The sequence below is a fragment of the Panicum virgatum genome, chromosome 6K (genome assembly GCF_016808335.1).
Source record: "Panicum virgatum strain AP13 chromosome 6K, P.virgatum_v5, whole genome shotgun sequence".
Lineage (NCBI taxonomy): Eukaryota > Viridiplantae > Streptophyta > Magnoliopsida > Poales > Poaceae > Panicum > Panicum virgatum.
In genome coordinates this window covers 6023130-6163500 of record NC_053141.1, presented here as the reverse complement: position 1 = coordinate 6163500, position 140371 = coordinate 6023130, and the positions used below count along the sequence as shown (strand labels likewise).

Genomic DNA, 140371 nt, shown 5'->3' with positions numbered 1-140371 from the left:
GTGAAGAGTGAGGACACAGTCGCCGGCGACAGGCGACCTCCCTGCTGGCTGTTGCAGCAGGCAACGACGAACACCGAGATCGACGTCGCCGACGACGACGGCTGAACCGGAGCTCTCCGGCAACGCCATCTACGTCTTGGGTCGACGTGTCATCATCCAACTTATCACCAGGATGACGACTTGGGGTCGAAGCAAAACTAACGCTAAGGAAGAAGACACATGTGTCGTCGTTGATTGTAACCCCGGTACGTCCCCAGTGTTGGAAATATTTCAGTTAAGATATTGTGATCTTCACTATTAAGGAAGTGTTTAAACCATCTAAACGCGATTAAGGAAACTTAATGATAAAACCCTAATGGGCTGTGATCAGCAGGCCCATTAGGCCCGTTTCCAGAGGCTGGTCCCCAGCCCCACAGTGCCTATAAATATAAGGTCGTGGTTAGCACCTTAATAAACCCATTCATCTCAATCTAAAACCCTAGCCACCGCTAGTCTGATCGCTAAAGGCACTGGAGGGGTTTGGAAGGCCAAGCACTCCCGTTTGGCGCCGAAGGACGCCGATTCGTTGCTGCATCTCCTACACCGACAAGAACGCCTACTTCCTCTACGGATCAGGCGTAAATGGCTACTGCAACTGCTAACGCTGGTATAATGTTTACCAATTTATTCCGCATTAGATTGATTTGTCATGAACTAGGTTATGTTAAGATCTTGGGTTATTAGCCTCTAATGTTTAAGCCTGGCTAATTCTAACAATCGGTATCATGAGCCATCTTAACCTAGTCATGCACGGTCAATTTTGAGCCATGTTTATGCCTCTGTTTTTCGTCGGTTTAAGATGCAATTAGATCCTGCATAATGGCTTTTATGTGTTAATCATGCGTGATTAGATCTAAATCATGGTTAATTAAGTTTCTGATCACGAGATTAGATCTAATCTAATTCGGTTTAGGTCAAGTTTAAGATTAATCTTGATCTGTTAATGCTAAGTGTCTCGGATTAGATGCAATCATGCCTAACTAATGAATCAGTTTAAGTTAATGTCATGATTAAATCAAGTAATTAAGGTTAGGGTTTAAGTTTGCTGACTGTTTTTTCCCCAATTTATGCCTCTGTTAAGTTAACTTCCGCGAAATTAGATCCAAATCCATGAAATTGATGCATTAGTAAGCATTAAGAAGGAGGGGAAAACACAATTTTCAGATCGGATTATGAAATCCCCAAATCCCGTGATGAACCCTAACCCTAACCCTAACCCTAAGATCGAATCTTACCTTGACTGCGGCCATGAGTTGGTTTGCAAGCCACGAGCAAGCACCACTGCAGGACCCACCGACGGAGCCGCGCGCGATTCGGTCGCACGCGGCGCCGGCGGAAGGACCTGCAGAGGCGCATCAGCACGCCATCACCGGCGCGCGTCCTGCTAGGCTTGATGGCACCCACGCCGCGGCGGCAGGGGGCCCACGCACGAGGCGCGCGCTCGGCGCACGCGAACGCGGCCGGCGGCCGCGGGCCCACGAGGCGGCGGCCTGCGAGCCGCACTAGGCGGCGCCCGGCCCGCGCGCAGCGCACGCGGCAGCTGGCGGTGCCGACGCCCCGACCGCCCGCGCATGCTGCCGGGCCCGCACCAGTGCTGCAGCGTGCAGCACGCGGCTGCAAGCCGGTGGCGCCCAGCTCGCCCGCGCATGAGGCGCGCATCAGCGGCGGCCGGGCCTGACAGGCGCACGGCGCAGGCCGGGGCTCCCCAGCGGTGGCCGGCCCCGCCGGCCCCACCGCGTGGCGCGTTGGACGCGCGCCCGCGCGTGAGGAGCAGCGGCGACCACTGGGCATGAGCAGCGGCGGCCCAAGCGGTGGCGGGCTACGGCTGCTGCGCATGCAGGCCACGGCTCGCGCGGCGCGGGGTCTGGCGCGCCAGCGGCCGGACCCTGGGCGGCGGCGCTGGCCTCTGAGCGGATCTGGCCTCTGAGCGGCGGCGGCTGGGCATGAGCTGCCCGTGGAGAAAAGGAGTGAGGCTGCTGGATTAGGTTTTCAGACAGCAGCTCATCTATTTATATGGCACCAAATTAGTTCCTGGCCGCCGGATCTTGATGAACGGTCCAGATTTCTCCACATTAGGGTTTCGTGGGATGGGCCAAATGGGCCAAATGCGCAGATTGGGCCGCGCGCGCAGGGGAGAATTTTTGGGCCTTTTACGTGTTTTAGCCCAATTTAATGTTTAAAGCCTTTTCTATTACTGTTTCTTATGATTTAAGTTTAATTTTAATTGCTGTTATGTTTAAAGGCTTTAATTATTTCTGTTGCACTTATTATTACCAGCATTATGTTAATTAATTTCCATGAGTTATTTAAATGCTTTTAATCATGTTTTAATTGCATTTATTCACTGAAAATTATGTTCATCCACCTTAAGCAATTAAGATGCACTCTATTTAAATGGAACCATCGGGAAGTTTATTTAGAGCACTTGTAATTAATTCTGACCATCGTTGATTTAATTACGAGTTTTAATGATAAATTTCGTTTGTTTTCCCCATCGGTGATGCAAATTGAAATTTATGTATGATTTTAATCAGACCATCGTAGGGTTAATATCATACTTCTTATGCGCATCTTAATTGTGAGTTTAATTAAGTTATTATTCTCATGATTTTCAGGGAACACTGTGACGGGCTACCTGAAGTCCATTGAGCCCCTGAATGGCACCAACTATCCAAGCTGGTATAAAGATGTTCAGGTGGCCATGATGTTCAGGTGGCCATTGCTGTGTGTGAGTATGATCTCACCTTACGTCAAGACAAGCCAGCAGAGCCCGCTGATCCCAATGGTGATCGTACTGCCATTGAGAAGTGGGAGAGATCAGACAGGATGGCCAACATGATCATTAAGAACACGATCACACCGGCCATCTGTGGTGCTATTCCTGATAAGGACCAGGATGGTAATGAGCTGAGCGCCAAGGCATACCTTGCCAAGGTAGAGGAGAACTTTAAGAGTTCTTCCAAGACTTATGCTAGCACCCTGATCATGAAGATGCTGACTTCACAGTATGATGGGCAAAGTGGAATCAGGGAGCACATTATGAGCATGTGTGACATGGCAAATAAGCTGAAGACACTGGATATGGCTATCTCTGATGGTTTTCTGGTGCACTTCATCATGACTTCTCTGCCAGCACAGTACATTCCCTTCAAAATAAGCTACAACACTCAGAAGGCGACTTGGAGCATGGCTGAGCTCATTAGCTACTGTGTTGAGGAAGAAGAAAGGCAGAAAGCTGAGAGGATGAAGGATGCTGTCAACATGGTCAGCGAGCGCTTTGGGCGTGTTAGCATGAGCAACACTCCTAAGCATCAGGCTGAGTCTGGCAGTAGCAGGCAGCATAAGAGAAAGTTTAAGGGCCATAAGAGCAAGGCCGTGTCACATAAGAAGACCTCTAATGAGAGGCTGTGCAAGTTCTGCAAGTCACCTAAACATGAGCAAAAGGATTGCCATGGATTTAAGGAGTGGCTTAAGAACAAAGGTACAATTACTGATTATGTATCTTTTATTGATGAATCATTCTTAGTGAATTTTTTCTCCCAATACTTGGTGGATTGACTCAGGTGCCACTGTGCACATTTCCAATTCACTGCAGGTATTCAGTTCGATCCGAACTATAAGAGAGGGGGAGCGAAGTCTAAGAGTGGCTGATGGCAATGAAGTGAAGGTTGAAGGCATTGGGAGCTTCAATTTGGAGTTACCAGGCGGCTTCAACCTTAGTTTGCATGATGTTCTTTATGTTCCCAGTTTGAAGAGAAACCTTATTTCTGTTTCACGTTTAGTTAAGTCGGGACATATTTGTGAGTTTGGCAACTCAGTGTGCAACATTAAATTTCATAATTTAAGTGTGGGCCTTGGTCATTTGCAAGGCGATCTCTATTTGCTCTCTCTTGATAAAGTTTATTCTGCAATGAATGTGGATGATGTATCGCATAAGCGTAAGCGTACTGATGAGACTTCTTCGAAATTGTGGCATTGTCGTTTGGGCCACATTTCGAGGGGGAGAATTGAGCGTCTCATAAGAGAAGAGATACTCCATTCATTAGATCTCTCAGACTTCGATCAACAATGTGTTGATTGTATTAAGGGGAAATTCGCTAAGACAATTAAGAAAGGAGCTACTCGGAGTACGGGCCTATTAGAAATAATTCATACTGATATTTGTGGCCCGTTCCCAGTAAAGTCTGTTGATGGTTTTGACTCGTTCATTACTTTCACAGATGACTTCTCTCGTTATGGTTATATTTACCCCATTCGTGATCGATCCGAGTCATTAGATAAATTCAAAATATTCAAGGCTGAAGTGGAAAATCAGCATAATGTTACTATTAAATTAGTGAGATCGGATCGAGGTGGTGAATATTATGGGAGACATGCTCCATTCGGCCAAGTACCTGGACCATTCGCTAAGTATCTTGAAGAGAATGGTATAAAGGCCCAGTACAGTATGCCGGGCGAACCACAGCAAAACGGAGTTGCTGAGCGTCGTAACCGTACACTAATGGACATGGTACGTAGCATGCTTAGTTATTCTACCTTGTCTGTGGAGCTGTGGATGGAAGCATTAAAAACAGCTGCACACATACTTAATCGTGTTCCTTCCAAATCCGTGCCAAAAACACCTTATGAGTTGTGGTTTGGGAAGAAACCATCGCTTAATTATTTGCGTGTGTGGGGCTGTCCAGCCGAAGCTAAGTTATTTAATCCACAGCAAAAGAAATTAGATGATAAGACGGTGAGCTGCTATTTGATCGGATACCCTGATAAGTCTAAGGGATACCGATTCTACTGTCCTGATCGTTTCACTAAGTTCGTTGAGACCAGGCAGGCTGTATTCCTAGAGGATGCAGGAATCAGTGGGAGCTTTCCGAGGAGGGAAATTAATCTTGAAGAAATACGGGCTGAGCTTCCCATCCCGGTGATTCAAGAAACAGTAACACCTCAGTTAGTGCCGCTGTTCGTTCCTTCCGTTCAAAGTACACCATCTGTTCAGATTACGCCTCCTATTCAGAGTACTAGCGCTGCTCTGCCTGTTGAAGTAGCTCCTGAGCCTGCGAGCGAACAACAAGCTGAGCAAATGGCGCCTAATGCTGAAGTTGAGAACCCTGTCGAGGTGTCTCAGACTGCACCTCAACCAGCACCTCAGCCTGTTGAACCATTAAGAAGATCACAGCGGGCTAGGAAACAGACAGTTTTCCCTGATTGTGAGACATACTTAAGTGAAGACATGTATGATATTGGGAAAGCTGATGATCCTAACTCGTTTAGAGAGGCAGTATCATGTGAGAACTCTGCCAAATGGGTTGAGGCCATGGAAGAAGAGCTTAAGTCCATGAGTTCCAATGATGTTTGGGATCTGGTAGATATTCCTAATGGAGTCAAACCAGTAGGCTGTAAATGGGTCTACAAGACTAAACGTGATTCTAAAGAGAATGTCGAACGATTCAAAGTAAGGCTTGTAGCCAAAGGTTTTACACAAAAGGAAGGGGTTGATTATAATGAAACTTTCTCCCCTGTGTCTAAGAAAGATTCATTCAGAATCGTTATGGCGCTAGTGGCTCATTATGACTTAGAGCTACATCAGATGGATGTCAAAACTGCGTTCCTCAATGGTGACTTGGATGAGACCATCTTCATGGCACAACCGGAAGGTTTTGTTGTGAAGGGCAAGGAACATTTAGGATGCAGACTTAAGAAATCCATTTACGGGCTTAAGCAAGCGTCAAGACAGTGGAACCTTAAATTCGATCAAGTGATTAAGAAATTCGGATTTAAGGAGAATGATGTGGATAATTGTATCTACACTAAGATAAAGGGTGGTAAATTTATAATTCTAGTGCTTTATGTGGATGATATCCTATTGGCGAGCAGTGATAAGCGTATGCTGCATGAAACAAAGGGATTTCTTTCATCCAATTTTGATATGAAAGATCTTGGTGAAGCCTCTTATGTTCTGGGCATTGAAATACACCGAGATAGGACCAAAGGAGTACTAGGATTGTCTCAAAAGGCATATATTGAGAAAATGCTTAAGAGATTTAATATGGATAAGAGTAAGGCCACACCTGTTCCATTAGCGAAGGGCGATAAGTTTAGTGAAGCCCAATGTCCTAAGAACCAATTGGAATCAGATGAGATGAAGGACATACCTTATGCTTCAGCTGTCGGAAGCCTGATGTATGCACAAGTCTGTACGCGTCCTGACTTGGCATTTGCTACCGGAATGTTTGGAAGATATCAGAAAAATCCCGGAAAGGTCCACTGGGTTGGTGTCAAAAAGGCATTACGTTACTGCCAAAGCACTAAAGACTTCATACTCACATACAGAAGATCAGATAACCTTGAAGTTGTGGGTTATACTGATGCTGACTTTGCTGGATGTGTGGATAGTAGAAAATCTACATCAGGATATATCTACACGTTAGCTGGTGGAGCTATATCATGGAAAAGCTCTAAGCAAAGTTTAGTTGCAGCGTCGACGATGCAAGCTGAATTTGTGGCATGCTATGAAGCAATTGGACAGGCAGTTTGGCTTAAGAATTTTATTCCGGGCCTCAAGGTAATTGACAGCATTACGGAACCTATAACGTTATACTGCGATAATCAGTCTGCAGTATTTTTTTCGAGTAACAACAAGTCAAGTGGTGCTTCCAAACACATTGACCTTAAGTATCGTGTTGTGAAAGAAAGATGCCAGGATCGAACCATTAAGATTGAGCACATAAGAAATAATTCTATATTAGCGGATCCGCTCACTAAAGGCTTACCACCGAACGTGTTTAAGCAGCACGTTACTAATATGGGTTTGGTGGATAGTCTTTAGGTCCTGGTTTAGGGCCATTATGACTCCCAACTAACGAATAAGCGTTCTACCGAGGTGTTTCAGTGAGACTGTGGGTAATGGGGTCCCAGTAGTGCATCAAGCTACTGACGACGCATTGGTCCGGTACTTTCTGTTACTACTAAGGGTGAACATTAGTATGATACGAACATTAGCCTTAACCGTTCGATCAAGTGGGAGAATGTTGGAAATATTTCAGTTAAGATATTGTGATCTTCACTATTAAGGAAGTGTTTAAACCATCTAAACGCGATTAAGGAAACCTAATGATAAAACCCTAATGGGCTGTGATCAGCAGGCCCATTAGGCCCGTTTCCAGAGGCTGGCCCCCAGCCCCACAGTGCCTATAAATATAAGGTCGTGGTTAGCACCTTAATAAACCCATTCATCTCAATCTAAAACCCTAGCCACCGCTAGTCTGATCGCTAAAGTCACTGGAGGGGTTTGGAAGGCCAAGCACTCCCGTTTGGCGCCGAAGGACGCCGATTCGTTGCTGCATCTCCTACACCGACAAGAACGCCTACTTCCTCTACGGATCAGGCGTAAATGGCTGCTGCAACTGCTAACGCTGGTATAATGTTTACCAATTTATTCCGCATTAGATTGATTTGTCATGAACTAGGTTATGTTAAGATCTTGGGTTATTAGCCTCTAATGTTTAAGCCTGGCTAATTCTAACACCCAGGCCATCACTCATTAAGCTCTGCTAATTCAGTTAGCACGCCACCGCCGTACCCTCGCAAAGATTTGCAGGATGGATTCTGAACGAAGATGATGTGGTGGTGTACGTTCATCATCATTGTGTGTGTGTGTGTGTTTTTTTTTCTGTACGTATATTTTCATTTTTCTGGGTGGTGAGGCCTTTTTCAGGGTACCATACCAAACCCCATGTCTGCAACATGTCATGCTTGCGTCGCAGATCGATGGATGCATCCAAAAGCTTCCTGAAGTACGCTGCAGCTGCTTGCTTGCTTCTTCTAGAAGCGTGTGGTCCTGCATTGATAGGTTCTCGATCGTGTTCTCTGCTTCCAACAACTGCGACAAGGTAAAGTAGTGTAAACTAAGAGGGCTGTTATCCATGCATAAAAGCGACTGAAATCGGCCAAAATGTCTCATCATTTTTTTCAAAAAGTTTGTTAATTAACCGTTTTCACTTGTTCCTCGCCAAGAAATAAGAAGGTTACTCGTAGCTTGGACTATATATATGCCCACTAGACACTAGTCAGTGCTCCTCGTCAGTTTCTGATTCAACACTCCGATATGTGCGTATATATGCTATTCACTTCATCGCAGTGACTGCGTCAATACCAAGATATGCCGACTCAATCTCTCGGAAGTGCTCATGTACTTCGGACGAGTGTTCATACATGTATATACAACTGATACTGTTCCGTTAATGATGAAATAAAAATAACTGTATATGTGAGCGCAACACCAGCAACAGCTCATTAACCTAATTTCCGGCCAGTGTGATGTCTCAGCTTACCCTCTGTTTTATATCATGCGCGGTGAGCCGTTCACATCCCATGCAGGGAAGTGGACTGTCCTTATCATTTTTAGTTTTCGTGCCACAAGTTTGACTAGATTTATAGAAAATACGGGCAATATTTGTATCTTCAAATAAATTTATTAAAAAATTAGATTTAAAAATCTATCTAATGATATCAATATGTATCATAATTAAATATTAATATTATTTTATATAAAATCAATCAAAGTCATTATTTGAAAAAGTGAGAATGACAGATATTTAGAGGAGGAGACGCTGTCAGTTGCCGTTAGAAAAAAAACACCATTGACGATGAACCAACCTTTAGTACCAATGGCCTGAACAGTGAACAGTCTTGGATTTTTGCCGACTTTTTTCCCCAACGAATTAGACCGGAGGGGAGCAAAGATTTCGTTCCCGGGAGCACGGGCACGTCCACTTGGATGAGGTTTACCTACCTGCGGTGCGGTGAGAAGATTAGTTCCTGGCGTGCCGTGGTGGATGCCACCCCCAGCGGTAAATAGTCAGCACCAGCTATTTGAGCTCCGCACAGTATCGGCTGGGAGAGCGTGCCTGTGAGAGGAGGCGGCATCGGCAAGAGTGCGCGCTAGCGCGGAGAGAAGCGCTAGCGACCACTGTGCAGCACTTAAAAAAACCAAATCTCCGGCCAAATCGGCGACCGTTGCGGACGCCCTTAGGTGAAGAACCGACGGCGCGTGGCCTGCAGGTACACGCACATTGCAGCCGCGTGGCGTTAGGTGAAGAACTGGCAGAGCGTGGCCTACATAGTCATGACCCGGACACTCAGAGGTACGTACGCAATGAATATTTATGAATATCTTCGAAGATTAAAATGACAAGTCCTTAAGAATAATATAATGAAGTCACTATCACATACGTCTCGCTGTGGACGGAAATATCGTCTCCCACCAAAAGCATACTACTATTAAATTTTATATTCGATTCCACGAGAAGTCGAACTTAGGATTTAAGGTGCTACTAACCACTAGACTATAGACCCTTTAACCCACTTAGGGCCCATACTTCTAGTAAGGTAGCATCCTCTCATAAAATTAGAATAGTTTCATTTCCTGGAATCCTATATTCTTCAAGGATAAGGTAGTTGAACGAAATTAGAGGCTGTTTGGATGGATTAAACTAAATTTTAGCCATTATTAAAGTTTAGATTTCCAAATTTTAGTTGGCTGAAATAATTAGTCCTATATTATTTGGATACCTGGGCTAAACTTTAGCTGCTGTACCGCGAAAAGTCATTTAAAGCCCTGTACTAATTAAGCACGCGTGTTGCAAATGAATAGGATTTGACAAGGGTATTTTAGTATTTTGCTATCTGACGCCAGAAATTAGTCCCCTGTTAGCTGGATTTGGAGGACAATAGACTAAACTTTATTTAGGAACTTGGCTAATTTTTAGCTCATATTTAGCCCCTGTTTGAATCATCTAGAGCTATAATTTTTAGCCATCTAAAATTAGCCCCTGAATCTAAAACCATAGTCAACCTGAACTCGACGATGTCTCATCCCCTCGAACACTAAATTCTCCACTTCCTATTAAAGTTCGCTGCAGCAGCTTGCTTGCTTCTTCTAGAAGCGTGGTCCAGCATTGATAGGTTCTCGATCGTGTTCTCTGCTTCCAACAACTGCGACAAGGTAAAGTAGTGTAAACTAAAAGGGCTGTTATCCATGTATAAAAGCGACTGAAATCGGCCAAAATGTCTCATCATTTTTTTTTCCAAAAAGTTTGTTAATCAACCGTTTTCACCTGTTCCTCGCCAAGAAATAAGAATGTTACTCGTAGCTTGGACTATATATGCCCACTAGTCAGTGCTCCTCATCAGTTTCTGATTCTGATTCAACACTGATATGTGCGTGTATATACTATTCACTTCATCGCAGTGACTTCGTCAATATCAAGATATGCCGACTCAATCTCTCGGGAGTGCTCACGTACTTCGGATGAGTGTGCATACATGTATATACAACTGATACTGTTCTGTTGATGATGAAATAAAAATAACTGTGTATGTGAGCGCAACACCAGCAACAGCTCATCATTAACAAAGTTTTCCGGCCAGTGTGATGTCTCCTGCTTACCCTCTGTTTTATATCATGCGCGGTGAGCCGTTCACATCCCATGCAGGTGGAGTGGAGTATATATAACAGGTAGAAAAGACGCTGTCAGTTGCTGTTAGAAAAAAACACCATTATTCACGATGGGCCAACCTTTAGTACCAATAATGGCTTGAACAGTGAACAGTCTTGGATTTTTGCCGACTTTTTCCCCCAACGAACTAGACCGGAGGGGAGCAAGATTTCGTCCCCCACTACTACAAAATAGGCCTTTGTTCCAAGCCATTTGTCTCGGCTGCCTTTGGGCCCGGGACAAAATGTGGCTTTTGTCCCGGGTCCAACGGCTAGCCGGGCCAGCGGGGGGATATGGGCCTTTTGTCCCGGTTGGAGGCACCAACCGAGACAAAAATGGAGCCTTTTGTCCCGGTTGGTGCCTCCAACCGGAACAAAAGGCTGTGCGGACCTTTTGTCCCGGTTGGTGGCTCCAACCGGGACTAAAGGGTACATTTAATCCCGGTTGGAGTTTACAACCGGGACAAAAGGCCTTTCACGCGTTATTTATTTTCACCGCACCGCTTCTCTCTGTCAGCTCTATCTCTTTCTTCTCTCCCTTGACATCTCCTCCCAGTGAAGTTTTCTCCCCTCCCACCCTGAGCTCCCTTCGATCCGTCCCTCCCCGGCGCGGGCGGGAGCCGCTGCCGCCCAGACCGGCACGGGCAGGGACCAGACCGGCGTGGGCAGGGACTCGACCGGCACGGGCAGGGACCAGACCAACGTGCTGCCGCCGCAGCCAAGTGCAGGTGGGCGGGGACAAGCGCAAGGACGTGCTGCCGCCGCAGCCAAGTGCAGGTGGGCGGGGACAAGCGCAAGGACGGCGACGAACGCATGCTTTGTTGTTGATTTTGTTCGTTTAATTTGTGAATCTTTGTGATGTGAATCAATCAATTTTAGATCTTGTGTTTTCTTACTTGTGTGTTGTATGAAATAATGATGTATGATGTGTTATGAATTAGATCTTGATATTGAGATTGTGTTATGAATCAGATCTTGATTTTGATATTGCAGTTTTGGATAAATCTTTGGATTTGGAGAACCAGCTTGCAAATGCGAAAGCAGGAGCTGGGGATCCGATTTTTTTTTATTCGTGAAAAATGGCATTTGTCCCGGTTGAATAGCTGCCGGGACAAAAGAATATCTATATTTGTCCCGGATGGACAATCCTGGGTGGAAAACCGGGATAAAAGATATTTGGTAACCGGGATAAAATAGCGATTCTATAGTAGTGCCCGGAGCACGGGCACGTCACACTTGGATGAGGTTTACCTACCTGCGGTGCGGTGAGAAGATTAGTTGCTGGCGTGCCGTGGTGGATGGCGTTAGGTGAACAACTGACGGCGTGTGGCCTGCAGGTACACACACATTGCAGGCGCGTGGCGATAGGTGAAGAACTGACGGAGCGTCGAGAATGATGAATTTACCATATGTCTCGCTGCCGACGGAAATATACTGAAAAGCACACTACTATGTGGACGAAAATATCGTATACCACTAAAAACACACTACTATTAAATTGTAAGATATTCACTTCCACGAGGAGTCGAACCTACTAAGATCTGAGGTGCTACTATGGCTCTGGTGCACTAAACTATAGACCCTTTATCCCACTTAGGGCCCATACTTTTGATAGTAAGGTAGCATCCTCTCATAAAATTAGAATAGTTTCATTTCCTGGAATCCTATATGCTTCAAGGTTAAGGTAGTTGAACGAAATTAGAGCCTGTGTTGGATGGGTTAAAACTAAAGTTTAGCCATAATTAAAGTTGAGACGTCTAAGTCTTAGTTGGCTAAAATTAGTCCTATATTATTTGGATACCTGGGCTAAAATTTAGCTGTTGTACTGCGAAAAGTCATTTAAAGCCCTGTACTAATTAAGCACGCGTGTTGCAGAAGAATAGGATTTGACAAGGATATTTTAGTATTTTGCTATCTGCCGCCAGAAATTAGTCCCCCGTTAGAGCAACTCCAAAAGCTCCCTCATATTAACCCGCATACCTTGTTTGGGGAGAAAAACTAAAAAAACCAACCTCCAACAGCTTCCCTATCCGCTCCGAAAAAATACGTGAACGCGAATCCAACCTCCACCACCCCGCAGATTTGCGCGTGGTTGGCCTTCCCCCAATCGCTTGCTCGGCCATCTACCGCTCCGCAGATTACTCCTTCGGTTGCGCGCGCCGGCCACGAGGAAGGCCGACGACGACAGGCCACCACCAGCGTGACGCGCCCGTCCGAGCCGCCGCCGGACGACTCTTCGGCGGCACCAGCCTGTCGAACCAGCTCATGTCCGACAGCCCGAGCTCCAAGCGGCCGCTGGAGCTGCTAGGTGGGCACCCTACTCCGGTAAGTATTTTGGACAATCGAGCACAAAAATCGAGTTCTTCACTGGTTGTCGAAACATGCGGCCGCCGGGCGCCGGTGACTAGCAGCCCGTCGATGCTGGAAAAGGACCCACTCTGGCAGGCCGTGGAGGCTGGGCACGGCGCGTTGGCCGGCGTTGTAGAAGAAGGCAGGAAAACACTCCGGCGGGCTAGCGGAAGGGGATGGGGACGGGCTGACGGCCGAGGTCAGGGGGCCAGGCGTGCATTGTGCTGACGTGGTAAGTTTTAAAGTATTGGAAAATTTATTATTAGGGATCTGCTGTGAGATGATATGATTTTGGGGAAACAATTTTTTAGCAAAGCCCCCAATATGTAGTTTTGGGGAAGAATTTTTTAGAAAACTCTTGGAGTTGCTCTTAGCTGGATTTGGAGGACAATAGACTAAACTTTATTTAGGAAGTTGGCTAATTTTTAGCTCATATTCAGCCCCCTGTTTGAATCATCTAGAGCTAATTTTTAGCCAACTAAAAGTTATCCCCTGAATCTAAAACCATAGTCAACCTGAACTCGACGATGAGCCATCGATCGAGTTGTCACACTATCTCATCCCCTCGAACACTAAATTCTCCACTTCCTATTAACGCCTTCAGTCTTCATCTTACCATGGTAGGTGAGGGGATAAATCTAGCGGACAGGACTTTCTGTTTGGGTGATTACGACTTCTAACGAGTCGATAAGGGGTTGTTTGGTCCGATGGGACTAAGGTTAGATAAAATAAGTATGGCTGCTGTTTGGATTGCTGCCACAACTACTCAATGGCTAGATTTGTTCTAACGAGTAGTTGTGGCATATGTTTGGTTTGCAGCCACGAATGAGTGAAAGACACCTTAATATCATTACACAGGAACAATAATAATGGTAACCTGACACGTTAGAACAATACTATTACAAGCACCAAAGACAAGTTTCATAAATAAATAAATACATTCTAGGAGGTTTAGGCCAAGGAGTTTCAGATTAAAATACTCGTTACAAAATCAGCAGCCAGCTATGCACGGATCAGTACGACACAGCAATTAATCTTCTCCTCCACACATAATGGCAATGGTCCAAGTACCATTATTTCTACCACGGTGAAATCTGTGGCGGGGTGAATCATAGCGGTGCCTCACCGAAGTTGGATGCTGAACCAAACACCTACCAAAACTCCCGTGGCAAACTTAAGTTTAGGCGTGGCATAACTGTGATCACCAACCAAACAACCCCTAAATATGCCCACTAAAAGCAAGTGAGGAGTAACTTGCTACTAATTAATTGTAGTGAGAAAAATCCAGAAATGCAAAAGAATTTGTAGAAACCCACCACACCTGCCACCGCCATCCCAGACCAATCTACATGCTCCGTGCAGTCATGCGCGGCACTACGCATCGTCTGTCACTCCAGCCTACCGGCGGGCCCCAGCCACCACCCAAATGAAGCTCATTTCCCCACATCCACAGGTTTAAAATTCTGCATAAAATTCACCTAAATAAATCTGCTTCACAACCAAATTAAGGTTTGGAAAATCAGAACCAGCTAATATTTTTCCTTGCATTCCCCAGCCTTGAAGAAGTCAACCACACGTCCGTACTCAAGAACCAGAGACTTTGTAGCCGGGTGAGTTTTCTTTCTCACTGCTCGCAACGTCTCCGCCATGCACAGAGCACCAACCACTTCACCTGTGTGTTGGCCGACCAAGTCGATCTCGCCCAGAAATCTTCTACCCACTTGACGCATACGCAAACCTAAACCTACACAGATTATATTAAAAATCATCATTACCATTCACCAACACCAACAAATTGATGGACCCTACTTATCTTAACCACGATCCGTGCATCATTGCTCATTGCTAGTGAGCTACCTGCTTTTTTTCTCAGTGCCAGGCATCTTTCAATCTAGCTCAACTTTTCGTTCCCAAAAAAAAAATCAGTTGATGAAATGAGAGAGGAATTTTTTTTAAAAAAAAAGCAGTTGGTGAAGCCTCCGGCCCCATATAACCCCGTCTCATTCCCAGCACTGAGCACACACGCGGACACGCCACTAGCCTCCTCTCGGTTTGAGCAGCTCATCAACGCCGCCGGCAAGAAGTCCCCTCGAGCTCGCCCCCGGCAGCCAGCCAGCCCAGCCATCAGCCATGGGCTCGACCGCCGCCGACGTGGCCGCGGCCGCGGCCGCGGACGAGGAGGCGTGCATGTACGCGCTGCAGCTGGCGTCGTCGTCCATCCTGCCGATGACGCTCAAGAACGCCATCGAGCTGGGCCTGCTGGAGGTGCTCCAGAAGGACCCCGCGGCGGCGCTGGCGCCGGAGGAGGTGGTGGCGCGGCTGCCCGTGGCGCCGGCCAACCCGGACGCGGCGGCCATGGTCGACCGCATGCTGCGCCTGCTCGCCTCCTACGACGTCGTCAGGTGCCGGATGGAGGAGGGCAAGGACGGCCGGTACTCGCGCCGGTACGCCGCCGCGCCGGTGTGCAAGTGGCTCACCCCCAACGAGGACGGCGTCTCCATGGCCGCGCTCGCGCTCATGAACCAGGACAAGGTCCTCATGGAGAGCTGGTGAGTGTGAGTCCTCCATCGAAAATTATTCTTGCTGCATCAGCTTTGAGCTGATTAATTAGTTTTGTTTTTGTTTTGTTTTTTTTCTTCACTGAACTTAATACGGTGGAGTGGTTGTAGATTGCAAGTAGCAGTAGAAGCTTGCAGAGTAGTTAGGTTATCCATAATGTTTCTCTAAATATGAAACGCAAAAAAAAACTGAAAAAATGGAAAAGTAGTAAAAAATAGGAGAGAAAAGTAAGCAAGCACCAAAGTTGTCTCCATCCTCTTGCGAACCTTGGAGAAGGAACATAGACAGGCCACTTTCTAGATTCGAATCCGGAGCCGTCCGTGTTGGATCGGATGACGGCTCAGATTTCGCAAGAAATCCTCCTAATCCTACCACGAGGATTGGAAAATGGCCCGTGCTGCGCTGGACTGAGCCTCCGGGCCACCAACTGGAGGTGAATCTTCAGAGTTCAGACAGCCGAATTGTTTGGCGTGTGTGTGAACAGGCCAAAAGATGTGGAAAACAAGCACATGGACAACAGGCCACAGTCTACTAGTATTTGGCAATTGCCATGTTGGCTGATGCTGACAGATTCTTGCCCTGTTCCTTCTGGAACTCGGTCAGTAGCAGTACTCTCTGTTTGGCAAATTTTGACCAAAATTTTAAATGTTCAAATTCGTGATGCCAGGTACTACCTCAAGGACGCGGTGCTGGAGGGCGGCATCCCGTTCAACAAGGCGTACGGCATGACGGCGTTCGAGTACCACGGCACGGACCCGCGCTTCAACCGCGTGTTCAACGAGGGCATGAAGAACCACTCGGTGATCATCACCAAGAAGCTGCTCGAGTTCTACGCCGGCTTCGAGGGCGTCGGCACCCTGGTCGACGTCGGCGGCGGCGTCGGCGCCACCCTGCACGCCATCACCTCCCGCTACCCCGGCATCAGGGGGGTCAACTTCGACCTGCCCCACGTGATCTCCGAGGCGCCGCCGTTCCCCGGCGTGGAGCACGTCGGCGGGGACATGTTCAAGGCCGTGCCCGCCGGAGACGCCATCCTCATGAAGTGGATCCTCCACGACTGGAGCGACGCCCACTGCGCGGCGATCCTCAAGAACTGCTACGACGCGCTCCCCGCCGGCGGCAAGGTGATCGCCGTCGAGTGCATCCTGCCGGTGAACCCGGAGGCCACGCCCAAGGCGCAGGGCGTGTTCCACGTCGACATGATCATGCTCGCGCACAACCCCGGCGGCAAGGAGCGCTACGAGAGGGAGTTCGAGGAGCTCGCCAAGGGCGCCGGCTTCACCGGGTTCAAGGCCACCTACATCTACGCCAACGCATGGGCCATCGAGTTCACCAAGTAGATCTGTTGTTGCGCATGTGCTTGTGCTTAATTTGCTTTCTTCATCATCATCTTCATCCTGCTGCTGGCCTGCCTGCCGGCCTCCATGGCCGGACCACCGTCGATCCTTGTTCTGGATTCCAAATTCTAATGGTTGTATGTGTTGAGATGTCTCTACCATGTACCATTAATAACAGCCAAGGTACTCTTATATGTATGATGACATGCATGATGATTCCTCTACTCTGCTTTTTGGTGATTCGATCGACTCATGTTCTGTTCTGTCCCCAGGCGCCATCGATGGTCCTCTGAAGAAAGAAAAGGGGAACAAGACTCGTTTTCTTTTTGCTGCAGGCAGCGGATATATGGGCTGCAAAAACAGTTTGTCTTTCTGGGCCCATTGGGCTGTTGTGTGTCAGCGTCACGCCCTTCTCTGCAAGCTTTCAGGCCCAGTTTCATCGACAGACACGCTCGTCAGCAAAAGACAAGACTCCTTTTGTGAAGCTAGCTAACAAAAGAGTACACCTGCTACTAGGAAAATAGAATAGCACGCCATTTTTATTAAAAAAATCCAAAATTATCATGACATTCGAATGGAACAGTTGCAGCCAACGAAGGTCGGCGCCGCCGCCATTTTCCGGCAGCACTACTGCGCGTAGCAGCAGCACTACTGCCAGCAGCAGCAGCACCAGCAATTTAATTTGGGACAATATGAGTACCTTGTAAGAACAAGTATTATGGTAGGCTATAACCAGACTGAATGTTGAGATGGAGCAGAGAGAGGAAAAATGGGTTGCAAGCTTACAACCAACTTTGACATAGGTCCAGTTTAGTTCCCAAGAAATTTTCTACAATAACCGTCACATCGAATGTTCGGACACATGCATGAAGCATTAAATACAGTTGAAAAATAATTAATTATATAGTTTAACTAATTAGCATGAGATGAATCTTTTAAGCCTAATTAGTTTATGATTGGACATTATTTGTCAAGTAATAACGAAATGTGCTATACCAAAACCAATAACTTTTCACCAACTAAATAGGGCCATAAGAATCAAGAAATTTTTTTGAGATAGACAAAGTGGATCATATATTAATAGTGGAGAGCTAAACCACTATACGATTGGGCTGAGAGATGAACTGCAAAGATTCTTGTAGCCAGCAACGGGCTAAATCATTAGCCTTACTCTAACATGACTCCATGTGTTGATTGTTATTTACCTATACAGGATTGCTAAACAAAAGCAAGATAGTAATTGACTTCAAGGTTCCAGTCAAAGTCCCCCCATGTTAGGCCAATTTTAGTGGGAGTGTCATGAACATTAATTTTTCTAACATGGCAGCCTCATTATGAAAAGAGACGAGGGAAAGTGTCACGAGATGTGAGAGGAGTGTCATCACCATGACACTTTTCCGGCTCGATTACCAAGTTACTCTTTCGGTAATTGTACCGATGACACTCCCACTGAGACTGGCATCGTGTTGGTTAGGATCACTAAAAAAATCTGGTGATCCATGACGATTGAATTTCGTCACAGATCACTGAAAAACCGTCATAAAACAGTATCTATGATGATCTCAAATAACGTCATGTATTGAGCGTATCACATCTCGTGACGTTCCTTAAATTTTCGTCATAAATTGCTTGATCCATGACGTTTTAAAACTGTCATGGAATGTCTCCGGGCCTCCTGAAGCCCAACCCAAGCCCGTTTTCTATGACGAAAATTAACATCACGAACAGTATAATTTTCGTCACAGATTCTATTGCCATGTCACTGTAACATCCCGAAAATTCACTAATTTAAATCGTGCGCTAAAATTGTTTTGCTTAGTCGTTGAGCTCGACTCTCCCTTAAACCCTGAATCCTAGATTTTTCTCCTGATCGACTGACACCCGAAATCATTTCGCGTCCCATCTCTTCCCATCCAACGCGACGCGTCGCGACCGGCCGCCGCGAATCCCGCTCCCTCTTTTTCCTCCCTTTTTCCCCTGGCCGCGTGCCCTTTCCCCGTGGCCCGCACCCGCGTGGCGACGCCACGCGTGGCCGACCGCGGCCGCAGTCGCCCCTGGCGCGCACCGCCCCCTCCCTCTCCTTTTCCTTTTCCCTCTCTCCCATTTTTTTTCTTTTCTTTTCCTCTATTTCTTTTTCCCTTTTCCATTTCCTTTTCCCCTTTTTTTTCCCCTTTTCTTTTTCTCCCTCTCTCCTTCCTCCTCCCTCTCCCTCCTCTGCCTCGCTCCCGCACGCCCGAGCGCCGCCGTGCCCGGCCCTCTTCCCCGCGCACGCCCAGCTCGCTCGCCCCGCCCCTGTGCGCGCGCCTGCCCGGCTGCTACCGGTGCGCACGCCTCCCCTCCTCCCCGAGCCGAGCGGCCTGACCACCGCGCCGGCCTTGCACGCGCGCCACGCCGCCCCGCTCCGGACGCTCCTACCGGCCGCGTTCGCGCGCACCGCAGCGCCCTGCCCCGGCCGAACGTGCGCCCGCGCGCGCACGCTCGCGTCGCGCCGAGCTGCGACGCGCACGCGCACCGCGTGCCCGCACCGCGCGCCGGTCCACACCCGCGCCGCTCGCCGTGCCCGCGTATGTGCCTGGCCACGCCGCGCGCCACCCGTCGCTGCGCCGCCCCGCTCAACGCCGAGACGCCCGCCGCTAGCATCTTGCCCCGGTCCCGCTCGCCTGCGCCCACGTGCTCGCCCACGTCGCCCCGCCCCGAGCACGCGGCCACGCACAGCGCCCGCCCTCGCCGCTAGCGCCATCGCCCTGGGCCGCACAACATCACCCTGTGCTCGCCGCTGCCGCTCGCGTCCCGTCCACTGTGGCCGCCTCGCCGCCCGTGCCTCGCTCAGCGACGCCCGCAAGGGGCCAGAACGCCATTAATGGCCACCCGCGGACCTCGCTGTGCCGGCCACCCAACTCCACCGCTCCACCGACCTACTCGGTCTATAAAAGCCCCCCTAGCGCCGCTCCTCCACACCCAAGCCGCCACAGCCATCGCCGCCTCCTCCCCTCAGCGCCAGCGCCGCCGCCGCAGCCGTTTCCGCCCGCCGCCGCCCGTTCCCGTCGCCCCGCCTCTGTGCGCCACCCCCACCCGAGGTGAGGCAGGGGATCGACTCCCCACAGCTCCCTCTTCCTTTTCCCCCTACCCCGAGCCGCCACTGAGCCCCCACGCCGCCGAATCGCCGGCGCCAAGCGCCGCCCTCCCCATCCCCTGTTCTGGTCGCGTGGTAGAAGAAGGAGGGGCGTTTTGCCCAAAACCCCCTAGTCTTCCTTGTTTTCTCAAAAGAACCCCCACTCCTTATGGGCTTTTTTCCTAAAAGGGCCCTTCTGTTTTTTTTGCAAACAAATCCTCCACTATTTAAACTTAATAATAATTAAGCCCCTACACCTTCCTATTAAGCCCAGATACTCCTAGAAATCTTAGACAGGCCCCTGGTTCCTCCGAAATATTTACAATCAGGTCCCTAGACCCTTATTCGACCCCTAGACTTTTACACAAACTATTATTTTATGTACCAAACGAACTCTGATTAACCCAAAACTTTTACCACGCCACTCATAACCAAATCTTGGCCATGCCATTAGGAAGACACTCAAAAATGCCACTTCTATCTCCATATTTTATGTGATTCCGATTCGAGCTCAACGATAGATCTTGTTTTGATTGGATGCTTGTTGTGTGTGCTGTAGACCGCGGAGTGAACGAAGGAGAGCCCGTCAACGAGCAGTACTGTGAGCAGGAGAACGAGGACCAGTTCCGCGACCCCGAGCCCGAAGGACAGGACTTCCCCGAAGGCTACGAAGACGGCAAGTTCAATCCCATCCTTTGATGCATGTTTCTGTCCTAGTTTTTATAAACACAACCCGATGGCCTGTTTTAATAAATTGCATGTGTTTCGCTTGCATGAAAACACGGTTGGATAGCCACCCCTTGATTTGTGATGACCATTCCTTGACCACCTAGATTAATGTCTGATTTTGCTTGGACGTTAATCGATATTAGAACGCTTAGGACTTTACTCATAATACAGTTTATTTTTATAAAGAAAATATGTGCGTGTGGGATGGGATAAATGTGGTGTTTTTGTAAGGAAAGTGTAGACGGGATGGATGGCATTTCTACGGATTTGCCATTAGGTGTGCTCGTGCCAATGTGGCAGGGCAAAGAAGGGAGATATCCATCTTGTCGTGTCTAAGGACCGAGTTGGTGTGTCATCTCACCTAACTCCACTATCGTGCAAACCACTCGACCGTTGAATGGGCAACGGCGTAGCATAAATCCCACTAGTTGGTGTGATAGCCATCAGGAGAGCTAAGAGCAACGGGTGACTAAGGAAAAGGGATAAGCCCCGAGTGACTTATGCCCGGTTATACCTAAGTGAACGGTCGATGACCCCTTGGTGCATCCCGTGATGGCTAGTCAGGCTTAGCTATGGTGGGTAATGGCTATGTTGGGATCTACACCGACATGACGGTGTTCGAGTTGTGGTATCCTACTTGTGGGTAAAGTTGCACACCTCTGCAGAGTTAAGAATCTATTCGAATAGCCGTGCCCACGGTATTGGGCGAGTTACGGTGTGGTCACATAACTAGTGTTTCATTGGGATGGGCTGGTGTGTGTTGTTTTGGAATTGTGTCCGGCAGTTGTGCCGTGTGCTACGACGGACGGGGAGTCCAGTAGCAGTTTAAAACTTGAACTCCATATTACTACAAAACTGATTTTCTAAAAGGTTTTCTGTTAAATAAACCCCGCATCAAAATTTAGCTTTCTGCAAATTAAACCGTAACCTTATCCTTGATTTACCTATGCATATCATTCTGATATAACCCCCTCCGTGGGTGTGGTTGGACTTGCTGAGTACGTTTGTACTCACCTCACTCTTACTTTTTACAGAAGAAGACCCAGACTTCGTTCCAGACGACACTGAGTAGGGTTATCATTCTACACCCAACCTTGCCTATGGAACCGGCCCTGTTGGGATGCCGCCGCTGTCGCAATACTCTGAGCCCGTGATAGACCACATGTGGTTTGCGGTCTGGTGTTATGTCGTAGCTTGGTTAATTATTATTATTATCTGTATCGAGTGTCCTCCAAGGTTTGTACGGTTTTGAACCATCTGATGTAATAAATGTGGCATCAGCCTCCTGGGACTGGTGTTTTGTATCACATTTAAGTTCTCTCTTATGAGGGGACGCTTCAGTCACACATTGATGACATGGAGGATGGCGTGGCTGCTGATATGGTGATGACGTGGATGGCAATGATGACGTGTAAATTGACGTGGACAATGACATGGCGGATGGCATGGCAATGACATGGAAAGTGGCGTTGATATGGCAGGTGATGTGGCGATTGATGTGGCAAGCAATGTGGCAAGTGACGTGGCGAGCGACGTGGCAAGTGACATGGCAAGCGATGTGGCAGGTGACATCAGCAGCACAACCCATGAGTGGATGGGCCCAATTCTGAGTGGGGCACTAAGTTTGGTCTAATTTCAGCCCAAAATTAATTATTAGTTATTCAGATTTAGCTTTATACACAACCCATTCAGGCCGAAATTGACATGAATAATATTTCTATCACATACATTTCCATCTATGAAAAGTAGTAGTAACATTCCAAGACTACATAGTTGACCAGAAACAACAAAAGGTGGGTTTCATAAAGAATATGAACCAGCAGCAACAAAGTTTGATTTGAAGTTCTACCAAAAGCTAACAGAACACCATTGCACCTGCACAGTAAAACTCAAAAAGATTAGAGTCACGGTACAAAGATGAGTAGATCAAAAGTGAGCTAGTTGTCAGGCAACATGAAACAAGCATCATGGTAACATTTCAAATGCATGCCAGAGTACTAGCACAAGTGCAAAATAGAATTATTACCAGTATAGTTTTTCAATACTCGCCATAGAAAACAATTTCTAGTAATTTATTCTAAACATGTAAATAGAAAGCACCAGAATAGCTACAACTAGAGACCCAACAGTTGACACATGACCACCAGAATAGCCTGGAGAAGATAATCATTCAATTAAAAACAAGCAATTTAAAGTAGACTCAAATTTGAACAGGTTACAGTAATAACTTTACATGAATAAAGTTACTTTTACCAGATCATGTTACTTTGACAAATAAGTAAACAAGCATGATACATTGTATAAGATAACACAAACATGGTATATTGGAAAAGGCAATGCATCACTTACGGGATGTTGCAGCCCCAGGATGTAGGATTCGGTTCCACCAGCAACAGCACCTGCACACCAAAAGTAAAGAAAGATCAGAGTCAGAGATTAGTACATCAGCAATGAGTAGTCAAATGTGAATAACTTCCTCTTGCTAGAAACTAGAGAATATTGAGCCATATCAGTACCCGTTAGCTACAGAAATTATAGTGTTTCTAGCAGAGGAGACAAAAAAAATGAAAGATCGAGCATCAGTGTGTGAGCATTCTCACATCGAAGTGTTACTAATTACTATCTTCAGCTTGATGTTCATGAGCTTGCAGGGGATCTTCCATGGCAGGTTGTAGAGCAGCGTGCCCCGCATCACAAACTTTGGCTGGTAACATCAAACATGAAAAAGCCTTGGCAGGTATGTTTGTAGAGTAGATGACTAGGATGTTCAGAGTTAGAAAAAATTACCCCTAAACAACATGCAATTCTAAGTACAGTGTGCGAAATAAGGAACATATAGCTGCTGAATATCAATCCCTGCAAAATTCCTATCAAAACGTGATTATTTCTTTACTACAAAAAAAAGAACAAAGTGGACATGTCTCTAGCGAGATCAGCATTCCAAATGACTCGCCTCCACCTCCTACTCCTCTCCGCACAATAAAAAAAATATTATGGAACCGCTGCTCCTCTCCGCCTCATGCCCAAACGCACGCGCTGGGCGCACGGGCCACTGCCATCCCTTGCCGGCTTCAGCGCGCTCGGCTGGTAGCTCCGCCCCTCTCGCTTGCAAATCTGTGTCGAGTTTGGGCGCCCAAGCTGTGAAACAAAAGCAACAGAGATATTAAGTTAGGGATTGAATCGTGAAGAAGACGATGAGGATTGACAAGGGGACCGAGGTGGTGGGTGGATCTGTTGGCTGCCGAGGCCGGGGTGGATGACGGCGACGGATCTCGCCGATGGGGCCGGATGCATCGGGGGAGAGAGTCTACTCCGACGCCGTGTTCGGGAGCAGATCTGAAGGGAGGAGATCCGCCGCCATCGCAGACCAGCCCGTGAGGTGGGGCTTCGGGAGGCAGGCGAGCACAGGTCCGGCCAGCCACATGTCCAGCCAGCCACAGGTCCGGCCAGCTTGAGCAGCTGGCGCTCGCTGAGGCCTCGGCTCCAGCGGGAGGCGCGGGCGCGACGCCTTCGTAGGGCCTCCGCTGCTGTGCGCAGAGGCCAGCCTCTGCCGGGCTTGCGCCGCCGCTGTGCGTAGAGGCGGGGTAGGAAGGGGCGGCGATGTGGCCGGGCCGTGCGCCGCCGCCATGCGTAGAGGGCAGGAGGGAGGACGCTGCGAGAGAGGAGGCAGGAGGGGATGTGAGTGTGGAGTGTAACCTGTAGAACTAGGGTTTCTGCTTAATTTATACCATGGAGGAGCGATCCCAGCCGTTGGATCGGGAATGGACGGTCAAAATCAATTGGGCCACTTGGGCTGAACTGGGCCTGGTTTAATTAATATTTATCTTTTTTTTTTATCATTTTATTGCACCATTGTGAAGTAACAAGTAAGAATATTTATCTTGTATGTACCAATATATTTTTTATATATAATAGACTACATATAAGCTGTTTTGTAGAAGTTTCAAAAAATTTTGAGCTCCTTTACTATTTTTAATAATTGAAATGATTTTCTGCATGTTTATAGAAAATAATTACAATTTGAAATACTTCTATTTCAAATACTATTTAGAAAACTCCTAAAAATAAATTTTAAGTATGGTTGTTCAATTATAGCTCATATCATAAAAATAGATGAAATTTGAAATGTTTGTTAGGGATAGTTCAAATTTCTACTCAAAACCTTATTATAAAATAATGATAATAATATTTAAAACCTTTTTGAAAATTATATAAATTGGCATAGAATTAGTTTATGGGTTTATAAGCTTAACATTAAAATTTCAAAAGATTTCATGAAGATTGAAGTATATATTGTTCATAGAATGGATAGACTCCTCACATTGTTTCATACAACTCAACTCAAACTTTGAGATTTATACATCCTAAAGTATTTTCTTGCTCACATAAACATCAACTTTGGACACAATCTTACCTTCACTCTCCTATTAGCATTTGTCGATTTACATTAGCACTTGTTGTGCAAAAAAATTGTTTACTCTATTTTCTTTTTTGTGGAGAAAACAAGCCTTAGGAAAAAGATCCGATAGAATATAGTAAATAACTAAAAAAATGCCACTAAATGAAATATAATAATTTTAGAAAAAAACAGAAAAAATTCCTATCAAATTTGGAGTTATTATGAGGGAGAAAAACCATCTGTAACTTTGAAATCCAAATTAAAAAGAGAAAGATGAATTATTCATGTGTTCTTCATCTCAATCCCAGCAAGCATTAGAGAAAGTATAAAAAAGTACCATTTACTAGACAAAATTAACAGACGCATGGTGTAGTGGAAAGGCCCGAGCTTGGAGAACCCAGCCAGCCAGGTTCGAACCCCAACTGCACACCACACACCACACGTTTTTTTTCTTAGCAGATCTATTTTCTCAGTGATTAGATAAAATGGAATAATACCTCACTTAGTCACAAACAGAGGCGCAGCATACTGGTAACACTTCCGCGCCGTTATTTTGCCAAATTTATTCACTGACTGCGCCTTATGTATAACTAGGTGATTCCCCGCGCATTGCTGCGAGATTTGAGAGAATTTTTTAATAAATCTATGAGAGGATGTGCATTTTTATAGTTGCGGGAAGGGAGCAGAGAAGTCAGACGCTGAGTTGAAAAGCCATCAGTAGTGGTATTTGAGTTAGGATCATTGTGGGTGATGCTAGTGGAGGATTATGATCATTATGGTTAATGCTAGTGGATGATGAGGGGATGATACATGGACGGATGGATTTTAGAGGACACTTATAATCTGACGGTAATGAAAATAGAAGTGATGTGGCTTAACGTCGTTGCAGAGAAAGAGGAGTAAATGGTGCTTAGTGGGTTCCGTCTATATAGAATATATAGATTACAACACTACTCTATATCACAAATGTAGAAGTGGTGTAGTGCTATTTGCTCTCTTCTCCAAAGCCAGAGATGCAAGGTTCGATTCCCTGCTTCTATTTTTTTTTAACACGACAATTTTTTTCCCAATCACATATGCATACTGCGGGAGGATAGGTTTAACGCCAAATTCAAATTTTTCCAATCACTTTTTTTATTCAATCACATATGTATGCACCACGGGAGGATAGGGAGTAGAATAGGACTTAGTAGAATGTTGAAATTTGGTTTAAGGCTTTTAGTTTCCTTTTCATGTGCGCTGACTAGGCTGCCACATAAGCATCAAATAAGAGAAGCAAAAACTTGAATTGAAAATGAAACATGTCAAAACATATAGTTAAAATAGCTATGACGATTTTTAACGTCATGTTTTGTGGGCTCAGTTATGACAAATTCAATAAAATGTCATATTTTGTGAGCTCAATTATGACGAATTCAATAAAACATCATAAAGTTCTGGGCCTAGGGTCCATATCTTCAAATTCGTCATAGATTGTGTGCAATTGTGATGCTCCATTAAAATGTCATAAAATTTTCGTCATAGATCACCACATTTCTTGTAGTGGATGCGTGCTTATGCGGCAATTGGATGCTTGCTAACGTTGGTTTATTAGTTTGTCCTTTTGATTTGATTTTTGGACCCAGATTATACAGTGCCGGACATTCCCTCGTGCAATATACATGCTAGGCTATCCGCAGTGGGATCCTGAAAAAGGATCCTGGAGGAGCCATTTTCCGAAAAAATGCCTGCAGTGGCGTCCTGGGAAGCATCCGCTACTCAAGCAGATGATCCCGTTTTCGCCAGGAATAGTGGGCTTCCCGGGCGTCCGCCATCAGCCAACGTGGCATGGGGCCCGCGCGCCCGATCCGGCGGCCTTGCCTTCACGCCCAAAGAGGGAAGAGGGGAAGGAGCAGAGTACGAGCGGCGGGAGAGCACAGGTGGCCAACGGGGAGGCGAGCCGGTGACCGGAGCCGCGCGATGTGGCTGGCGGGGAGGCGTGGCTCCGGTCGCCGCCGCCGTGGCCCCGACCGAGCTACTGCCATGGCCGCCTAGATCTGGTCGCCGAACCGCGCTCCGCTTGGATCCGGTCGCCGCCTCGCCGCGTCGTGCCCGCCGCCGCTCCGGCGAGGAGGGAGGTGGAGGCCATGGACCCGCGCGGATCTAGGCCGGTGGAGCTCGAGGCCTCCACTGCCGAATCGAGAAGGGGAGGTGGTGGCGCGGCCCCGCGCCTCACAGGCAGAGGGAGCAGGTGGCCGCTGGCGAGGAGGTGGGCGGAGAAGGAAGGCTACGAGGAGGCGTGGCAAGGTGGCCCCGCGCCCTCTGCCCGGCCGCTCGCCATGCGCTCCCTGCCCAGCCACGCGCCGTGCGCTCTCTACCCAGCCACACGCCATCACGGCCTCCAGCCGCCGCGTGCCGCGCGCTCCGCGGCCAACCCCGGTCGCGAGCTGCTCCGGCCTGGCGAGACACGAAGCAAGGGGGCGCCGCCGAGGACCGCCGGGGACCAAGGGGATGGTGGCGGAGGGAGCAGGGAGTGGGTATTCGGACCTTGGCCACCACGCGGGCCTCTGCCTCCGCCGCCGTCGCGCGCCTGAGTTCGAGGAGGCGGAGGCCAGTGGAAGGGCGCGGGGAGGGGCGGCAAGGAAGCAGCAACGGGGAGAGAGAGGCCGGGAGGTTAAAAAAAAGATAAGAAATATCTGACGTGTGGGTTCCGCGGCTGGTAGTTGGTGTAGAATAGAGATATAGAGGATGGATGGGTGCGGGAGAAAGTGATATAGAGAAGAGAATCTCGATGACCAGGATAAGAATATTTTTTAGAGGGTGAATTTGGAGTACGATGAGTGTGGATAGCCTAACGGTGTTTTTTTAAAGCACCTAGGAGCACTCTAACGGTGTTTTTTTAAGCACCTAGGAGCACTGTGGAGTTATGTAAGATTTTTGGTCGCCCACGCTGACCGGACTTAACGCAGACGAGGCTGTCCGAGAAATACCGGAACACACCATACTGCAGCACTCACGCCACCACCACACACCCCACTCACGCACGCTACAGTACCCATGGGAACACTGTTCCCGGTGCGACACCCCGCGTCGCTCCCGATGGGAATCGAACACGGGCCGGCAAGCTCGCGCACCTGGCGAGTTGCCGACCGAGCTATGGCTCAGTGTTCACATGTGTTTCATACTGTATGCATCTGCATGTGGTGGATTAGGCAGGCCTGCTGCGGGAATCCAGCACAAGCTAAATTAGTTTTTTTTTACTAGAGGCTAAATCCCTTTAGTTGGAAAAATTGAATCTGTACCATTAAATGACCTCAAAGTTAAATATATACCCGTGATCCACATATATCATCGACTCATGTGATCCCCGTATGACAGTAAGATAACATTAACATGCCTAGGACTCGCAAATCCCTGATCTACATCCAGCTACTTGGGCGACAGATGTTCTGCTCTCTGACACCGGTTCGACTGAAGGGGCTGCTGTTTTCCTCTGTGGAGCGTGGGCTCTGGACCGGGCGTAATGCGCGTCGACATGGCAGGAAGATTTGGGAACCGGGTTCCATGGCATGGTACATTGCTAATTTATTGGAGGAGCTGGCGACGATGAAGATGCCAACACTGAAGCCGAAACCAGCAAGGAATGTGCGCTGGCAGAAACCTGAGGAAGGTTGGTTTAAAATCAACACCGATGCGGCCTTCGACCAGGGATCCTGCACTGGCCGTGCTCGTGTGGTCATTCGCGATCACCAGGGGCGGATCCAAGCGGTAGCGGCGCGATGGTTTGATGATGTCCCAGACCCTTTGACTGCAGAAGCTTTGGCGGCGAAGGAGGGGATAGAGTTGGCTCTGGAGATTGGCTGCGAACGTGTTGTGCTGGAGGTCGACAGCCAGGGGCGATGCCACGGCGAGATCGACCGTGGTGCACACCCTAAAGAACTGACAAACTTTCCTATGATAATATGGTGAAACAAAATTTAGTTAGTGGTAAAAAGAAGTTTACCCTGGTGCACGGGCACCAGGGAAATCCAACGTGGCTTCGCCCCTGTCGACAGCAAGATGTTGCATGATAGCCTTCAGAGTAGCAACAGTGAAAGAACCGCTATAGGCGGGCTGTGTTTCGATATCACAGAGTTAGTCAGGAGTATTAGTGATTTTAAAATTCATTGGGTTTGTAGGGAAGCCAACTCGGTAGCTGACCATTGTGCTCAATTGGTCTCGGCGTCCGAGCGTTGTTTCTTTTGGGTGGATGATGTCCCTGATTGGCTATTGGGGCTAGCCACCGCTGATTGTACTCTTGATCATGATTAATGAAAGCTCTGTGGTGCTAAAAAAAACATGGCTTTTTTTTTTGGCTTTGGTTTGGAATCGAATAGTAAATCCATCGGTAAGTAGAGGCCTTGGCCTCTTTTGCACATTTGAAAAGCCCACAGTGCGACCCTCTCGGCCCATTTTTGGGAGCCCAGCGAGAACGGCAGGCGGGCGAGCAACATATTACAGGCTTAATGGATTTTTTTTATTTTTATATTTTTTTTTCTGATTTGTCAAAAATATATGCCGATTTTTTTTTGCAAAAATGTCATCCTGCCCCAGTTCAACCGGCGGAATGAAGGTACCGCCGGATGAACCGGCGGCAGGCATACTGTAGCAATTCACTGTAGCACATTTTTAAAAAATTATAACAAATTCATATGGATTCGGATGGTGATAAAATTTATACGAAAATTATAGACCTCGACGAGATCTACCACTTTGTAATTCAAACTTTTTTCATTTGAAATCATTCTGGTGTTTAAATAATCGACACAACATTTAGATCGAAAAAATCAGATCTAAACAAGTCGTGCTGCTCATCGGGAGTGCACCGGGAATTTTTTATCTAAACAACGCTAGACTTGTTGTAATTATAAAGTTGTTTAGATCTGATTCCCGGTGCACCCCCGATGAGCAGCACAACTTGTTTAGATCTGATTTTTTAGATCTAAATGTTGTGTCGATTATTTAAACACCAGAATGATTCTAAATGAAAAAAAGTTTGAATTACAAAGCTGTAGATCTGGTCGAGGTCTATAAATTTTATCTCCATCCGAATCCATATGAATGTGGTATAATTTTTTGAAAATGTGCTACAATGAATTGCTACAGTACCGCCGGTTGATTTTGCGGTAAGTCGCCACAGTGCCAGTGAAAATGCTACAGTAACCTTTCGCCGGATGAACTGGCAGTATGTTTTTTACAGTGCACCTGCCGCCGGTTCATCCGGCGGTACCTACCTTCCGCCGGATGAACTGGCGGCAGGATGACATTTTTGTAAAAAAAATTCGGCATATTTTTTTGATAAATCGGAAAAAAATAATATAAAAATTAAAAAAATTCGGCTTAATGCAGGTTTCTCGGGCGCATGCAGCTATCCAAAAGCCTGATTCGTACATGCAGAGGTCCAACAAATAGCGCTTGCGTCTTCAAAACTAGATTGCAGTTCTTATAACGAGATTTTCAAAATTAAATTACACTTAACTATATTTAGATGAATTTTATTTCTGAAATATTTTTTTATTCCAGCTTCAAAAAATGTTCCAGCTTCTTAATAAAATTATTCCAGCTTCAGAAAAATATAACTGCTAAGAGTAAATATTATAGCAGGCTACAATGCTGCCTGCTGAAAGGCTGAAACGCGCCATCCAAGTCTGCCCATGGGCCCGAATAGAGGCAGCAGCCGGCACACAGCCTGCAGCAAGCGCAGAACAGAACGGGCGCGTGGCCACGCACTCAGCCGGCTGGGACGGCTGCGTTAGTAGCCATGTTCTTAGCGCCCGGCCGGCAGTTAGAGGACGTGCGCCACGGCAGCAGATAGGCACATGGACGTGGACGACGCCATCGGACGTGATGGATCGCTACCATGGCCACCTCGCTCGAGGACGTATTTGGCTGATCATATGTTGAGTTCTGTTTAGATGTTCGTTTACGGAGCATTTATTTCGGTCCCATATCTTCATTGTATATTTAGATGCCATATATATAATTGCTGCTTTAATAAATAAGAAAAAAAAACTAATTTTAAATATATAAGATATGATCACTTAATCAGTAGCAGAGAGAGAGAGAGACCAGCCTTCCTTTTCTGCATCCAAAAACCCAAACCCTTTTGGGAACCCAACGAGCACAACCGCATGACAATGATCGTGGTTGAGATGGGAAGCAAGAAGTGAACAACAGGCTCTAAGCTAAAGCAATGCAATCAAGAAGATATAATCGATAATAGAAAAGTTAAAAAAGATGATTTTTTCCTTCTTCAGATTATTATGATACACAACATTTGGATTCATCTACCATTCCACACCCAGCTAGAGCAAACATAAATAATGAAAATCAAGTCAATTTTCTTGTTTCATGCAGCAGCAGGTGTCCAGTGTCGTGCCCGGCGGCGTGTTCCCGCAGGTTACAACAGGGTTGCCAATATAATAGTAGTATTGACACATCTTTCGGCACAGGTCTGGAGTGCATCCCGGTAGATGGCCGCATGGTGCTACATCAATGTAAAATTGACAGGGGTGGTTATATAGTGATCGATCATGGAAACATCTAAATTGTCTGTTAAAAAAAGACGGTAGAATCGAGTGCGTATGTGTTCAGACAGTACGTACGTTGAGTATAATGTCGTCCATGCACAGGAGATGGTGACAAGACCGCCATGGTTGCGACCATGATGGCCGCCAAGAACAGGACCCTGCTGCGAGGCGCCATGTGATGGTGTTTCTAGCTGTTGCTCTCTCTTGCGTTTGGATGTTGGGTTGCCGAGCTGTTGCAATGCAACGCTTTGTGTCCATGTTTATATAGAGGCTGAGGCTCAAGCAAATTAAACTTGGCATGGAACTCTCACAATTTGGCCTTATCTTTCAGTCCCTACATCATATGCTTCATTAGTAGCAATCATTTATCAAAATTTATGATTTTTTTACCGTTAAGGTTCATATGCTTATCTTATCTTGTCACTGATCTTTAGCTGCCATTTACTTACTACTTACTATATGTTCCAAATTATAGATGTTTTACCATTTCTAGATGCATATCTTTTGCTATGTATATAGACATAGAGTATATTTCGTGCACAACACAGGCTATGTATACTAAAAAAACAAAACAACACCCTATAATTTAGTCCCATCACATCGGATGTTTGGATACCAATTAGGAGTATTAAATATATCCTAATTACAAAACCAATTGCATAAATGGAGGCTAATTTGCAGGACGAATCCATTAAGCCTAATTAGTCCATGATTTGCTCATGTTGCGCTATAGTAAATACTCCATCCGTCCTGTAATGTAAGGCATTCTGGAGTTTTTAAGACAGATTATGGTTGTGTACAAAAGACTCTCCTACCCCTAATTATTAAGCATTGAGAATGTGCTAATTAAACTAGCATGTCCTTTCCCATGCACCTCCCCTTCATGGTTGCATGCACATTTTTCTATTAGAAAAGACCCGCAAAAGGATGCACAATTAAGATATTTGGGTCCACTCTCAACTTAGAATGACTTATATTTGAGGACAAATTTTGAATCCCAAAATGACTTATATTGAGGACGGAGGGAGTATATGCTAATAATGATGGTTTAATTAGGCTTAACAGGTTCATTGACTTCAAGATAGGTACTAAAGTTTAATTTGGGACAATGAGAGTACCTTGTAACATTACTCCATGTATTGATTGTTATTTATCTAAAGATTGCTAATTTCTATAAAAAAAAACAAGCCAATTGACTTCAAGATTCTGGGCAAAGTTGCCCCGGCGTCAGATAGATTCACGTTGGATAGGCTGCGCGGGTGTGCTGCTGTGCGTTGTTTTGCTCACATTGCTTTATTACTTTGTCCTTTTGATTTGCTTTTTGAACCCAGATTACATGTCGTTGTTTTCTCCCTTTTTTTTCTTTACCAGCCATTTTCCCGTGCATGGCATTTTCACGTTGGTGGATTAGGCAGACCCGCTGCGAGAATCCAGCACAGGCTCAATTTGTTTGATTATTGATGAACTAACTTGCACAAGGCTCGTGTGGTTGGTTTGGTTTGGGAACGAAATCCATCCATAAAGTGGAGGCCGGCCTAGGCCTAGTCTCACTTTCACGCATTCGAAAAGCCATGAGTCTCTCGGCCGCATTACCGAGCCCGCACGCTGTGAATGCCACTGCGGCAGCGACCTGCTAGATCGAGGCCATATTTTGGGGCGACGTTGACCCAGCACACTTGTCACATTAGATTCTCCTACTCTAGATTTTATGTTTTGGGTCTAAATTGGCTCAACAAACCGGCCCACATGTGTAGTTTAGTTAAAATTGTTCTAAAACAATTTTCAGTTGTTCCAACAATAAATTTTTTTGCTCCAGAAAAAAATAGTTATTGAGTCTTGTGTAATGGTTTGACTGCTAGTCACACGTTTCGATGTTATTTTCCCGATCATATGTTGAGACCTTTTTAGATATTGTTTATTTAAAAAGCATTTACGTCGGTTTTATATCCTCAAATTGTGTATTTAGATGCCATATAATCGCTGCTTTTTAAATAAAATGCTATTTTTAATCAGTAGCCGTGACGCTAGATCCTCGCCGACCGGTGAACATATCCAGCGGATTTGCAAGTGTGAGAGAGGCCCAGCCCAATCTTGCTTTTTTGCATTCCCAAAGCCCAACCCTTTAGGAGCTCGGCGCGTGAGCACCACCGCGTGACAATGAGATGATGGTAATAATGAAAAAGTTTCTTTTTTAAAATAAATAGGAGTTTTTTTTTTGCGGGTAAAATAAATAGGAGGAGTTGCCCCCTACTGTGCAAATTAATTAAATAAAAGGAGTTTACAAGCCAACGAACAAAATGAAGAAAGTTTGAAAGATTCAAATTGTTGTGATACACAATTAATATTTCGATTAATCTAACATTATTCCCAACCCAGCTGCTAGCTAGAGCCGGCCTCGATATATAGTCGATACGGAAAGTCAAGCCAGTTTCCGAGCAGCGTTGTTCATGCAGCAGCAGGTGTCCAGTATCGTGCCCGGAGGCGTGTTCCCGCAGGTTACAACAGGGTTGGGGAAACCGTTCCTCTGGTACATGCTGCGGCAGTTTTCGATATTGCATTTATTTAGATGGTAGCATTTTGCTGCACAAATGTAGATTTATCAGTAATTGTCACTGATCGATGGGGTAAACATATGCATCTGAAATATCTGTTAAAAGAAAAATGGTAGGGTCGAGCGCGTATACGTATATATGTGAGCAAACACCACGTACAGTCATCACGACGTCCATGCGCAGGAGATGGTGACAAGACCGCCATGGCTACGACCACGATGGCCGCCAAGAACAGGACCCTGCTGAGAGGCGCCATGGGAGATGGTGTGTTTCTAGCTGCTGTTGCTGATCTCTCTTGCGTTTGGATGTGGGGTTAGTTGCCGGGGTGTTGCAATGCAATGGCACTGCTTGGTGTCCATGTTTATATAGAGGCTGCTAGAGGCTGGAGCCTGGAGCAAACTTGGCAAGAAATTAAACTCTCGCCATTTAATTCTCCAATTGCTGCTATCTTCTTTGTAGCAGTCATTTGTCAAAATTTATGATTTTTCTTACCATTTGGGTTCATATGCTTATCTTGTCACTGACCTTTAGCTGCCATTTATTTAGTACTTCGTATGTTCCAAATTATATTATTTTATCTTTTCTAGATGCATATCTTTTATGTGTATATAGACATAGTGTATATCTAAGTATATAGACCTAGAAAAAAAAACAAAATAACCTATAATTTAATTTGGGGGAGTGGGATTACCTTATGACATGACTCCATGTATTGGTTGTTATTTTAGCTACAGGATTGGTAATTGCTAAACAAAAGCAAGCCAAATTGCGAAAATATTAAGGGTCACACGTGTGACCGACAGTCAAATCATCATACACGGTGGAACATTTTTTTTTTATTTTGGAACAATTGTTTTCATTGTTGGAACAACTAAAAATTGTTCCGGAGGAAAAAAATTGTTTTGGAACAAATTTGACTGGATTATACATGTGAAACTGTTTGTTGGGCTGCTTTAGACCTAAAATATGAAATCTGGAGTGAGAAACCTTAGTGTGACAAGTCCGCTCGGAGTCACACATGCGAAAGTGCTTGGTATTTTTTTGAAACACATTAAGATTGGTGTTGGAACGACCATGTGTCCGTATATCACGCGCGCGACAAAACAGTCTGCCCATCACCGTAACAAGCAATTTGGCCCGTTTATCACTTTAGGCCCATACAAAGGAAGAGAGAAGCGCGCACGTTACATTGAAAATATCATGATTGTTTCAATCATGATACAGATGTTTAGTGTAAGGCCCGTTTGGATCCACTGGACATAAGTTTTAATCCCGCCATGATACAAGATACTAATTTGCAGTATTAAATACGGAACAGCTATATATCGCGCGCACGACATTGTCGCCTACGCGCAGGCTGTTGCTTTTTTTTTCCCTGAGAGGACGCGCGGGCTGTTGCTTGGCCCAAATAAACATGCTGCTATGGTCCAAACAAATAGATACAAATCGCTGGTCCAGTTACAGCCCAGCATATGTTTCTAATAACTGGTGCACTTGCTATGTTGGCCCACTACCTACATTGTTACATTACTTTTTTGTGTAATATTTCTATGTATGCTAATATTTTCTTTCTTTCTTTTGAGCATTTTTAACTTTTTTTTCTAATGAGGCCACAATGTTGATGCATTTATCTTCATAGAATTATTTATCTGTATGTAATTAATTTGTTCGCAACACCAAATTATTTGTTCTCTTTGTAGATTAAATTGTTCCGTGATGTTGACTGATTTGTTCGTGATATTCTTTTTTCATTATAATCAAATGTTCGCGATGTGTAATATTTTGTTCGTTGTATATTATTATTTATTCGTGTTGTTAAAGTATTTGTTTCCGGTAGCCGAAATTTATTAATAAGTATTAAAAAATGTTTTTTTTAAAATATTGTGCAAACATAGGCAAGTGTGGTCTTATTTTGAAGATCTTGTCATAAAAAAATAATGTTGCAATCGAAATTTAATTCGGATGTACGGTTTAAAATTTTCAAATTTTTTTAGCATGAACTTTTTTTGCATATGGGTGATGCCATCAATTTCTTCCCATACTATTTGTACCGTTTATTGGACTGACGCTTAAGGCCTATTTAATATGCACATATTGTTATTGTTCAGGTGATGGTTCACCGATCCATCGCCTCAAGCTACAGCTAGTTGCTCCCTATTAAATATAGACTATTTTTTTAAAATACAGACTAATTATAAAACTAATTGTATAAATAAAGGCTAATTTTAAAGACAAAATTTGTTAAGCCTTTAGGGCTTGTTTGGATGTGACCCTGGACTGGGCAGCGATCCTAACCCCAGGCAGACGAAATCGGCCGCCTGGCACAGGCAGGTTTCCAGTGCGTCATCCAAACATGCCTTAGTCTATGATTCGCTCATGTTGTGCTACAATAACTATATGCTAATGTTGATTTACTTAGACTTAATAAATTCATCTCACAAATTAGCCCGACTAATGGAATTAGTTTTATAATAGCTTATGTTTCAGAATGGGCCTGGTCTCGTTTCTGCGCATTTGGAACTCGAAAAGCCCAAACTGCGAGCCTCTCGAGTCTCGGCCCAGTTTTCGGCAGCCCAGCGAGCACGCCCGCACGACCGCTCGTTGTTCCGCGGCGGGCGGGCAGACGGCAGAGCCAGAGAGGAAGCGCGCCACGGCAGAGCGACCGGGACGCGCCCGCGCCCGCGCGCCGCGGCCCGTGGACGCCACCGGACGTGACGGGGATCGCTCGCTGGGTCGGCCGCGGCCACCTGCCACGTGTGGGGTCCCATCGTGTCGCGGGCCGATCCTTTCCGGACCGCGCGCGCCGTGTCGTCGGCGGCGGGTTGCCCGCACCTGTGGCCCCGACCCGATGGGTGGGGTGGCTAGCTCGGACAGACCTGGCGCGTGCGCCGTCGTGCCGGCCTGACACTGTTCACGTGCCGCGCCTGACGCGTCACCGCAAGTACCGCACCAGCAGTGAATCGCTGCTGCCACGGCCGTCGTTGACCTAGCGATTATTCCCGCCCGTCGTCCTCCATGGCCGCCCCGCCGCCTGCGTGTGGCGCAGGTTTGAACCGCCGGCCCCGGCAGCCGGCCAACAAGACGACGAGGCGGCGAGCGAGTTGGGGTCGGGGAGCCGCGTCGTCTCCGTCGTCGTGACGTGGTGCTGCTGCTGCCGCATGAGCAAGAGGAAGCAGCACGAATTAACTAGGAGAGAGAGAAAGAGCACAGGGTGCGTTTGGTCCTAGCCTGGCTCGCATCTAGCATCCAGGCTAGGTTGGGACATGCTCAAGTCATGCAACACCTCATTGTTTGGTAGCCAACACGATAGGATCGCTCGCTTGACCGCAGCCACCTGCTGGATCGAGGCCGTATTTTCATAATCATATGTTGAGACCTGTTTAGATGTTGTTTACTTACAAAGCACTTATGTTGGTTTTATGTCCTCAAATTGTGTTTGGCTGTAGTCATTCGCTTGTCAATGATCAAGGCCAGAATTTTTTTCATATTCTAAAAAAAATCCTCAAATTGTGTATTTAGATGCCATATAATGGCTGCCTTTTAAATAATAAAATACTATTTTTGAATGCACAAGATATGATGACTTAATCAATAGCTGTGAGGCCCGCCGGATCCTTGCCGACCGGGTAACATATCCAGTGGATCTGCAAGTGTGAGAGAGGCCCGGTCTGTTTCTTTTCTGCATTCCAAAAGCCCAACCCTTTGGGAGCCCAGCGAGCACCACCGCATGATAATGAGATGATGGTCGAGATGGAAAGCAAAGCAGTTACGGAGCTGAGTCAATGCCAGAGGATATAGTTGGTAATAATGAAAAAGTTTACAAGATCCAAATTGTTGTGATCCACAATTAACATTTCCATTGATCTATCATTATTTCACACCCAGCTAGCTAGCTAGAGCCGGCCGGCCTCGATACTGAAAGTCAAGCTAGTCTCCGAGCAGCATTCTGCATGCAGCAGCAGGTGTCCAGTGTCGTGCCGGGAGGCGTGATCCTGCATACAACAGTGTCGCCAAACCCGGAGGACTCGCAGCTTGCATTGTGCGGCACTTATCGATAGTGCAACGAGCTAGAGGGCCGCATTTCACTACACAAATGTAAATTTAACAGTAATTAATTAATTGTCAATGATCGATGGGGTAAACATGCATCAAAAATATCTGTTCAAAAATAAATGGTAGGGTTGAGCGCGTATATATGTGATCAAACACTACGTACAGTCATCATGATGTTGTCGTCCGTGCACAGAAGATGGTGATGATGATGGCCGCCCAGAACAGGACCCTGCTGAGAGGCGCCATGGGAGATGATGATGGTGTGTTTCTAGTTGTTGCTGATCTCTCTTGCGTTTATTTGGATGTGGGGGTTGGTTGCCGGGCTAGCTGTTGCAATGCGACGCTTGGGGCGTGTTTGATATCTGCACTCTGGCGAGCCTGGCCGGCGAGCCTGGCTATGGCCAGCCACGGCCTGGTTGCCGAGGGCAACGCTTGTTGTTTGATTGATATGTTCCTAGTGAGCCAGGTCTGGATGTGATTGTGTTTGATTTGTTGTAGAAATGCATAGGATGACCTTGCATCTGAAATGGGGTGAGGTTACCCTCATGTTTCTCTTTTTTTGGCATTCTATCAAACACCTGCTAGGCGTTGGCCATGGTGAGAACGCTGCCATCGGATCTTCATTGTGCCCTTCTTCTAAATTCAAAATATTGAAAACCAGTAATCTTTTGATGATGGTCCTTTAAGAAAAGATGGAGATCTCTCGTAGATTAACAACTTTCTTTAAGGCCGATCATCTTGTTATCTTGCAAAATCGGGAGATAAAGGGGGAGAGAGATGGCTGCCGCTCACCAGCTTTGCCGGCGATGGCAAGCAGTGGCACGCACCTGCTTTGCCGGCGATGGCCGCCGCTCACCAGCGCTGCGCTCGGCGTTTTGGCATGCAACTGCCTGCGTGGCTCGCCCAAGCTGCTGGCACGCCTCGACGCTCCGCCCGAGCCCCGACGCCGGTTGCTGCTGCGGCCGTCCACCATGGCCGTCGCCGCAAGGGTCGCGATGCGCTCGCCCTCTCCGAGCTCCTCCGCCCATGCGGGGACGAGGGCGCGCTGAGGACGCCCCGGTCGAGAAGTCCCCAGCGGCGCCGCTCACGCCGGAGCCGGCCGCCGCTGCGGCCGCGGATGAGGTAGAAGACGAGGAGCAGGTGAGCGACCTCGACGATGCGCCGCTTCCTGCGAAAGCCGCGCGGCAGCTCCCATGGAGGACGGCGGGGAGGGGGAAGAGGGCTTGCCGGAGGAGAGGTGAGCGGCTGGGATTGAAGGTGACAGGATGCAGCGACAGAGCACGGAGCGCGCCTGGCTCCAGAGAAACGAACCTGGAGAGCGTTTCGTGGGATGCAGGAGAGAGAGCCTATTTTGCATCATGGGAGACAGGCCAAGGAACAGTATAAATGAATCAAACATGGGTCGCTGCAGTTGGGGGGCTCGGGCCACCCAAAATGGCCCATATCAAACACGCCCTTGGTGTCCTGTCCATGTTTATATAGAGGCTGCTGGAGGCTGGAGCAAACTTGACAGGAAATTAAACCCTCACCATTATTTCACTAGGTATATTGGCGCGCTAACGCCGCGCCTGTAGGTGATGCGCGTATACGGTCGCATGGCCTGCAGGGGTTCGGTTTTTGCAGCAGAGAAGGAACCGGGCATGGCAAAGATGATGCTGATCGTGAGCAGTGGAGCATGGCAATGGGAAGATTTTGTACTGGTAACAACGACACATTGAAGCCTTGGTGTTATATGCTCATCATATCACGATTGTCCGTTATATGCTCTATCATATCACAACTGAAGAAATAATACTGAAGCAATTTAGCAAGCCAGGACTATAGGTAAGGTGAGGTTAAAAGTAGGAATAATTTAAAGGCAAAGTAGAATGAAAATAAAAAAAGGACACTGCTCAACAACAATACCTTGATTCGGGACTATGTACCTTCTACGCCACATCGGTCCTCTACAGTCCCAGCAGCTGCAACAAAAACGGGCTGAAATAATGAATAGGCACGGACGACCTAGCGAGCGGCCCACAAAAGAGAAGAGGACCAAAAGGGATAAAGAGAACCACAAAAATGTTGCGCTGGTCGGCAATGAGCATGATAGCAGGAGCAACGAAGCAATAGCGGGCTTTGCTTAAAAAAATGAAGAAACACCGGGTAGGCAGGAGACACAGGTCTATAGAAAAATACAACAACAACAACTATACTTCATGATAGATCCAATGAAACAAATTTGACATTAAAAATGTTATTTTTTCTCTCTAAGTTTGATCAAAGTTTGCCATGTTTGATTTAGGACAAACCTAATATGACATTTAAATAAAAACGGAGTGAATAGTCAGTTATTCATATTGTCAAAGGCTAATGTGTCCTAAGCCTGTAGAAGCATGTAGCTTAAGTACATATTATGCGTGCATATATAATTTTGAATATATATACAGTGGCTGAGGGCTTAGGAACAGCCATAATACGCAGGTACCAAATATCAGCATGGAAACGTCATGAGTGATTTGGTCTAAACAAATAAAATGTTTGCACCTTCTGAATCGTATGGATGGATTGTGCACCAAATATTTGTCCATTATCCAGCGCTGAACCTTATTAACATCCAGGCTCAAAAGTCAAAACACACTACTCCGCCTCTTCTTGGATACCCGAGGATAAAAGGAAAAAGTTCATGAGCCCACTATGCCACTAACCTCTCTACAACAAAATCTGGTGTAGGCCAAATGATAATTATAATCAGAAAGTACTTTATTTTTATAAGACAATGTATAACAGGACACTTGAGAAGACAATCTTTAAAAGTGAAACTATATTGTGAATGGCTTAATCATGTATCACATTATATTATATCATAATAAGATAAAGTAAAGGTAGTTGTTAAGGAGATGGTATGGGATGAGAAAAAAACTCAACATACGTGACAATTCTGGTGTGCAGCAATCTTTACCAATTTACTTTGGTAGCATTCCATGATGAGAAAATAAACATAAACAAAAGAAAGAAAGAAATGAATCAAGGGCAGTCCTTACCTCTCCTACCTTTGCTAGCAGAATGCAAAAGCCGTGGAGACCGAAAGCTGAGCAGATCTGCAAAAGGAGAAAGCGAGCTGACACCGTCTGTGATGATGATGGCAAATACAACCACGAGCAGGGCTCTCCATGGTTGACGCAGGCAGCCACCAGTCACGGAATAACCAAAGCAACAGAAATGATGGGGGCAGCCGGATTTGGAGCTGGTGCTTGTGGAACTGTAGGCGGAGCTCTCCGAGCCGAGAGACCAAGAAGGCAGTGAACGTCGGCCGGAACATAACGTGTGATAACCGGAGACGGCGGTGCTGCAGCGGAGCTCGCATCGTGAGGCCCCTTCCTGTCACGTCAGGTGCTGGAAGAAGATGAAGCGGGATGGCCAGATGGGCTTGAAGGACGCACCAGGAGCTCGGGCTGCTCGGCGTGGTCTCGTTCACTACATGGCGAAGGAGGACGGCCATGAGGCTTGGCGGCAGCGTCGGCTCGAGGACTCGCTGACGGTGACGCAGAAGGCGAGCGTGAGGGGCGACGACTGCGAGGGGAGGCAAACCAGGCGGGGCGGATGGATTCTTTAATTTCCGCAGTCAAGGACGACACGTAGATCTCCGCTCCGCACCGCGTAGAGCCGACGCATCCGACCGACTGCTGACGAGTGGTGATGGCCTCCTAATTTCTACTTCGGTGTGCAGGGCCTGCAACGGGGACGGAGCAAAACATGCTTCATTTGTAGCAGTCATTTATCAAATTTATCATTGTTTTCACCGTTCCGGTCCATATGCTTATCTTGTCACCTATCTTTAGCTGTCATTTATTCAGTACTTCATATGTTCCTAATTATAGACAAATTTACATTTTCTAGATGCATATCTTTTTACTATGTATGTAGACGTAGCGTATGTCTAAGTGCACGATAAAAAGTTATGTACCTAGAAAAAACAAAATGACCTACATAATTTAATTTGGGAGATTGGGATTACCTCGTGGCAGGACTCCATGTAATGATTTGGATCTGAATGTATTGATAAATCCATCCATATCAAGTGTAGGCCTGGGCCTGGTCTCGCTTCTGCGCACTTGGAAACTCGGAAAAGCCCAAGCGGCGAGCTCCTCGGAAGTTTTTTCATTTTTATATTTTTTAAAAATTAAAATTTCAAAAATATATGTCCGTTTTCAAATATTTCAAAAATATACCCCGGTCGCCCTCCCATAGGGCGACAGGCCCAAAGTGTAATTTTTTTTCTTCCAATTTGCAACGAAGTCCCTGGAGAAAAAAAAGGGGGGCCTGTCGCCCCCCCAACGGGCGACAGGGTCCTGTCGCCCACCCCTCGGGCGACAAGCCCCTGTCGCCCGTTGGGGGGGGGGCGACAGGCCCCCCCTTTTTTTCGACAGGCCCCCCTTTTTTTTCCGGGGACTTTTATTTTTCCAGGGACCTATTTTGAGCTATTCGAGCGTGTATTCGTCATCATCGTCGGCAAGATCTCGGCCGCTAACTCCTACCGCACGTAACTTGTCCTTCATTAAATCACGGGAAAAAATCGCAAGAACTTCCCTTATTTCACGAGCATTATGGAACCCACAAACATAATAAGTTCACATCAATAATATCTATAGAAACAAATGACAAGTAACCTACCACAATCATAAACATCGGATACAAATAAGCGGTCCACAGCTATCTCATTACAAATAAACATCATATACATCTAACCACCCCTAGGGCGTCGGACCCTCTTAGCCCTCTGCTGGGCACGGACATGTCCCTCGGAGTAGGTGAGAACATCCGGAGACCTCACCTGTCGCTCAGGACGCGCAAGGGGCTGCGGTGTCTGCTGCTGAGAGATCCCAAGTGGTGCTCCTCCTAGCTGTGAATACCCCAAGACATCGGGGTCACCTTGCGCGGCAGGCTCTTCTGGACTCAAGCTGTCGAAGTCATCTAAGGTGAATGTCTCGTTATCTGGTCGAAAGGAGGAAGAAGAAGGTCCGGCGCCCGCATCGGGGTAGAATCCTACGCAAAAAATGTGGATGTTAGCGTACGCTCGTATATTTCGTAATGACATGTATAAACCGAAATACGAAACATAAATTAACCTGTGTACGCCGGTATCTGTGGCCCCGGTACCATCCCTGGATACGGTCCGCCAACTGGTGCTGTCCCTCTAAACATTCCAGTATGGCCGAACGCAGTAGCTGGATCGTATCCTGTATGTGATATTAGTAAATATGTAGGAACACTTGATGTAATTTTAAAGAGATATGTACGTTACCTGCACTTGGGAAGAACTGCGACGTCGGCCCGTGCATGGTCGACGGACACGGGAACGACGACGAGGCCTGAGACGACCCGTGGCTGTCTTCGTACTGCACACAGCTTCCGAAGTTGTGCGCTACCTGACGCAACTGATCACGCTGCCTCGACCATGCCTCTGTCTTCTCAAACTGGGTCATTGGGGATCCGGCACGTACCCTCGTCAGGTAAGTCGAGCAGTCCGTCTCCATCATGTTGCAAAGGCGAAGCCGCATCAATTCAGTAAAGTTACAAACACATGAATTATCTTATGAATATGATTATATATATATGCAAATATGATCAAGAGACTCACCGCGCCAGCTAGTGCCTCCACGTGGTGCCGGCCATAGCCATCCTGAGGCCTCGCCTGGTGTGGCTGCGGGTGAGTGTCAACAAAAACCAGACGAGCCCGAGTCCGGGGTACCAGGTGAGGTAAGCCCTAAAGGAGCTGTCTGTGTGTGGTCCTGTTGGATGGACCAAGAGCTCGTCTGCCTGTTCCCATTGGTCCACCCACGGCTGGATCTTGGTGAGCCAATCATCAGAGCACGGCAAACCACTCCTTGACAACCTACAAAGTGGATTACGAAGAATCGTTAGATTCGACACGAATGTATGAGCCAAGTTCATTCATAATTACCTGTGGTCCTGGCGACTGATACGCTCCAAAGCGGTGGGCACCGGAAACTCCTGGCGCTGCCCAAACTGTCTCCTGACTCTCCAGGGGCAATATGCCTCAACCGCGATGTCATAAACCAGGACGGCGGAAGTAAGCCACAGGCTCGCATTCGCGGAGCAGTGCGAAGACAGGCCTGCTGGTGCACGTCTAGCCACAGCCTCTGGGCTGTAAGGCTCCCAGATAACGTCCTCGGGCGTCAGCATGTCGAGCTCTGAAACAAACTCAGGATATGCGCGTCTAACCTGCGCATGTGCCCAGGACCTCTGCATTCCGAATAAGTAAAATTAAAATTGCGCTAATACATCATGTAACAATGAATAACAAAATTAGATTTGATACGAACGTACCTGACGCCAGATCCAGATAGTTCCCATAGTGGGCCTCTCGTCCTCCTCCTCGTCGTACATGCCTCCGTGGTAAGGCTCGTGGCTGACAAAGGGCCGACCAACGGCTAGCCTCTCGTACGACCAAAGCTGTAGCAGTAGTGGGCACCCTGACAGGATAGCGTTCCCATGTGTCTTCATGCAGCCGTCACAGAGTCCACGGTAAGTGGCTGCAAGTACCGCCTCACCCCAGCTGTAGGGCGGTACGTCCTCATCCCCATCCGCAATCTCCCGTGCATACGGAAGGAGAATCCTATCGACCGAGTTGCCATGAGTGTTGTTGAACATGATGTAACCAAACAACCAAAGTAGGTACGCCTCCAGCGATCTGGTCACACTGTACTCGTCGGCATCCGCAGCCAAAAGGGCAGGCTGCATAAACAATTAAGATTAATGGTTTCAACTATCAATGGAACATGTGAATTGTAACAATTAAATTTATATATGCAATGAATACGTACTGTAAACTGTAGGAACCAGGTCTTCGAAGGACCTGATGCTCGCGGGTGCGGGTTGATCGGACCTGATTCGTCCACGCGGCCAACCAGGGCAAAACGGGCCTCCAGCTCATCCTTCCACGAGGCCGCCACCACACGCGGACCTACAGCCTCCCCGACGATAGGGAGGCCGAGGAGGTAGGCCACGTCCTGCAGCGTAGGAGTCATCTCCCCACACGGGAGGTGGAACGTGTGTGTCTCCGGCCTCCATCTGTCAACGAGCGCCGTCAGGAGGGATCGGTCGAGCTGAATAGGCCCAACCTCGACAAGACGGCTCAGAGTCAGTAGGCCGGCCTCACGTAACCTGCAAAAAAACAAAAAATGTCGAAACAAAAGAATACCGGCGAATACAAAAGTGATAAACAATAATATTTCATTACATACCGGTCACACCAATCGTGGTGTATAGAGATCGCCTCGCCGGGTGGACGAGGACGTAGCACCTCTAGGGCTCGGTGCTCAACAGCTGCAAAGTAAGACCTGTGGCTCGAGTCGATCACTGGGTCTAGCAAGGAGTCCATCTCCATACCTGCATTCAAAAATATATGAGAACACATAGGTAAATATATATTTCATACAAACTGGACACATAAATACAATAATACTTCATTACATACCTGCCATATTTCATTACTACATATTACAAATAATGAAATACAATTGTGGATCATGACACCGAATGCCTTCCACGAGCAATTCTCGCCGATGCTCGTCTGAACGTAGGAGGTGCTCCATCTCTGGGATTTCCGGAAGGACCGACGTCAGCAGCATCGTGAAGTGCATTCTGAGGACACTTCTTGTAGTTGTGACTCAATGATCCACATTGGCTGCAACGCTTTTGTGCCTTGCTTGCTTCCGACTCGTCCATACCATTCCGAATACGACGTGTCTGACGGCGGCCTTTGCCTTTCTTAGTGGCTGGATCAGGAATAAACATCTTATTCTCATTATCCTGAGTGAAAGGCCCCACAATTCCAATCCCGTATACCTCATGTCCCCATGTGGATACAGCTGCTTCCTTGCTGAAGTACGGTGAAACAAATAGTCCTGGCTGTAACGCAGACTCTGCACATGCCGCAATGAGATGGGAGCATGGCATATGCAATAACTTAGGCTTCATGCAGGAGCAGAATGCTTTGCCATCAACTGTAATCAAACTCTCCTGTACTACTCTATCTCTATGGATACCACGACCACTTCTATCCTTACATAGAACCTCAAATCTATGCTCCATAGTACCTGTGGATATGACGCGGTGCAGTTTGGCCTTTTCAATCTTCTCTTGTATATATTGTGTCACTCTTTTGCAAAACTGAATTTGGGGGTTGCTGATGTTTATGCTTGCAGCCGTGTAACGCTCTCTGAAATACTTCATGCACCCATACATGATGAACTCAACAATTCCCACAAGTGGAAAGGCACGACAAGAACGCATAACCATATTGAAACACTCTGCATGGTTCGTTGTCTGAATACCATACCCTATTCCGTTGGTATCATAAAGGAATGACCATTTCTCCTTAGGTGCACCTCGAATCCAGTGTGAAAATGGCTTCTCAATTGAATCCCTAGCCTCTGCAGCCTGACTCGTGCCTGCTCCTGATGCCCTTACCTTCACTAGCTCTGCAGTCAACTGATCAAACATCTGCCATAATGCATTGAATTTTCTCTGTTGATTTTGGGTGCACAATCTCTTAAACAGGTTCTTAAGATCCTTGTTCTTGAAGTGTTCATAGAAGTTTGCACCCATATGCCTAATGCACCACCTGTTTTGGACATCAGGCCATAATGGAGGCGTTGTCGCTATTCCACATTGCAATTTCAGTATTGATTGCAGGATTCCTGCATGCCTATCACTAATAAGGCACACATCTGGACGTGCAGCAACAACATGATTCTTCACTCGTTCAAGGAACCAATACCAACTGTCTATGTTCTCATTCTCAACAAATGCAAATGCGAGCGGAACAATTTGGTTGTTGCAATCTACACCGATTGCGGTGAGTATCTGACCTTTATACCTTCCAGTCAAAAATGTGCCATCAATGCAGATCACCGGAAGACAAAACTAAAATGCTCTAACAGAAGCACCTATGCAAAAGAAGGCTCGTTGCATAATTCTTTGCCCCCTAGTCACGGCTGGTAAAAGGTATGTGTCATAAAAGCTTCCAGGATTTCTAGCAGCAACCTAGGATAACATACGAGGTAGGTTATCATATGATGCCTCGTATGTGCCGAACCGCATCTCGAACACCCTTTGTTTAGCCCGCCATGCCTTCAAATAACTGATGGTGTACTGGTAAGTCTGCTCAATGTGTCGAACAATCATTTTTGGCTCATAATTTAGGTTGTCCATAATAAACCCATACATTTGCTTTGCAACAAAGTCGCATGATATATTGCGATGCGAGGGAAGAACTTCTGACAGCAAACAAGTGTGCTCTGTGACAATGGAACATTTCCAGTTTGACTTCCATTTTCCCTTGAATGCATGTACTCGCCATGGACATCCAGCATTCACACACTTCACCTCATATTCTTTACTGCCAGACTTTACGACTCTGAATTCTCGTTTCAATGAGATTGCCCATAGTCTCACAGCATCTTTTACGGCTTCAATGTTTGGATATGTTGCACCTTGCACTACCTCATTCCCTCTGTACTCCCACTCCTGATTTCGTACATCTTCTGCGACATGACTGCCAAAACCATGCTCTTTCCCCTCTTTTGGCAATGAGTACTGCTCGTCATCAGATGAGTCCTCATATTCTTCCATCTCTATTGCGGTTTGGTCTTCTGCCTCCATCTCGTCCAGAATGCTATGTATCCTCTCTCCCTCATCAGCAAGGCCCTGTAGTCCCATGTTTTGGTTCTCTGTCTCTTCTGACTCATCTTGCTCAACATAATTGGTCTCTCTTCGAATACTCGGAGTTCCTTGATCTGCACAATGTTGGATTTCATTTTGTGTCTTCTCCCGGATTTGAACAAGAATGGCCAGAGGCCACCCACGCTCTAGAGCTGCTTGCATGTACTTCTGTCAGTCATCAGTGCTGTGTATCATCATTAATTCCCATAATTCACTTTCTACCTCCCAATTAACAAGAGACTGGACAATGATCACATGTGTCAACGGATCAACATGGAACCCACGCTGCAGCCACTTACATATGGAACCAAAACTCCTTTCCAGAGGTTTATCTATGCCGCTAGATGTGCGCTTAAAGGCAGAAAGATCTACTCCATTTGGCTCATACATAACATTGTATTCACCATAAAATACTTGAAACTGCATCTTGCTCGACATATCTGTATATCACATAATACTTATCGAGTTATACTCTTTACTTCACTATCTTATTCAATAATCCGTAAAAACTAAGTATGAAATTCAATTACAACGTATAAGTATTCATAACTACGTGATGACACTCAAATTCTATACTGCATAAATGGTTCTACTAATTTTCTAAACTAATTTACTACTACGTAACTACAAACTAAAGTATCATTGAACTCCTACTTAAATGGTTCTACTATAGCACTAATTAAATCAAATTACTCATATTAAAATACGTAGTACTTAAATATAACAATATTTAAACTAAATGCTAACCTGCAGATCACAAGTGCTGAATCCGGCAGGGCTTCGCCGCTTTCCTTCTCCTCACTCCTCTCTTTTTTTCTGGATTTTTGGTGGAATTTTCGGGCTCAAATGAGGAGGGAATGGGAGGGCTTGAGCTTATATAGGGGGTACCCCCGGTCGCCCGCGGGGGGGGGGCGACAGCCCCCCTGCCGTGCCCGTGGGTTGGGCCCAGCGGCGGTCGCCCGTGGGCTGGGGGGCGACAGGTTTTTTTTTATTTCCAGAGACCTTATTGCGAATTTGAAAAAAAAATTCACTTAAGGCCTGTCGCCCTATGGGAGGGCGACCGGGGTATATTTTTGAAATATTTGAAAACGGACATATACATATATTTTTGAAATTTTAATTTTTAAAAAATATAAAAATGAAAAAATTTCAGCTCCTCGCGAGCCTAGGCTCAGTTTCGAGGAGCCAAGGGGCTAGAGTAGCCCATGCGTTAACTGACGCTAGGCATCGGGTACTCTATCCCTGCCCGGATCATCATCCGCGTCTGACCTCACCCCCGGTCTATTCCCATTTCCCACAACGGTGGATTTTGTACAAACACCAATAATACATCACTTATTCATGAACAGAGGGAGTAGCACCATAATCGATCCGTGGTCGTCCGTAATCTCACCACGCAACTTTTAGCCTAATCAATCCGAGCTCAATCAATCTACTCAAAAAAGAAAATTGGCCTTGATTAGCACCATATGGATTTATAGCAACAACCAACAACTAGTCGTATATAGGAACGAGGGGTTTGCTTGGCCCGGCGATGAATGTGCTGCTCTACCTAAATATTCCTTCCCCTTTTCTCCTGGGAGGGACCGTCTCTGCAACCGCTAGAGTGCTAGACGGAGACCCATCATCCATGCCAAAATATATAGAATGAAAAGAAAGAAAAGAAAACGAAAAGACCACTACACGTTTGCATTATCTTTTATATTCTTGGCGCATAATTCTGCCTTACTTTTAGGTACAGGGACTCCTCCATTCCGCCTCAACCAACGATACATGATTTTTGGCCAACTTTATTTTTCTTTTCTTCCGTTTGAGTTCATTTCTCCAAAACAAAAATACTCGTATAATACTCGTATAAAAGAATTCACCTGGGGAAAAATATATCAGGAAACTAAACATGGATGTTCGTCCTTGGTCTGAAAATGAGAAAATCCATGAAAGTGAGAGAACATGGCACCAAAAAAAGACACTTTGAAGCATGGGGACTAATAATTTAATTACAAGTTTACAACAGCAAAGAACGAGACGGGACAATGGATCATCAGCATCGTTATCATTCGCGTGTCTTTCGACCGGCCGGAGTGAACACGCATGCAATGTTTTTTTTTTGGAGGGGGGTGGGGGAGTCCCTACGAGAACGATGGTTGTAGACTCGTCAGCCTCTGCGTGGGCCTCGGCCATGACGGTTTGACGGTTTGCCGGGTGAGTCGTGGAGCTCACGCAGCATTGCCAGCCCCAGCACCAAGGGGAGCCCTTTCTCTTCCTCCCTCTTCTTCTTCCTCCTTTCCACTCTCTCCTCCTCCTTCTTCCCCTTTGCCTCGAATGGAGTTTAGAGTTCCTGGGCTAGGGGGCTTGTGCCCCCCCCCACCATGCTGGCTCCGCCCTTGAGCTCCATTAATGTTGTTATGCATGCCCCAAGCTTATTACCAAGCAGAGGCAGAGATTCCCCGTTGCAGATTCACATTGTTGAGGATCTAAGGCTGTAGTCGAGTGTTTTTTTTTACTATACTGTAGTTGGTTCTTGGTTATATTAAGTTGATACTGATACGTATATATAAGCGGGTACCTGCGTTCATCAAAGACTGAGTAGAAGATCACAATAAAATTAGAAAAAAAAATTGCACGGGATTACCTGAAATGGGCAGGCAGAATTTTGCCATAGCCAAATCCGAGCAAGCATATATCTTGAGTCTGTCAACCATGCACTCTGGACCTTTTGACTGTTTCTCTTGAGTCTGTCTACCATGCACCGCACTCTGGTGTTCTTGAGTCTGTCAGTCTCGACGACGACAACGGCTTCTCCAAGATGCTTCTCGGTGTACCGTGTACGTTGGCCCCGATCGGCCTTTGCCTCCAATGGAGTTCCTGGAGTAGGGGGGCTTGTGCCCCCCTCCCCCCGCCGCCACCATGCTGTCTCCGCCCCTTGGCTCCATCAAGATTGTGTGCATGCCCCAAGCTTATTACCAAGCAGAGGCAGAGATTCCCCGTTGCAGATTCACATTGTTGAGGATCTAAGGCTGTAGCCGAGTGTTTTTTTTACTATACTGTAGTTGGTTCTTGGTTATATTAATCTGATACTGATACGTATATATAAGCGGGTACCTGCGTTCATCAGAGACTGAGTAAAATATCACAATAAAATTAGAACAAAATTTCGCACGGGATTGCCTGAAATGGGCAGGCAGAATTTTGCCATAGCCAAATACGAGCAAGCATATATCTTGAGTCTATCAACCATGTACTCTGGAGCTTTTGACTGTTTCTCTTGAGTTTGTCTACCATGCACCGCACTATGGTGTTCTTGAGTCTGCCAGCCTCGGCGATGACAACAGCTTCTCTGGGGTGCTTCTCGGTGTACCGTGTACGTTGGCTCTGAGCGGGAGTGCGCCGAGTGCACCAACCACCCGTTGTTGCCAGGTCTAGTGGTCGCGACTGGATCAGAGGAGGTCTAAGAGCATCTTCGAGAGTTTATGTATTATGTTAGCTAAATTTGAAGATTATATCTCTTTGTAAAAATAGAAAATCATCTAATTCTATCATATAATCCAAGAGATTAAGTAAAATAGATGGCTATATTCAAAATCAGTTCCACGCCATCCTCTCCTATCCACTCGTCTCTTATCCTCCTATCCTCTCTCTCCTTCAGTCCTCCCATTCACGGCATGCAACGCCGGAGAGCCCGAGCTCCACGAGCTCATGGATGGCGTGCCCGAGGCCCTGGACTCCGGCTTGCGGCCGGCGCGCACAAGCTATATGCTGGCGACGAGCAAAGGAGCTCTCGCAGCTGGCGAAGCTCGCGGCCGGTGAGCAGGGAGGCGCAGTGACCGGCGAAGTTCGCGGCCAGCGAGCAAGGATACGCTTGCGGCCGGCAGAGCTTGTGGCCGGGAAAGCTCGCGGCCGGCGAGCAAGGAGGCGCAGCGACCGGCAAAGCTTGCGGCCAGTGAAGCTCGCAGCCGGCAGGCAGAGAGGCGCGGCGGCCGTGAAGCTTGTAACTGGCAGGCATGGAGGCACAGCGGCCACCGGAGTTCGCGGCCCGCGAGCAGGAGGAACGCAGCGGTCGGAGTGTGCGGTCTACAAGCAGGGGAACGCGACGGTCGGCGAGCCTGGGGAGCGCGGCGGCGGCGGCATGGTCACCTGCAGCAGGCGGGCGGCGAGGGAGAGAGAGAGGGCGGGAGCACATGGGAGGAGGGATGGCGAGTGGCGAGGCACCGGCAGGGCCGGCTCAGGCAACATGCGACGGAGGCGACCGCCGGGGGCCCAGCACGGAAAGGGGCCCAATGTCTGAGAATTCCCAGGTAGCCAAATGTGCTAATAGCTAATCAGCGGATAGCGATACGTCGCGCTGCTCCGAACCTCTAATTGGCGATTGAGCATACGAGCGATGAGGAGGAAGCTCTCGCCGTCGCCGACATGCCCTGGTCTCTACATGCCTGTCACTCCGGCTGCCGTAGGGCAGACACTGTCTGTCTCCATCACGACTTCACAAGCTAAGCAAACTCTGCAGTCTGCACCCTTGCAGGAATCAGGATTCAATGGGCTTGGCGAGCCTGTCCGCGTGCTAGTGCTGTACTGTTGCAGCTGCCTGCACTTTTTATTTTGTACTAGGCAATTATACCTGTGCGTTTCTACGGACAAAATTAGTATAAGTATCGGATACGTGTTGGTGCCCGTGTGTTAATTTGTAGGGATCTACGTGATCGAGTCGTGGATAGAGAGGGTTGGTTCGACTCATACGAAATGGACTAAGACCAACATACTAAACTAAAAATTTAGGTGAAAATCTTACTCGCTTTAGTAATAGATATAAAGTAGATTATATACATTATTTTTTAAGAATTATATATATGCCAATATTTAGCCTAAAGGCCCATAAAGTCTGTTTCGCTCGGGGGCACTCAAAATCATAGAGCCGGCGCTGGGCACCGGCAAAGATGCCTATCGGCTTTTCCGGGATGCAGAACGAGAAACGGAGTGCACTGTTGGAAACGAGTTTTAACATTCTTTGTTTTTTTTACTTATCCATGTTGATTTACATAACTTGTTGGAACGAGATGCTCTAAGCAATCGTTGTCTGCTGTGGTTGGTAGGGGATGGTGAGATCAAGCAGAAAGAAAAAAATTGATATTGAGCATCTACTACTGGATCGTATTTATCTATATTATAAAGATCGAAAATAATTGAAAATCTTTCTCACCAAAACTGGGCCCACCGTACCCCTCACGCCGGACCCGCATGTCAGGGCCGAGAGAGGTGGGAGAGGGTGGAGACCCATAGAAATCATATGTTGGAGAGCGTTTTTGTCAAAAACTAATTGTTTTTCTCACCTGCCGCGGTCCTACCCCTCCCAAACCTGACTGTTGCGGCATCCGAGCTCCGCACTCTGGCCCAGCCTCTCGGGATGGCGCTTGCTTCTGCGCTCGAGCACCACGTCGTCATCTTCGACGTCCGCATCCGCCACTCGGCCGGAGATGCCCCGACCCCATCTACATCCCTATCCCTACCGGCGGCGAGCGGCCGAGCGCTTTGCTCTCGCTGACGGCACCTTCGCTTGGCTTGACCCGCCGCCGCTTGGCACGCCGGCCGGCCTACGGCGAGGAGGCCAAGGAGTGGTCGTGGTGAGTGGCGGAGCTGGGATTCAAATTGAGAGGGAGTTCATTTTTTTTTTTCTTTCTCCCTCCTTTCTTTTTCTTTTTCTTCCTCCTTTCTTCTTTCTCTTCTTCACTCATGCTTGAAAAATATTGAGGGGCTTTGGAGGGGCTCCATGGATTCTATGAGAGTAGGGGGGCTAGAGCACCCCCGGCACCACCCGCTCCGCCACTGGTCGTGGTTTGAGATCCCCGAGACCTGACCCGCTGGTTCGAGCGCACGCACGACACTTCCTATGCAGTGCACGCGTCGACGGGCAGACCATGTTCGTTAGCATTAAGAAGGGCGGCGCCTCTGCCGCGACATTCTCGTTCGAGACGGAGGAGCATGGCGGCGTCTGGCGTCGCCACGGCAAGTAGGCGCTGCCGTTCACCGGCCGCGCTCAGTTTGATAGCGAGTTTGATGGTTGGGCTTCCCGGGGAGCTGGACAGCATCGGCCTTTTCTGCACCTGTGACGTGGTGCCCTCAAACCCTGATGCCGACGGCAAGGGGCAGTGCCCAGCCCGGAGACTAGAAGATGTTCAGCGATGTGATCCGACCGAGAGGCACGTTGGTGTCACCCTCGTGTACATGGGAGGCAGAAGCAAGTTGTGCTTCGTGCAGTGCATCTCGATCGTCGACGGATCATACTGATGACAAGAGGTGTGACTGCAACCAGGATGACGAAGACGACTCGGCCGATGAGAGGAATACTACTAATGTGATTAGCTTGTAGACCATATTTTTATACGGTTATTTATTATTAGAATCCTCAAAATTATCTTAAAACATGTAAGTAGTGTGATGATAAGATACATGTACTGTGAGTGCAATAATGAGTTTAGCTACACATTTATCCTCTGATTTAGAATCTAACAATGTTTTGGTTTCACAACATACCAGGTAGCATTGTTACAGTCTGAATTCGTCTTCTTTTTTTGTTTGAAACGTATATGAGCTCACATTGTGAACAAACTTATGCTGCTTGCTATATCGTCCTGGACGATTTTTGAGAAAGGATTTAGAGAAATGACAAAACATTTCTTCAGGAGAGAAGGATAGAGAACACGCCTAAGTTGAAGTCCCAGCGTCAACTCCACACTGTTCCTTTGGTTTGTGCTACCGCAACAATATGTTGTTTTTGCAAGACTTTCTTTTTTATGTGCCTTTTATTGATGTGCAGACTTTTTTGAATGAACTGGACAGGAGCTCTGCCTTTCAATTAAAAAGGAAAGAAAAAGTTAAAAGTACAAGAACAAAAGGAGAAAAGTGGCCAGACACCCCTGCCCTGCAGCCCACACAAGAGTCCTAGGCACAACACACAAGCACGGCCACAAAAAATGTAAGACAATGACAAATCGGATTTAAGGAATGTGCCCGTTCGAACTGTTCTAAGCACTCTTTAGTCCTTTCGGCTACACTACGGGAAGCAGTGAGTTTGCCGTGTGCCAGGAGCACAATGCAAAGCCCCAAATCCACACGACAAAGCTTTTGCCGTGTGTTGCACACGGCAAAGGGCACACGACGAATAGGCGTCGGCAAAGACGGCCTTTGCCGTGTGCCTTTTGTCGCGCGCACGGCAAAGGTTTTGCCGTGTGTACTTTTGGCACTCGGCAAAAGTTTTCTAAAAAATTAAAAAAAAATCTGTGTCTGCCACAGCTACCCCACCGGCGGCCGTCGTGCCCCCCACCTCAAGCCCGCCGCCCATGCTGCCGCTGCTGTCCTGCCAGCCGCCGGCACGCCACCACCAGCACCCCGCCGGGCCTCTGCTGCCTTCCCCACGCCGCCGCACCTCCAGCCGCCGCCACCACGTCGTCGCCCCACCTGTGGAAAAAAGAAGATGCCAGAGAGAGAGGGGGAGAGAGAACCTGGGCCGGAGTTGAGAGGGAAGGAGAGGCGGCGCACCGCCGGATCTGGATCTGGCGCCTCTGCCGCCGCCGCCGCTGCGGGAGCTCGGGCCTCTGCCGCCGCCGACAGGAAGACGAGGCCGCGCACGGCCCCCTCCCCTACTCCTCCCCCGAGCTCGAGGACGGCGAGATCCGGTGCGCCGGGAGGCCGGGAGACGTCCCGAGTGTCCGAGCCAGAGGAGGGAGGGGGCGCGGGCGGGGATCCGACGGAGGAGCCCTCGCCGCCGCCGAGGAAGACGAGGTTGCACGCGGATCCGGCAGAGGGAGGCCGGGAGTCGTCTCGCCGTGGAGTCAGTGGAAGGAGGGGGTGGCAACGGCTGCTATGGAGAGGGAGGGGGCGGCGCTGGGGTCGATTGAGAGAGAGAGGTCGGGGGAGAGGAAGGGATTGAGAGAGAGAGGCCGGGAGAGAGGGCAGGGTTGGGGATAATTAAAGATGGGTGGCCGCGGGTAGAGGTGGGCCCCGTTGGTGAATTTGCCGTGTGTCGCAGGACTACACACGACAAAGATTTGTTTGTCGTGTGTCTTGAGGACTACACACGGCAAATTATTTTTTTATAATTATATTTAATACATAAAAATTATTAAATTGATTCAAAAAATTATTAAAAATTAACAAGAAACAATATATATTATCTATTACCCATCGAAAAAGTTTTGAAGTCGAACTCCAATTCGAACGTCAGTTCCTGTCCAAACCTAACCACATATTTCTCAACTCTATAAAACTTCTTCGGAGATGTTTCCATTTATAAGCATTGTACGTGAAAATATTACAAAACCTACTCAGTTTTTTACCACTGCCTCCACATGTGATATAATGAGGTATCGACAAATCTCATAATTTTCAGACTTTATTTGTTTTTTTAGAATTTTAAAATCATTTGAACACACGTTCGTGGGCGTGTTTCTTGGACAAGATGTTGAAAATTTCTTTTCATTTCACATGTAAGGCCTCAAAACTGGGCTAAATAACACGAACATCATTTTTCACTCATTTTATTCTATTATTTGAATCATGTGCAGTTCAAATTTGACTTGATTCAAAAATGGCTTGAAATCTAATTAATTAGTTAAATATAGCAAAAAAAATTTAAAATGTACCAAATTTTAATATGGAGTACTACATGTTGTATGTGGAGGGTAAAAAAATTTTGAGGTGAGGAGAGAAAAAAATTATAACTTTGCTGTGTGCTCAAAATAACACACGGTAAACTATTGACTTTGCCGTGTGCAAAAAAAACACACGGCAAAGTCTTTGACGTGTGTCAACACACGGCAAAGCATGGATTTTGCTGTATCTTTTTTTGCCGTGCGTTTTCGCCGTGGCACACGGCAAAATAGTTTTTTGCCATGTGCTCGACAAAAAGCACACGGCAAAGACCTAGACACACGACATTCTAGCGATTTCCGGTAGTGCTACCTGCCGTGCCGTTGAGTGGATGTTGTCAAAGATACGGTGGTTTCGCTCGTTCCGTTGAAGTCTTAGCCTCCAATTGATCGGCACCCTCGAAGCTTAGAAAAGATTTTCTGTCAAGTGGTGCGATGAGCCACACATGTCCTTCGCTTCAAGAACGGAATTTATCTGAATAAGATCATCATAGCTATAGGCTATGGAAATGGTTTTTTTTATCCGCAAAAAAAAGAGGTTATCATGCAGATGAGATACGGTGTTGTGAACAAACATTTGGATATCCCTTTCACGGACGCTAACTGTACTTCATTCTTGTGTATTACAGCGCGAATTCACTTACGGTAGAGTTGATGAGAATCTTGCCTACAACATTAGTATAGAAATTTTGCTTGTCCATCAATATGAATTTTCTTTCTTTCATAACTCCAGCCATTGTTCTCTTTTCTCTGATTATTACGATGTGAGCACGTGGTAGAAAACCTTTTCAAATGTTTGGCAACTTGCGATGGAGAATGAGAAAGTTACTACATGATTCAATTATTCGATATCAGGAAAGATATTTTCTTTTTTCCCCCCTCTTCGAACGTGTATGAAAGTGAATGAGTGGTCCAATGATGATTAATGAATTTGATCAGTTGCGAAGCCAGCCCAGAAAATGACCTAGGGCGGACTTTTACGATAAAATTTTTGCACGACCAGAGCAAGATGCCGAGACTTGCTACCCGGCTGCAGGCGCCCGCGCCGGCGGCGCACGGGATCTGCTGTCGCCACCGACGGGCGCCGAGATGGGGCTGCTGAACGGACGGGCGTGGAGTGGCGTCGCCCAACGGCATCGACACGCCAGCGTGAGCGCCTGAGCGGGACTGTAGGGGGTAGATGGTGAACTGCCGAAATTGGCAGCGGCATCTGGTGGCAAGAAGATGCAGTGCTGGGCTGGGGCGCGAGGTTGAACCACTTAAGAGGCCGCAGCTCACTCGACCTCGCGTTCGGGGGGCGCCGCCGTACCGTCATGAGCCCCTGCCGGAGTTGAGAACGGGGATATTATCAGCACCCACGAACCAAAGAAAGCATCTCCTACTATGGGCCGCCGTACCAGGAAGCTTAGTGTCTATCTTGACGCGAATTGGTTCGCTAGATGTGCCTGCGCGCACGTATCAGGCCAAACTCATGTAAACGCAAGAGAGTCGCTAGTTAAATACTGAGTGCGTGCGAGGAGAAATAGTATCGAACAATTTGTTTGAACTCTTACTCCTTTCTCAAGTAACCTATTCCGCGGAAGTCAATTTCCTGTTCTCTTATGTTCTTCCTATGTTTTTCAGATCCATCCTTCTTCTCTTTTCCTGCTACCTCTACTGTTAACAAATATACTCTGGACTTCACTTAGAGGGACCTAGGGCGGCCGCCCTGGCTCGCCCTAGTGGTGGCTCCGCCACTGAATTTGATGATCAATGATTTTTATACGTACACTTTACTAGTCATCATTAACATAGGATAAGCGTGCTTGACGGGCGCAAGGAAGGAAAAAACAAAGACTAACGCAACGAAGGAAATTAAAGGAACGCGCAAGCAAGGAAACATGCAAGATAAAGAGGAAAGTGATGTGGGATGCTACCATATGCGTTCTTCATGGGCGTGAATTAATATCCTGGGTACAGGGGCGGGTAAACTTTTTGGCCGGTGAAAAAATAAGAGCCAAAACGGCAGAAGCATTTTGCAGCGTGTGGTTTTTTCTTCTCCTAGGAAACTTTCTACCACTTGGATACTGACAGGTGGGATTCATGTGAGAGGTAAAGGGATGTTTTTTTTAGGTGAAAAGTATTTCCAATTGTTTTGATTCTTTATAGTGTAGATATATAAATATTTGCATTCACGAAGATAGAACTTACAAAAGGCATATAATTTACTATTTATTTACTCTGTTTGTGTGCTTACTACAAATGACCGGATGATTCTTCTATATGTTGGCAAACACTATTTCACTGTTCCCCCATACATCTAGCTTTAATTCCACTAAAGGAATTTGTTACTGTTTGCGAAAACAAAACGAAGGGACGAGGAAAATAATAAAATTTGCGTACACAACGGAACACAGGCACACATTAACGAGAACACATATTTCATTAATTTTGACCATTTATGAAATTCATGAATACATGACTCGCGACAACTCGTCTTTTTCTGTCTGCGTCAATGCTTAAGGAGTTAGTCTAGATGGACAAGTGGTGGTCCAGAAGGATATTTTTCGGTATTTAGGATCGGTGCTACAAAAGGATGGCGACATTGATGAAGATGTTAGGCATATAATTTCAGCTGGCTGGTTGAAATGGCGGCAAGCTTCTAGCATCCTTTGTGACAAGAGGGTGCCACAAAAGCTAAAAGGCAAATTCTATAGGACAGCAATTCGTCTGGCGATGCTATACGGTGCTGAATGTTGGCCTACAAAAAGGCGACATGTCCCGCAACTGAGTGTAGCAGAGATGCGGATGTTGCGGTGGTTTTGCGGGCACACAAGGAGGGATAGAGTCCGGAACGAAGTTATTCGGGATAGGGTCGGAGTGGCACCAATTGAGGAGAAACTTACCCAACATCGGCTTAGATGGTTTGAACATGTCCAACGAAGGCCTCCTGAGGCACCGGTGCGTAATGGGGTTCTTGAGCGGGTCGACAATGTAAAGAGGGGTAGAGGTAGACCTAAACTGACGTGGGATGAGTCGGTTAAGAGAGACCTTAAGGATTGGAATATCTCTAAAGAGATAGCTTTGGATAGGAGCGCTTGGAGACTAGCTATCAATGTGCCTGAACCTTGAACTTATTTCTTTCGGATTTCATCTCTAGCCTACCCCAACTTGCTTGGGAAAAAAGACTATGTTGTTGTTGTCGTCGTCGATGCTTAAGGAGAGATCTAACTCGTAGAGATTGCGTAGTTCGCTGACTCCCGGGGCCATTAGGCACGTCCGGTTAATTACATATATAGAGCGAGTCTAAGAAAACCTCCGATTAAACTAGGGATGGCAACAGATCGGGTATAGTGCAGGTAAGACATTTACCCGCCCGACAGCATACCCGAACATGGCAGCTATACCCGTACCCGCGAAATGCTTGGAGCGAAAACTTTTACCCGTACCCGTACCCGCCGGGTACCGGGTACCCATCGAGCGATTGAAGAAACATGTCAGGCGGTGGCAGCGGCAGAACCGAGCGGGGCTCAGGGCGGCGGCGCGGCGAGCTGTTGGGGTCGCGGGCTCGCGCGTCAGTGACTTGCGTCGCAGGGGCAGGACGCAGGGCCAGAGCCGGCCGGCCTTGCTGTGGTCGCAGCTCGCAAGCTCTGGCGGCGGGAGGTGGGATTGGGGTCTGGGTTTGGGACTCTGGTGGCCTGGTGGGGAGGCGACGGGGGGAGCCAGGAGCAGGGGGTTGACCGTGTGAATAAGGGCATGCAGACAGGGTGGTGGATGATTTTACTGGGCTGGGCCGCATCAATGTAATTTGTTGGGCCTTCTATATATTTCAGGTATCCGATGGGTTACCCACGGGTAAGAATTTTTACCTGTACTCTACCTGCGGGTAAAATTCTATACCTGTACTCTACCTGCGGGTAAAATTCTATACCCGTACTCATACCCGCAGGTAAAATTTCATACCCATACTCTTACCCATCTGGTCGGGCACCTGCGGGTACCCGCACCCGCGGGTAAAATTGCCATCCCTAGATTAAGCTGCGCTTTTATATATGGTCGTCATCAACTCATCTGCTCGTCATCATCCATTTGCAATTGAAGCGTAGAAGTATGGGTGGCTTTGTTTCGCTGAAACCCAGTCACGACAGTACGTCGCCATGTCGGTGATAAATGCAAAACATTGATGAAGGGGTGACTTTCACCTCGTCGGTGCCCAGTCATATGGCCCAGCTTCATTCAACATGGATATATGTGTGTTGCCTTCGCCTTGTCGGTACCTGGCAAAATAGTATCCAAATCCCGTCATTTGGGACACGTCGATGGAATCGTGGCCTCGCCGAGCACACCTGTCAGCATCCCTCCTCTAGATTACAGATTTTGGGCCTAAATCAGCTTCGCTGTCTGTATCCTCGCTCATTCGAAGCAACACACCCATGAAACAATTCATGATCACGCACTCAATCACCATCCAGAAGGATGGCAGGCAACCGAGAGGAGAGGGCTGCCGGCACTCTTGCTCGGGGGTCGGAGGAAACCCTCGATGACGACGAAGACAGACGTAAAAAAAAAAAGCAATTCCAATACAGGGCCATCTCTTGGCCAAATATACACATGCAAGCACATGACTTGAATTGGACTTGACTAAACTATGATTAGCTCTGACTTAACCCACTAAACCAATTAGACTCCAGTCTAAGAGAAGGACTTGACCAGATATACAAGACCAAATACAACTCAAGTTTTAGAAAGTTTTCCTGTGCTCCATGCCTGAAACAAAGTCCTTGTACTTGTTTCTCTTTTTTAGACCAAAGACCATTCGCCCCGCTTACACTGAAAGCGTTTCATAAAGTTTTCTGCCGGGGATGCCGGCGTACAGTGCAAACAACTCAAAAGGAAGTTCAGTAAAAAAAAAAAGAACAACACGCCCCACCACGCGTCAAAAGAGCGCTAGTCCTACGGCGCAAAAGGAAGAGGACGCCTAAGAAGATTCAGGAATAGCTGCAGTTTAGCAGACTTCTTCGGACTTGTCCTGCGTCTAGCTTCATCAGGTCATCAAGTCTTCCTCTTGCCGCCTTGGTGGTCAATCCACGGCACCTAATGCCGTTTTAAACACTGCCAGTCTCTTTGCCACCCCTAGCACAATGTGCTCGACGAGTCCATACTCCATGGTCGTCGTGTACCTTTAATTGGCCTCCCCTTATATTAAAAAAAAAACAATTGGCGCCAGTGTGTGTGTGTGGGGGGGGGGGGGGGGGGGGCTCAAGCTCCCCTACCCCAGGAACTCCATTGGAGGCAAAGGGGAAGGAGGAGGAGGAGAGAGGGGAAGTAGGAAGAAGAAGAGGGAGGACGATCCTCGGTGAACGTGGTATATTTAGGAATTCTCGCTAGGGTAGCGCTCCCGTTTCCTTACAATACCTCCTCCAACAGGTCCAGTGCGACCTTCTATAGGTTGCTGTTGCTGGAGGTACGGTATTGGACCTGTCCAACAACCTGCTCACCGGGGAGCTGCCAGACTGCTGGTGGGAGTTGCAGGCCTTGCAGTTCATGGACCTGTCCAACAACTCTTTCTCAGGTGAGATCCCCGAAGCCCCACAGTCGCACAACTGTTCACTCGAATCACTCCATCTTGCGGGCAATGGCTTCACAGGGGTCTTTCCATCGGTCGTCAAGAGGTGTGGATCTCTGGCCACTCTAGATATTGGGAATAACCAGTTCTCTGGCAGAATTCCACCTTGGGTTGGAATTGATGTTCCAGCTCTGAAAATTCTTAGACTTGGGTTGAACCGCTTCACTAGTGAAATTCCTCTGGAGATATCGCAGCTTGCGGAGCTTCAGTTGCTAAACTTGGCCAACAACAACTTGACAGGACTGATCCCAAGGGAGTTTGGAAAATTTTCTGCCATGAAGAATCCCATAATTAGTTCTACAGGATCGCAAACTGATGAGTCCAATTATCGGGATAGAATTGACATAATCTCGAAGGGAGAAGAGATGGTACTCCAAAGAACTCTTCAGCTCATGACGGGCATTGATTTGTCAGGCAATTCACTGTCTCAATGCATTCCAGAAGAGTTAAGCAATCTCGAAGGCCTTCAGTTTCTAAATTTGTCAAGAAATTATCTTTTGTGCGGAATTCCTAAAAATATTGGTAGTTTGAATGTCCTTGAGTCCCTTGACCTCTCGTTAATGAACTGTCGGGAGCCATTCCTGTAGGCATGAGTAGTATGGTATCCCTCAATACGTTGAATCTCTCAAACAACCATTTTTCAGGCAAAATACCCACAGGGAGTCAACTTCAGACCCTCAATGACCCATCGATTTACAGCAACAATCCTGGGCTATGTGGTCTTCCTTTGGATATTCCTTGCGCAAATGCTTCACCTGCATTGAACAAGAAAAATGATGAAGATTCCGACCAATGATTGTATTACTGTGTGATTGCTGGGATTGTTTTTGGGTTTTGGCTATGGTGTGGGATGATCTTGTCCATTCCGAAGTTGAGGTATTCTGTTTTCAACTTTGTTGATTATTGCATATCAGTCCATGGTTATGCTAGACACTGGCAGAGCTGAGGGGGGCTGGCAGGGGCCATGTCCCCCCCCCCCCCCAACAAAATAATTTTTGTTAAGTACCCTTTAATCTTATTTTAATCCTAGTTAAGTTTTTAAGTATATATCTTTTAATCTTAGCTCAAGTTTCCATATACTCTTTAATCTTAGCTCAAGTTTTTAAGTATCTTTTAATCTTAATCTCTTTCAGCGCACAACAAAAGCCCACAATATTATTCGATTCCTCAGAAGTTCACACAATCCATCCTGATCTCTAGCCTCGAAAGTTCTCTCCGTTCTCCGCGTGTGGCTACTCGCTAATCACAGCTTATCAGTATCTCAGAGGAGGGTGCCAGCGGACTCACATCTCACGATTGGCATCGCGCGAATGCACGACAAGGCGCCGATGGCAAGTAGGCATGCAGCCACAACCGAGATGGACGGCAACAACAAACCCACCTGCCCTACTAATGCGATCGCATTAGCATCAAATCCGTGGCTTCTGTCTATACTTTTTCAATTTAAACCAATATAAATATATTATTGTTGATGTGGTATGCTCTGTAAGCATTATTGATTTCATATCGCATAATACAATATATTTTTTAAATTAAGCCTAATCTTTGTAGGAGACCTAAGATAAAACTAAATTGAACAAGATATATTGACTGCCGCTACTATTTTACTTTGTGAATTGTCATTGCATGATTAAATAATATACAGTGACTAACTAATGTATATCAGTGCGGTTAATAAAAATATAATGCAGGTTACTAAATTTTTGTACCTAGAAATATTATCGAAGTTTGTTCGGCCTCAGCCCCTCTTAAAATTTGTTTCGAGTTCCGCCACTGATGCATTATCTAACCAGGACTTGTCACAAAGGTGAAGGAGAGCTGGAGAGGTCCGGATCGGAAGTGATCGAGAGTTCAGATTTTATCTAACCATGTAATAAAAGCTTGTAGTAGGCTAGTAGCCCACTTTGTATCTAACTTTGAAGAACTGGCTCGAATCAGTGTGGCATCTGATGGATCGCTAATTTGCTACTACTGAACAAAAATGTTGGATTTCCAATGCTACTACAATTAGGACATACTAGACATGTGTATCTCATGATGAAAGCAATACCAGGATCTTTTTTAGAATAGTAGTGTCTTAGAGCATCTCCAAAAGAATAGCCATTTTTGGTTCTCTATTTGAGTCTCCATCCAACTCTCTAAACAGATTCCTCTCTATATTAAGAGGCCGAATCCAACAGACTATCTATTTCTCACTCCCCAAATGCGTGGGTCCCACACGTCATACTCTTTTTCCTCCTTCCTTATCTTCTCCACTAGCCACACGATCTTCTCTGCTCCCCTCTGCCACTGCCCTCCTTGACGCCAGCATCTGCGTACTGCACCCTTCGTTCTCCAGCACCCCCGAATCGACCTCGGGCGAGCAGAAGGACAACGCCCTCCTCCAGCACCCCCAAATCGACCTCCAGGTCGACAACGCTCATCAGGAAGCTGCAAATCAGCTGGCGACGTGAGCCCCAGCAAGAGACCGGGCGGGCCAGGGCGGCGCAGCCGCGCAGGGGGGCAGGCTCCCACGACCGCTGGCGCCCACGCGGAGCGACGCGGCTCCCAGCAGGAGGCCGGGCGGCACAGGGCCTGCGGCCACCAGCGCCCACGCGGAGCAACGAGTCTCCCGGGAGGAGGCCGGGCGGCGCAGGGCCCACAGCCACCGGTGGCCACACGGAGTGACGCGGCTCCCGTCCGGCCCCCACCTCCTCTTCCCCAGTGCCGGCCACCGTCCCCACCTCATCCTCCACCCCACCTCCTGGTCCCTCTTCTTTTCTTGCTGGCTTGGCCGGAGCAGGGCCCTATGGTGGCCGGTGATGGATGCAACCGTGCAGGGGCAGCGACCGTGGTGGGAGGGCGCGGGTGGGCGGAGGGTGCGCGGGAGGGGCTGGAGCGCGCGGGAGGGCTGGATGGCGAGTTAGACTCGCTCTAGAGATTCGCCGAGCGAACTAGCAGGGATGACGAACCGGATGCAGTAGCGAGCAGGCTGCAGAACCTGTTGGAAGCTGTTTTTTTACGGTGATTCATTTTTTTTGCGAGCCAACTCAGGTGTTAATCCACTAGTTAGTTAAATTAATCTCCGGTCATTAGTTTCAAACCACGCGACGAAGCACCAAACTTGTTTCTGTCAGCCCTGGGCCAGTTCAGCCCGGACCGGTCTGACCGGTATGGGCGACCGGTCTGACCGGTCTAGCCCGAGTTGGTCGGGTTGGGCCCCACAGCATTTAAATCTCTCTCACACACTCCCACACCAGAACCCATGTCCTCAGCGCCCAGCTCTCTCCCTCCCGAGCTCCCTCCTCCCCAAACCCTCCCTCCTAAATCCCTCACCCCAAATCCATTCCAAGGCTAGGGGAGCTTCAAATCAGAGTCAAGGATCATCTCCTCCACGTTCTCCATGGGGTGACGCGGGATTGCAAGTTCTTCGTAGGGAAGGAGCCATTCAAGGTAAATTAGAAGTTTGGATCGATCTCTTGTTCTAGAAGGTTTTAGGTGGTGTTCTCTGGTCAAAAGCGTCCCCATGAACCCTTGAACTAGGTCCTAGAAGGGTATTTGGAGTTGGTGGGTGACTTTCGCCGCGCCAAGGAATCCTAGGTTGTCACTGGGTAGGACCGGTCTGACCGGTCGGAGGGACCGGTCTGACCGGTGTCACGGTAGGTTCAGTAGGACCGGTCTGATGGACCGGTCTGACCGGTGGGGTGTTGGCTGAGAAGGTGAAAGTCGGGGTAGTTGGTACAATTGGTTAGAAATTATTTTTGGCTATTCGTTACTTATAATTTTTATAACTCATGCATGCATTCTCATGTCATATGCATATGCACACGTGTAGCAGCCGCAGCGGAGGAGGTCGTGTACGAGGTGGTTGCGGAGCCACAGGAGCCGCAGGGGCCAGCCCCGCAGGAGGAGGTTCGCGGGGTGTCGGCCCAAGGCCCAACTCACCCCAGTGTTTGAGCAGCAGACGCAAGGCAAGCCCCGGTGCAACTCATATTATTTCAAATTATAACACCTATATATGTCTCTACTACTTGTGCATTAGGTTTAGGAATTTCTTGGAACCCTAGCTGCATGATCCCTAGGTTTCCCCGAGTTTATACTAGTATGTATAGGACGATAGAAGTGCTATGCCGAATAGTTCCCGATAGAAGACGAGTGACCTATTACCACTCGCGAGATATAGGACGTTTAGAAGTCGAGTAATTTCCAGTTACTCGCGAGATACAGGGTATAGTCATATTCCAGTACATAAGTTGTGAAATTGATACACAATGAATGGAGAATTGAGACCAAACGGGGAATGATGATGTATAGGTATGGCAGCAGGACAGGGTTCCTGGGTGTCTTAGTCTCGTCTATGTCGGTTAAGGACCGCGCCGTTGTTGGCCCTGCTGATCATGTTTGAACTGTACTAACCGCATACCGGGAGTAGGAGGTAGTCGAAACCAGTAAGCCGAGTACAGCCTTGCTTCGAAAGTACAGGAACCCGCACCCAACTCCTGGGGCGAGTCGAGTAGTCGCAGAGAATTGGGATGTATATGTTTATTTTTGGTGGTCTCACGTTGAGCTCGGCTGACCATATGTCGTTGGGCTGGTTCCTGTAGTTCGAGGCGGGAAGGGGAATGGTTGGCATGTATAGTCCGACGGGGCAAATACGTGCCGTGTTGGTTAGGTCCACCTTGCAAGACTAAATCGGATCGATTCGCCGTCAGTCGCTCTCGGATATGAGCACCTTGATCACCGAGTCGTAGCGTAGTGTGAGTAGGGATGATAAGTGATTAATATAAGGTTTCTCTATATTGATTTTATACCTGTTGCTCCACCATGTTTGCTATAGTTAATTTATGCTAATGATAGATCATGGTTAGAATATATATACAATCTGGGCTAAAATCATGAAAGTAAGTACTTACTTTAGCCGCGGTTTCTGCAAAATAACCACCAGCCAAAAGCCTTGCATGTCTAGTTATGTGGGCTAAGTTATACCCACTGGTCGGGTAAGCCTTGCTGAGTATTAGAATACTCATGGTTTGTTGCCACATTTATTATTACAGGACACCCGGACGTCGACTTCTGCCCCTGTTGTGTCAAGTTCATCCGCCGGGATGCAGAGGGGTGGAAGGTCGAGGAGCGGGACCCTTAGGTTAGGGCGCTGTCGAGTTGTACACTTGTGGGCTGATTGTGCAGCCTTTCTGTTTTGCGTAGACCGGTCTGACCGGTCCGTGGGACCGGTCTGACCGGTGGAGTTGGCAACGGGGTGCCGACCGGTTCGACCGGTTGGGTGAACCGGTCCGACCGGTCGGGGCGGATCAGAACTGATGTAAGCTAGAGTAGTTGTAGGATCTTTGTGTTCGACCTCAGTCATGACTATGTAAGTGTTAATCTTGTAAATTATTTATGTATTTGAACTCGGTTTGTAAAACTAAATATTTCGTGTCGTGATCACTCTTGTATTTTTCAAGTAATGAGTCGTGCTTGTACCATCTGTGCCCACCTTCGCGTGGGACTACCGGTGTTGTTTCGATCGGGCCGTGGGTTGAGAAATGATCGCCAAATTAAGCCGTTAAGCTAATGCGCCCGATGTGTTCAAATGACGGTCATTACGCTTAATTAGAGATTTAATTTGGCGGTTCCGTCACAGCCGGGCGGCAAGTACCCGCCGCCCGGTGGCAGGGCGGTAGGCCTACCCGCCGCCCGGCAGGGGGGCGGCAGGCCCCTCCCGCAGGTTCACCCTTGACCGTCAGTGCGGCAGTGCGGCATTAGATGTGGTTTTAAATATTTTGGAAAGAAATAAAAACCGTTAGTAAAGTAGATGAATATGAAAAGTATAACCTAGCAATTCATACACATACGCAAAGGCTTCAAGCATGGAATGGGCTCTTTGTGAAACTCGGGTCCAAGCCGACTCTTGCTCATTCCTATCCATCATAGATCCCGCTCGAATCCTCATCAAATTCGCCCTGGCATCTACGTCCATCAACCTGCACATTTCAAACTGCATGCAAGAAAAAGAAGACATTAACACTCTAATCCAAAGTATTTGAAAAGCGATGATAACTTTGACTCACCGCCCCAGCTAATGCCTCATCCCTATGTCGTGCATAGCCATCATGTGGGGTCGCAACATGCGGCTCTGGATGCATGTCAGCATATATCAAGAGGCAACGAGTCTTAGGCTGGTACCAGCTTAGGTACGCCCTTTACGAAGCCTCCGTGTGTGCAGGGGTCGGAAGCGCCACGTTCTCCTCTGCCTGGTCCCAGCCATCGACCCAAGGCTGCACCCTTGTCACCCACATGTTCGAGAAGGGTTGACCAGCCCTCGACAAACTAAATATTGATTAGTTAAAGCAGCAATGCATTATCACTGAAATGACATATGAATCGTTACCTGTGGTCATGACGTTGGACCCGATCCAATGCTGACAGCACAAGATACAACTGCCTTTGACCGAACTACCTCCTGACTCTGTCCGGGCAATGGGCCTCAATGTAAACGTCGTACACCAGCGCTGTAGTTGTCATCCAAAGGCCCTGGTCCTGAGAGCAAACCGAAGATATCCCGAACGGTGCACGAGTGTTTATAGCCAACTGGGAGTAGGGCTCCCACACAACGTCTTCAGGTGTCCACCAATCAAACTCAGCTACAAACTCAGGATAGGACCGCCAAGACTGTACGTGGGCCCAATTCTTCTGCACGAAATTAATAATATATACCAATAAGAAATACAAAGAGGGTCAAACAAAGCAACAGAATTGCCAATAAAATAGTATGAGTAACAGTCATTTCCGTACCTGATGAGCGTACCAGAGAGTCCCCATGGTCGGCCTATCATCCTCGGTGTCACCGTACATATCCGGCACATACGTTGAGTGGTCGATAATCGGACAACCAATTGCTATCCTCTCGTACGACCAAAGCTGTAGCAGAATCGGACATCCTGTAAGAATTGCATTGTGCTTATTTTGCACCGATGCCTTGCAGAGGCCACGGTACGTGGCTGCAAGTACCGCTGAATCCCAACTGTATTGAGGCATTTCCTCCACAGCTACCTCTGCGATCTCCTGTGCGTAAGGCACAAGCACCCTATCCACATAGGCCCCGTGTGAGTTGTTGAACATTATGTATCTAAACAACCACAATAGGTATGCCTCAAGGGATTGAGTGACGCTATCCTCATCAGTGTCATGTGCCAAATTGTTGGACTGCATAGAAAAGATGAACATTTATGAGTACAAGATCAATTATAAAATAAAACTATAACTGCACTAGTCAAAAGCATAACTCTAACATTACTCATAACAAAACGAGGTATGTCCCTGGAACTGCAGAATCCATGACTTGGCAGGCCCTGTTGCTTTTGTGTGCTCCTATACATCAATCGCGATGTCAATATTTGCAAAACGCTCTTCTAGATCGTCCAACCATGTAGACGGGACAACACGAGGCCCTACGTCATCCCCACTGATAGGAAGACCCAGCAGCATCGCAACGTCCTGTAGGGTCGGTGACATCTCCCCACAAGGGAGGTGGAAGGTGTGTGTCTCAGACCTCCATCTATCAACCAAAGCCGTCAGTAGGGACCTGTCCAGCTTTGCCAAACCACTCTCAGCAAGACAGTCTATAGCAAGAAGACTAGCCTCACTCAACCTGAAAAGTAGAACGATCAAAGGTAAGTACATTATGTAGGAAACGTATACGAAACAAATGTATTCTCAGAAACATAATCCGACGACATATCACATGGGCACCCATCGTGGGTCAACAGGAATCAACTCCGCTGGTGGACGTGGACGCAGCACGTTAAGTTTCACACGCTGAACCACTGCAAGGAAGGACCGGTGCGACGAGTCTATGACTCGGTCAAGTAGAGCTGGCGTATCTTCGGCCATACCTAACACAAAAAATATAAGTTTTCTACATTTTCTACAATTTATTTGAAATTTTCATAAACTTTTCTAGCATTTTCTAGCATTTCCTACAATTTTTGTACAATAAATTTTTATAACATTTTCTATAATTTTTCTGCAATTTATTTGAATTTTTCATATACTTTTCTAGCATTTTCTACAATTTCTGAGCATTTTTTAAATTTTTTTCTCGCATTAAACAACTAATCAATACCAAAAAAAAGTTGGTAAACCTAAATGGTTTTTATAAAAACTAATCTTAATTCTACATAAATTATAATAAAAATAGTACCTAAATCGCTAAAATATCATTATTGTTGCATACACTAATTATAGAATTAAACATACAAAAAATTTAGAATAAGAAAGTTGAGAAATATTTATTACCTGCGGTTCGGATCCAAAATCCGACAGGGCTTCGCCGCTGCAACTCCCTCCCTCACCCCTCCTCTCTCCCTCCCCCTCTCTGGATGTCGTGGGAAGCAAATGAGGGGGGAGGGGGAGCTGGGCTGCCGCCCCCCTGCCGGGCGGCGGGTACTTGCCGCCCGGCCTCTGGGCGGCAGGCTCCCCAAAGGATCTAAATGCGAATAAAAATAAATTTTATTTACTTTTAGGTCCCTACCGCCCGGCAGCAAGGCGGCAGGGGGCCGCCCGCCCCACAGCCGGGCGGTAGGGGTACAAAACTGTAAATTATGAAATCGAAAATATATTTCTGTAATTTTTTTTTGAAAAATATAAAAATAAAAAAACGCAAGCCCAGGCTACAAGACTCTCGAGTCTGGGCCCAGTTTCGGACGGCCCGGGTGGGGGGGGGAGTGGACGGCGGGGTCCACCTGCCATGCCACGTGCGGTGGTGCACCGGCCGCGGGGTCGCGCCCTCCCACCCACGCCCCAGCCAGGGTTCAAAATTTCGGTGAAATTTCGGCGAAATTTCGGTATTTTTTTCGTTTTCGGTAGTTACCGGGAAGTGAAATTTCGGTAAATTTCGTTTCAAAATTCAAAAATTCAAAAAAATTTGTAAAAAAAATATGTAAAAAATATGATAAAAAACTAGGTGTTTTTCTAAGCAAATAGGACTAGAACACACTCAAATCTAAGATCATTTGCTAGGCTAAAATTAACATTTGAAACCGTAATTTGAATGACTCGTCATTTCATGTGCAAAAATTTGTTTTCCCCCCTCGACTTCAACTAGACTTTGGTTTATCATGATATTGGTGAGGTACCTATTCAATTTCATATGCATACCTACAACTAGGATGATGATCCATCGCCGGCCCGGGTGGACTATACTCTCATCAGTAGACTAGTAGATCTGGTTTCCTCGTGCTGTCCAATTAGGCTCGTCGTCAATCTTGCTTCGCTTTTGCCTTTTGCATCTGCTTTTATATTATCATCTAGCAGCTCTTTTCTTTTGTATGTAGCGGTGAGATCGAATGAGATGGCAGCTAAAGCCCTCTGTCTGCTGTAGTCTATTATTCTTAACCAGGCCCTCGATCTGGCTCTTCTTCTAGCTTTGTAGCCGGTAACTGTGGAGACTTGGGAGTTTTTTTTTTGAAATTGTGGCCATTGCTGATACGTGTTAAATTTCATTGGCAACTGCAGATTAAGTCAGTTGTGGCCTTTGATCTGCCCCCACTTCGTGGAAGAAAGCTTTGCATTGCAATAGTAGGTCGGTGACTGTAACCTTATTCCAGTGAATTTCCTCCGACGCCATTCCAGTCCCGAGGATAAGAAGAGAAGGTCAAATTCTTGCATCCACAGCATGCATGTGACCAAAATCTTAGGCCACAAGAGAATTGTCACCATCTATAGAGCAGGGAAAAACTTTCCGTTGGAAAACTGCCGGAAAACACACCTTTCAGAATGCTTTAACAATTCTCTATACAAATTGAATCAAACAAAAAATTCAAACACTGTCACATGAATTGATAACCAATTCAAATCATGTTTGTCCTGGATTTAAAACAACTTTCAATTGGATCAACTAATGTCCCTAAAAATTTATAGGAATATCCGCCATAATAAGAATAATAAAAGTCCAGTTGAGGCCTAAGAGAGAAAATGAAAGTTGTCACATGAAATGACAAGACTTTTAATTGGTAGTTTTTGAAATAATTAAATAACTTTCAAACCATTGCTCAAATGAAAAAGTTCCTGAAACAAAAGTTGTAGATCTCGAAAAACTGAATAAAGTTGGTATTCAAAAGTTTTTCATTTGATCTCGGGAACAGTACGAAAATCACAACGGACATCATTTTCCGGTCGAAATCACCGAAATTTCGGTCGAAATCACCGAAATTTCGGTCGGAATTCACCGAAATTTCGTTTTTTGAATTTGAATTCTCTTTCCGTTCGGAATTAGCGAAATTCGGCGAAATTTCGGCTGAAATTTCGTTTCCGGCAAATGGCGGGATTCGGAAAAAAACGAAAAGGTAAACCCTGGCCCCAGCCCAGCTGCTCCCGCCCGCCGCGCGCCGTGTCGGCGGCGGCGGCTGGCGCCTGTGGGCCCCGGTGGGTGGCGTGGCGTGGCTGGCTCGGACGGCCGGACCCGGCGCGGGCGCGCGCCGTGCGTCGCCGACCGGGTCGTCGGGCTCGTGCCGGCCTGACGCTGTTCACGTGCCGCCCGCGTACGCGCGCACCGCCAACCGCTGGGCATGCGAGCGACGGCACGGGCGCCCGCCCACGTGCTGCTCCGCTGGCCGCACGAGCTACCTAGCTAGCGGCAGCAGAGGCCTTGACCAGCAGGAGGAGACGAGAGCAGAGCAGGCCGCTTTGCCTGCGCCTGCCAATACCGCACCAGCAGTTAAGTGAGCCGCAGCTGGCTGGTACGGCACGTGATTAAAGTAATTAATTACTCCAACGGCCGTCATTAACCGAGCGATTACTCCCGCCCGTCGTCGACCCTGCGCGGCGCAGGTTTGAACGCGATCGAGCTGACTGTTTGACAGGTCTCCCAAGTGTTAGAAAACGTCGCGTCTAGAAGATCTTCCGACGCGTCAACGCCCATTGATCTCCCACCGACCGTTTTTTTTTCTTTTTTTCTGAAGTAGATGGTATACACAGTACACTCACGACGACGGTTAGTTGGCACTTGAAATACGTACTCGGCTGAACAGCTTGATTCCGCCACTAGCACAGATTTTACGAAAAACAAACTTGGCAGAGATACAAAGAGTATGCATATAGCCATATACTTTGGGAGGGCTCTTCGGTAGAGCTGGCTCCCAACTTTTTCGAAACCGATTCTATGAGATTGTACCAAAGGATTAAGGTCATGTTTAGACATTTACCCGTAAAAATATTAAAACAAAATCTTGTTATTTTGGAGTACTAAATAAAATATATTTGCAAAATGTTTTGCACGTTGTGAATCGCGAGATAAATCTAATGAGACTAATTAATCCATGATTAATCTATGATTAGGAGATGGTTACTGTAGCATCACTGTTACAAATTATAGATTAAATAAGCTCAGTAGATTCGTCTCGCGATTTACAACTCATCCGTTTAAAAAAATTTGTAAATAAATTTTATTTAATACTTCATGCATGAATTCAAACAAAGCCATTTTATGAATCTAAACAGGGCCTAAGATACAATTTAATTCTGGTGGGGAGCCATCAAGAATCATTTCTCCATTTGCCCTAGGAGTTCAAATCTAGAAAACCCGTTCCACCTACTCCCTATTTGTTTGAGGAAAAAGTCCATTTTTGGTAATCCAACTCTTGCCTCGGTTTAGTTTTGGCCATTGAACTCCAAAACCGGGTATCATTGACCATCGAACTTTCAAAACCGTTCACATTTGCCCATTTTGGTGGTTTTGGGTGTGATTTTGCTGACTTGGCTGACACATGTTGGTGGGACCCACCTATCATCTTTTTTTACCTCTCTCCTATTTCTCTCTTTCTACCCCTCTCTCTCCTATTTCTCTCTCCGTCGCACGCAGGGCAGGCCGACGCAACCGCCGCCGCATGGCCGCCGTCCCCTCCTTCCTTTCCGGCGCGTGCGGCCCCCTCCCTCCTCTCTGGCATGCGCGGGCGAGCGACCCCCTTCATCCTCCCTCCTCTACGGCACGCACTGGCGGCGATGCTCTCGGACGCCCGCGCAGGGCTGTAGCTGTGGGGGACGAGGCGCGGCGAGGCAAGCCGCGGGGCCACGCGTGCCCCCTCCCCCGCTCTCTCGACCGGTGGCCTGCGCGGTGCGGGCGCAGAGGCCGACGAGGGTGGGCGGCGCAGCCACAGCCAAGCGCGGCATTCCACGCCTCGCGAGGAGCGGTGGTGAAGCGTCCCCTCACAAGAGAAGACTTAAATGTGATACAATATCAGTCCCAGGAGGCTGATAACACATTTATTACATCAAATGGTACATCACCGTACAACTCTACGGGAAGTGGGCAGTGAAGCGCCACTATCGCGAGGATAACAACTAACACCAACACAACGATATTAACTACGAAGAGAGGGTCATCAGAGTCTTGTGCCATACGGAACTTCCTGCGGGCGACCCTATCCACAGGCAAGGTTGGGTGCAGGACGGAACTTCTACTCAACGTCTTCAGGAACGAAGTCCGGATCTTCCTCTGTAAAAATTTAGAATGGAGTGAGTACAAACGTACTCAGCAAGTCCAACCACACCCACGGAGGGGGTATAAACATAATATAATGCACAGGGTAAAGTAAGGATAAGGCTAGGATTTAATTTGCGGAAAGCTAATTATTATGCAGGGGTTTATTTGAAAGAAAGGGGTTTTCAAAAGCAATTATCTTGTACTGAGTAACACGTAGGGTTGATCCACACCGGATCCCAGTTTTAAGTTGCTACCGGACTCCTCATCCGCCGTAGCACACGGCACAGCTGTCGGACACTTTTCCAAAACAACTCACGCCAACCCATCCATTCCCAGAAGAAACACTAGTTGTGTGACCAAACCGTAACTCGCCCAGTATCGTGGGCACGACTATTCGAATAGATTTTAACTCTGCAGAGGTGTGCAACTTTACCCACAAGCGGGGTACCACAACTCGATCATCTTAGTGTCGGTGCAGATCCCAACAAAGTCATTACCCACCTTAGCTAGACCTGACCAGCCACCACGGGATCCACCAAGAGGCCATTGACTTATCTCCGAGGTTTTAACCGGGGCATAAGTCACACAGAGCTTATCCATTTTCCTTGATCACCCGTTGCTCTCAGCTCTCATGATGGCTATCAGACTAACTAGTGGGGTTTATGCTAAGCCGTTGCCCATATAGCAGTCGAGTGGTTTGCACGATAGTGGAGTTAGGCAAGATAACACACTAACTCGGCCCTTAATTGTGATAAGATGGATATCTCCCTTCCTTGTTTAACCACACAGGTACAAGCACACCAATCGGCAAATCACACAAAAATACCATCCATCCCGTCTAAACTCATCTTTCGAAAATTCCACATTTTCTCTTTCCACACACACACATTTTCTTTATAAAACAAGTTGTATCGTGTTTAGGGTCCTAAGCATCCTAGCAGCGATTAACGTCCAAACAAATCACATTCAGACATTAATCTAGGTGGTCATGAAATGGTTATAACAAATCAAGGGGTGGCTATCCAACCATGTTTTTAGCAGTCAAAACATATGCAATTTTGTAAAACAGGCCAATAGATGATTGTGTTTATAAAAACTGGGACAAAACATGCAACAAAGAGCGAGATTGAACTTGCCATTCTCAAAGCCTTCCGGGAAGTCCTGATCGAGGTACTGTCCTTCGGGTTCGGGGTCGCGGAACTGGTCCTCGTTCACTTGCTCGCAGTACTGCTCCTCGACGGGTTCTCCCTCATTTACACCGTGATCTACGACGCACACAAGCAAGCATACAGTCAAGAAAAAGAAATAAAAGTTTTATCGCTGAGCTCGAATCGCAAACAATTAATATATGGGGATAGGAGTAATATTTTTGGGAGGTTTCCTAATGGCATGGCCGAAACTATGTTAGGAATGACGTGGTAAAGTTTCAGGTCGATCGGAGATTGTTTGGCACATGAAATGATAGGTCAGAGGGGGGTTAGGGTTAAACTGGGGTTCAGGGCCCTCTTTGTAATTAGTTTTGGAAAGGGAAGGGCTTAATTGTAATTTCTAGAAATACATGGGTTACTCTAAAAAGGGGCAGGGGCATAATAAAAATTATGTTTATACAGTGGAGGGTTTATTTGTGAATATAATAAAGGGCAGGGATTCTTTTGCAAAAGGCAAAAGAGTGGAAGGGCTCTTTAATAAAAATGAGAGAGTGCAGGAGGGTATGGGCATATTTGCCCTCCTCTTCTTCCTTTCCCCGCTGAGAAACAGGGGAGAGAGGGCGGCTCGCCGCCGGCGGCCTGGGCCGGCGGCTCGGGGCGCAATGGCGGCCATGGAGTGGTAGGAAAGAAAGAGGGAGGCTCATGAGGGCGGGAGGCGGCGGCTGTGGTGGCGCCGTTGTGGGGCTCGACGGCGGCCAAGGAGAAGAGGGACAGTGAGAGGGAGCCACTAGGACCCTATTCCCTACCTTGGCTCGGGCTAGGACGTAGCGGGGTGGGCTGTCCACGGGGGCCGGCAGCGGCGAGCGGAGGAGCTCGTGGCGACGGCACTGCAGAGCTAGGGAGGAGGCGAGCGGCGGCTGAGGTGGCTGTGGTGGTTGTGGAACGCGGCGTGGAGGCCTATTTATAGGCGGGGTAGGGCGGTTGGGCGGTGGCCGCGGAGGTGTTCGGCTGGCGAGGGTTGCGGCCGGCTTTAATGGCAGTGGGGGCCGCTGCGGTGTCGTGGAGCGGTGGTGCGGGCGGCGAGGCGGCCACAGGATGATGGGACAGCTCGGGCAGGCACAAGCGGCGCGGCGAGCATCCGGGGCGCACAGGGACGCGCGTGAGCGGAAAGCAGAGCGTGCGCGGCGAGCTCTCCGGGCACGCGGAGCGCGTGGGGGCGGCCGGCGGCGAAGGCGGGGCACGCACGTGGCTCTGCTCGCTGGCGGACGTGGCAGCTCGTGCGTCGAGGCAGGCCAGCGGCACGGTGGCTCAGCGAGGCGGGGTGGCAGGGGGCGGCCGGCGTCGAGCTGCGAGCGGCGCGGCGGGCGGCGCGGCCGCGTGGTGCACGCGTGGGCAGGGGCGCGCGTGGGGTCGGCCGGGAGCAGGGGTGCGCGCACGCGTCGTGGAGGCAAGGGGCGTGGTGGTGGCGCAGGCAGGGGTGAGGGCGGTGGCCGGCCAGCGGAGCGCGGCGCGTCGCACGTGCAGGAGCGCGGCAGAGGAGAGGGAGGAAGGAGAGGGAGGGAGGGAAAAGAAAAGGAAAAAGGAAAAAGAAAAATGGAGAAAAAGAAAAGAAAGAGAGAGATGGCGGGAATCGCGGCGGCGACCGCGGCCGGACGCGCACGCGCGCCGGTCGGGCGTGACGCGCGGGACGAGGATGATGGGACAGCGATGGATTCGGATGTCGGGACCGGTTTTTCGGGGGATCGGGAGATCGGGCGGGAAATGTCTGAGCTCAACGATGAAAAAAATTCATTTAGCGCGTGATTTGATTTGGTAAATTTTTCGGGCTGTCACAGGTGGCGGCCCGCGTGGAGGCCAATTATGGTGGCGGCTCCATCCCCTGCCGGCTTCTCCCTCCCTTGTCGGCCTCCAGCATGGGAGGCACGGGGGAGGGCAGCAGCCGGCGTAGGGGAGGCATGGGGGAAGGCAGCGGCCGACGCAGGAGAGGCACGAGGGCGGCCGACATTGGGGAGGCTTGCGTGGTGGAAGCGCAGGGGTGTTCGGCGGCTACCGGCGGCGGAGAGAGGAGAGAAGAAAGAGGTACGAGAAAAGAAAGAGAAAGAGGAGGGAGAATGGCTGACAAGTGCGCCCCACTGCCACGTGACGTCCACGTTAGCGAAATCGGCCACCAAAATAGCTTAATGGTCAAAATTGAACGGTTTTCATAGTTAAGTGGTCAAAGATACCCACTTTAAAAGTTCAATGGCCAAAATCAAACTGAGAGACGGCAAAAATAGATTTTTTTTCCTTTATTTTACATCACAATCACCTCTCATCTGCTCTCTGCGTGTCGCGAAGCTACAGCTTGCCATCGGGGTCGTCAGCCGACCCCGACGAAATTCCGGCAGCTCTATATAAAATTACTGTTCATCCCAGTTACCCCGTTGCAAAAAGATGAAGACCCCGGTGACCATCATTGCTGGCTTCACCCCTTCCTGTCCCACCACCAGAATCGCTCTACCCGAGAATTCGAGAGCCAGAATAATCTCTACCCGAGAATTCGAGAGCCAGAATAATCGAAGAATCTCGTAGTGGACCTCCGCCAAACTAACCCATATATACATGCACACAATTTCAATCCCAACGACACTTGCTCTGCTTGCTTGTTGTGCATGCATTCGCTACATGTACACCCACTGCCGATGGTTCCCTGGCCGAGGCGTGAGAAAAGCGTCAATCATGTGTGTGCTCCTCGAATCAGTTTGGTTGCGGATCTCCTGATCAATCGCCTGGATTTGTTTCTTGATTAGCTTTGTTTAGGCCGCAGACTGGCCACTACTACTACTAGTGACGACTAGTGCAGAGAGAGAGAGAGAGCATAATCCCGGCCGTTTTGGCTCCATGTCCCGGCGCCCGGCAGCCGGACGGCACCATCATTGCCACGCCACCGATGGGCGGTCAGGGAGGTTGCTGCAAAAAGCGGCTGCCACAAGCAAACCAAAGGGTCCAAAGCAAGCCCGATTAAAGAAGAACGCAACGTGCCGATTAGTGCTCGCACTAGACCTAATCGATTCCTCCCCTTGATTGGTCGCAAATGGGTGACGCTTTGGACATCGGCATATACTATTTTAACTAGCATTTCCATTTCCTGCAAACGTAAAGAAAAATGTAGAAAACTACAGTTTTTGCTAGTAAAAAAAATACTCGCATCGTTTTCGAAGATACTCCCTCCGTTTCAAAATGTAAGTCGTTTTGTCTTTTTTAAATTCATAGTATTTGATATGCATCTAGATATAACATATATCTAAGTATATAACAAAATATATGAATTTAGAAAAATCAAAACGACCTATATTTTAGAACGGATGGAGTATCGAATTATCGAATTATTGTGATACTGTGGGATTCGAGGGACCAGAGGATACAGTAGCCCTCTGCGTCAACTGGACGCTAGGCATCAGGGTACTCTATCTCTATCTCCGCCCGGACTGTCCTCCACTCTAGCGAAATACAAACACCAAGATCTCCTTCTCTTTCCAACAACCATAAGGTGGACTTGATACAAGCACCGATAAATACATCACTTGTTCATGAACAGAGGGAGTAGCACCACAATAATCGATCCGTGGTCGTCCCTAATCTAACCACAGAACTTTTAGCCTAATCAATCGAAGCTCAATCAATCTACTCAATTGTCCTTGATCAGCAGCATAATGGATTGATAGAAACAACCTATTGCTTGCCCCCGCGACGAATGTGCTGGTCTACCTAAATATTCCTTCCCCTTTTCCCCCCCTGGAGGGACCATGCTTTCACGCTTTACGTCTCTGCAACGGCTAGAGTGCTAGATAGAGAGAGACCCATCATCCATGTCCCAAAAAAAAAAGAAAAGACCACTGCACGTTTGCATTATCTTTTTTTTTCTTGGCGCATAATTCTGCCCCGCTTTTGGGTACAGCGACTCCTCAGTTCCGCCTCAACCAACCATAGATGATTTTGGGCCAAGCAACTTTCATATTTTTTCCTGAAAGAAAAATCTTCATATAAAAGAATTCACCCAAAAAAACAATTTAATTACAACAACAGAGAAGGAGATGGGACAATTGATCATCATCGTCGTTATCATTCGCGAGTCTTTCGCATGCAATGGCTGTGAGAACGATGGTTGTAGACTCGGTGACCTCTGCGTGGGCCTCGGCCATGACGGTTTGCCGGGTGGGACGTGGGGCCCACGCAGCATTGGCATAATTTCAACCTCGTTGAAAAATGAAGCATCTATATTACTGCTGCCATCTCCTCCCATCTTTTCATTAAAAAAGACAAAAGAAAAAAAACAGTCTCCCTCTTGTCTCCATACCATACAATATTTTTTTTGCGTGTGTGCTAATGGATTGTGCTTGATTGATGAGTGCCTTAGGGCTACTAACTTGGCCATGAGCTGACGATGGTGATGGCTGGGTTGGGTCGGTTCGCTTTGTGCTCTGCTTTTGCAGGGCAAGAGGGTACGTGCAAAGGCTCGCTGAACAGGGAGCTCCACTCCCGCGCTCCCTTGCTAATTGCATTGCTATTGTTCGTGATAAAAGTAATCGGAGACTGTTTGCTTTTTTAATCACTGTGGGGTGAACGGACCTCATCGTTTTTCATTAAGAGGAAGCAATCCGACTTCTTCCGGCCGAGCCCCCTCCCCCTCCCCCCGAACCCTGGTCCATGCCCGAGAGGGTTCGAACAGGTGGAAATTCGCCCCAGCTAGGGTTTGAACTCAGACATGTGGGCACGCCGCCGGAGTGACTTCACCAGCCGCTCTAGTACCTTTTGCTTTGCTTTGTTTAATTACACATACAATTTAGATACTTACAACACACGCATATCCACTCATAACTCATAACGCACGCACACCTTATGAACGCACTAGTGCAAACACTACTCCTACAAGAATTTTCGAAAAGTGGGTCGAACAAATTCTCAATATTGACAAACACTATCCATGCATGTTTGCTTTTTTTTATATACTGTGCAGAGGGAAAACGAACGGCACGTACTAGCGCCAAGCAGACGAATCGAGGCGCCCGTTTCGTCGACAGGGAAGAAATCGGACACCGACCCGGTCGCCGTCGCTCGTCAAAGCCCAGAAACGGCACCGGCAGCTAGCCGGCCGGCCGGCGTCATCCCCTCGCTCCCCGTCCGGCCGGCGTGGCGGCCATCATCCACGAGCGCACCCACCCACCACCTGCCGCGGCGGGCGGCGGATCATTGGCAGAGAACAATCCGGCCGGCGGCGGCGGCGGCGGCGGAGGCCAACTGCTGGTCCAACGGCCCTCCGGCGCGCCCATGCGCGCGCACGCGTGCCCTGTCTGTCCGCCGCCGTCCAATCATTCCCTTCGCTCCGATCCAATCCGATCCGATCCTCCGATCGCTGATGCATGCCACGGCAGGTCCCGGTCCACCTTCGGTAGATCGATGAGCAGGGACTAGATAGTTTAAGCGCGCGGCAGAATTTTGAGGTCCTGGTGACGGGGGAATCAAATCGAGTACCGGCGATGCGGCACATTTTTTTTAAAAAAATAATCTTACAATATAGGACTAATGCACATTGCAAGTTTTTTTATGCCTGTGATCTGCAGCCGGTTGAGCAGCTGCAAGCATGCATGGTTGACCTTTCTTCCATTTCCCCCCCCTTAAAATCACATCTTCTTCAGTTCTCTACTGAGTTTGGTTAAGCCGTTAAGGTGCAATGAGTATTCGATCTCATGGGTAACTTGGTATCCTTTTTGAGAGACTCTGAAGAAATTATGTTAAAAAAAAGACTCTGAAGAAAACGAGTCCCTGCTGTCTGCTGATGGGATTGGTAAAGTGGAGCCACTGCTCTCCAACAGGCAGGCCCTGGGCCGCCGGCTAGCTGCTGAAGCTGAACTGATGGCCATGCAATTAAGCTGCTGCTGATCATGCAAACATAAAAACCTGTGCAACTCAAGCTGCTGCCGTCGTCCCACTGTACTACTGGGTATCATTAGCCATAAATACAGCTAACAACGACGTGATTCGCCAAGAAATTAAAACAACGATCAGGCCGGCAGGCCCTGCTTTGAATGAATTTGCAGTACTACCAGCTAGCAGCCAAAACAAAGCAGGTTTGTTCGCTGCATTATTGAGGAGAGGAGGAATGAGTGAGCGATCATCATCGCCGGGCGAACCATGGCACCTGGCGAGCCGTCCCGTACGTGTACGCGCGTGGGCATCCCATCTGCTTTTCCGATCCCCACCTGCGGCGAGCACGGGGGCGCGCGGCCCTACCGCACACATGGCTTGCCCTTGCCCGGCCGGCCGGCCGGCCGTCCAATCACCCAACCCATGAGGCAGGAGCAAGATTCTTCTTCCTCCTCACCGGCCGGCGGCGGCGACGGTGGCGGCGGCGGCGACCTGCCCCCCGTCCCGATCGATCGACGCCGGCAGGCAGAGCCAAACTGCCAACCAAGCCGGCGCTCACGCACAGCTAATTAAAGTGGGGCGCATGTGTAGTGCGAGGCAGCAGTCAAGGCAGGCCCCCACGACAACACATGTGTGCGTGTACGTGCAACCCATACAACAAACAGCACGCGGAATCGCTACGCGCACCAACAGTTCCTACCAAGGCGTAAAATATCTTTTTTTCGGGTAAAGGCGTAAAATATCCTAACATAAGTAAGGTCATGTTTAGTTCCAAAAAAATTTCTACAATATCTGTCACATCGAATCTTCGGATACATGTATGAGCATTAAATACAATTAAAAAAATAACTAATTACACAATATAACTGTTTTATACAAGACGAATTTTTTAAACTTAATTAGTCCATGTTTGAACATTAGTTGTCAAATAATAACGAAATGTGCTACAGTATCAAAACTCAAACTTTTTTGCAAACTAAACACACCCTAAACCGAGGAAATATCTAGTGCTGGGAAGCTCCAGCTAGTACAGCAAAACATCTTCTTCTACATGCTCTTCTTCCCCAATCTGGAGTGATATAACTAGCTAGGATTGCTCATGTACATGGGCACCGTCAATTATTTTGGTTTGTATCAACTAGCTCACCTCACATTTGTTGTTTGCTGGCTTAGAAGTCGATCTACCAAACCCGGCATATTTAAGAAAAGATGACATCCAAATGAGATGAGATGGTAGCCTCATCCTCAGTCTGTAATATCCATTATTAATTACTAGACACGTGCTATCTAGAACGTTCTTAATTGATCATTGAAATTTCTTGTAGCAAGGTGCAACACTTTCGTTGTCACGGAGAGAAAAGTCTTGGCTAGTTTTCCAACCGTGCACGCCGCCGGTCGGTTGTCGATGGATGATGGCTGGGCACCCATGTGGCGTGCTTGTTTGTACGCGGAGCGTTGCTCTTATTAGGTAGCCCCCCACTCCCAACATAGATGCCCCCAAAACAAACCCTTGTTCGGTCCATCTCTCTTATATATAGACCCCACACCTCCCCTCCTCCCTCCTCTTCCTCCTTCCACCACCATTCTCTCTTTCTACCATCTCTCTCTAGAAAAAAGGAGCGAGGCAAAAGCAAGGCCGGCCGGCCGGCCATGGGGTTCCCGTCGGTGTGCTACTGCGTGATCCTGCCGCAGCCGCTCATCCTGGTGCTGCAGCTGCTGGACCTGCTCCGGCACGCCGTGCTGCTCTGCCTCTCCTCGCTCGGGCTCGCGGCGCCGCCGGCCGCCGACGACCACCCGGCCTATGCGGCCGGCGGCCCGCCGCCGGACCTCTGGGCCCTGCCGCCGTCGTCGTCCCTGCTGCAGGCGGCGCCGCCCCCGCCCGCGCCGGCCGCCATCAAGGCCCGCCTCCCCGCCGTCCGCTACGCCGACCTCCTCCGCGCCCGCCGCGGCGCCGCCCCGGCCCCGGCGACGTGCGCCGTCTGCCTGGGCGCGCTCGAGGCGCGGCACCGCGTCCGGGAGCTCGGCAACTGCGCGCACGCTTTCCACAAGGCGTGCATCGACAAGTGGGTCGACAAGGGCCAGGCCACCTGCCCGCTCTGCCGCGCGCTCCTCCTCCCCGGCGCGCCCGACGACGGCGGCGCCGGCGAGCTCGCCGTCGCCGGCGCCTCCTCCTCGGCCTTCTCCTTCTGAGACCGACCTCGCGCGCACGCTCCAGCAGCTAGCCGAGAAGAACCGAAGCCCCCACCCAGCCCGATTGAGAGCCAGGTCAGTAACCAGCTCGGTGTCCATAGCTACCTCTACCTGATGCGCCCCCGTCGTACGTCCGGCCCGTCGTCCATCCATGGATCCAAGCTTTGCTAGCTAGCTTTCTTGGGAGAAATGAAACGGAGGAGGAGGAGAGAGAGACAGAGGAGAGAGAGAGGAGGTGTCAGTGAGCGTGAGGTGGTGGAGAATTATTGGTTGGTGAGGCACTAATTATGAGGAGGACAGGGATGGCTACCTGCATTGGATCTGGTGAATGCATAGATCCATCCATCCATCCCCTCCACCCTTCTCTTCTGCAACCCCAATCCACTCTCTCCTTTCTCTTTTTTTTGTTAATTAATTTCATTTTCCCTTTTTTTCTTTCTGAGGGCTCCCCTTGTTATTGTTAACTTAATTTCTCAGGGGAGCCAAGAGAGATGTACATTGTACATACTGTAGCTGCCTCCACTTGACAATATTGCAAGAAATAATTTGTCTCTCACATGATCACTTGCTTGTCCTGTCACCATGTGTACTCCTATGTGCTTGAGTAATTTCGCTACACACACACACAGGGGGGCAATCAGGATGGGCCTTTGCTTAACGCAACGTGCAAGCGCCTAGGTAGTCACCACACTAGCTCCCTGGATACGTAGGCGTGATGCTGCCATAGTACTTGTCATCAGCAGCGAGGCAGTCACTACTACAAAATAGGCCTTTGTTCCAGGTCATTTATCCCGGCTACCTTTGGGCCCGGGACAAAAGGTGGCTTTTGTCCCGGGTCCAAAGGTTAGCCGGGCCAGCGGGGGGACTTGGGCCTTTTGTCCCGGGTGGAGCCACCAACCCGGACAAAAGGCCCCCCTTTTGTCCCGGTTGGTGGCTCCACCCGGGACAAAAGGTCCAACCCCTTTTATCCCGGTTGGTAACACCAACCGGGACAAAAGGGTCACCCTTTTGTCCCGGTTGGTGGTACCAACCGGGATAAAAGGACCCTTTTGTCCCGGTTGGTGTTACCAACCCGGACAAAAGGCCCCTCCACGTGATAGTTTAAAAGGGAGTTATTTTTTACTGAGTCACATGTACTACTTAGTTGAGTTGGTAAGGAAGCCATGCGCTAGGCAATAGGTCTTGGGTTCCAATCCTGCAGAGCGCAAATATTTTTTAGCGCGAGGGACATTTTGTCCCGGTTCTACCACCCGGGACAAAAGCCTCCAGCGCTTTTGTCCCGGCGGCCTTGTCCCGGTTCCAAAACCGGGACAAATAGCCCTTTGGAACCGGGACAAATGGCCCGATCTGTAGTAGTGAGTTAAACAAATGGTGTCAAGTTCCTTGCAGTGCTAGGATTCTACCTACGTATACGTACCTTGTAAGTAATAAACAAGGAACTTAATTAGAAAAGGCTATGCATGTAAAATAGGCTAAGTGTTGAAAATCTAGAGAAGAAAAAAAGAAGTTTGGGTTGTCGTAATCGAAATGGCGAGTCGGTGGCGCAGATGGAGGTGTGGGCTGCATTTTGCTCACTTGAAACTCTTTCGGCAACTACAACACTTTTGTCTAGTTTTGAGATATTATTTGGATTTCTCGATGTTGCTCGCTTAGTGTGCAACGACGCGATGATGCTTCAAGTTGATAGTTAGAATAAATTATGTACTAGTCCTTTTCTCCCTAGTGCTGAATCGAAAAGAACTTTAAATAACCAAAAGGAAGTGATTCCGCTTAAATGGTACGATTTGAGTTGTAGCATAAGGCATCGTCCAATTTTTAACGTTTGGTCTTTTTCCAAAAAAAATAAACCTTTGGGAAGACAATCTTTCCAAAGCCAAAAAAAAAACTTTGATGCTGTGGTGATCTGTACCCGGCACGTATGATGTTGCACCGGGCGGCAATTTCTGAAAAAAAAAAATAGAATGGGCCAAAGTGTACCCCAAAGGTTGTACTCCTACACGCCATCAATTTCTTGGGCCGGCCACGGACGCGGGCAATTAACCAATCTGCACCACTCGGCAGTGAGTCTGGCAGCCGTGTGCCGGCCGCCGCTTTTTGTCTCGTCAGTTCAGTTTTTGGCCAAAATTTTTTTGACACATATATTAATATGAATAAAAAAATTAATTGCACAGTTTGCGTGTAAATTACAAAACGAATCTTTTGAGCTTAGTTACATCGTGATTTGACAATGTGATGCTACAGTAAATATTTGCTAACGATGAATTCATTAGATTTAATAAATTTGTCTCGCAATTTACAAACAAAATTTATAATTTATTTTGTTATTGATCTATGCTTAATACTTCAAATATGTGTCCATATATTTAAAATTTTTACGCCAAACGAACTGATCGGAGGCGCTCCCCTCCCGATCCACAGTGCCACGTAGTCGCGACACACGCACCCCACCCTACCCCACCCCTCGCGACCCGGACGAGCGAGCACGGCCGGCGTCGTCAGTCGTCACGCACTCACGCATCCCCCGGACGATCGAGACGGCGGCGATGAGCTGCCCGCGCCGCCGCCCTGTTCTTCTTGCGTCCTGTTGTCATGTGGCCAACTAGTGGAGGCGGAGTGCCGAGTGCCCGTGCCTTGCTCGCTAGCTTGTCCGTGCGGTTGCTGCCATGGCTGGCATCAAAGCCAGGGGAGATGAACACCGGGTCGAAAGCGATCGCCGGATCGCACGTCCAGCCGCACACGGCGGCGAATCGACAATGCCTTCTGATTGATTATTATGCCAAAGAACTGAATCTACCATGTCGAGCTCGTGCGTTTACTTTTTTTTTTCATGATGAGGGTCTTGATCTTAATTTGTTTACAAAAAGAATGGGTGGTTGCAGCCGAAGGGAGGGATCCTTGGCCTCGCGAAAGATGGGAGGAAGAGGGGGCGTCGAGGGTTCAGATTCAGATCTTCAGATGCAGTAAAGACCCGGCTGCGCAGAGCTTTGCTCGCTCCCTTTCAGCATGCGCGCGTCTTTCACGGTGTTGTTTTGGTTGGCCCGGCCTGTTGTGTAACTGTGTAGTGTAAGCGTAAGCTGGGAACGGAACAGATTGGCAGGCCCGTGTAGACTTTTGGCCCGCTCCTTTTCTGGCAGCGATTCAGTTCCAAAAAATTCATACGGTATCCGTCACATCAAATTTTTGAACACATACATAGAGTATTAAATACAGTTAAAAAATAACTAATTATACAGTCTAACTGATTAGCACGAGATGAATCTTTTAAGCTTAATTAGTCTATGATTGGACACTATTTATCAAGTAACAACGAAATGTGCTACGGTACCAAAATCCAAATATTTTCGCGAACTAAACACAACACAGCGTCAATACTTCATCAGCGCCATGCCAAGTTCAGTTCAGCACCGGATGAGCTGCAGCGAGCGTGAGCTGCTGTAAGCCAGCGAACACAGCTACAGGGTTTCGCCTTGTGCTTGGCTGCTGCCCCACCAGCTGCGGCGCGCAAGGACTCGGACGCTTCATAGCTTGCAAGATTTTGAAATTAAGTTGCGGAGGGAGGCATCAAAGTTTGGAACCCGCCGATTATCTGGTAGTGTTTTGGCCAATGGAATTTCACATGTCATCGCGGAACAATGCATATATGATATATATCTGAAAGGGATATATGAAACATCTTTTGTTCTTTCGTTGTCAATGGGTAATCGTTGTGTTCGTTTGGCAGGTTTTGAGGGCCGTCGTAGAGGCGGCAAAGGTTTCTTTCTTAACATACGTAGGCAATATTAATGTAGACAAGATTTCAACATTTTTTTAATATTTTGCGGCTTAAAGTTTGATTTAAGTGCACATTGTCACCCCTTTTGGCAAAATCATTGATGCCGTCATAGAATAGAGGTAGGCAAATTAAAAAAACCAGTTATGATATGGATTCTTTATTTATTTTCCTCCACCCCCACCTCCAAATCCTAGGACGAGAAAATGGCATGATGACACTAAGGAGAAAATGAAACACTTTATATTATGCTTTCTGTTGCTTGTATGTATTATTAGTCTTGGACCTCTTGGCAATAATAATGTAGTAACTTACTCCATGTATAACATTGCTGAAAAGATCACCCTCCATTTACTCTTCAAGATGAACAAAGGATACCGAATGAGTGATTGTGTATTAGCGCTTATCATAGTTTGTAGTCTATGCCATGTCACCAGGGCCGTACCGGCAAATTCGGGGGCCCTGTGCGAAACAATGGACTGGGGCCCTGGTGGTCTAGTGAAGGATCATGAATACCAAGCGATACCAGTTGGCAAGCGCGATATGCTGTGTGAAAGCACAAATGTTAGAAGTCACACGAGCGCAATGTGCTGTGTGAAAGCACAAATGTTAGAAGTCACACGTGTGACTGATAGTTAAATCATCACATAAGGCCCAATAACTATTTTTTGTTCCGGAATTTTTTTTTGTTGCTGGAACAATTGTTATTGTTTGGGCAACAAAAATTGTTTTTCCGAAAAAAAGTTTGTTCTAGCAACAAAGCATTGAGGGGTCTGGTTTATTAGGCCGATTTTATGCCCAAAACACGAAATCTTGAAGAGGTTGGGGTGCTGTGACAGGTACATTTGAGATCACACACGTGACCCCAAATAGCACCCATGTAAAAAAAAGTCGCAAGTGATACACCTACGACGATTTATTTTTTAGGAGCAATTTGGGCCATGTTTTGCCACAAATTGGGTCAAACAATCAACTAAATTAAAGTGTTTACATGACTATATCTAATATATACTTAATATTTTGGGGGCCCTTCGAATTCGGGGGCCCTGTGCGGTCGCACGGGCTGCACGTGCCCAGATACGGGCCTAAGGAGGTACACATGCATGATTAGGTGGTTGGACCACTACTTCAAAAAAAAAAATACAAAACAGTCCATTGCACAATTATACAAATAAAAGTGAGGTAAGACTTTCCCTAATTTGAGGTGTATTCTCCTGGTTGCTTAAAAATTTGACTTACAATAAGTACCAATTTTTAAATTACCTTGGACGGACACAACCACTGAAAAATAAGACCTATGTTTATGTTTTCCTCATAACAAGCAAAATAAAAGGATCTGCTTAAATGAAAAGTGTAAAAACATACACGCCAAAAAAAAAGGGAGAGAAGAGAGAGGCGTAAAGGACACAAGGAATAAAATGCTTCAAAGCAACCGTATTATGTCATTTTCTTTTTTTGAAAAGTTATTATGTCTTTTTTATTGTTAGAGCATCACCAACAAATTATTTATCCCTCTCCCCAATATTAAAAAGTTAATGTTTTGGTGATTGGATGGAGGTGCTTCAGTAGATTACCATCCAATCCCCAATACTTAAAAGTTTTTTTTATAATAAGCAAAACACGCATTCCTCTTACCTAAATGAAGGGGATTTTCCCTCTACCCTATTCTTGATTATTAGATTTTGATAGTTGCTGCAACAATCATTACCAAAAACAGGAAAGTAGTTATTGGTAACGAAGAAAAAATATGTTTTGCGTATGATTATAATTTATAAGTAATACTCTTTCCATTCTAAATTATAGGTTGTTTTGACTTTATTAGATTTATAGATGATGTTATATATTTAAATATATATTATTATGTCTAGATGCATAATAATATCTATAAATCTAGAAAATCCAAAACGATTTATAACTTGGAACGGAGAAAGTATATTGGGGATGCTGTTAGCCCTACAGTTGCAGTATGTCCAGCTCTGTTCCAGATGTGTCATGCCGTTTATAGCCACCAAGTACATAAATGCTAAATTTGAATTGATATCCAAATCCTGGTAAAATTCAGACAAAGCAATTCAAACTTGGGCAAAATTCGGGCAGAATCACGAGCGCTCGTGAAACAGAGCACACTGCAATCTCCCCGTCGCTTCCACCCTCTCATCTGCTCCTCGCCAAATCGCCGACCATCTCGCTCCCCCGCACGCCGCCGCCGCCGCCGCCGCAGATCTGGTCGAGTGGGTTCCGGGGGCCCGGGCGCGCGGTTCTAGAAGCTTCTGCGGTGGCGGCGCCGGACGAGGAGCCGGGGGAGCGAGAGGTGGCCGCGGGACCGAGGTCCGTAAGCTGGGGTTAGGGCTCGGGCAAACCCTAGCAGCCGCCGCCGCCGCAGGATGGCATCGTACAGGCCGTACCCGCCACCGCAGCAGCACCCGCCGCCCCCGCCACCGCAGGGCGGCTTCCCGCCGCAGATGAACCCGTACGCGCCGCCGCCGCAGCAGCAGGCGCCGTACGGCCGGATGCCGGCGCCGCCTTACCACGCGGGTGCCCCGCCGCCTCCACCACCCGGCCCGCCGCCGCCGCACCAGCCGCAGTTCAATTTCGGCCCCGGGCCCCCGCAGCAGCCCCCGCCCCCGCCGCAGATGTACTACCAGCCCCCGCCGCCGCCCTACGGCGGGACCAGCAACCCGCCACCGCCTCCCCCTTCGGCGCCACCCCCGCCTCCGTCCCCTCCCCCTGCGGCCCCGCCCCCGCCCCCTCCGCCTCCGGCCCAGCCGCCGCCTGCCCAGGCCCCGCCGGTCCCCAAGGAGCAGCAGCCTAAGGCCGCGCTGCCGAGGACCGAGACGGAGGAGGAGCGACGTGCGCGGAAGAAGCGTGAGTTCGAGAAGCAGCGGGTGGAGGACCGGAAGCAACAGCAGATGATGCGCCAGACGCAGGCCCACATTCTGCAGAAGACGCAGCAGGTGCGCACTTCACAGCAGCAGCCGTCGTCGCAGAGTCGCCACCACCATCCACCGGGTGGCTCTCGGGCAGCGGCAACTGGGTCTCGCCCAGCATCAGCGCCTAATGCTGAGAGGTTTGAGAACCGGCTCAAAAAGCCAACAACATTCCTGTGCAAGCACAAGTAAGTCGAGCCAAGTTTTGATCTTTGCTATTGCTAATTGGGGACAGTTTTGCTCCTTTAGGTTTTAAGTGTGTTTGCGCCAAAATTTCAATTCCCAGCATGTGGTTGGGTAACTTAGTGTGTGATTGGTCATGCATGCCTTAGGGGTCTAGAACTTGGCCACACTTGCAATCCTTAATTAGTGAGAGTGACACAGGCTGTGTACTAGAAGTTAGTGCATTAATGTTGAATTCTAGGGCTGTTGGAACTAAAGGAGCATTCTTTTCTGAATTTATTCGAATTGTTTCGTAGGTTCATTGGATTTTGTGCTTCTCTATGTGCTTGGAGAGAGAAGTACCTCTGCTTAGTTTTGGCGAACTATCGTGAGTATAGTGCTTTAAAGGTTCATGTGTTGGTCCACTGAGCAATTTTCTTTGTTATGAGTTGTAGCAGGGCAGGCACGTTAAGACTTAGGAATTGTATGAGAAGTGTTACTCTGAGAAAATAACTGTTTTTTCCATTACCTGGTATCTAAAATAAGTTTCTGGATATGTGCATGTTTTATGGAGCCTTAGACAGATCCTAATTTATATCAAATTTTAAATCTCAGTGATCAATGTCTATTAACTGTGCAATTGAATGACCCTTTTTTCTTTTTGGTTAACACAGGTTTAGGAATGAACTCCCAGATCCAAGTGCCCAGCTGAAATGGCTGCCCCTGAATAAGGATAAGGACCGGTATGCATCATTAATATACTCTCCTTTTTTTCAGTGCTGTTCTGTTCTGTTTCTACATTTACTAGTAATTGGCATATTTCGAGTGGTACAACCGTACAAGCCACATTTAAATTTTGCTGATCTACCTACGAGAAAAGTCAATTTTGTTTGTATAGATCATAAAGAAGATATAACCCTACGATTGTTTTTTGTTTTCTGCTGGCTGCGAAGTTATGCCTTACTTTTGCTGTTGTATATTCAATTGTTTTGGTCATTTCATGCACTATGGAATGGGTAAGGACACACATTCGTCCCTGTTGCACTGATGGCTAATCTGATTATTTGTGGAGGGTGATGGCTAGATTGATTTGTAGAATTGACTATAGGCAAGCGGGTTTTACTGTGCTAACATGGGTAAGCCATATGCCTGTTGGAGGTTTCTTCTGTACTACTGTTAGAAGTGTTCATTTCACCTTACCAAAAATCGAAGTTAGTAGTTTCAATATTTCTGCATTGAGCTTATTGCTTCAGAGGAGATGAATCACATTAGTAGATTGATATTTGGTATACTTATGTGAAGTCATAAATATGACATAATTGGTTGTCCTGTGCCACTGCCACCATGCTTTTGTGTTTTGTGCTACTCTGCTTTATTATTGTAGAGTATTTCCATGGCATTCTGCTTCCTTTTGTGGTACCTGCAGTTTGCTGAAAGCTTACTATGTCTTGACTCTTTATGTTGCTCTCAATGACCCCTTCACTCTGCCATTTTAAAAGCTTTTAAAATTATCCTACTATGCTTACTCTATTTTGCCGTGTACGGCCTTTCCAGATATACCAAATACAGGATAACTTCATTGGAGAAAAATTACATGCCTAAAATGATTGTCCCAGAGGATCTTGGGATACCTCTCGACCTACTTGACATGAGTGTATACAAGTAAGGATTAGACCGAAGTACTGGACCAGCTTTCATGAGTCTGATATCTGTGTCTCTGAGGATTTATTCTAGTATCCCTAACTCATACCAAACATGTCTCAGCCCCCCTGCTGTTCAGCCACCCATAGCTCCTGAAGACGAAGAGCTACTGAGAGATGATGAGGTCCTCACCCCTATTAAACAAGAAGGTATAAGGAAAAAGGAGAGGCCCACTGACAAAGGTGTTTCTTGGCTGGTCAAAACACAATATATATCTCCATTGAGTACTGATGCAGCCAAAACGGTAATGCACTAATGCATACTGAGTTTTATGTGTTCTTAGTTGCAGACTATATTACTTAACAATACATATTAAATATGTTGGTTGGCTATGCAGTCCCTTACTGAGAAGCAAGCGAAGGAAAGGCGGGAATCAAGGATGGGTCGTAATGCTTTCCTGGACAGTCTTAATGATAGGTTTGGTTCTCCTTTTATTCACACTCCTCTTTGGGTTGTCAAGGTTATCTTGTGCTGCAACATGCATGCCTGCTGCAGTCATTGACACTATATTCCTGTTAATGTGTACATCAGAGAGAAACAGATCAAAGCCATCGAAGAATCCTTCAGAGCAGCCAAATCACGGCCTGTTCACCAGACTAAACGTGGGATGCAAGCTGAGTGGGTTATGCCTTTGCTACCTGATTTTGATAGGTATTTACTTCTCAGATGTTGCTTTATATGTACATTATTCCTTTTTTATACCAGATGTGGTGCTGGTATTTTACTGAGTATGCCTTCTTACCCGTTTATTTCTATATCTATGAAAAGAAAAGGCCCTTGCTTTATGGTTCAAAATTTTATTTTCTTTAACAGTAATCCGTGATTCCCCCCCCCCCCCCCCTATTTCTTCATTACCTCTTTTGAGGTATAACTGCACCAAAGTTTACCTTAGGAAGCATATTGGAAGGCTAGATAATTTATTACTCTTATCTCGACCTTATCTTTTCACCTAAACAGGTACGATGATCCGTTTGTCATGGTGAATTTTGATGGAGACCCAACTGCTGATTCTGAGCAGTACAACAAGCTTGAAAGACCCATACGTGATGAATGTGAATCCCGGGTGAGTTCTGTTTCCTCAATTTTTCTCTGGCCTAGGATTTCTTATTTAATTGCAATGCCCTCCTTGATATGGGTATATCTAGAGTGTAGCGGAGATACCGTAGTGTAATTCAAATTTATTGGCATGTCCATATCAAGGGAATTCTAGACCAGTGTTACCGGGACTTGCTTGTCGCATTGACTCGTACTGCTGTATCATCTCGCAAATCGCAACAGATGTGGTTTGGCTCGTACTAGACACCTCACGGCCACATCAAAGGCAAAAGCTGAACGTTTGAAGATATAAGTTAGGCCCACATATGCGAGAGAAGAGCGGAAGATAGAGAAGGGAAGGCAAAGGCGGCCGGTGCAGGAGAGGAAGAGAGCTGCAGCAATGTACAGGGGCCAAATCCACTGAGTGGCCCTCTGGTAAAACTGTGAGCATTGGACAGACAAGGACATGACCTATCAGTTTTTATGTTGCTAATCCTCGTTGTGGGTGATGGCCAACAGCAAGGAATTCAGAGTGGTGGCTGCACCGTTGGCAAAGAAGAGAGAAGTATAGCTAGAGGGGAAGAAAGATGGCAGCTGTTGGCTGCACAAGGATTTAGGGCAAGTCGCGGTTAGAGGTGGGCTAGTGGGCCAGGAAACGACGGTCCTCATTTATTTTCTTTTATTTTTTCCTTTTAAAACCTGTGATGCATCATGCATGTTGGAATCGATCCATGGCATATTTATCAGTCAGGACTTAGTACTGTGACACTACAGAAAATGTTTTTCTGTTCAATTTTTTGAAAATAAAAATGAGATAAACCTCTGAATTGGTCCATGTTTTCAAATCGTCTAGTCGGACCTAGTCGCCATGGGACCGATCAGACGACTAGTCGCGATTAGTCGTTGACCAGGCCGATTAGTCGAGCCTAGTCGGTCCTAGTCGTCTGCCTAGTCGTCCTATGTGTCCCAGGACCGATATGATATATGTACTGCATATTACTTAATAAAAAGCAAGCATGAAGGCAACAATGATGGTCGATTTCTCACTTACTTGTGAGAGATGATTTGTGAACTGTCCAGAACTCTGTCTCAGCCTCTATATACCAAAAACCTAATGGGCCACCTTGCCAGCCGTCACCGGCCGAGGCCCACAACTCAAACAACCCACAAAACAATCTCAAGTCTGATCGTTTTCCAACCTGATCGGCGCGACTAATCGTGACTAGTCGGACGACTAGAAAACTAGTCGCCCAGACCTACTCGGTGTCCCTTATCGGGGTCACCGGACCGATAATCCCGACTAATCGGACGACTAGATAACATGAATACTCTTTTCTAGAGTTTGTGGAATTGGACATCCACACCTGATTTGAGCGTCAACACCCACACATATTTCTGGACATGCATCCCAAATGATACTACACCTAGGTGATGCCCTCCCTTATATTTGGAATGTTTTTATGTTTTCATGGCAGGCTGTGATGAAAAGTTTTAGTGTTAATGGTTCAGACCCTACAAAACAAGAGAAGTTTTTGGCATACATGGCCCCAGCACCCCATGAGGTATGACTTGGTTTCGGGTATATTTTATATTCAAAATGTTATGCACTACCTGATTCTGATGGTGACTATTGTGGTTTCATCAGCTTGCTAGAGACTTGGATGATGAAGATGATATCCAGTATTCTTGGCTAAGAGAGTATCACTGGGAAGTATGTGTTGTCTCCCTACTTATTCTTTGATTGTGTCTATTAGCTGGTGGCACAATACTCATCCATTCCACATATGTACATACATATTCTTGTTTTGATTCAGGTAAGAGGAGATGATAAAGATGATCCGACAACATACCTTGTCACATTTGATGAGGAGGAGGGTGCAAGATATTTGGTAACTTGTTAGGTTCATTCTGAATTAATTTTGATGTATGGGAATGATTGCACAGTAGTGTAAACTGATGCCATGTTTATGTCCTTTTTGCAGCCTCTTCCTACTAAACTAGTTTTGCAGAAGAAGAAAGCTAAGGAGGGGAGGTCGGGGGATGAAATTGAGCATTTTCCAGTGCCTTCCCGAATTACCGTGAGCAGAACAGCTCATGGCGGTACCATGGAGCGTGGAGAGTCTTCAGGCATGCATGTATGGGTTCAATCTTCCCTGTAGTTTGTCATCAATTCTCTCTTTTAGCTAAACCTTAAACGAAATTAGTTCTCTTTCTCTAAGTATTTATGTAAACATTTTTCTCACTGAACCTATTGTCTAACTGCTTGTTTTCTTACTGTTAATTAACATTATTACTGTTACAATGACTAAATGTCTGTGGTTGCTATGTCAGAACATTACTCACTTTCTGTTCTTTTTCTATGCCATGTTTTACACAAGAGCACAGTGCTAAGATAAACATGTGATGAGCACACACCCCTATTGAATACCATTCTCTTGCTGTCACATAAACTGTTCATTGTTAATCCTAGTGATAGATGAAACAAAAGTATAGAGTCTTAATGTAACATACATTGGATGAGATGGGCTACTTTATGGAAGTGTACATTTGCCTCATCAAAATCCTACAATGCTGAACAAAATAGAATGCATTGTCACTCTCAAAACATGAAATGAAAAAAGAATAAAAAACAGTTGTTTTATGCATTACATGTACCATTGTACCTTTTAACTCAAGGTTTTCTTCCTTATAGGAGAATTTAAAGCGCCAAAGATCTCCTGTTGATGATGATCTTGATGAGAACCAAAAGCATTCTCGGGGAGATGTTGATCAATATAGTGGAGAAGAATATTCTGAGTGATGATCTAATAAACCATAATTATCTTGCACCAACAAATTTGATCAGCAAATATGAAGCCCTATAGATCTCATGCATATACTGCGGGGCCTTCATATGTGGTTTTATGGTGCATGGGCATGCAATTTGACTGCCTGACAGCGTGAAGGCATTCGGGGTTGGACGGTTTTTGAAGGGCAGAGTATGTGAAGCAAAGCTGAGTGCAGCCGAACTTCGAGACTTCGATTCTGTAGTGATGGTAGAAAGCGAGGCATCATTGTAAAGAATTCGGGTCTTAAACTCTTGGAGTGATCCTCAACTCTTTGTTCTGATAATATGGACTTCCCATTTTGCACATTGTTTTTTGCTTTTTTTCCCCACAATTGATTGTGTAAGTACAACAATTTATTTACCTTAGGATTGGCACTTTGGCAGTTCATATTTTGCTAGCTGCCTATTTTCTGGCAGTCCTGATGATCTGCATATTGAAGTTCATATCTTTTCGCACTATGAACATTTAGTGAAAACTAGAGCAGCAAGGTGGAGAAGAATAAACAGCTGGTCCACATGTTTCAAGATTGTGAGATTATATACATGTGTCACCTGGTATAATCTGTGTAATTACATTCATTTTCAGTAAATCCTTGCCCAAAAAATAATTGTTTAGATGGAAGAGTAACTACCAAACAGATCTTTGTGGTCCTTGCGGTGCAATTTTATTCCAGAACATAATGGCAATGTTATGATGGCTATACCGGTGTGGTATTCACTGTTGATAATGTTTTAGTGGCTGTGGTAACAGCAAATCTTCAGGCTTTAGCTGATATGCAGGAAACAGCTGTTTATTTCCGTGGCTGTATTTGCCTTATCTTCAGCCCTTAAAATTGCAAAGATCAGTTCCTGTGGTGGCAGCCAGGTATCCTTTGTCCTTCATCTACTATCAATGTACTATTGAATGTATTTTTGTAGTTTTTACGATGACATTCAACATTGACATATTATTTTAACCTGCTGTTAGGTTTGGTGACTTTTTATGGATGCTAAGGTATTGGATTCCCCTCAAATGACAGCAATTGGTACGTACGACATCCTCGTCTCCAATACCATGGTTTCATTTACGGGCTTCAGATCTGCTTTGTGTGTAGGTACGAGACATGACTTCCATATGCTCTTTAAGACATTGTTACCAGTCATTAATAACTATGGGATTCTTGCAACCTCTATATTATGCATTCTTTTGAGATACATGTTGCATCGTTATTGCGCCCTGTGTACCTACTCAATTTCTTCTGGTCCTTGGAATTGTAGGTCCGTCAAATACTGCCCTCTTCATTCTGGACCCTAGAATTTTTGGAGCCATCAGATACTTTCGGAAAATGATCATGTTTATGTGTGCCTGATTGGAGTTTTTTTTTATTACCGCTTACCAGCTCCTTATGTAACTTATGCAGTTCTATTTGTGCTGATAGTTATGGCTGGTCATATTTTCGAATTTCAGTGTCGAATTGGACAAACTTCTATTTCATTTTGGATTTAGTATCTGAAATATTGGGTTGTTTAAATGCTATACTTTGTCTTGTCAGTGCTTATCGACCTTTTTGTTTGTTTGCTAGAATTTGTCACTTGTTTTTTTAGTTACATTACATGCTCTAGAAAAACAATCCAATTTTATCTGTGAAACAGGAGATGTGAGATTAGAACCCTGTGAAACGATGTGCCCAGAAGTTTTCATGATGGATGGGACTTCATTGAGTGCTGATCGGTTGATGTTTTATTTTTTCACTTGCAGGGTTCCTCAGGTATAGCGTGTACAAACAACGAGCCGGCAACTTGATTTTAAAGAAGACAGCATGTTGTTGCTGCACAAGAACTTTATTCAATTGAATTGTCTTTTATGTCAGCCGGCTGAGCCTTTTCATTTCTTGTTTCTTTTCCCTTTTCATTTTTTCCCCATTGCATCATCAAGCATGTGTAATTATTCGCATCCATCCTGCCAGGAAAAGAGTCCACATCATATGCGCAGCTTTGTTGGCCGCTTGCCTCTTTTCTTTTCTTCTGATGCTACGATCATCATCAGTTTAGCTTCATGTAATATGTCCATAGTTGAACAAATGTGTTGCTTCTTCTGTTGCCTTGTTGATGCACCTGGTTTGATGTACGGCGAATGTTCTCATCATGATGCCTAAAGAACGGTGTCAAACTACGCCATTTGCATGAACGATGAGAATGGTCAGTACACATTACATCATGCGAAGTTCATCAAGATTTTAGAACATAACACGAACTGCTGGAAGGTGACATGAGCTGCTGTTTGTAGAGTGTGTAGAGATCGTAGTACCATATAGTCCTGTCCATGGGCAGTGACAAGCCTCTAGATTTCTTAAAGCATACAAACCAGAGGAGATAGATACAACCTAACAAGATGCAGATAAGCTGCCAACTTTTGCCACTACAAATTATTGATCAAGCTTCTTGTTTCACAAATGTCCAATGTTTTCGATGTCAGGGTGTCGTAATCGACAAAGGACGAGATGAGATGATGAGGGGTGGTCACTTGAAGTTCTTGTTGTTGCCTCATGCCTTCCTCATGGAGTGGATAGATTTGCAATCCTTGTTTGCTCGAGTTTACATGGGAACTATTTTAGTGGATTGGATCAGGGTTGAACTTGAGAGACTCCCTCCATATGAGCTCCTTGATATATTCTTCGGTGAGCGATGGCTGCTCGAAGTCGAAGCTGAAAGGTGCTGGGCAAACGGGTTCGTCATTTATTTCATGGAGGGAAGCCAAGTACGGGTGGCATAGAGCCTCATCAACTGCAATAGCACAAAGAAAGGGAGCAATATTAGCACCTTTCAAGAGACTTATCTTTTTCATGATGCAATAACAATATCTACATGGGTGTGTTAGTTCTATCATAACTTTTAGGGCATTGATATTCATACTTTCCTGTCTGGATGACGGTGATTGAGACAGGATTTAGTTAAAATTTGAACTAAATCCTGGCAAAATCTTCCTCATCCAGATAGGCATCTCAGACATATTACAATGCAGCAAGTTCATGCAGGGCTGCAAGATTACCAGTAATCCTTTTGCTCGGATCAAACACAAGCATCCTCTCAAGCAAATCCATGGCACCACTAGACATAGTGGGGAACCGCGCACGGAAGTGTTGCTTGGGGTATTGAGGAAGGGACCTCACATATCTGCGGGCGTTATCGCTTCGGAGGAACCCAAGGCTTGTGTCATCAGGTGACCCTACCAGCTTTTGGATCAAGAATGAACAAGAGTTACAAAAACATTATCGAGAACAATTCTGAGACATTACCATTCAAGTGTTACAAGACCCATTTTCATCTGCATTATGCCACCTATACTACATTGAAACTGAAAAACTGTAATCTTAGACCCTTTAGCAAAATTGTACAGAAGATTGCACAAAAGGGGGAGAAAGAAAACAACTTCTGGTGAAATGAAAACCATACCTCGGTTATTAGCCTCAGCTGATGAACATAATCCTTTCCAGGAAACAGAGGCTCTCGTGTGACTATTTCACCGAGGATGCAGCCTACTGACCACATATCAATAGCCTGAGTATACTCTGAGCAGTTGAGCAGGAGTTCAGGCGCCCTGTACCACCGCGTAACGACATACTCCATCATGAAGTCAGTTTCAGTTGTGGTCCTTGCCAGGCCAAAATCCCCAATTTTCAGATCACATTTGGCATTCAGCAGCAGGTTGCTCGGCCTAAGGTCTCTGTGCAAGACATTTGCCGAGTGCACGTACTTCAACCCTCGAAGCAGCTGATACACGAAATACTGCAATAAGGGAAACTAAGAGAGTCACATTACCAGCTGCAGCCTGGGGTTTGCGAGATGCCGATGGGAAAAAGAAAAGGAAAACAAAATAGAAATATGAAACAAATGACACTTGAAATTTATGAGTGCCACGAGATGAACTGTACTGCGTCTCTGACAAAACATTGTACCTGACAATGATCATCAGTTAGTGGCTGGTTCGATCGTAGAAGGTGATGAAGATCAGTGTCCATCAACTCATAGACGATGTAGACATCGTTGAAGTTCTCCCTCCTGGGTGGGCGTATGATGTCCTTTACCGAAATAACCTGCAGAAAAAGAAAAGGGTAGATATGCATGCTGTCACAAGTCACCAGAAGTACGACTACTATACCGAGTCATTATATAACACCTCATAATGCATTGTATAACTATTTAAGACAAATATAGGTTCCATGCCATAGGTAGGATGGTTAAGATTGCTGAGACCGATTATGCGGTTGGCACAACACCGAGCGAGTGACATTTTGAAAAACAAGGAACAATACCAAATTAATGTCTTTAGAAAAAGAGGGGATATTTACTTTTACAGAGATACTATCATTATAGCAAACGTTTGCAGCGATTTAAAACAATCATTTGCAGTTCCTGCCTAGACAGAGGAAATGGATGGTTTCGCTTCGGAGGGAATCACCAGAAATTTTGGCAGATCTCCTCAGGACGGCTTACCTTTGCAATGATTTGCAATGAACTACAGATGGAGTTAACCATGGTTAATTAAATACAATGGCAAAAAGAATTCGTATGGGTCTTGATCTGGCAAGAGTACTGGAGCATCTCGACCACATAGATTGCCACAACTCATAAGCTAGAGCCACAGGAGAAGGGGTCACTCACGTTTTCATGATTCATGTGCCTCAGCAGCTTAATTTCTCGCAAAGTGCGTTTCGCATCGATCTGATTGTCGAACGCGTTGCCGATCTTCTTGATGGCAACCTCCTCGCGAGTCTGCGCATTGACAGCAGCACTGGACAAAAGGAATATACATGAGTAATCAACTAATAATCATTAACAGTAGCGTTTGTCATGGTGGCCACTGATGAATGGAAAACATAAACAAACATATTGATTTTCTCATGTAATTAGGATATTTTTTTAGTAGCGTTTTATTAATACGGGATACCTAATAAGCTTATGAGTTATGACTTATGACTCAAAAGTCAAAACCTAGATGGATCATGGACGTAAGGGTGTGATTGCTTGCATGTATGTATGTTTCGATTAGACCAAATCCTATAGAAATTAAACTTGATGCTCGATCAGTAAGTCTTACTAATTTTTTTCGCAACCGTGTGCCTACTGCCTAGGCACGTTTTTCATTAAGAGGAAGTAAGTCTTACTAATTTGATATCTGATATACTATATGCATGTTGCTAGGCCAAGCACCACGTAGTAGCTTAGATGCAAAAGTTATTCTTAGCTGCTGGGAAGGCCTTTGCGTCTTGCTGAGGCGACGCACCGCCTTGACCAAGAAGGCAAGAAGAAGCAGGTTCGTTCCATGCAAAGCTTTGGTACGAGAGTTAATTAGTTGAGCAAAAGCTAGCTTCCAAAAAGTAAAAAAAAAAAACGAGGGAGCTAGAGAGTACGTAGTTAGCTAGAGAGGAGCGGGGCGACAGATAGATGGGGGCATGAAGAAGAGCAAGCACGCACCAGATGATGCCGCAGGCGCCGCGGCCGACGGGGCGGATGGGCGGGACGTACTTGGCGGAGACCTCGAAGAGGTTGCCGTAGACGTTGTACTGCACGTAGCGGCCGCCGTGCGTGTGCGTGCCCTTGATCTGCGGCTCCCCGCCGTGACCCAGCCCCAGGCACCCCCCGACGCCGGCGCCGCCTCCGCCTCCTCCTCCCCCCTCCATGCGCATCGAACGATCGATCACCACCTCCGACGATAGATGATCTACCTAGACGCCGGCCGGCCGCGCAGCAGCGAATCCAGCGATCGAGCGAGCTCTTGGAGAGGAGAGGAGAGGAGAGGAGGGGAGAAGAGAAGCGGCGGCGAGGACACGGCAGCAGGGGATTGCGATTGCGAGCGGCGCGCGCGTGGTTGGCTGCGCGGAGGCGAGGGAGGGGAGGAGATAAGGGGGAGCGTTGGGGAAAGGGGAAAAGGCGGGAGCTTTTCGCCGAGCGGAAATCGAAGTCCCGTGACGCCCAAAGAGGAGGTTGGTTGCTGTTGCTGTTGCTGCTGCTGGCCTGCCTGGCTGTGGACAGCAGCATCAGATCGATATGCAGGGATCTCCTCTTCCAGGCAATTCCTTCCTCATCGATCTCCTGCAGCAGCAGCCCATCCCTTTCCTAATAATAACTCCTCCCCCTTTGCTAGATAGCGCTGCGTGCCTCGATCTTACAGCAGTTTACTTATGGTTTGCTGCTGCCTGAATCCTGATAGATGAGCTCTGCTGTGTGATTTGTGGCAGGAAATGCAGACTACTGTGCAAACCATATGCATGCATGCTGGATTTCTCTGAAAGTTTCAGGTCTTTACTCTCTATTTTCACCCGTTTCCCTTTTCGTAGAGTTATGTCACCTTGAGCGGGTAAGACGGTTGTATAATAGTTGAAGAATGTCACCATTGAACTAGTGATATCAAATAGTTCCATTATTTGTGCACGCATCTCATTGATAATTAGGGCCAATGGTGCAAGGATGGAAACGTCCTTTGAGCACTGACTTAACACCTAGGGAAAAGCAAATGTTCAGTTTGGAAAACTTTGGCAATCTCCATAGCTTCTTCTCTATTCTACGAAATGGGTACTCTTTTGTGCCGGTTGTCCAGCAAAGGAGTGCTCCTTTAAATTTGTCCAAAGTCCAACCATCTTAAGTTTGATAAAATATCTACAAAAATTTATCAACAATAATACTTATGGTACCAAATAAGTTTCATTAGATTCACCAGGATTTTTTTTTGTATCTATTTGGTGTCATAAGTGTTGACACTCTTCTTTATTGAACTTATTAAATTGAAAATAATCTAACTTAGTACAAAACTAAATAAAAATATAACCACAACTAAATAGGTAGAAATTATTCTTTTTTAAAAAGAAGATAATAAGAACTTTTTTTGGGAACAAGACAATAGGGAATTGGAGAGAGCACATCGGGCGCGCTATTGGGGGTAACCCGTGTGACCCCAGCAAACTTGTCACACTAAACCTCCCACACTCCAAATTTTATGTTTTGAGCCTAAATTGGCCTAACAAACTAGCCTACATGTGTAATCCAATCAAATTTGTTCCAGAATAATTTTTTAATTATTCCAGCAACACAAAAAAAATGTTAGAAAAAAATTATTCCTGAACAAAAGATAATTAAAAATTATTTCTTAATTTTTTTAATTTTGTGTGATGATTTGACTGCCAGCCACACGGATGACTCTTAATATTTGGGGGCACATCCTCATTTTCTGCGGGCCTTTTCGTTGTCCAGAGGCCTAAACTAGTTCCGACCCAGAAGCCCAACTCAGCCCAGCCCATTTGCCAGTGCCCGCGCCACGCGCGACGACGACGTGTCGGCTCGGCTCGCCTCCGCCGCGAACCGCAGCGCCGTCACCGATGGCGGCGCCGGAGGCGGACGTGGCGGCGGCGTCGCTCTTCGGCGCCGACCGCCGCCTCTGCTCCGCGGACATCCTCGCGCCGGCTGAGGTCGGCGCCTCTCTCTCCTCCTCGCCCGTTCCTTCGTCCGCCTTCGATCGAGTCGAAAATTTTGTGGGCGCTGACGGGGACTTTGTCCTGCTTGCTGTCGACAGGTCCGGGCGAGGATCGAGGTGGCGGTGCTCAACTTCCTCGCCGCGCTCGCCTCCCCCAGCTCGCCGGCCATCTCCGTCCTCCCACTGGTAGGCTAGTTGCCAAACCGAAACTCCCATTCCTTCCTTGCTGCAGTAATTGGTTTATTTGGCTCCGTCTGCGTATTTCATCCAGGGGGGGGGGGGGGGGGGGGGAGGCACCGACAGGATTTTGATTCCTAATCGATCGTCGCAATTCCTTATTAATATTGCGGTCTGTAGCATTCCATTTTCATAATTTCAAATGGCTATGGCAAATGCATTGTGAATAGTATGTTTACCACTGGTCGATTCAGTGTGCAACAGTGCAAGTGCAAACCATTCTGAAGGATTTTTTTTTTATTTGCATGGCAGATTAGCCGGACCTCTGCCAACTGCAGCCTGCGCAGCAGCTTGCTGAGCGACGTTTCGTCAGTTTATCTCTCGTACGCCTTCTGCAAGAGGTCTCTGATGAGAGAAAGCAGCGCAAAGGCGTTTGTAAGAGGTGATGGTCACGTCATCATGTATCCCTTCAGTATCTTGGGGACACATTTCTCTGCTTCGTCATGCCCATTTTTATTCGGCTGAAATGCTTGTGTGTTTTGGACAGTATGGAAGGTCATGGAGATGTGCTACAAGATCTTGGGGGAGGGGAAGCTGGTCCACCAACGGGAGTTGTTCTACAAGCTCCTCTCGGAGTCGCCCAAGTACTTCAGCTGTCAGCGCCACGTCAACCGAGCCATTCAAGGTCAACAAAATCCCCCACTCCATTTGATTCTTGCTTGAGCAACGTGTACCATGATCTTAATTAGATCTCGTATTCCTATGCAGATGTAGTTTCCTTGCTCCGGTGTACAAGACAGAGCCTAGGAATCATGGCATCAAGCAGAGGGGCACTGATTGGGCGCCTCGTGTTGCATGTGTGCCCTTGATTTATATAAATATGTCCTAATTATTGGAATTATCCACCGAGGAAATACATGATAAACTCTTGTTTATCTTTTCGCAACGCACCTAAACTGCATGTTTAAACTACCTTAGGAACCAGATGAAGAACAGATTGATTGTTCCATTCTTGGAGCTTCAGGGCATGCAATTACTGGAGACCTGAATGTATTGGGCAAATTAAATTTGTCTTCAGATGCTCGCTATATCATTGTAGTGGAGAAGGTACCAATTTTGCTTTTGCAATCTAGAAAGGATTCCTCTCTATTTACTACTGGCTGATATGTTACTTGTTTCTTGTTTAAAATAGGATGCCATATTCCAGAGGCTAGCTGAAGACCGCTTGTATAATCAGCTTCCTTGCATCCTGATCACTGCAAAAGGATATCCTGATATTGCCACAAGGTTCTTTTTTCTCCTTGAATATGTAGGAGAGTTATGTGTTATTATATTACATAAAGCATAAGAAATGCTAATCAGTTTACAGAACCCTTAGAGGCAAAGCAAACTGGAAGAACAACGGGAAAAAAGAAAACATCTTATGTGATAGAGAACATTTTCTTCTATATAATCTCCAATATTTTGTTGACAACATTTGGTTATCTGGTGTGCTTATCCCATTTATCTTTGTTGTTATGATACAGGTTTATCTTGCATCGATTGAGCCAGACTTTTCCAAATATGCCGATTTTCGCATTAGTGGACTGGTAAGCCCTTTCCTGTGCTGATCACTATATAGTAGAATTTTGATTCATATTCTTTAAACCATTTCAAATAATATTGGATTTCCCTATTTTCAGGAACCCAGCAGGGCTTGCTATACTGTGCACTTACAAATATGGAAGCATATCAATGGGTTTGGAGTCATACAGATATGGTATGGTACTCTCTTTGAGTTATCAGACCCTTATGATGCTCATACCGGCATACTGCTGAACAAAATGATCTTGTCTCCATGTTCAGCTTGCAATGTGAAATGGCTTGGGCTAAGAGGGGATGATCTGCAGCTTATCCCTGAGAGTGCATTCCAAGAGCTGAAACCACGTGATTCGCAGATTGCAAAAAGCTTGTTGTCATCAAAGTTCCTACAGGTGTGTATTTACAGCACTAATGCCAATTGCCAATGCCTGATGTTTGATCATTTGGCCTTGTGACTTGAGGCCATACACCTCTTCTTTTGAGGGGAAATGGTGTGTACTTATACTTCAAGGGTCTATGCGACATCTAATTTAAGCTGTTTTTTTGGCTGCAGGAGAGTCACAGAGCTGAGCTGACGCTGATGGTGGAGAGGGGCAAGCGTGCGGAGATCGAAGCCCTCTACTCCCACGGGTTCGATTTCTTGGGGAAGTACATCGCGAGAAAGATTGTACAGGGCGACTACATCTGACGGACGCTGCAGCGTGCCGTGTTGTTTGTTTCTCTGCTTGTTCTGAGCGTAGAAATGTTAGCATGGTTGCATGAGACAATTAGCTGCATGAACTACAGTTACATACAATGCTTGTAGAATGTAGATCGATACTGTGATGATGTCGGATTATACACAAATAGAAAAGACAAATAGAAAAGATTTGCTGTTAAGGAACTCGAGGCATGCTCGTCTTGTCAGCGTTTGAAGAGATTGTTGGGTATTTCAGCGTCACGAATAAATCCGCAAGCGCACGGATACCGTTGTAACTTTCACCTCAGAATATTTCAAGGGTTATCGAATCCACAGGGAATGTGTGTGCACTCTCTTCTATTCTAATAGGTCTAAGGACACACCAAGATAGGTAGAAGGGTAAAGAGGATTCCTATAGTGCTACTGTTGAGTTAAAGGTCGATCTCTCGGGCACAATACTCGCTTCGGCCACCGGCTTACAACTGGTCTGTCAGGCACAATACTCGCTTCGGCCACCGGCTTACAACTGGTCTGTCAGTCGACTCCGGCCAACAGCTCTACGCTATATCGGAACGTGGAGGATTACGAAAGATCAATAAGACTGTCACCACCTACGGCCTACCTCTAACAAACCGTGGGATATAAGGCAAACGAATGATAACCTCTAGCCTAGGCACCACGTCTACACTATAGATTACTACTGCAGTCTAACTACATTTGGTACCCTGTAGCAAACTACAACACCCTGTACGAATACAGAGCGACGAACCCGCGAGTAAGAGAACTCATCTCACTCAACTACAAGCACTACTAGCATCTACTATACTAAGTAAAATATTAGAGATAGGAATCATGAAAACTTACTAAATACCGAATAATGTACCAGCATCCGTAGAGGTAAGCTGGGAGCAGAATGCCGACACCCAGCACTTCTCCCGACTACTCCCTCACTCTCGTAGAGGTACAAAATGGAGAAGAGCGCCGAATGCCGGCGCCCCTCCTGAGTACCTCTACCCCTTCCCTAATCTAACACAACTCTAATGCAAGAGGAGGCTTGTGAGAGCACTTGATGGATGTGTTGAAATGGAGCCCCTCTCCTCATATATATATATAGGAGGGAGCCACGACCAGCAAGGTTGGTTTCAGCAGGTGATCCTCCCAGAACCGACTTCTAGGACCAATGGGGAGCTGCCACATCGAAGCCTGAGATCGGTTGGTGGTGTGGGCCGGCCGGCCGACCGGGGTGGTCGGCCAACCATCGGCCGGCCTCGAATCGGCCCAACTTTGGTTGGGTGACTACTAGGTGGGCCCTCATCACTAATCCACGGGTAATAATTTTTGTCTAAGTTGGTAATTTGCTCAAGTGGGTCCATGAATCCATGTGCCGCTGAATGGCGCATTCTGATTGGTCGACGTCTTTTGCCTTGGATTGAGGAGTGTGTTTCCTTGCTCTTGAAGTGTGTTTTCTGCCTCATTTCACCTTACAAATAATTATCAACTCTTGTGAAAATGGTCAGTAGTAAACTCCTACTACTATATTGATGTTTATATTTTATATATTTATACACAGTCTAAAATTTATACTTAGCAGCCGTCAATAGAGATCACCTTCAGGTATGGAGAATGGTGAAGCAGATGAAGCAATTCAGAATTTCAGATAGCCGGATCAGCAGCTTCCGTGATCCGTCCTCCTGAAGGCAGCCCCTGCCCTCGTGTCGCGTCCGCGAGGGCGTGGTCCGTGGGGGCCGCTCCCCACGCGCCACGTGGTGCCACGTCGGCTCCTCTCGCGTGCCCACGTGTCTCCGCCTCCAAGGCTTCGCCACCAATCGCGCTCACGCCCCGGCCGCATTTCCCCGGGCGGCGTGGAGGCCTCTGACATCCAAATCCAAGCTTCCATCCACAGCTTCTGACATTTCTTATCCTGCTGCTCGCTCCTTCGAGAAGCACAAGTTATTTTATCCAATCTCTGTATGGTCCTGCTTGAAATGATCCATCTTTCTTAGTCGGCAGAGTAGTAGTCTATTTATAAACTATTTATAGACATTATTAGTGTTAATAATGTTGCTTTCTCTTGCGAGGGGTCTGCAATGGTTAGCTATTTAACTGTTAGATCTGATGTGATAATGAAAAAATAAGAAAGAGTAGTCTATAGCGACGAGTAAATAATTGATCTATTTCACATAGCCCAAAAATATGTGCGAGAGGCGTGTGAGTCCAATAATATAAAATAAATTTTTCTTTTATCTCACACCTCCAGATCTTGCCCCTGTTCGGCTGGGTTAGAGCTGCTGGGCCCAGCCGCAGCCTCAGGATTTCCAGCGAGTCCAGCGCCAGCCCCAGCCGCGTCCTTTCCAGCGAACCGAACAGGGGAAAACTACTTAGTAGTTTCTATTATTATTACTGACGCCAATAGAACAAGCAAGTGATTTAAGTAAACAATCAAACACAAGCACTCATAGATCACTGTACAATATATTTATATAGACATGCTTGGGCCAGTGCAGGCACTGACCTCGTCTGAAAGAATTGGGTAGCAGATCATCTTTAGATTCACCCCTCTCCTCTATACTTTCGACCCAGTATGGTGGGTCCACTCTATACTTTGCGTTGTACTTGCGCCTCCATCAATCATTAATGAAAAGTAAGTGGGGACCTCCCCCCGCGAAGTTGCTCGGAAAAAAAAAGCGCAGGCACTGACACACTTGCTGAAGCTGAGAGTTTGCAGCAGCAGCAGCCCACAACCTTCATTTTGATCGGCCAATCAGGAGGAGGGAGGATGTTGTGCGGCGGCGTGTCGATGCCATGGTCCGACGTGCTCACCATCTGCGGGCTGTTCGCCGTGCAGTGCATCTACGGCCTCTACATGATGTTCCTCGACGGCCTGCTCGCCGCCGGCGTGCCCTCGCTCTTCGTCATCGTCGTCGCCTGCGCCGCCTCCTCCGTCGTCGTCCTCCCTTTCGCCTTCGCGCTCGAGAGGTGTGCGTGTGCGTTCAGTCCATGGCGCGTGATTTAGCTAGCTTTGGCAGCTAGAATTGTTTACAGTGAAATCCCATGTTTAGCTTTGGCTGATTAATTTGGTGCCTTCTTGCCTTTTGCCAATCGCGTTCAGGAAGAAGTGGCCCAAAGTGTGGAGCCCCATGCTGGTTCTGCAGCTCGTCGTCATTTCACTTGGAGGGTGAGGCATTTTTGCCCAGAGAATGAAAATGTTATACGAATGCTGATTTTATTTTCTATTAAAAAGTTCAGTTCCTGTTCAATGTTGTTGAGCTTGGTGAGCAAGCATCTTTGAATGTTGAATCCTTGAGGTACTAATTTTTATGAAATTTATCAACACGTAGCCCAATAGCCGGGTCAGTTCACCTAAATCAGTTGATTGTTCAGCTTGGTGCACGTAGGTTGACACTGTTGAAATTATCCCTATTTTCTATCATAAAACATAATGGTTCCTCAGTTCAGCATTACATGGCAAACAATTCTAGTGCGAGATGCTGCAAGCAATTCATATGCCAAATGCCATTCCATTGTTTAGGGTGTCCATATATCAAGTATTCATGATGCTCGGTGTCGAGCGGACCTCGCCGGCGATCGCCTCTGCCATGCCGAACCTTGGCCCTGGCTTCATCTTCGTCATTGCAGCCTGCCTGAGGTACCGAGTTACTGACTCAATTACTGAAACACAAGCATCAGAATCGGTTAAAAAATTAAATGCATGTATGCTGCTGCTGATTGTCAATTTCTACAGGTTTGAGAGGTTTAATTGGAAGTGCAAGTACACGAGAGCAAAAGATCTTGGGCACACTGGTGTGCCTCAGTGGGGCAATGTGCGTGAGCTTCCTGAAGAATTCCACTCCAAGTGTATCTCCGAAGTCCATTCCTGGGGACGAAGAACACTCCGATGGCAAAACCAGGAAAGAATGGATACTTGGGTGCTTCTATCTTCTGACCGGAGTCACAATCTTCGCCTGCAACACTGTCATGCAGGTACTAAAATTCCATACAGTACTGTTAACATTTGGTATCTCTGCAATTTAGCTGAATGCCTGAATCTGACGCTGGTGTAGGCTGCAGCGTTGAAGAGGTTCCCTGCGCCATTGTCGGTGTGCTCGATCACTGCCATGATGGGTGCGATCTTCAGCGCTATCATCCAGGTCTTGATGGAGGGGAAGCTCACTGCTGGCACCGCAGACAACATCCCCAGGATCATTGCTGAAATTGTGCTTTGTGGTATCTGCACATATCCACCAGATTCAGAATTTTCAGTGGGTGATGTTACCTTCTTGTGACCTGCATTGCTATGGTAAGAATGACACGGCCACTTTGGCAACTGCAGGGAGGCGTGGTGATCGGCCTGTGCACGACATTCCAGGTGTCGAGCTTCGGGCGCAAGGGGCCTGTCCTCGTGTCCATGTTCAGCCCGTTCCAGACTGTGTTCTCGGCGCTTATCTCTCTCAAAATCTTCTTCGGGCAATGGATCGGCCTAGGATGGTAATGCTGCTACTGCATCCTCTGAAACCCTGAGCTAAACAACTAGTTCTTTTTGTTTACACCTAGTAAACAGTAATGTTCAGATTATTTCTTTGCTGCAGCTTTCTAGGGATTGTGCTCATGTTTGTCGGACTCTACGTGGTGCTGTGGGCGAAGAACAGGGAGGACAAAATGTTCACCGAGCTGACTGCGCCACCTGAAAGTGAATGTGATTTAGAGAGGCCATTGCTGCAATGATGGTCAGGCAAAATCGTCTGATCGTGTTAACATGGGTGCAAGCTTTTAGTGTTGAATTGCATCCGGATTGTGCATCTGATTTTGTTTCTGCTTGCAATCTTGCTTTTGAATATCTTTGGCTGCTTCGCTGAACAAAGATCAAAGGAGATTTTGAGTTTGTTGACAGTTTTGTCGGAATTGCTATAAAGTCGCTCCTGGTGATCTCAGCTATCATACGATTCTCTTCTCCCCTTTTTCTCCAGCCCAATTGGAAGAATTATTTGTTGAATTTGGCCACGCAAGACATTAATGGTGGTTACTGGCATCGAGAGTTCCTCCAAACACTTCAGCTTACACGAGTGCATCACTCCTGTGTTACATGGCATCATAAATGAGTAAAGCATTGTGTGAACTGCTTGAAGAAACTCGTGGTTATATCAAACAGGTTAAATCATCATGTTTTCCTACTTGTCCATTGTGAATAGCAAATTCATTATGTTAAATATTGCCCACATTTATAGTGCACAATTGACAACGTTAAGCTTAAGTTAAACTTAAAATACTGACTGTAATGTTAAGGTTGATTAGACCGTGACCAAGGGCAAATGGAAAAATATCTGATATCAACATAGCCAAGCGAAAAACATTCCACCCAAGTTCCAAAACTTAAAGGATACGCAACAGCGCCGAAAATTCAATCACTCACATCGATCTAGCAAGATTCTCAGACCCACGAGAAAATTTCATACTGAAACAAATTCGAGAGAATTAAACATGGTGGCAAAATGCCTATTGCAATTATATCTAGCTCTTGGAGGCCTTGTCCTTGGTCTTTTGGATCTTCAACACCTTCTTTACGATCTTTTGCTCCTCGACCAAAAATGCCCGAATGATCCTGCAAGGTGGCATGGCTTATTTCACCATTAATCAAGGAAACTGATAACATACAAGATATGAAAGTCCTGCTTAGTTCACCTCTCCCTAACTGCGGTACCAGACAGAACACCACCATATGGACGGTTCACAGTCCTCCTGTTCCTTGACAACCTGGACCTCTTGTACTCAGCAGGTCTGAGGTGAGGAATCTGCAATCGAAGCAAGTGCAATATTTATGAGAATGTCCATACTGTAGCCATGATAATGCAAATGCAACACAAACTTGTGAGAAATTGATAAGTTAAAACTACCTATTTCCAGTAGTGAGAAGAGAATGTTGTAAAAGCTACCAATATATGCTTACATGGCAATACAGAATGCAGCATAAAGCTATTATGGCTGTGAAAAGGCAGAGAATGATTTTAAGCATAATTCCACAAATGAAGTGCAAAGGGCTTCGTCCAAGCTTTAGGTTACTTGTGTGCAAGACACTCATGTGCCCGGAAGTGTGTTATAAAACTCCCATCCCATCTTAAAAACAAAAAACAAAAAATAAGATAAACATAACCAAATAAATGTGTGTTCTCGAGACATTGTGGTAAATAGGAATTCTCCAAGATTACCAGACAAAAACAGTTGGTCAAAAGGTTGTCAGTTAGGAGCGAAAGACAAAAACAGTTGGTCAAAAGGTTGTCAGTTAGGAGCGAAAGACAATTCAGTGTAATCATAGTCCTTACAGATGTAATCATTTGAACTATGCAACTGCTCATCATCCAACCTCACCACCTGAAGAATGCACCGACAAAGAAAGCAAATAGAAGACAGTAACAAAGGAGCAAATAGTTTGACTGCTCAATTAGCCTTGCATGCCAAAATAAAAACTAAAATATAGGTGTAGGGGAGAATACACAAATACAAAGGGCCTCATAGAGAAGATTAGGCGTAATCCACATGAAAGTTTCAGATATATGCTTGTCATGTTTTGGAGTAATCATAGACCAAATACCACATCAGAAACAAAAAAGACAGCACATGGGCTGAAACTGGAACAGCAATTTGAGAACTTATAAACAAAACATATATGTATTGTACTAATGTAGGTGTATAGCGGCATAGATTAGAAATCAACATCAATAGAGAACATCTCAACAACCAGAAAAACCCATGGGATCCAGTAATTGAGTTCAACATAACACAATAACCAACAACGTGTGCTACAACACAAAACCACTTCCCTTCAGTTCATAAACGCTATTCCTGCCAGTTATTGAACTGGCAGTCACCAATCAGTTGAAACCAACCGGCATGGACACTCAGTAACAAGTTGGTGCCATGAACCCCCAGCAATAACCAGGCATCCCAGCCACTTCATAACATGAACTGGGGAAGCAATATGCACCTTAAAGGAATGAGAAGACGCTAAAATCTTCATTTGAAGATGAATGAGTGTTCTGGCAGTCAGTTAGAACAAGATGGACATCACATATCAAATATCAAAATTTGCCATTAATCTTCAGCAAACAAACATGGAAGTCATGGATCAATTCACCCTACTCCTAATCCTAATCCAACTCATCACAGGAATTTACAGTAAAGATGCAAAATTATCATCACAAGAATCTAGCATAACAAACAAGCATGCAAAATTAGAGGAAAATTGCCAGCTCTTTGGAGTAAAGAATTTCAAGATACCAGAACTAAAACAAAAAGGCCTCATATACAAAATGTATTAATCAACATGAAACTTCAGCCATATGCTTGTCATTTATCACTATAATCATCGGCCAGCAAAATATGTCAAAAACAAAAAAAGACATGTAAATCTTGAGCAAAGACCACAGGATCCAGTCAAGTTCAAGATTTCAAGTAAAACAAGCATAACACAAGATGTTGCAACAAGAACATGTGGTTACGCCATCTGAGTATGAATACTAAGGCACATAGCAGATACAAGTATTTAGATATGGCATGCAAATAAACATGACATGACAGCACACTTTGCTATAAGCTAAAAAAAATCAATGTAAAACCCGGATCAGAAAAATAAAACTCCCATGGCCCAAAATTACTAACGGGCCAACTAATTCTGACAAAATGAACATTTAAATGATGCAAACTCAAAAAATACTAGGTATTTCCTACAGTTTGCCAAGAGCCCTAAATAAAGATTATTCTACCCAGGAGGCCAAAGCATGATTCATCAACCAACTTCAGTCTCCCTATTGTAGTCACACTTAAAAAGAATATGAACCAGAATCTACCACAAACTATGCCACATTCAAAGGCATTTTTCCATCAGGAACTGCTAGGTTGAAAATTCAGTTGATCAGGTAGGATTCAAAATGAATAATCCATGCATATAACATGATGTAGCGACATAACTCAAGATCATCTGATCATGCAAATAAAACCGAAAGGTAGGCGGCACATACTCCTTGGATCTTCTTCCCGGTGACGGGGCACTTGGGCCCACTCGCGCGCTTCTTGGTGTACTGGTACACAAGCCTCCCACCTAATCAACATCAACGTGGTGTCAAGATCCGAGAAAAAAATAATGCACAAAATTAAACGGCAACAGCGCGACATCTGACGAATCACACGGCGCAACTAAAAAGATACTACTAAACTCCACGCGCCGATCCATCTACTTCCTAATCCGAACATGAGCAGCGCAGCAAAAATTCCTATCTCCGCAACCCGCAGGGACAGGAACACCGGGCGATCGACCGCGCGAGACGCCCAATCTTACCAGGGGTCTTGACGACGCGGGTCTGGTTGGACTTGGTGGCGTAGCTGTGCCGCTTCCGGTAGGTGAGCCGCTGCACCATCTTGCCGCCGGCCGCCGCCTTGTCCCGGGCTTCCGCTCTCCGCGCGCGCTCTTCCTCTCTCAAGCGTGGCGGCGGGGAAGGGAGTGAGGGGGAGACATGGAGGAGAGCTTTTATAGGATGGCCGGTGTGCTGGGTGACCTAAATCTGACGGTGGATATGTGATCTGCTCGGTGAGCGGACGGCTCGGATCTGACGGCGGATTAACAGGCTCGGGCGAGATGAACTGGCTGGGCTGGGCTGAATTCGGTTAAGGGCGATATATGGTTTGATGCTTAACTTAGGCAACTTTTAAATTTTAAATTCTTCCTGGATTTTGGTTTCGGGTTTGCTTGTATTTTCTTGACTTTTTGCATTTGACTATTCGGTTGATAATATTTTTGTTGTTCTATTAAGCTTTGATTGTTGTTGTTCTACTAAGTTTTAATTTAGGCTAGTGTGAAATTAAGACTTGTAACTTTGTGTGAGAGATAAAAGATCGATTTTCCCAACTTTATACTCCCTCTATTCACTTTTGATAGCTATATTTCAAAAACTTAAATGTTCAAAAATGATAGCTATATTTACTATTAGCATGGGTATTAGCAATAAATAGCACTAGTTACAAGGAGTTCCTAGTTAAAACATTGGAGGACCAACAAAAAAGTATGTGACATTTATTAGATTGATAAGCACACTTGTGGTGCCCTTGGTCATTGTGTCATATGGAAATATATCTATCAAAACTGAATGGAGGGAGTATGAAATTGTACAATACACCATAAAGTACATTAAATGCATATTTACATCGAACATACAAAACCTTTTTTCTTTTTCTTATTTCAAAACATAAACAATTATACACACGCACACTCATCTATTTGCATCTTCCCCTTTTTTTCCAAAACAAAACTTACACTCGCAAATACTCAACTCTATGGTATTGCTCTATTGTTGATTACCATTGTGATTCAGTAGAAATGCAACAGCGGTAACCAATCAAAATAAAAGGAAATAAACCTTTGAAATAGTGTGAATTTCCATTTTCTCATGAAAGTAAAAATGTATAGGCTAGTTGTTTCTTCAAGAAGAATTCTCATAATTTGAAAAATGCTATGCCAAGTGCTAAGCTATATTTCTTAGGTTCCCTTTAGAATGTACGAATAGAAAAATATGGCAATGTCCTTAAGCATGCGCATAGAAACGATCTCTCTAATATCAACAGATGCTTAAATAAACTCAACCATCTTGTTGGCACACTTTAACACACAAACCAAATTAATCATATTATCCTCCTACAAGAACATGTGCATATGATGTAACAAGGATAAGGGAACATATCGGGTGCAAACTAACATTTCCGTGCAAACTATGGAAACTTCAATCTGGGTCATCAGATCAATATCCAAGGAGAAGGGCGCAGAGAGGTGGGAGGGGGGATTTGCAAAAGTGTGATTACCAAATCCAAGGGCGGGTCCAGATTGTAAAATCACCCAATCCTCCATACCCCTTGGATGTTGATCCAATGCTTAGATTGAAGTTTCCATAGTTTGCACTGAAAGATTGGTTTGCACCTGATACGTTGCCCAAGGAGAAATCTTTATTTAGTTAAGTGACAAATTGTACATGCCCTACATGAAAAATGAGTAAAATACGCCATGACAAAAATAGAGGCCAAAAAGTAGGTGACTTTTTTCTATAAAAAAAGGCGAAACCAAACTGAAGTCAGTGAACACATACAAATAAAAAACTAAGAAATCATTTATGTTAAACCATCTCATCTCCAAGCCTCTGGCCAAAAAATAATCATGCAACCTCTTTTTAGTTTTATCGCGAGGCAAATTTTTCTACTTTTGACCTAATTTATGGAAGAATGCACCAATTTTCTGTAACATCTTCATTAGTATCTTAGTATCTATTATATACATCATAAAATATGTTTCATTAATGCATTTATTTGATATTGATGGTGTTAATTTATTTCTTTGTAAACTTGATCAACATAGAGAATTTGATGTAACATAAAACCAAAAAACTTTTACATTGAAAAAAAAACTAAGCTGCTACTATCTTTTCCTTCAGGTTTCGACACAAAATTCCCAACCAAATTTTAAATGCCTATGCATGTAACACATGCTACCAATGAAAAAACTAACGCATGCACCTAATGGAAAAGTCATGCATCTTTCTTACCTGCCTTGGTCGAAATAAGATAACACGATCTCTCCCACGCCAAAGCATCTGTGAGTCCGCGTCTATTTTAAACTTGGACAACTGTTTAGAAGTTTTGAGAAAGCTTGACCAAGTCAAAAGCCCCCAACCAAAAAAAAATACTAACCAACATTTTCTAAAATTCCCAACCAACTGCGATACCTTCCACAAATGTTGAGCAACTTAATCAACATTGAACATTGGTTAGGATTCATTATGATAATCTGTTTTGCTACAACCAGTCAACAGTGTTTCTCTCACACCGAACCAGCACATCACTAGCACCAGTTAGCCAACAATATTTTTCTCTCATAACAAATCAGAATTAACTACCAACCTCAGCCAGCCGAATAGAATGAATAAATAAATAAAATATAATAATGCTGCTTTTTTATCAAATATAATAATGCTGCTAGTACGGAGAGAACAGATACCTGCTAGTATTACGAAGACCAAAGCCGGAGAAAACAGAGCCAAATTAATACTTGTCTTTTTCTTCTTCTCTCTCCCCTCACCCACCCGCCCCGAGATCTCCCCCTCTCAGTCTTATCGCGCCGGTTCTCTCTCTACCTCTTTGATCCGGCAATGGCCGCCCCCGCTCCTGCCACCACCGGCGAGCTGCTACGCATCGACCCTCTCGAGCTCCGCTTCCCATGTACGTGCTCCTCCGGTGTCCCCCGGTCTTTTCATTTCTTTGTTCTTTGGGGGAAAATCCCTCTCTCTTTTTTCTTGTTTCCGCTGGCGTGGATCGATAGGCTCGTGACCTTCTTGATGTTTCCCCTGAGCAGTCGAGTTGAAGAAGCAGATCTCGTGCTCCATGCAGCTGTCGAATCTCAGCAACGACTACATCGCCTTCAAGGTCCGTTTATCCTTCGCAGATTTTCTTTTTCCCTTTTTCCTTTTAACTTGGACGCTCTTTCCCTTCCTATGTGAATCGTCTCATCTTAGAATCCTAGATACGGATTGATGTCATGTTGTTGGGGCCCTGTTGTGCTGCCTGATGGGTTTGTGGTCGACATTCCAAAAGTCTGTTTTACATGAATTGGAAACATCGAATTTGACCCCGTAGTAATTGGTTTGTGATAGCGTGCCTTCAATTTGGACAGTTACTGCATCAAAGGGCGATTTGCACAATTCAGAAAAACTTAAGACTGTTTGTTCTATTCATGTTTGCATTTCTGTTGCTTACACTTTGGAGGTTTTAGATAGCAAATGATACCATTATACTGAGGTTTGGTGCTTGGACGGATCATTGTTTTCCTGCGATACCTAACTGTTCATTTATGGTAATTGTGTTGCATTGTGATTAGTCTCTAGACGAGGTTGTTCTTGGTTGTCCTTGCAGTTCTAATGATGGTCATTGTTGCGCCTTCGTGTTGTTTAACTGCGTGTGGTTACTCGAACTGTTAATGCTAGTACTCCCTCCATCCCACGATACAAGGCGTGCACGTAATTAATCTTGTATAATAAAAACTTTATCCTATAACAATCATATCATTGTATTCATATTTAAAAGTAGTTTCATATAACTATAATTATGTTGCTACAAACATTATATTATAGGGGATATTAAGGGTCAAATATTATTATTGAAGACAATGCCAAGTTTGACCACGCCTTATATCCTGGGACGGAGGGAGTAGTGATGTAGAAGTGACTATAGCCTAATCTTGAAAAGATAGCATATTCAAGGAATTCTTACCACACTTTGTTTAACTGTTTTCTTTATTAATTCAGGTGAAAACTACAAGTCCAAAGAAGTATTCAGTGCGACCAAACACGGGGGTTGTCTTGCCACGGTCTACTTGCGATGTCGTTGGTCTGTGATGATTAGCATTTCCCAGCCTAATTTGGTATATGGGCGAACCATCATCTAACCTTGTGTTGTTTATCTGCACTGCTGCAGTGACAATGCAAGCACAACGGGAGACCCCTCCTGACATGCAGTGCAAAGATAAGTTCTTAGTCCAAAGCATCGTTGCACCTGCTGGTATTACTGTGAAGGATGTCACAGGGGAGATGGTAATATTTCTTTCTTAATCATTTTTACCACGGATCCGATGAAACATTACATATGGAAGGATAAAGGCATCAGCTCTGGAATTGTTTTTTCATGGAGATATAAACCTTCATGTCTTTTAGCATTTTATCTAATTGACTTTAGAGTGCAGCTATATTGAAATTTTGACATTGATTTTTGTGCTGCTGGCTTGACAGTTTACGAAGGAGTCAGAGAATAAGATGGAAGAGGTCAAATTGCGAGTGACCTATGTTGCTCCTCCACAGCCACCCTCTCCAGTTCCGGAGGAATCTGAAGAAGGTTCTCCATCTAGGGCTTCTGAATCAGAAAATGGTGATGGCCCTGCTGGAGGATTCACCAGAGTGAGTTACTGTGACTATTCAACTTTGGCCTACCTGTTTCCTATTTTTTTTCAGTGCGAGGATAATATATTTTGAAACCATTGCAGGCACTGAGAGAGCGCATTGATCCTCAAGAAAAATCTTTAGAGGTCAGTTTCTATTTTGATTAGTATAAGATTTCATAATAGAGCTGGCATCTTTTGTACTTTGTTTCCTTTAGTTTTGTATCCTTTTTAATATCCTCTCTTATACTCTGGGAGTGTCGGCATTTCAGGCTGGAGCTTTGATTTCCAAACTAACTGAAGAAAAGAACTCTGCGATTCAACAGAATCATAGACTTAGACAGGAACTTGTAAGTGAAGCATCACATTTTATCTTTCTATGCTATTGTATCGCAGATTTATATCACGAATGCTGTAATTTCAGAAAAAAAAAGACAGGGAACTTATGTCAAACGATCAACCTATTAATGCTTGGTCCCTTTTTCATTATCTTGTCTCAAAGGAAAAAATCACAAAACAGTTGTAGTGGCAATCCTTATATCATAGGATATTTTACTCCATGCTTAATATTACTAGAGCAGCAAGAGGTTTTCACTACGATAAATTCCTTTTTTTTCCTGTGGTGAACTGGTGATGATTTGAGTGGATTTGATTACCGTAATAGCAGATTATAATAATACCATATAAGCAAGGAGCCCCATATGCTGGTTTGCACTTGTCCTTTCACATAAATCTATAAGCACAACTGGCAACATGGTGCCATCATGAAAAATGAAAAGGCACATGATTGTTATGCCTTTTGATGCTAATAACCAACTGTAAACTTAAGCAACATACGTATGTACCTTCTTTTCCTTTTCCCCTGAATATAAGAGCTGCAAGCTGGACATGAAATGAAACAAAAATATCACAAGATTATAGAATCATATATTCCAATATGAGACTGGTGAAATTTGGCAAGGCTGGTATATTTGAACTGTCAGGTTAGGGTCTGTTCGTTTTAGCTTTTTCAGCTTCTGCTTTGCCTGCCTCTGGATCTGTCTCATACCAGGCTGACATGGCTGCAGGTTGGGTAGGGTGAATGATAAACCATGGATCTGTCTCCCAATCTCTTTGAACTAATGTGCTTGTTAAGATTAATAAGTATAAAAAGACCCCTATTGACTATGTTTCAGTGCTAAAATTTATTTCCATGTAGGGCCAATAGGATACGATAACATGTTTTGGCATGGTTACAATCCAAAATCCAAATGCTTCCTACTTTACCAGAATTTGTCCGTACTCTAATTTTGGCCATGCACAAATTTTGGCTCGGCACAGTAGTCACAAATGTAGGGTGGGCCTGGCACAATGGAAGCCGCTTGGGTCCTGTAGGTGTCCTGGATTCTAATTAGCCTCCTTGCAAAATAAGCATGGGTAAGGCTGCCTGGAAATCCCCTTTCCCCAGGCCCTACCAGTTGTGGGAACTCTTAGCACTGTTGTACCCCTTTACACTTGAGTCAAAACCAAAAAGGCTCTTGAAAAACAAAATCAGCTTCGTTTGTGAGATGAAATTTAACAGCAAAAATAATGCACCGTACACTTTATTCACTCTGTTAATTTAATCTTTCTTATGGTTGCATATGGCCTTGAAATTCTATATGTTTGCCTATCACTAGTTCTCTACATGTATGAGCTTTTTTCGGAAAAAGAAGTCTTCTAAAAACATGTTTAATGAAGGGTTTTGAAAATGCAGCTAATCTTTTTCACTAATTCATGAAGCAATATTTGACTATCAGAAGTTGCTGTGCTGCTTGCTGATGCTACCATATACTAGTTTAGTAGTTTGTCAGCTCAATACTAATCGGCCTCCACAAAGCTTCTTATCCTACTTGCTGTTGCTGCTGCTTACAGTATACATTTTTAAGATCTAGTTACTCATTAACTTTGGTATTTTGAAGCTTGAAGTTGTATCCAATTTCAACTGTTTGATCCAAGATGCATTGATTTTTTTCTAGTATTTTTTTTCCAATTCGCAGATTCTGCTCGAGTCTTATAACCTATCCTATATTTAAGCTTAATGTTTTGGCTGATGATCTACCTAGTAAATTGCACGAAGAACCACCTGAAGAACAACTATTATGTCCTAAAATGCAGTACTATTTAAGCATTTAGGCTTACACTGCATCTACTAGAATCTAGTCCTTTACTGACCTTCCTTTTCTATTGAGAAGCTGTGATTCAATGTTGTCATTTGTTTCTGTTCATGTGGCAGGATTTGGTTAGACGGGAGATCAGCAAGAGGCGAGGAGGAGGCTTCTCCTTTATCGTTGTCATAATTGTTGCTTTGATCGGCATATTCCTGGGCTATCTGATGAAGTCATAATTCTTTCAGCCATATCAAAGACATTCATGCAAGTAATGTTTGGGAACTCAAAAAGACCATTCAAGTCAGATGTCTTGAAGTTCTCCTTCCTGTTTTGTCGATATAGGAGTGCGTATGTGATGAATGCTGAGCCAGTTTAAGCTTTTCTTCTTTTGTTGTTATTTTCCGTTGGGTGAGTCGTGCGCATTGCTGACACTGTAACTTGGAAAAATGCATGGATTGCTTTTGTTAATCGTTTATCTTGTATTCTTGTCGATGCGGTAACTGCCCAACCTTGAATTGTTTGCATTACTTGTGCGCTGCAGCTGCTGCATAGATCTGTTGTTGCCACAAAGCAATCTACCGTTCTGTTACCTGCAAGAACAATGTGACTTCGCTTTGAAAAAACATGTTCATCATGTTTAAGTCTCGTGACACTTATCGCCTTCAGTGCAATTCATGTTGATAGTTGTCTCAATAATTAATAATTATGCTGCCATGAAAGCTGTTCAAAATGGTTGCAAGGATGTTTGGTTGTGCTGATGATGTGGCCATCGAGACTCTGACCATAGCCCAACGTGCAACAGTGTGATAAATACCATAGTAAAATGAGCGCTGAGAATTTTGCTAAATAATGTAACATAAGAAAAAACTGATAACCATTTTTTCGTGAATCAACACTTTCCCCTGAGCTTTCAATCAAAATTTTCCGAACCTCCCATCACACTGATTACACGTACAAAAGGAGGCCAACATTTCTAGTAAATGCAGAGTTGGCCATTCCCGTATCATCTTGTACAAAAGGGAGATTCATCCCTTTGATCTACCCTGATCTAAACAACAATCACAGACAATTATATATCTAGTAATGCAACCAGCACCAAGCCTGACCTTATTGCCCAATATATTTACAAGGCGCCTAAAATGTGCCTATATTTGGGCTCTAGATCTTTTGAGGTGTTTTCACCTCATCTTATAAACCTGAAAACTGATCTACGCACCCACACATCTATGTTCTGCTGCCTCTATACTTGAACACAAGAAAACTATCATCTGAAGCTTCGTTTGAGCAGGTCACTCAGCAACCACATCTCATCGCCTTTTTTCAGTCTCGAGATCCAAAGCGATCAAGATAGGCAGTAGGAACCGGCAACCTGCCAGCTTCAGAGCAGGCATTCACTGGAAGTTTGGAACAACTTCCTTAGGGAAACCAGATTGCACTTACACTTCGTTTGAGTAAGTACCTTGTGTGTCAGTGGCGTCCTTGCTAGCATTGGAAGGCACTTTTCCTTTCAGCTCAGCACATACAAGCTTTGTCAAGAGGAGCCCAGCAAGGAGAGCTGCTGCCATCAACATTGTGAACACAGCACTCCAACTCTCCGATGAGATGTATCCTGTCAGCAAAGGCCCGATGGCAGCACCGACAGATCCTGTCCCATCAATGATTGCTGTCACAGTGGCCAGTGCTCGGGAATTGCCATTCAAAGAACTGTGAGTGCCAAGGTCAGCTGACACAGCAGTTGTGATCAGGGCATAAGGCCCATTGACAAACATGCCAGTGATGAACATGAGGCAGATATTCCAAACTATCGACATGCTCCCATATGTGCGGTATAAGAATAGGGCAGGTATTGCACAATACATGAAGCTAGCAGCTGTGATTGCCCGCGCATTTAAGCGATCGGAGATGTGACCAGCAAGAACCCCTCCCAACACACCACCAACATCGAAGATTGTAGATAAGCTGCCGGCCGTAGCATCAGAGAGGTACTCACCACCAATACCTGAAATAAGAAGGCTTATTAGGAGGCGCACTTTTAAGGACAGTTCAGTTTTAAAAAGGATTTCAATATGTACTGAATCATCAAATGAGAATGATGCCACTAATATTTGAAGATTGAATAAGACTTACGTGTGTGGCTGATGTAGAATGGTAGCCAATACAGGAAGGTATATGCAACCAATTTGGAGAAAAAGAGGCAAAGAGCAAATGGCGCTACTCCAGGAATCCTCCATGCCTCTAAGAAACCTACTGCCTTATGTTTCACTTCTTGGCCCGGTTCCAAAAGGGGCTCCTTCACGGTGTCTTTCTCACAGTTAAATTCCCTGCTGTCAATGTCTATTTCCATTACCTCAGGATTAACCGGCAGGAAAATATACACTATCAACCCAACAAAAGCCATGATCAGGCTGGGGATGGCAAAAGACCAGCCCCAGCCAAACTTCAGCAGGAACGCAGCAAGTAACGAGCCCGCTATATTCCCAATAGAAGTGTGTGCATTCCATATGCCCATGATCAACCCCCTCTTGCTCTTCCCAAACCAGTTTCCAACAACAGCAACAACTGAAGGCCACCCGATTGATTGAAACAGACCAGAAATCATCTGTATAACCAAGAAATAGTAGAAGTTGTGGACATTCAGCCAATAACCAGCACCAAAGAGAGTTGTGAATATGGCAGTCCCAAGCATGCCGATTGTCAGAAAGATCCTTAAATCCATCCGGTCACCAATATGTCCAGCAAAGAACATCCCAACAGAATATACAGCAAGGAATGCAACATCAATCTCACCAAGCAATGCTGAGCCATCAACGGTGTTAAATGGCAACCAGCCCATGTTTAAGCTGTTGCTTGTGTGCAACCGTCCCCAGTGAGAAAAACCAACCTTTGTTTGGGGATCAAGTGCACTCTTGACAATGCTTGTGATCTTCCGAGTCATATGAAAGCATGTGTAAGCAAAGAATGTAAGAACCAGGACAAGGGTTTGGTATGTTCTTAGAGAACCGGCACTTCCAAATAACCGAAGACCGGGTGGTTTCCTGCTCATCATGTCGTGAGACTGAGCCATGAGAACACAAGGTTGCTTGCAGCGGTCACAGAGCGGTTACTGCCACAGCAGATACACTTCTATATAAGGAATGACAACCACCTGAAAGGATCAAAAGGTCACGAGCAGTTAGTGCCACGGCCATGAGGAACACAAGACTGCATGTTAGGAATTGAAATAGAAGAGCCCAGATTGTCAATCTCTAGTTAGTAAGGTAAATACGCAATCATGCAGTAGAATACCAAAACCACTCAACCGTTGATCCAATTGCAATTATGTACTATTTTCAGCGCAAATAGACAAAAATGGGGACAATTGAAGCATCCATTGATTCAAGCCATCTAAGAATATTCTGCAACACTAACTGATCCATTTGTTTACTACTAATCAGGTTCAGTGGTCAGATAGTAGTGCACTGAAAAAGTTCCCTACAATGAAGAAAGCCATGCCAAATTAACCTTGAATCAGGCACAAATTGGTCAAATTTTGTACCATCAAGATCTCGAGTAATTGTGCCCTCAAAAAAAAAAAGATCTCGAGTAATCGAAATTTCACCAAAGTAATTGGTCCTGAGAACCCATTAAATTAGTCCAGCATTCCGTAGCAACCAATCAACTTAGACCTGACTCCCAAGTAGCGCCAGCCACACCTTTTAAACCCTGCACATGAGAACTGAGCGGGGGCTCAGTTGGTCAGGTGAGCGGGGGCTCACGCTACCCGCCGCGGTTCGAGCGCCGGCTCGACGGGGCGCCTCATCTCCTTCTTAAACGATCTGCCAGTGCTCCTGGTTTACTTCAAAAAAAATAAAATAAACCCTGCACATGAAGGAAGTTTCCGTGTGGATGCAGGTAAAGAGGTGACTTTGACATCGCGTCTCCAATGTCCTTGCAAAGATTTCACAAGTCCAATCCCAGGAGCCACCCGTCCTATTTCGAGCTCAACACCTATGATGTCACACCTGACGTCTCCCAAATCAGGGGGAGAAAAACTGCACCTTCTCCCATCGATCCCCGCCCAAAATCCTCCCTCAATTTCCATCCAAAACCTCCCCCAAACCCATTACAGCAGCGCGCAATAACGCACCGCCGCACAAAGAACGACCCGATTTCCCGAGGCAAGGAAGAACCGACACAGAGATTAAAGAGCAGTTTAACTCGGCGCTCGGAGAAAAACACGGACCTTTCGCCAGAGCGCGAAGGGCGCTCGCGGGGCGGCGGGATCACGCAATGGGAAGGAGGAGGAACTGGAGGAGGAATCCGTGCGTTTCTTCGTGGTGGTGCTCTGGAGCTCGTTTTGGGTGGAGCGAGGACTCCGAGCGAGGGCGCATTTATTAGAAGCTACGTCGAGTTTTCCCTGGTATTTACGGGGCTGCCCTTGACGAAAATACCCTTTTGCTTTGGGGCCCCTTTGGAAGCAGACAAGCGGCGCCTGACGCGACGAAGAAAATGGAGAACGTTTTCAGCTGGCCTTCCACGACGGTGTAAGTGTATTAGGCCTGTTTCACGTCCCATAAACCCGTAAACGCAAAAAAAAAACATCACATCGAATATTTTGACACATGCATGGAGTACTAAATGAAGTTTATTTATAATTTTTTTTGCATAGATGGGTTGTAAATCGCGAGACGAATCTAATGAGCCTACTTAATCCATGATTTGCAACAGTGATGCTACAGTAACCATCCGCTAATTATTAATTAATTATAGATTAATTAGCATCATTAGATTCGTCTCGCGATTTACAACTCATCTGTGCAAAAAATTTTATAAATAGACTTCATTTAGTACTTCAAATTCGCAAGATTCCATCGCAAATTTTTTTTGCAAAACATCTAAACACAACCTTAGACTCTGAGACGGATCAGCCACCACTGGAGCACTATAGCTACAGTAATTCCTCTCACAAAGGAAACCAGCACCAGCGCCTGAGACTGGCTGGAGCTGGCTAGCCCAGCCAGCCGAACAGGGCGTTACAAACCGAGGCCAGGGCAGTTTAGTAGATGGATTCAAAGTCCCGATTAATACCTGACTTGTGCCTCGGTATCGCATCCACGGTCTTGTTTTTTCATGTGCTGCTTTGTCATGCCTTTTTCTTTTTTTTCTTAAGGCTTTGAAAAAAAATCTTGAAAGATGTCATATGATTATATATGATTTGTTTGGTGGCACATGCAGTGGCGGAGCCACAAGGGATGCCAGTTGGGTCACGGCGTACCTATGGTCCAACAAGTGCCCTTTGGAGTGGTGTCATTCTTTGTGAAACCGTGATGCTATTTAACATTTGACCTTCTCAGCCAGTATTTGTATAAAATATTAGAAATATATGGCATGCAGCATGCTTAATGTACTTTTAGTAACTATACTCTTAACTAAATAATTAAACAAACATTGATAGTCAAACAAAGCTGTCAATTATTCTCGAAAGGAGAGTGGTATTTTTAGTACTATTCTGTAAACACAGTCTTCTGCCTCTATCTGTTCAACACCATGCTAATTGCTCAATGGAGTTGGCATTCTCTTAAGACAAAACCAACTAGAGACAACTTATACCCTCTCTCTAAAAAAATTATTTAAATTTATACCAAGCCAAATTATTATGAGTTTGATCAGATTAAACGAGAAGAGTACAAGCAGTCGTGGAGCGAGTAGTGTTAAAATAAACAAAGAAATTTTAAAGAGCAGTTGTTCCAACAATACACTAGGGCCTTGTTTAGATGTATAAAGTTTTGAGTGTAAAGCACTGTAGCAATTTCATTTGTATTTGGTAATTATTGTCCCGCCATGAATTAACTAGGCTCAAAAGATTTATCTTGCAAATTATAGATAAATTGTGTAATTAATTATTTTATTTAGTTACATTTAATATTTCATGCATATGTTAAAAAAATCGATGTGATAGAAAAACTTGTAAAGTTTTGGAATTTTGAAGGGAGCTAAATAAGGCCTAGAATAACTTTGCAGCCCACGTGATTTGTAGTTAATGAATAAGTAAAACACTCTTGGACACTTGTCTAATCGCCCTCAACTTTCACACCTATATTATCCTATCTAATATAGTTGCAGGCCGGTCGAGTTAGTATAGTACGCAACACGGGAGAGAAGGGCAACACAGTAATAAACCACAAAACCTCAGGGGTAGCGTGGGAAGGCTAGAGAGGAGCACCGAATCCACGGCCAGCCCGCGCGGGGGGGATGCGAAGGGCTCCGAATATTCCATTCCCGCCACGGGAATTATCCCTCGCGTGCCGCGCGGGCCTTCCTCCCCGGCTCCCCCCACGCCCCACGCCGCCGCGTCACACGTGTCGGACCCCGCGCGGGCCGCCGCACGACGGCCACACGGGCCCCGGGCCGCAGCCACCGCATAGCCGCGTTCCGGTGGGGCCCTCGCGCAGGCAGTCAGCCGACTGGGCCTTGTTTTTGTTAGGGGTGAAAAAATTGAATTTTTTTACTTCTTTAATCACTAATTAGAGGTATTAAATAAAATCTAATTACAAAATAATTTCTATAATTATGGTACTGTAGCATGTGTTGTAACTAATAAGATTTTGACCGTATGATTAGGGGCAGTTTCTGTAGCATCGTTGTAACCAATTATGATGAAACTTGGCTCATTAGATTCGTCTCGAAAAATTACACATATCTATAAAAAAATTCACAAATAAATTTTGTTTAGTATGCATATATTTATTTTTTTGAAAAAAATTTGAAGTAGGAACCAAACATGGCCCTGGCTGGGCTCTGCCGCTGCTCGCGCGCGCTCAGGGAGCGGGGCCCACTTTATCCTCCCCCATCTCTCTCTCGACGGGGGCGCCTGTCAGTGGAGATGGGCCCGGACGAACGGCCTATGAGGAAGCGAGGCGAGGATCCTCTGCGCGGCGTATGGCGGCTGCGCGAGCGGCGCCGCTGGTTTCCGGGATCTGGTGCGCCGGCACGGGTATATTCTTGGAATAATTCGCGCGAGACGGGTTCAACCATGCGAATTCAATAATTGGCGCCACAGCCCCGAGCGTTCAAGTAACCGGATTTGTATTCTTTTTTTTAAAAAAAAAATGCAATTTGCATACTTCTCGGCTCAGGTCATCAGATGAGCAAGGAAGGAAGGATGTCCTGGACAGTAGCAGAGGGACCGCATTGGGAGATTCTTGATCTGTAGAATTGTACTAGCGCTCTTTTTTTTTTTTGCCCTTTTCCCGCGAAGGAAAGGAAGAGTTGTAAACCAACACTCAAAAAAGAAAAATTGGCAGAGCAGGTAGCAAAATTATATACAAAAAATGTTCTTCTGGTGTTCTTTCATAGTTTGCTAGCTTTGCCGTGATCTTCGTCTGTTTTGCAACTCTTATATCGGAGTAGAAAATATGTCCATGTGTTTCTACGGCATACGGGCAGAAACTAATGCACGTATTATTGCATCGTAATCGCATTGCAATGTTAAATATCATTCGGTAAGATTGCTGGCTGCCTGCATGGCACCACCAGCTTTGAACCCTTCCACTCTATGTATAGACCGTGCCATGATCACACAGGGCATTGATTGTTCGGCTCCGACTGGGATTACGAATGATGGATTAAAAAATCATTGCTTACTATACAAATTCTTTTATATATCGGATCTGTCGGGAACATCGTCAAAATAGTGCAAGTGCTTTGACGGTTGCTTGCGGATATCGTCAGAGCTTAACGTAATTCCTTTCTTTGGCTGGTAAAAAAGAGCTTTATTAGCTAGACATCACCTAGTAGACCATGGGTTACAATCGTTTTTTATTAGGACATCAACTAAACGCAATTTCGAGTCAATGACGTTCCTCTATTCCTTTCTTCATTTATTGGACTGAAGATCGCCCAACAAACTGTACATCGATCACCCCTAAAGTCAGCCTCATCCAGAACGAGCGAGCGACTGGAGCCCATAAACAGGTCCAAACCATCAAGGAGGAAGCAGCAAGCTACTTGCAAGCAGGGCTGGCTGTTTTCTTCCCACCCTGCTGACAAACAGACTGTGAACCTCAATAGTTTTTTTTTAAAAAAAAAGACTCTGAATCTCTATTTGGCGAGATTTTTAGGGGCAAGAGGAACAGGGGGTACAGTATAGTATTGACGTGTGCAGCTGACAAGGTGAAGGGACCCCAAAAAAATATATCAAAGATAGGTAGCGTGTGTATGCCGTGCTTCATCCGGCGGAGCTCGCCCACGAAGCGACGGGACGGACGTGTGTCCCCCGACGTGCGTACCGGATGTGGCGTGTGCGCAGGAGGCTGGTCGCTTCTCGTCGCGGCCTTCTTCTTGTTCTTTCACGGAAGAAAATTGTTGATGAAAGTTACACCCTCCATTCAAAAAAAAGTCATTATAAGAATTTTAAAATGAACTAAAAAAGATAAAATAACTATATTTATCATATTTCTTATCTATATTTGACAGTAATTAATTTTTGCACGTACATGCACTTTCTAAATAAAGTAAGATAATTTATTTTTGTGATTTTAGAGTGACTTGTTTTTTTAACCAAACAAGTATTACTGCAAAAGATTTACTTACTGATCTATATATACAACCGGATTGCCCGGCCGGTGCCGGGTAGACAGACAGAGACAGGGACGGATCACGGATACGCAGGCAGGCGTGCACTCCAAACAAAACCCAGCTTGCTCATCTGAACGAAGAACAAGCACGTCAAGACACCGGAAACACGTATGAGCCACGACTTTCCAAGTCCGGTTACGTGACACTGCACCGCCCAAAACACAAGACTACTACTGCGTACTAGCTACTTGAGGTCTCGATCCAAAGACTTGAAAAATTAAAGCCGCTCTCTATCTCGACTTCTCGAGTGTGATCACACTTCACTATACATTTTGCACAAAACAACAATGCATGTAGCGTACACAGGCGGAGTCAGGAATTTATTTTTTTTATTATTAGGGGGGCAACTATGTTAATTTATATAAAAGTTTAATCAAAATTCAACCCCCTCTACGCCCCTGGTAGCGTAGTGTAGATAGGACAGGAGGAAAATGCTGCCGGCGGTAGGTATTGTGTAGTGCATACGTGTGGCCGTTCCAGAAGCGGCTACGCAATCAGCGAGCTGCATGCTGATGACTAGACTATCGACCGACACAATACTACAGACAAGTCTGCACGTATACATGAGTAGCCTAGTAGGTAATGAACCATTGCGCGTATTATATAGTACTCCCTCCATTTCAAATTACAGGTCGTTTGACTTTTTGAATCCTAAATTTGATCACTTGTTTTATTCAAAAAAAATTATGCAAATATAGTAAAATTTAAGTTATTTTTGAAGAACTTGTATTGATAAAACAAGCCGTAACACCAGAATAGATATTTTATATAATTTTTTAAATAAGACGAGTGGTCAAATTTAGAATAAAAAAATCAAACGACCTACTCCCTCCGTTCCAAAATATTAGGCATTCTAGGATTCAAAATTTATCCAAAAAAACAAGTCATCCTACCCTATTTGGAAAGTGCATGTGCATGTAAGAATCAATTAGTGTCAAATATGGATAATAAATGAGGGCAAACATAATCATTTTACATTCTTGTTAATCTATCCTAAAATTCTTAGGATTACTTTTTTTAGGACGGAGGGAGTATAATTTAAAACAGAGGGAGTAATATAATGTTGATGCCGTCGATCGATTCTCTAATGTTCTACTAGCCGATAGATAATGGACTATTAACTGCACATAATTCTAATGTTCTAATGTTGCTGTCGGCGATGGTATTACGTCCTGTGTTCCTATACTATTGTGTATGATGTGATGGGTTTTTATTTTTTTTTATTGTTAATTCTTTGCGAAGAAAAAGATGTGATGGGTTGTGGATGTCGTGGTTCAGTTCAGCATGCATGCTCGATCGGGCTTTCTCGGGCTACCTGTCAACTACGCTGAGGTGGCCTCGACAGAGATTGTGGGATATGAGAGAGCAAGTACAACAGACACAGAGAGCGCCATCCATCGTTCTTAGCCGAACGATCCATCGTATCATACTACTGTCGTTAATTACTCCAGTATTATCCACTAAGCTCAAAAGGGGTGCTGAAATAATTTCACTTTGTTTAATCCAATCCTATCGATCTAACCTACTCAATCTTGCTCGGTCCCAAAATGTAATTTAATTTACTTGGTTTCTCAAAATTAAATATATAATTTTGTACTAAGTCCAAGTTACTTTGCTTGATTATCTTTGGTCTTCGATGATCAATGTTGTAGAAAAAAATATGTTAATACTGCTTATACAATACAAACTAAAATCTTTTCATAATTGCTTTGCTAAAATTAGTTGGCTAAACAAAAAAAAATCGGCGTGCGGGTGCAGATGGACGGACGCCCAGCCAAGTGCCCAAAGCGGTCTCGCGAGTGGCTGTAAGCGCAGGAGAGCTCCCTCCACTCCATGGAGGCCGTCACCTTCACCGCGCGACCTTATTCTCCAGTGTCCATGTCCTGTCGTCGTCCTCCTTGCCTTTGCATGCGTGTGGCTGTTAGCTAGCTTGCTACTGTACTAGCTAGCTTGCTCTTGGCTGGGGGTTGGAGCTAGCTTGCTTGCGGCCCGGCGAGTGCTGGATCGGACGAATAGCGCGTCACGTCAAGTGCTCTCAACTCTGAATAAGCCTCTGGAGCTCGCTCGCGCTGGCTCAAGGTTTGTTTGGGAGGGTCTCTAGCTTCTGATGGAGCTCTGCCAAATGCTCAGAATGTGGAGCGCCTCCGCGCCGGAAGTTGTTGTGAGAGCCGTAGAAACGGCTTTGCCTCCTCTGAAAAAAAAATCTTGCCTACGAGGAGGTGAAGCAGGCGGAGTCACAAAAATCAACTCCACCTGATCGAGCTCCGAGCTCCGGCTCCGTTTTTTTTGAAGGAGTCAGATCCCTCCCAAAGACCCAAACGCACCCAAACGCTCGCAGTATATATTATTATCGATGGAGCAGTATATTTTTATATAATTACTGACACCGCGGCTCCTGCAGCCTATTGTGTGATGATTGCATTGCGTGTGTCCTAGCTTGCAGTATGTATATTCTACTGTATGCTGCTAGGGCGTTCTTGGTGGCCATCATGGTAGATAATGACCGGCCGGAAACGGAGGACGCCGTGGCCACCGCCCACTGGCGGTAGAAAGTTTGGGGGAAAAAAGAGGAGATCGACGATGACTTTGCGAGGCAGGGTGGAGGTGTTACGGTCAAATTTGGCACCTGTCAAGACCGATCGGTTGACAACCGGTCTGGTCTGTACAGTCCGAGTAGAATTAGAATTTTTGTGAGGAGTCCTCATATAATCATACTCGTGAAGGGATATGTCTTTCCCGGCCTATAAATATAAAGGCTAAGATCGATTGAAGTTATTCCTGATCGAATCAATCAAAATATCGCATTACTTTTTGTCTCTCAAACCCTAGCCTTTTCCAACCCTAAATTGCTTTTTTCTTTCGTCTCGACGGCGTTTGAAGACGTTCTAAGTGGCCTGCCGACCTCAGAATAATCATACGTTCACGAGCTCCGACGGGGTCCCTCCCGAGCTCGTTATTCTAGGTTTCCGGCGACGGCCTGCCTGCACCGGTCAGACCAGTCGGCGGCACTGGTCAGACCGGCCTGCTCAGGGTTTTGCGGGTGTTGATCGTTTTGACGATCGTTCACGCATGCTAGTGTATTCGAGTGTGTTTGGCGCGATTCTGTGTCAACATACTTTTAGCTTAAAATTATGTTGACACAGACCGGCCTGCTCAGGGTTTTGCGGGTGTTGATCGTTTTGACATCGTTCACGCGTGCTAGCGTATTCGAGTGTGTTTGACGATCGTTCACGCGTGCTAGCGTATTCGAGTGTGTAAAAGTATGTTGACACAGAATCGCGCCAAACACACTCGAATACGCTAGCACGCGTGAACGATCGTCAAAACGATTAACACCCGCAAAATCCTGGGCAGGCCGGTTTGACCGGTGCAGGCAGGGCGTCTGTCTAGGGTTTTGCGGGTGTTGATCGTTTTGACGATCGTTCACGCGTGCTAGCGTATTCGAGTGTGTTTGGTGCGATTCTATGTCAACAGGAGCGAGTAATGGAGCGATCGTTTTTTGATCCGCCCGTCTAGCTCAGATCAGCCAGTTGAGACGCTTTTGATTCTTGGATCTCGACCCAACGGTTAAAGAAACGCATCCAGAGATAGAGCAGCAGCTGAGGGAAAGGGAAGGGTTTGGGAGGCCTTGGCTTGGCGCCGCTGCTAGTGGAGGTCACCTTCGCACAACTTTGGACAGATCAAGAACACTTCTTGGACACGAAGCATATGGATGCTGGACGCCCAGCCAGGAACAGACCAAAAGCTAGCTAGCTAGCGGTTTCAATCGCCGAGGCGAGGCGACTAGTGGCTGTGAACGCAGCCAGCTCGAGATCTATCGATCAGGTCCATATGGGGGGTCCCATTCACCGTCGAGCTTGCAACGCAACAGATTCTTGGGGTCCTCCCCTGTCGTTGTGTTCTTCTTGCAGCCAGGCTTTGCATGCTTGGCTGTTAGTTCTCGGTTGGATCGGTCCAAATTGAAACAAGACGAATAACTGGCCTGGTGCTCGTCAGTCGTCACAGTGCATCGCCTGGTGACATGGCATGGATCATGCTCGTACATGCATGATGTGGCCACGCTCCCGAAACAACACTTGCTAACAATCTTTTCTACTTGCACTCTCGCATTGATCCCTCCGTTCCAAAAAGAATGCAACTTTTGCTTCTCAAGCAGTTAAATAATTTTAAATTTAATCATTTTTTTGTAAAATAGTATTAATATTTATTTTTAAATTTAATCAATTTTATATAAAATATTATTAATATTTATATTATAAAAAATATCATTAGATTAATCATGTAATATATTTTCACGCTAAATCTATTTATAGATAGAAATGTTAGTGATTTTTTTGTGAATTTGATCAAACTTGCAACTGTTTGATTTCTCGAAAGCGAGAGTTGCATATTCTTTTTAGGATAGACGGAGTATATACTAATGCCAATATAATGGACCAGTTCAATAATTTGCTGTGAGTACAAACAATACAGTAACAGCACCGCTAGCTATTGTATGAAAGCGTTGCAGCATATTCTATCTAAGCTAGTGCGCGTTATCTGGTGGTGGCGATCGATCGTGGTCGATAATGACGACGTACGGGACAATGCAATGCAACTTTATTTAAATAAAAAAGAAGAAGTAGGCAGGTTGGAGTGACGACTGATAGAGCGCCCGTTTTTTTGATCCGCCCGTCGAGCTCAGATCGTCCAGCAGAGGCGCTTTTGATTCTTGGTGCATGGATCTCGGGCCGAATGGTTAAAGTAATGGATGGAGAGCGCGCGGGGTGATGACATAGATGCCGAGGAACGGAGTAGATTACTCATCTCTCGTACTCTATATATTTTTTCTCTCCATCGTTGATATATTTTTATATTTTTTGTAGCAAGTGTTTATCATATTCAAAAGATAGAGTAAGAGGAAGATGAGTTTTGGTAATCGCAAAAAATGTTTCGGACGATTCTGATCTTACCGGTACCGACAAAGCAAAGTATATGTAACCTAACTTGGCTAATTTTCAGTTACCATCACCACCTTCACGACAATGTACGTTCGATCGAGAACTGGGAGTCTGGGACCGAGGGCGGGATCGAAAATCATCATCGTATCGTGTACGGACGTGTGCCGCCTAAACTAACCAAGAATCCAAGATCGTGATCCTGACCACCACTGCACATACATACATAGGCCGTGCCGCCGTGTTTAGATTCCAAAATATTTTGACAAAAAATATCACATCACATGTTTGGACACATGCATGAAGTATTAAATAAAATCTATTTATAAAACTTTTTACACGAATGGGTTGTAAATCGCAAGATGAATCTAATGAGCCTACTTAATCCATAATTTGCAATAGTGATGCTACAGTAACAATCCGCTAATCATGGATTAATTATAGATAATTAGGCTCCTTAGATTCGTCTCGCGATTTACAAGCCATATATGCGAAAAGTTTTGTAAATAAACTTTATTTAGTACTCCAAAATAGTAAGATTCTCTTTAAAAAAAATTACACCAAAGACCTTATTTAGATGCATAAAGGTTTGGGTGTAAAGCACTGTAGCACTTTCATTTGCATTTGGTAATTATTGCCCCGCCTTGAATTAACTAAGCTCAAAAGATTCGTCTCGTAAATTATAGATAAATTGTGTAATTAGTTATTTTATTTAACTACATTTAATACTTTATGCATGTGTTGAAAGATTTGATGTGATGAGAAATTTTGTAAAATTTTATAATTTTGAAGGGAACTAAACAAGACCAAAACATCTAAACACGCCCATAGTATTAGTATGTGTCTGCCTCCAAAAGCGCAATGGTCATGTCAGATGGGGTCATGTCAGATGGATCATGGAGCACCACCAAAGGGTGGTCCCGTACGTGTGGTTGGGATCGATGATGCCCCCCCCCCCATTCTCACGGAACCAAGGGGTTCTCTTTTGGCCCATGGAGCTCTATGTGAGCTTACAATCTCTGCCCAAATTTTATTAATGTGCATGTCAAGCTTGAGTCTGGAGATTTTTGGTGGGTAACTTTTGTTTATTGAGAACCCAAAACAGAGCAGCGGTATATTTTTTGGGATCGTTTACGGTTTCTTAAGGCTCAATGGGACGGGCCCTGGCTGTGTATTGGAGACTTCAATGAAGTTTTAAGTAGTGATGAGCATATAGGGGCATCTGATAGAGGAGAGGCCCAGATGAGGCTATTTCGCGAGTGCTTGGAGGATTGTCAACTTGTTGATCTGGGTTTCTGTGGACCAAAATACACCTGGAATAATAGACAACAAGGAGAATGTAATATTCGGGTCCGACTGGACAGAGCTGTAGCTAATGGTCAATTCACACAGCTCTTTGAAGACATCCAAGTTGAAAATATTGTCACAACTTCATCTGACCACTATGCTGTGCTTTTATCTATCTCAAGGCATGATGTGAGAAAGTACAGGGGTATAAACCGCTATAATTTCAGATATGAAGCCGCATGGTGTAGAGCACAAGATTATGTGGAAAAGGTGGAAAAATGCTGGAAAGAAGGTTTACCTAGGCCAAGAAGTTTGCAAACCACCTGGGCCAAACTGAACAAGATGGCTAGACAACTAGCTAAATGGAATCGAGAATCTTTTGGATTTCCTCGTAAAGAGATAAATAAACTTGAAAAATAGTTGGCGAGGCTAAGAACTAATATCACCACAAGGATTTATTCTCAAGAGGAGAGAGATATTGAAAGAAGTCTCTGTGAGTTGTTTGAGAGAGAGGAAATTATGGCTCGGCAACGCTCTAGAGTTGACTGGTTAAAGGCGGGAGATCGAAATACTTCTTTTTTTCAGGCAAGAGCTACAGGTAGGAGGAGGACTAATAGGATAAAATATCTTCTAAGACAGGATGGGAGCAAATGTGAGGAGCAAGATGAGATAAGAGAGATGGCTCAGGATTTTTATACTGATTTATTTACATCAGAGCCACATACCCATGTGAATCAAATTTTGGAGGCTGTTCCTTCTCAAATTGATCAAGCCACAAATGAAGCATTGTGCATGCCTTATTCAAATGAAGAAACAGAAGAGGCACTCTTTCAGATGGGACCGACAAAAGCTCCAAGACCCGATGGTTTCCCAGCCTTGTTTTATCAAAAGCATTGGGCTATCTTACAGGATGATATATGCCAAGCTGTGAGAAATTTTCTAGATGGAGATGATATACCAGCAGGTTTTTGTGATACAACAATTGTTCTTATCCCAAAAGTGGCAAAACCAGAACTTCTAACAAACTTTCGACCTATTAGCCTATGTAATGTGCTGTACAAAATTGCATCCAAAGTCTTGGCCAATAGGCTAAAGAGGCTACTGCCAAAAATAATTACAGAAGAACAGAGTGCTTTTGTTCCAGGGAGGCTGATCACAGATAATGTGCTTATAGCCTATGAATGCATGCATTCCATTAGAAGACAATGTGCTAAAGTTCCCTTTTTTGCCCTCAAGATCGACATGATGAAAGTATATGACCGGGTTGAGTGGAACTATCTGCAAGGAGTTCTTCAAAAAATGGGCTTTGCACAGAGCTGGATTAATAGTGTTATGCGTTGTGTCTCTTCAGTCCGGTACTCAGTTAGAGTGAATGGAGAATTTTCTGAATCCTTTACCCCAACTAGAGGACTGAGGCAGGGGGATCCTATCAGCCCTTATTTATTTCTGTTATGTGCTGAAGGCCTCTCTTGCTTATTGAAGAAGGAGGAACATGCTGCTCGTCTAAAGGGGGTGAGAAATGGTCGCACTGGCCCAGCTATATCACACCTTTTATTTGCGGATGATAGCATTTTCTTTACACGTGCTGATGATACATGCGTTAATGCTTTAAAATCAGTTTTGCAGATTTATAGTCAGGGGTCGGGCCAAAAGATTAATCTACAGAAATCATCACTATACTTTGGCTCTCATTGTCCTACCGAGATCAAACAGAAGGTAATGGACTCCTTAAATGTGCACAATGAATCTATCTACTCCTCTTACCTTGGCATGCCAACATATGTGGGTCAATCAAAAATGAATGCTTTTAATTTTATTACAGAAAAGGTGTGGAAACGTGTCCAAGGTTGGAGTGATAGGCCTTTATCTAGATCTGGGAAGGAAGTTATGATCAAATCTGTAGCTCAAGCCATTCCCACTTATATTATGAGTTGCTTTCAGCTCCCTGATGGTATATGTGAAAAAATGAGAGCTACAGTGTCAACTTATTGGTGGGGTTTTGAGGGAGGAAAAAAGAAGATGCATTGGCGTTCCTGAGCCTGGATGTCAACTCCAAAAAATTTAGGAGGAATGGGTTTTAGAGATATGAAGATTTTTAATCAAGCAATGCTAGGGCGCCAATGTTGGCGATTAATAACAGAGCTTGATTCTTTGTGTGCAAAGGTGCTTAAAGGAAGGTACTATCCAAAAAGCTCATTTCTTGATTCTGGCCCTACAAAATCATGCTCTTTTACATGGCGAAGCTTGATGCACGGGAAAAGCCTGTTGGAACGTGGCATCCTTTGGTGAGTTGGCAACGGAGAAGATATTAGAATTACAAAAGATAAGTGGGTTCCTGATGCTCCCTGTCATCCTATCCAGCCTGTTGTCCAAATGCCTGATGATCTCAAGGTGTGCTCTCTAATTGATGAATCTTCAAGACAATGGAACGAGGAGCTAGTGCGCATATGTTTCAGGCCTGCTGATGCTGAAAGCATTCTAAATATCCCTCTCAGCCAAAACAGGGTCTGTGATCATGTTGCATGGCCATTTACAAAGATAGGTATTTACACGGTGAAATCAGCATATAATATGGCTAAATGTGAGGCCGTACATCTAAATGCTAGTGCCAAGGGAAAAGGGGAATCATCAAATCAAGTTTGCACAGCAAAAGAGTGGAAGAGTTTGTGGAATATCAATGCTCCTCCCAAGATGAAAATCGTGCTGTGGCGATTTGCACATGACTGCCTCCCAACTGGACAACAACTAAGAATTAGACAGATCCCGGCTTATGATCTTTGTTGTTATTGTGGCATAGATGAATCCACACAACATGCTTTTATCTTGTGTTAATATGTGGCTGAAATATGGAGAGAACTAAAGAGAAAAGACGGCTTCAAGTTAATGGTCAAAATGTTTGTTTCACCTAAGCAATGGATTTTTGAAATGTTGGCTGCTTGCACAGATAGGGAGGCTACTATCCTTGTCATAGCCTTTTGGCATATCTGGGAGGCTAGGAATGCTGTGCGAAATGGAGAAAATAAAATGCACCCCCACTGTATAGCTGAGAAGATTTTAGCATATGTTGACATGGTGCTTGTGCATTGGTGTACTCCAGCCCATCCTAGAAAGTCTGATGTCCTTAATCGGAAAAGATGGGAACCACCGCCCCAAGGGTGGATTATGGTCAATGTTGATTGAAGCGTCCCCTCATAAGAGAGAACTTAAATGTGATACAAAGCACCAGTCCCAGGAGGCTGATGCCACATTTATTACATCAGATGGTTCAAAACCGTACAAACCTTGGAGGACACTCGATACAGATGATAATAATAACTAACCAGGCTACGACATAACACCAGACCGCGAACCACATAGGGTCTACTACGGGCTCAGAGTACTGCGACAGCGGAGGCATCTCGACAGGGCCGGTTCCACAGGCAAGGTTGGGTGTAGAACGATAACCCTACTCGGCGTCGTCTGGAACGAAGTCCGGGTCTTCTTCTGTAAAAAGTGAGAATGGGGTGAGTACGAACGTACTCAGCAAGTCCAACCACACCCCCGGAGGGGTTAAATCAGAATAATATGCCTAGGTAAATCAAGGATAAGGTTATGGTTTAATTTGCAGAAAAACGATATTTTATGCAGGGGTTTGTTTTAAAGAAAACCTTTATGGAAATCAATTTCAGAAGTAACACGGAGTTTCCAATTTTTAAACTGCTACCGGACTCCCCGTCCGTCGTAGCACACGGCACATCTGCCGGACACAATTCCAAAGCAACTCACACCAGCCCATCCCATTGAAACACTAGTTATGTGACCACACCATAACTCGCCCAATACCGTGGGCACGGACTATTCGAATAGATTCTTAACTCTGCAGAGGTGTGCAACTTTACCCACAAGTAGGATACCACAACTCGAACACCGTCGTGTCGGTGTAGATCCCAACATAGCCATTACCCACCATAGCTAAGCCTGACTAGCCATCACGGGATGTACCAAGGGGTCATCGACCGTTCACTTAGGTATAACCGGGCATAAGTCACTCGGGGCTTATCCCTTTTTCTTAGTCACCCGTTGCTCTCAGCTCTCCTGATGGATACCACACCAACTAGTGGGATTTATGCTACGCCGTTGCCCATTCAACGGTCGAGTGGTTTGCACGAAAGTGGAGTTAGGTGAGATGACACACCAACTCGGTCCTTAGACGCGACAAGATGGATATCTCCCTTCTTTGCCTTGCCACACAGGCATAAGCACACCAATCGGCAAATCGCACAGAAATGCCGTCCATCTCGCCCATACTCATCTTTCGAAAA

The 140371-nt window shown here is 46.0% G+C and overlaps 11 protein-coding genes, 2 long non-coding RNA genes, 1 other non-coding gene and 1 pseudogene across 20 annotated transcripts; 8 read left to right on the top strand and 7 right to left on the bottom strand.

Moving 5' to 3' along the window:
* Positions 1 to 2772: 2772 nt before the first annotated feature.
* On the top strand, positions 2773 to 3915 carry LOC120711450. Its single transcript, XM_039996971.1, has 2 exons — positions 2773 to 3520; positions 3635 to 3915. The coding sequence occupies exons 1-2, from the start codon at positions 2866 to 2868 to the stop codon at positions 3688 to 3690; spliced, it is 711 nt and encodes a 236-aa protein (XP_039852905.1). The 5' UTR covers positions 2773 to 2865; the 3' UTR covers positions 3691 to 3915.
* Positions 3916 to 14887: 10972 nt separating this feature from the next.
* On the top strand, positions 14888 to 17000 carry LOC120711449 (caffeic acid 3-O-methyltransferase-like). Its single transcript, XM_039996969.1, has 2 exons — positions 14888 to 15429; positions 16107 to 17000. The coding sequence occupies exons 1-2, from the start codon at positions 15011 to 15013 to the stop codon at positions 16777 to 16779; spliced, it is 1092 nt and encodes a 363-aa protein (XP_039852903.1). The 5' UTR covers positions 14888 to 15010; the 3' UTR covers positions 16780 to 17000.
* Positions 17001 to 22240: 5240 nt separating this feature from the next.
* On the bottom strand, positions 22241 to 24310 carry LOC120711448. Of its 4 annotated transcripts, XM_039996968.1 has the most exons (5): positions 23571 to 24310; positions 23405 to 23473; positions 23238 to 23321; positions 22967 to 23016; positions 22241 to 22492 (listed from the first exon to the last, which is right to left on the bottom strand). In XM_039996968.1, exons 2-5 carry the CDS (start codon positions 23450 to 23452, stop codon positions 22354 to 22356), a joined length of 321 nt encoding a protein of 106 aa, XP_039852902.1. In that variant the 5' UTR covers positions 23453 to 23473; positions 23571 to 24310; the 3' UTR covers positions 22241 to 22353. The 4 variants fall into 4 exon arrangements, 2 of the variants coding, with proteins under 2 accessions (XP_039852902.1, XP_039852901.1); XR_005690293.1 differs by having other exon boundaries at positions 23218 to 23321; positions 23405 to 24310; XM_039996967.1 differs by having other exon boundaries at positions 23405 to 24310.
* Positions 24311 to 37891: 13581 nt separating this feature from the next.
* LOC120711446 lies at positions 37892 to 41804 on the bottom strand. Of its 2 annotated transcripts, XR_005690290.1 has the most exons (3): positions 40696 to 41801; positions 40075 to 40130; positions 39625 to 39949 (listed from the first exon to the last, which is right to left on the bottom strand). It is a non-coding gene; the product is annotated as an uncharacterized LOC120711446 (long non-coding RNA). The 2 variants fall into 2 exon arrangements; XR_005690291.1 differs by lacking the exon at positions 39625 to 39949 and adding an exon at positions 37892 to 38201 and having other exon boundaries at positions 40075 to 41804.
* Positions 41805 to 61860: 20056 nt separating this feature from the next.
* LOC120713178 lies at positions 61861 to 63088 on the top strand (annotated as a pseudogene).
* Positions 63089 to 68065: 4977 nt separating this feature from the next.
* Positions 68066 to 68739, bottom strand: LOC120713876. Its single transcript, XR_005691309.1, has 3 exons — positions 68510 to 68739; positions 68190 to 68448; positions 68066 to 68116 (listed from the first exon to the last, which is right to left on the bottom strand). It is a non-coding gene; the product is annotated as an uncharacterized LOC120713876 (long non-coding RNA).
* Positions 68740 to 83166: 14427 nt separating this feature from the next.
* LOC120711445 (brassinosteroid-responsive RING protein 1-like) lies at positions 83167 to 84405 on the top strand. Its single transcript, XM_039996966.1, has one exon. The coding sequence runs from the start codon at positions 83302 to 83304 to the stop codon at positions 83839 to 83841; it is 540 nt and encodes a 179-aa protein (XP_039852900.1). The 5' UTR covers positions 83167 to 83301; the 3' UTR covers positions 83842 to 84405.
* Positions 84406 to 89724: 5319 nt separating this feature from the next.
* LOC120711443 (protein PAF1 homolog) lies at positions 89725 to 96802 on the top strand. Its single transcript, XM_039996964.1, has 12 exons — positions 89725 to 90725; positions 91374 to 91442; positions 92254 to 92361; positions 92464 to 92644; positions 92738 to 92817; positions 92932 to 93051; positions 93358 to 93463; positions 94911 to 94997; positions 95081 to 95146; positions 95250 to 95324; positions 95418 to 95570; positions 96128 to 96802. The coding sequence occupies exons 1-12, from the start codon at positions 89995 to 89997 to the stop codon at positions 96233 to 96235; spliced, it is 1884 nt and encodes a 627-aa protein (XP_039852898.1). The 5' UTR covers positions 89725 to 89994; the 3' UTR covers positions 96236 to 96802.
* Positions 96803 to 98438: 1636 nt separating this feature from the next.
* LOC120711444 (mitogen-activated protein kinase 2-like) lies at positions 98439 to 102273 on the bottom strand. The gene is made up of 6 exons (XM_039996965.1): positions 101717 to 102273; positions 100904 to 101033; positions 100198 to 100335; positions 99695 to 100027; positions 99291 to 99474; positions 98439 to 99025 (listed from the first exon to the last, which is right to left on the bottom strand). The coding sequence occupies exons 1-6, from the start codon at positions 101926 to 101928 to the stop codon at positions 98853 to 98855; spliced, it is 1170 nt and encodes a 389-aa protein (XP_039852899.1). The 5' UTR covers positions 101929 to 102273; the 3' UTR covers positions 98439 to 98852.
* A 1247-nt stretch (positions 102274 to 103520) lies between these two features.
* LOC120711442 (meiotic recombination protein SPO11-2-like) lies at positions 103521 to 106384 on the top strand. 2 transcript variants are annotated; one of them, XM_039996963.1, is made up of 11 exons: positions 103521 to 103704; positions 103809 to 103895; positions 104199 to 104328; positions 104434 to 104571; positions 104655 to 104743; positions 104865 to 104993; positions 105079 to 105173; positions 105413 to 105475; positions 105569 to 105645; positions 105732 to 105859; positions 106032 to 106384. In XM_039996963.1, exons 1-11 carry the CDS (start codon positions 103615 to 103617, stop codon positions 106035 to 106037), a joined length of 1032 nt encoding a protein of 343 aa, XP_039852897.1. In that variant the 5' UTR covers positions 103521 to 103614; the 3' UTR covers positions 106038 to 106384. The 2 variants fall into 2 exon arrangements, with proteins under 2 accessions (XP_039852897.1, XP_039852896.1); XM_039996962.1 differs by having other exon boundaries at positions 103524 to 103704; positions 106021 to 106384.
* A 2538-nt stretch (positions 106385 to 108922) lies between these two features.
* On the top strand, positions 108923 to 110868 carry LOC120713177 (WAT1-related protein At5g47470-like). The gene is made up of 7 exons (XM_039999184.1): positions 108923 to 109122; positions 109256 to 109321; positions 109676 to 109792; positions 109889 to 109967; positions 110208 to 110405; positions 110477 to 110631; positions 110733 to 110868. The coding sequence occupies exons 1-7, from the start codon at positions 108923 to 108925 to the stop codon at positions 110866 to 110868; spliced, it is 951 nt and encodes a 316-aa protein (XP_039855118.1).
* A 583-nt stretch (positions 110869 to 111451) lies between these two features.
* Positions 111452 to 114653, bottom strand: LOC120711441 (60S ribosomal protein L34-like). The gene is made up of 4 exons (XM_039996961.1): positions 114473 to 114653; positions 114156 to 114235; positions 111823 to 111932; positions 111452 to 111742 (listed from the first exon to the last, which is right to left on the bottom strand). Exons 1-4 carry the CDS (start codon positions 114549 to 114551, stop codon positions 111652 to 111654), a joined length of 360 nt encoding a protein of 119 aa, XP_039852895.1. The 5' UTR covers positions 114552 to 114653; the 3' UTR covers positions 111452 to 111651.
* Positions 112409 to 112505, bottom strand: LOC120639361. The gene has a single exon (XR_005661366.1). It is a non-coding gene; the product is annotated as a small nucleolar RNA snR60/Z15/Z230/Z193/J17 (small nucleolar RNA).
* Positions 114654 to 117167: 2514 nt separating the features above from the next.
* Positions 117168 to 121723, top strand: LOC120711440 (vesicle-associated protein 1-2-like). The gene is made up of 8 exons (XM_039996959.1): positions 117168 to 117393; positions 117527 to 117597; positions 118476 to 118557; positions 118645 to 118760; positions 118956 to 119120; positions 119207 to 119248; positions 119374 to 119451; positions 121356 to 121723. The coding sequence occupies exons 1-8, from the start codon at positions 117324 to 117326 to the stop codon at positions 121464 to 121466; spliced, it is 735 nt and encodes a 244-aa protein (XP_039852893.1). The 5' UTR covers positions 117168 to 117323; the 3' UTR covers positions 121467 to 121723.
* A 384-nt stretch (positions 121724 to 122107) lies between these two features.
* LOC120711439 (putative glycerol-3-phosphate transporter 1) lies at positions 122108 to 125587 on the bottom strand. Of its 2 annotated transcripts, none has more exons than XM_039996957.1 (3): positions 125453 to 125587; positions 123358 to 124375; positions 122108 to 123229 (listed from the first exon to the last, which is right to left on the bottom strand). In XM_039996957.1, the coding sequence occupies exons 2-3, from the start codon at positions 124292 to 124294 to the stop codon at positions 122667 to 122669; spliced, it is 1500 nt and encodes a 499-aa protein (XP_039852891.1). In that variant the 5' UTR covers positions 124295 to 124375; positions 125453 to 125587; the 3' UTR covers positions 122108 to 122666. The 2 variants fall into 2 exon arrangements, with proteins under 2 accessions (XP_039852891.1, XP_039852892.1); XM_039996958.1 differs by having other exon boundaries at positions 124923 to 125569.
* Positions 125588 to 140371: the final 14784 nt, after the last annotated feature.

Excerpts from the sequence above, each read along its gene's own strand:
- LOC120711443 (XM_039996964.1), top strand. The coding sequence starts at position 89,995 with ATGGCATCGTACAGGCCGTACCCGCCACCGCAGCAGCACCCGCCGCCC. Across the intron at positions 92,362-92,463 it reads CTTGACATGAGTGTATACAA|CCCCCCTGCTGTTCAGCCAC; the intron begins GTAAGGATTAGA and ends AACATGTCTCAG. Across the intron at positions 95,571-96,127 it reads GAGAGTCTTCAGGCATGCAT|GAGAATTTAAAGCGCCAAAG; the intron begins GTATGGGTTCAA and ends TCTTCCTTATAG.
- LOC120711441 (XM_039996961.1), bottom strand. The coding sequence starts at position 114,551 with ATGGTGCAGCGGCTCACCTACCGGAAGCGGCACAGCTACGCCACCAAG. Across the intron at positions 114,236-114,472 it reads CCGCGTCGTCAAGACCCCTG|GTGGGAGGCTTGTGTACCAG; the intron begins GTAAGATTGGGC and ends GATGTTGATTAG. Across the intron at positions 111,743-111,822 it reads GGTACCGCAGTTAGGGAGAG|GATCATTCGGGCATTTTTGG; the intron begins GTGAACTAAGCA and ends GCCACCTTGCAG.
- LOC120711445 (XM_039996966.1), top strand. The coding sequence starts at position 83,302 with ATGGGGTTCCCGTCGGTGTGCTACTGCGTGATCCTGCCGCAGCCGCTC.
- LOC120711439 (XM_039996957.1), bottom strand. The coding sequence starts at position 124,294 with ATGGCTCAGTCTCACGACATGATGAGCAGGAAACCACCCGGTCTTCGG. Across the intron at positions 123,230-123,357 it reads ATTCTACATCAGCCACACAC|GTATTGGTGGTGAGTACCTC; the intron begins GTAAGTCTTATT and ends TTCTTATTTCAG.
- LOC120711442 (XM_039996962.1), top strand. The coding sequence starts at position 103,615 with ATGGCGGCGCCGGAGGCGGACGTGGCGGCGGCGTCGCTCTTCGGCGCC. Across the intron at positions 104,329-104,433 it reads CGCAAAGGCGTTTGTAAGAG|TATGGAAGGTCATGGAGATG; the intron begins GTGATGGTCACG and ends TGTTTTGGACAG. Across the intron at positions 104,744-104,864 it reads TTGGGCGCCTCGTGTTGCAT|GAACCAGATGAAGAACAGAT; the intron begins GTGTGCCCTTGA and ends AAACTACCTTAG.
- LOC120711448 (XM_039996967.1), bottom strand. The coding sequence starts at position 23,452 with ATGTTCCTTATTTCGCACACTGTACTTAGAATTGCATGTTGTTTAGGG. Across the intron at positions 23,322-23,404 it reads GAATTGCATGTTGTTTAGGG|CCAAAGTTTGTGATGCGGGG; the intron begins GTAATTTTTTCT and ends TGATGTTACCAG. Across the intron at positions 22,493-22,966 it reads TCCTGGGGCTGCAACATCCC|GTGCAATGGTGTTCTGTTAG; the intron begins GTAAGTGATGCA and ends TTTACTGTGCAG.
- LOC120713177 (XM_039999184.1), top strand. The coding sequence starts at position 108,923 with ATGTTGTGCGGCGGCGTGTCGATGCCATGGTCCGACGTGCTCACCATC. Across the intron at positions 109,322-109,675 it reads GTCGTCATTTCACTTGGAGG|GGTGTCCATATATCAAGTAT; the intron begins GTGAGGCATTTT and ends TCCATTGTTTAG. Across the intron at positions 109,793-109,888 it reads GTCATTGCAGCCTGCCTGAG|GTTTGAGAGGTTTAATTGGA; the intron begins GTACCGAGTTAC and ends CAATTTCTACAG.
- LOC120711449 (XM_039996969.1), top strand. The coding sequence starts at position 15,011 with ATGGGCTCGACCGCCGCCGACGTGGCCGCGGCCGCGGCCGCGGACGAG. Across the intron at positions 15,430-16,106 it reads AAGGTCCTCATGGAGAGCTG|GTACTACCTCAAGGACGCGG; the intron begins GTGAGTGTGAGT and ends TCGTGATGCCAG.
- LOC120711444 (XM_039996965.1), bottom strand. The coding sequence starts at position 101,928 with ATGCGCATGGAGGGGGGAGGAGGAGGCGGAGGCGGCGCCGGCGTCGGG. Across the intron at positions 100,336-100,903 it reads GGCACATGAATCATGAAAAC|GTTATTTCGGTAAAGGACAT; the intron begins GTGAGTGACCCC and ends CTTTTTCTGCAG. Across the intron at positions 100,028-100,197 it reads TAACTGATGATCATTGTCAG|TATTTCGTGTATCAGCTGCT; the intron begins GTACAATGTTTT and ends CCCTTATTGCAG.
- LOC120711440 (XM_039996959.1), top strand. The coding sequence starts at position 117,324 with ATGGCCGCCCCCGCTCCTGCCACCACCGGCGAGCTGCTACGCATCGAC. Across the intron at positions 117,598-118,475 it reads ACGACTACATCGCCTTCAAG|GTGAAAACTACAAGTCCAAA; the intron begins GTCCGTTTATCC and ends TTATTAATTCAG. Across the intron at positions 119,121-119,206 it reads CTGCTGGAGGATTCACCAGA|GCACTGAGAGAGCGCATTGA; the intron begins GTGAGTTACTGT and ends AAACCATTGCAG.
- LOC120711450 (XM_039996971.1), top strand. The coding sequence starts at position 2,866 with ATGGCCAACATGATCATTAAGAACACGATCACACCGGCCATCTGTGGT. Across the intron at positions 3,521-3,634 it reads GGAGTGGCTTAAGAACAAAG|GTATTCAGTTCGATCCGAAC; the intron begins GTACAATTACTG and ends AATTCACTGCAG.